The sequence below is a fragment of the Pan troglodytes genome, chromosome 19 (genome assembly GCF_028858775.2).
Source record: "Pan troglodytes isolate AG18354 chromosome 19, NHGRI_mPanTro3-v2.0_pri, whole genome shotgun sequence".
Taxonomy (NCBI): Eukaryota; Metazoa; Chordata; class Mammalia; order Primates; family Hominidae; genus Pan; species Pan troglodytes.
Genome location: NC_072417.2, coordinates 91,865,207 through 92,004,255, shown reverse-complemented (window position 1 = coordinate 92,004,255; position 139,049 = coordinate 91,865,207). Strand labels below are relative to the sequence as shown.

Sequence of the window (139,049 nt, the reverse complement as noted above, 5' to 3'; positions counted from 1 at the left end):
TGGGAGTGTGACATGGGAGTGACAGCTCCACTGTTAGCAGCTCCAGATGCTACAGCGGCCCCTCGTGCCGCCCGCACGCCCTGCTGTCTCATCCGTGGTAAATGGTCCCTTCACTGAAGCCTCCTTAGATGATCTTCATTCGGGTGTCGTCTTTTCCTGCTGGGAGCCTGACCAAGACAGCGCTGCAGGGAGGCGGCCTCTGCAGAAGGACCAGCGCGGCAGCGGGGTCCCCAGAGATACTCCATGACTGAGCAACAAGGAGAACTGGGCGTTCTCGGTGAGGATCCGCAGAACAACAGTTCCAGAAAAAGCCAGGGCGCATCGGGCCGAGGCGGGTTGGGATAAGGAACCGCACGTAAGTTCTTGACCATCTGTTTAAGAAGCTGTGACATGCGGGACTCGTGGGGCAGTGACTGCCGGCTCCACACTCATGGGTCCGGCACACAGCTCATCTGCAAATGGAAGACTCTCCAGTCACCTCAACTGGACAAAAAACCGAGATTCAGTTTCTTTCATTCCACGTGTTAATCCTGTCTTCCAGTATACTTTTTTTCTTTTCTTTTTTTTATTTTGGGGGGATGGAGTCTTGCTCTGTCTCCCAGGCTGAAGTGCAGGGACACGATCTTGGCTCACTGTAACCTCCGTCTTCCAGGTTCAAGCAATTCTTCTGCCTCAGCCTCCCAAGTAGCTGGGATTACAGGCGTGCGCCACCACGCCCGGCTAATTTTTGTGTTTTTAGTAGAGATGGGGTTTCTCCATATTGGCCAGGCTGGTCTCAAACTCCTGATCTCAAGTGATCCATCCGCCTCGACCTCCCAAAGTGTTGGGATTACAGGCGTGAGCCACTGCACCCAGCCACGGTACATTTTATTTTATTTTATTTTATTTTATTTATTTTATTTTATTATTTATTTTATTTTATTTTATTTTTTTATTTTTTTTATTTTTTATTTTATTTTGAGACGGAGTCTCGCTCTTTCGCCCAGGCCAGACTGCAGTGGCACTATCTCGGCTCACTGCAAGCTCCGCCTCCCGGATTCACGCCATTCTCCTGCCTCAGCCTCACGAGTAGCTGGGACTACAGGCTCCCGCCACCGTGCCCGGCAAATTTTTTGTATTTTTAGTAGAGACGGGGTTTCACCATGTTAGCCAGTTTGGTCTCGATCTCCTGACCTCGTGATCTGCCCGCCTCGGCCTCCCAAAGTGCTGGGATTACAGGTGTGAGCCACCGCGCCCGGCCCACGGTACACTTTAAATTGATAAATCTCAAGGTAAGTTATCCCTTCATGCTGTTAAAAGAGTTAAAGCAAAAATAAAATACCGTCACGCTGTGAAAACCCCTGGCCCAGATGGCTTCACTTTTGAATTGTACCAAACATGTAAGGGATAAATAATACGAAAGCAACACAAAATCTTCCATGATTCTGGGAGTTGGGAAACTTTTCCAACTCATTTTATGAGGGCACCACTACACTGATACCAAAACCAGAAAAATACATTACAAAAAAAAAAAAAATACAGACTAGTATCCCTTATGAACATAGATGTAAAAATCCTGGCCAGGAGCAGTGGCTCACGCCTGTAATCCCAGCACTTTGGGAGGCCGAGGCGGGTAGATCACGAGGTCAGGAGATTGAGAGCATCCTGGCTAACACAGTGAAACCCCATCTCTACTAAAAAATACAAAAAAATTAGCCGGGCACAGTGGCGGGCACCTGTAGTCCCAGCTACTCAGGAGGCTGAGGCAGGAGAATGGCATGAACCCAGGAGGCAGAGCTTACAGTGAGTCGAGATCGCGCCACTGCACTCCAGCCTGGGTGACAGAGCGAGACTCCGTCTCAAAAAAAATAAATAAATAAAAATAAAAAATAAAAAAAGAATCCTTAGCACAGATTAGCAAGCCAAATTCAGCAATAATAAAAAATTAGAATGTTACGGGAAAGGGGTCCGATTCAGGTCACCAAGAGAGGGTTCTTGGAGCTCACACAAGAAATAATTCTGGGCACGTCCATAGAGTAAAGTGACAGGAAGTTTATTAAGAAAGTAGGCCAGGTGCAGTGGCTCACGCCTGTAATCCCAACACTTTGGGAGGCTGAGGCAGGCAAATCACGAGATCAGGAGTTGGAGACCAGCCTGACCACATGGTGAAACCCCATCTCTACTGAAAATATAAAAATCAGCTGGGCGTGGCGGTGCATGCCTGTAATCCCAGCTACTCAGGAGGCTGAGGCAGGAGAATCGCTTGAACCTGGGAGATGGAGGTTACAGTGAGCCGAGATCACGCCACTGCACTCCAGCCTGCGCGATGGAGTGAGACTCCATCTCAAAAAAAAAAAAAAAGTAAAGGAATAAAGAATAGCAACTCTAAAGGCAGAGTAGCTCCAGGGCTGCTGACTGTCCCTTTTTATGGTAATTTCTTGAGGATATGCTAAACAAGGGGTGGATTATTCATGCCTCCCGTTTTTAGACCATAGAGGGTAACTTCCTCATGTTGCCATGGCATTTGTCATGGTGCTTGCAGGAGCATAGCAGTGAGGACAGCCAGAGGTCACTCTCATCGCCGCTTGATTTTGGTGGGTTTTAGCCGGCTTTACTGCAGCCTGTTTTGTTGTTGTTGTTGTTTTTGAGATGGAGTCTCATTCTGTTGCCCAGGCTGGAGTGCAGTGGCACAATCTCAGCGCACTGCATCCTCCGACTCCCAGGTTCAAGCGATTCTCCTGCCTCAGCCTCCCGAGTAGCTGGGATTACAGTCGTGCACCACAACACCCTGCTAATTTGTATATTTTTAGTAGAGATGGGGTTTCACCATGTTGGCCAGGCTGGTCTCGAACTCCTGACTTCGCGATTCGCCCACCTCGGCCTCCCAAAGTGCTGGGGTTACAGGTGTGAGCCACTGCGCCTGGCCAGCCTATTTTATCAGCAATGTATGACCTGTATCTTGTGCCAACCTTCCGTCTCCAGTGACTAAGAATGCCTTAACCTCCTGGGAATGCAGCCCAGCAGGTCTCAGCCGTATTTTACCCAGACCTGGTTCAAGATGGAGTGGCTCTGGTTCAAACGTCTCTGACAAGAATACTTCACGATAGGTGTGGTTTACTCTAGGAATACAGGGTTAGTTCAGTATTCTGAAATCAATCAATGAAATTCATATGAAGACTAAAAAGGGGCAGGGTGTGATGACTCATGCCTGTAATCCCAGCACTTTGGGAGGCTGAGGTGGGCATTTGAGGTCAGGAGTTCGAGACCAGCCTGGCCAACATGGTGAAACCCCGTCTCTACTAAAAACACGAAAAATTAGCTGGGGGTGGTGGGGCGCACCTATAGTCCCAGCTACTTGGGAGGCTGAGGCAGGAGAATCGCTTGAACCTGAGAGGCGGAGGTTGCAGTGAACTGACATCATGCCATTGCTCTCCAGCCTGGGCGACAGAGCGAGACTCCATCTCAAAAAAAAAAAAAAAAAAAGACTAAAAAGGGGGAAAAGCATGATAATCTCAAAAGATAGAGAAAAAGCATTTGACAGAATCTAACAGCCATTCACCCAATCCAATCCTAAACAAAAAGCCAAAAAACCCGTTAGGGAACATCCTTAACCCGATGAAGGGCTCCGGTGAGAAATCCACAGCTAAGCTCCTACTTCACGGTCTACTGAGTGCCTTCCCCCAAAGGAACAACGCAAGAGTGTCTGCTTTCACCACTTTTTCCCCACCATTTTTTCCTTTGAAATAAAATTTTGAACCACACAGAAGTTGCAAAAATACAGTAGGTCCTGTGAAAGGAAAATAAAAACCGCAATTCACCCTTCCAATAGGAAAAAACAGGAAGCTGAGAGCTGAGTCATGCAAGCAGCTGCCTTTCCTCTTGTTCCTAAGCAGAGAGCGACAGAGGAAAGGCTAAAGACCTCGGCAGGTAGCTACTGTGCTCACCTTATCTTATGTGAAGTGCCAATTTACTGAGCACCAGATGAATACACGATTGACTGTTCCCCTGCCTGCTTCTCTTCTCTTGCAACCCGTGGCGGCAGCACTAGGACCGGACCCTCCCACTTCCCCCTCCAGCCTGCTTTTCCCCTTTAAATATGGAAGCCCTCAAAGTCACCTTTGGAGAAAGGCACAGACCACAGCCTGTTTCAGTGATTCCGTGTTTTGTCCCGTTTTGTTTTGCCTCCCTGGCCTCATCCTTGACCTTGGCAAAATTAATTGGTTGAGAACAGTCTCAGATACTTTTTGGTTCATATCCCCCTTATCTGTGGGGGATACATTCCAAGACCCGCAGTGGATGCCTGAAACCATAGATAATGTGGAATTTACTGTTCTACATTCATACCTGCAATAAAGCTTAATTCATAAATTAGGCACAGTAAGAGATTAACAGTAACATAGTAAATAGAACAATTAGAACAATAGTCTGAAATAAGAGTTATGTGCATGTGGTCTCTCTCTAAATACCTTACTGTACTGTACTCGCCCTTGTGATGAAGAAGGGAAAGAGCAGGATGACACAATATTTCATCCCACTAGGAACAGTTTGCAATTTAAAACTTATGAATTATTTCTGGAATCTTCCATTTAATATTTTCAGACCTCAGTTGACCGTGGGTAACTGAAACTGCGGTAAGTGAAACTGCAGATAAGCGGGGCCAGCAGTCGTGTTTCTGTGCAGCATTCATGTGGCTCCCTCCAGTGTACTGATTACCTAAGCACAGTACATTTACCAAACCCAGGAAACTGACATTGCTCTCATCACTTTTATTCCTCATCCTATTGGTGCAAAAGAAAAAAAAAGGAAGTTATTCAGATTTGAAAAGAAGGAATAAAACTATCTTTATTCGCCAGTGACAAGCTTTGACTAGCTAGACAAGCCTAAGAAATCTTCAAAAAATAACTACGAGGCTAGGCATTGTGGCTCACGCCTTTAGTAATCCCAGCACTTTGGGAGGCTCAGGCAAGAGAATCACTTAAGCCCAGGAGTTCAAGACCAGCCTGAGCAACATAGCAAGACCCTGTCTCTACAAAAAAATGTAAAGATTAGCTGGATGTGGTCGTGCCTGCCTGTGGTCCCAGCTACATGGGAGGCTGAAGTGGGAGGATCACTTGAGCCCAGGAGATTGAGGCTGCAGTTAGCAGTATTTGTACGACTATACTCAGCCTGGGTAACAGAGCGAGACTCTGTCTCAAAAAAACCACGAAACTATACATACTAAATTTAATATATTAATATTTAATATATATTAATATGTTAAATTTAATACATTAATATTTAACATATTAATATATTAATTCCACATACAAAATTTAACTTTATTATAACTGCAGTGAACAACTAGAAATTGTAAAAATTTTAAACATTGTCAATTACAGTAGCACCAAAAATCAGGAAATAGTTACGTATAAGTCTAACAAAAGATGTGTGACATCTACCTCCTGAAACTGCAAAACACTGATGAAAGAAATCAGAGACTCAAAAGAACAAAACAGTATACGTCTTCATGGGTCTACAGACTTGATTTTGAAAAAGAAAAGCCAAGTTGAAGGACTTATACTATCTGGCTTCAAGACTTAATATAATGCTGTAAGTAATCAAAACAGTGTAGTATTGCCATAAGAAAAACAGACACCGACGAGTGAGACAGAAGAGGGTCCAGAAATAGACCCTTATGGATGTGGCCCATTGACTTTTGACAAAAGAGCCAGGGTAATTCACCTGAAATCCAAAAGACTGTCTTCCCACCATGGTGCTGGGACAACCCTGCAAACCCTGAAAATTTGAGACAGGCCTCAGTTAATTTACTTTATTTTATTTATTTATTTATTTATTTGGGACAGAATCTCTCTCCCGCCAGGCTGCAGTGCAGTGGTGTGATCTTGGCTCACTGCAACCTCTACCTCCCAGGTTTAAGTGATTTTCCTGCCTCAGCCTTCCGAGTAGCTGGGATTACAGGTGTGCACCACCACACCCAGCTCATTTTTTATATTTTCGGTATTGATGGGGTTTCACCATGTTGGCCAGGCGGGTCTTGAACTCCTGACCTCAAGTGATCTGCCCTCCTCACCCTCCCAAAGTGCTGGGATTACAGGCGTGAGCCACCGCGCCCAGCCGGGCTCAGTTAATTTAGAGTTTATTTTGCCAAGGTTGAGGACGTGGGCGCCCCTGACACAGCCTCAGGAGGGCCTGGCAGTGTGTGCCCAAGGTGGTCAGGGCACAGCTTGGTTTTATACATTTTAGGGAGATATAAGACATAAATCAACACATGTAAAATGAACATTGGTTCAGTCTGGAAAGGCAGGACAACTCCAAGTGGGGAGGGTGCTTCCAGGTCACAGGTAGATAAGAGACAAATGGATGTATTCTTTTTTTTTCTTTTAACGGAGTCTCTCTCTGTCGCCCAGGCTGGAGTGCAGTGGCGCAATCTCGGCTCACTGCAACCTCTGCCTGCCGGGTTCACACCATTCTCCTGCCTTAAAGTTGAAGTCATTTGTTCCCATAGAGAACAGAGTTGTGAAAGGAAAATATCTTGGGCCCCAAAATCACCAGCTAAAGGGAAAAGTCAAGCTGGGACTGATTAGGGCCATCCTGCCTCCCATTCTATTCAGTCACCCTCTGCTCACCAGGCGTGGTGGCTCACGCCTATAATCCCAGCACTTTGTGGGGCGGAGGTGGGTGGATCACGAGGTCAAGAGATCGAGAACATCCTGGCCAACATGGTGAAACCCCGTCTCTACTTAAAAAAATACAAAAAATTAGCCGGCATGGTGGCGGGCGCCTGTAGTCCCAGCTACTCGGGAGGCTGAGGCAGGAGAATGGCTTGAACCCGGGAGGCGGAGCTTGCAGTGAGCCGAGATCGCACCACTGCACTCCAGCCTGGGCGACAGAACGAGACTCTGTCTCAAAAAAAAGAAAAAAAAAAGATAATGAAAAGCAAGCTTTTCATTAAAAATAAAAGTGCAAATCATATATCTGCTACAGGAACAGAATATATATAAAGAACTTACAGAACAAACAAGCCAGTTATCAAACGTGCATAAGATTTGAACAAACGCTTTGCCAAAGAGGATGTGTGAATGACAGAGAAGCATAAAGATGCTCAACATCATTCGTCTTTTTTTTTTTTTTTCTTTTTTTTTTTGAGACGGAGTTTCACTCTTGTTGCCCAGGCTGGAGTGCAATGGCACGATCTCGGCTCACTGCAACCTCTGCCTTCCAGGTTCTAGTGATTCTCCTGCCTCAGCCTGCCAAGTAGCTGGGATTACAGGCATGCGCCACCACGCCCGGCTAATTTTTTTGTATTTTTTAGTTGAGATGGGGTTTCTCCATGTTGATCAGGCTGGTCTCAAACTCCTGACCTCAGGTGATCTGCCCACCTCAGCTTCCCAAAGTGCTGGGATTACAGGCGTGAGCCACAGCACCCGGCCTATCATTCGTCATTATAACCACAATGAAACTTCACTACATGCCCACCAGAATGGATGAAATTTAAAGACTGACAATACCAAGTATTGGTGACGATTTAAACCACTGGAACATGAAGAAATTACTAGCAAGAATGCAAAATGTTTCAGCAACTTTGGAAAACAGTTACTTTTCTTTTTTTTTTTTTTTTTGAGACGGCATCGCGCTTTGTCGCCCAGGCTGGAGTACCGTGGTGCGATCTCGGCTCACTGCAACCTCTGCCTCCTGGGTTCAAGCGATTCTCCTGCCTCAGCCTCCCGAATAGCTGGGATTACAGGCGCCTACCACCATGTTTGGCTAATTTTTGTATTTTTTTGTAGAGACGGGGTTTCACCATCTTGACCAGGCTGGTCTTGAACTCCTGACCTCATGATCTACCCACCTCAGCCTCCTGAAGTGCTGGGTAGTTTCTTAAAAAGGTAAACATATATCTACCATATGACCCAGTAATCCTGCTCCTAGGTATTTACACATAATAAATACTTATGTTCACACAAAGACTTGTATCCAAATGTTTCCGGCAGCTTTATGCATAATAGTGGAAGATGGAATGACCCAAATGTCCATCAGTGCAAACATGTATTAACAGTGGTGTTCTGTCCATACAGTGGGCCACCACCCAGCAAAACCAGGAGCCAGTTACTGATTGTTGAGATAGCATGGATGGATCTCAGAAGCATTGTGGTAAGTAAAAGAAGCCACATGCAAAATATTAAATACTGTATGATTCCATTTAGAGGGAATTCTAGGGTCCAGGAGTGGTGCCTCATGCCTGTAATCCCAGCACTTTGGGAGGCAGAGGCAGGCGGATCACCTGAGTTCAGGGGTTCGAGGCCAGCCTGGCCAATGTGGAGAAACCCCTTCTCTACTAAAAATACAAAAATTAACTGGGCGTGGCGGTGGGCACACCTGTAATCCCAGCTACTCGGGAGGCCGAGGCAGGAGAATCGCTTGAACCTGAGAGGCAGAGATTGCAGTGAGCCGAGATTGTTCCACTGCACTCCAGCCTGGGCAATGGAGGGAGACTGTGTCTTAAAAAAGAAGACAAAATAGAGGGAATTCTAGGAAAGGCAACCAGCAGTGGCAGAAGCTGAGAGGTGGTTGCTGGGAAGGGGCTGGGGGGAGGGGTGGCTGCAGAGGGGCATAAGAGAATTCTTAGGGGTGATTGAAACGCCCTAGGTAATGATTGTTGTCATGATACCATCGCTACACATTTGCCAAAACTTTGCACGTAAATTATATGCCAAGAAAGCCAATTTTTAAAAAGAAGGAAAGGATGGGTTTGAAACCCCAGTTCTTCCCCTACCAGCCGCACAACTTTAGCCGATTACGTTGCCTCACTGAGCCTCTATTTTCTCATCTGTAACAGGGAATATAAGAGCAGCTGCTTCCCATCATGGCTGGAAGTATTAAATGCATTCATTTGTGGCAAGGCTTATAGTAATGCCTGGCAAAATCCATATTAGCTATTATAGGGAGCGTTCCTCAATTTGCGGAGAGGTTTGGGGTAGAGGCACAAAAGATGACCTTACAGGCCAGTTAACCATTCTCATCTCTGAAACGCCCCGCACTTTCCCTACCATGTCTTGGGAGCGGCTTCCTGATGACAGCAGTTCTGTCCACACAAATCTGAGGCTTTCACCCAGCTGTCTTCTCAGAACCGAGCCGCTGCCCCTTCCCCTGCCTGCCCCTGCCAGCGCTTCCCTCCACCCCATGGTCATCGCACACCGGAAAGGCCTCGTGAGCCCCAGGGGAGCAGATGTTGGTGCTCCGATTCCACGAGGAGGCCTCTGGGTTTTCCATTTTACCTGCCTGGATGGCTTAGGACTTTCCCGGACTCTGGGGCTAAAGATTCGGCACCTGAGTTTTAAAACCTTTCCCAGCACTTCCCAGAGATGCCCTCCCGTCCTCTGCACTCCTGTCCTTCCCTGGCCACTTGGGCAGAAGTCATTAGCACTGCTGAGAAGGGATGACGCTGGGGTTTCTGTGCGCTCAGGCCCTTAATCCGGATGAGATTTTTTTAAACTCCCCACAGCCAGTTCTATTTCCAGCTGCACCTGCCCCTGGATCTTCACTCCTCTGGAGGGGATTAGGCAAACCGTGCAGCTGCCTAAAACCTCACACCTTGAAGGAAATAGTTATTGAATGTCTGACCTCTGGGCTGGCTGTCTCGGACTCTAAGCTGCCAGGGAACCGGGCCTTCCACCCAGTGGGACTGCCTGGGGGCTTTTAAATGCCCCTGCCTGTCCCCTACTCCCAGAGATGGTGACTTCCTGGGTCTAGGCATTAGGAGTTTGTAAAACTCCCTGATGATTCTTCTGTCCAGCCCAGGCTGAGAACCACTGGTCAGAGGCCTGGGCACATCCCAAGGCTCATCCAGAACCATGGGGTGCAAGTGACAGAAACAAGAGCGGCTGCTGATCGCCTCACTGAGCGGTGAAGCCCAGCCTTGACCATGGATTAGGCCAGCCGGACCCAGGAGCTCAGGCCGGAGGATGCCTGTTTCCCTCTGCTCTGCCCCACCGGCCCCAGCAGCCTGGGCCCACATCCTCTCAGTCAGAAGCTGGCTCTCACCGGCTGGCTGGGCTCACAGCCCCACCCTGAAACCAGCAGTGTGGCCCGGGGCCCCCGCAGGGCTCAGACAGCCAGGCCTTGGGTGGTTGAAGGCCAAGAGCTGGGGGCCCTCTGGGAACCACACGGCCGGGAATGGGAGGGGGTGCTCCCCAAGGGACAGTTGAGGTGCCGGCTTTCGGTGGGAGGAAAGGGAATGGGTATGAACTGGACAGAGCCATTATGTCACCCAGAGAGGCTCTGTCCCCCGCCCCACTGAGGGGGAGACAGTAGGAGAGTGGCCACAGGTCCAGCAGTGGCGAGCACAGGCTCTGGGGTCAGGTGTTGGAGCAGGGTCCAGCTCCTCCACTGGCCAGCTGCATACCTGGTTCTCAGTGCCTCCCTCCCCTGGGGACAGGGGACAGTGCCATGCAACCTTGTGGGGCACAGGCCCTCTGTGTGGTCAGCATGCCAAGAGCACAGAGAGGGTGGATTTGCACATGAGCAGCCCCCTGTGTGGTGTTCACCCAGCCAGCAACGTGCTAGACCCAGGAAAAGACTCGGAGCGCTCTGTCAGAGTCCACAGCCACACCACCAGGTGCAGACTGTCTGGGCCCAGAGCCTCTGCTTCTTCCCCTCCCGTCCCCCAAACGCCAGCCCCTGACCAGCCTGGCGGCCTTTCCAACTGAGTGTGGCTGTTAGTCCTCTTGCAGGCCTTGCTCCAGCCAGACTCCCACCTTGGGCCTCTGCCAGCCCGGCACTGATAGCCACAGGCAGAGCTGAGACAAAAGAGTGGGGCCCTGGGGAGTATCAGCAGCAGCCAATCCCGGAAGACATCTATGTCAGGTGGTTTCTGGAAATCGAAAGTAGACTCTTTTCTGAAGCATTTCCTGGGATCAGCCTGACCACGCTCCATACTGGGAGAGGCTTCTGGGTCGAAGGACCAGTCTGCAGAGGAATCCTGTGGCTGGAAGCGAGGAGGCTCTGCACGGCCGTCGCAGCTACCGCAGCCAGGTAAGCTCCTGCCTCTAGCTCTCAGGTGGGCACCCCTCTCAGTCTCTCTCTCTTTTTTATTTTTTTTGAGACAGGGTCTCACTCTGTCACCCGGGCTGGAATACAGTGATGTAATGTCTGCTCAATGCAGCCTCTGCCTCCTGGGTTCAAACGATTCTCCTGCCTCAGCCTCCCAAGTAGCTGGGATTACAGGCGCGTGCCACCACGCCCAGCTAATTTTTGTATTTTTAGTAGAGACAGGGTTTCGCCATCTTGGCCAGGCTGGTCTCAAACTCCTGACCTCTGGTGATCCACCCGCCTCGGCCTCCCAAAGTGTAGGGATTACAGGTGTGAGCCACCACGCCCGGCCAGGGCACCCCTCTCTCTACACAGGCAAGTGGGGGTCATGCCTCCCTGTTTGCACATAGGCCTGGAGCTGGGGATCCAGTGCTCCTGAGCCCAGCAACAATCATTGCTGCTCCCAGGTCCACAGGGCCTCTGTGTACAGTTGGGCAGATTACTCACTGCACAAGGATACCAGCCAAAGGGCAAGTGGGTTAGAATTCAGCTTGGCCCTCTCTCAGACCTGTGCATTTGGCCTAGGCCTGCACCCACTCCAAGGAAGAGCACCTTTTTTTCTGATTTGCACGAAGGGGCCAACACAGGCAGCCGGGTCTCAAGTGTATGAAGGAATCAGGCAAAAATAGCCGCTGCCACCCAAAGGGCAGCGATGCCACCTGCCAGGTGCTTCGTTGCCCCCCCCCCCTTTTTTTTTTTTTTTGAGACAGAGTCTTGCTCTGTCACCCAGGCTGGAGTGCAGCGGCTCACTACAATCTCTGCCTGCCGGATTCAAGCGATTCTGTTGCCTCAGCCTCCTGAGTAGCTGGGACTACAGGTGCACACCACCATGCCCAGCTTATTATTATTATTATTTTGTATTTTTGGTAGAGCCGGGGTTTCACCATGTTGGCCAGGCTGGTCTTGAACTCCTGACCTCAAGTGATCCACCTGCCCCAGCCTCCCAAAGTTCTGGGATTACAGGCGTGAGCCATCGCGCCTGGCCAGTTGGCCATTTTTCCAAGGCCCTGAGTTACTCTCCCAGGACGGACAAACCTAGTGGCTGCAGCAGAGTGAAGTGGCTGGGGGCAGAAGTGGAGAGGGCGTCCACCCATACCGGCGTGCCTGGGACTGAGGGGTTTCCCAGGACACAGGGAAACTTCAGTGCTAAAACCAGCACAGTCCCCAGCACACAGGACAGGCGGTCACACCCTGGCCCCTTTAGCCATCTACTGACATTGACACAGGGAGGAGAGGTGGGCTCCCCCGAGCAGACCCCCTGCCTGTGGCTCACTGACTGTAGACGTGGAGCCCGTTTGCCTCTCTGGGTGTCAGCTCATTCACTTGTAAGGTGAGGTGTAACTAAGGTGGTTCTCAGGGTCACGGTAAGGCCTCCAGTGGTGCCCGGGGAGCCCCGACAAGGGGTGGCTGCACAGTGCCAGCGAGCACGAGTCCCAGAGCAAAGCTGCTCACCAGCCAGTGCACCCAGCTCCCAGGGCGCTTGTTCGTGCAGACTCCCATGCAGAGGGGCTAGGGCAAGGCCAGCCATGACTGCATTTCCGACAAGCTCTGGGGATGCCATTGCAGCCGTCCACCAGGCCCCCTCCAAGCAGCCTCAAGGTCACCAGGCCCAGACTCCCAGCCGGTGCCCACAGCAGTGCCACCCAGAGGCCTGCCCCAGGCTTGCTGAACTGAGGGGACAGTGTCAGGTATCACAGGATTCTTACCGAGGCAGAGAAACCATAACTGTCTCTCCATTGGCAGGGTGTCGGGGAGGGAGGCAGACAAAGACAAAAGCGTGGAAATTACACGGAGGCAAGAACACCAGGCCAGAAGGTGGAGACCCGGACCTCCCCAGTCCTGGCCTGAGTGTCAGTGTCTTGGGGATACTTCAGCATTTCCTCCCTGTTCTTCCCCCAGCCTGGCCCACCCTGGGCTGCAGCCCTGACCCTTTTCACCTATCTTCCCCATCGGAACACCACGGAGCCCCGATATATCTCCCTGCCACTTATCTCTGTCACCCCTCGCCCGGATGCTGCGCCCTCTCCTGACGAGTCCCCTCCCATCCACTCTCCAGGCTGCAGCCTCGTCTCTGCCTGCTGAGACCCTCTGGGACAGTCCCTGCAGGGGTCTGTTGCCTGAAGCTTAAGGCCGAGATCTTAACCAGGCTCACCTGGCCTCCCGACCTGGGCCCACGCCTGTGGCCTCCTCCGTCTCCCCGCCCATGCCCGTGTTGCAGCCTTGCCCGGTGCCTGGTTTTTTGAGATGAGCTCACTTGCCTCTAGTCACCAATTCTTGCTGCCCTTACTGCCAGGGGGTGCCCCCAGCCCACCCTTCATCTAGCCAAGTGTTACACATCCTTCCAGGACCACACTGCAGACCAGGTGAGGGGCCCCTGTGGGGGCATCCACAGCACACGTCACACTTACTGGGATCATGGTGGGCTCTGCAAGAGAGGGACCCCACCTGCCACACAGCCCAGGTTGGGCTGAAGGGTGAATGGGCAGGCCGGTCCCCGGGCCTCGGGCCATCTGGCTCCCGTGCCTCACCCCGCCGCTTCTGTCTGCTGCAGGATCTGGGCATCCAGGCACGGCCATGACCCCTCCGAGGCTCTTCTGGGTGTGGCTGCTGGTTGCAGGGACCCAAGGTGAGCTGAGCCCCTGGGAAATACCAAAAGCAGAAGCGTGGAAGCCTGCTGCGCCCTGGGGCTGCTCAGAGCGTCAAGGAGATGTTCTGCCCGGGGCCCGGGGCCCAGCGGTTAGCCAGGTCTTCTCTCCTGCTTGAAGCACCAGGTATCCCCAGTGATGATGACTTGGAGGTTCCCGGGGGCTCACCTGGGTTCAGGTGAGATGCAGGTTATAGAGAGGACACTAGGGAATCCTCCATTCCGTCCAGAGGGAACCAGAGGAGCTGATCAAACCAGCAGTCACAGGGGCCGTTGTGAGGTCAATGGCCTTGGACGCAGGTCAATCTTCCAGAGGGTCCTGGCTGCTTTTCCTCACATTCTTTACACTGTGAGCCCCTGGAAGCTCATGCTCATCCTGGGGGCCCCATGGAAGCCAGATGTACCGCCGACTGGATTCAGGCACCCAGCTCCTGCCCGGCTCTGTCAGCTCCTGTAGGGGCTGGAGTGTCAGTGGACTGAGTCCCAGAAGGACATGTGTGGGGGGGGAATCCCATTATCTGCCCTGGAAACATTCTGCCTGTGCTCCCAGGGGTCCCTAGGCCTGCTGCCCCCATAGGCCAGCACCCCCAAACTGCAGACACCCTCTGCAGGGCGGGTCAGCACGGGGCCTCCGTTCCCCTCCGATCCTTCCCTCAGGGTCTTGCCACCTCCACTCCCAGTGCTGGAGAACTCAGGGCTTCTCTGCCCCTGTTCTGTCTATGGAGTGAAGGGCTGAGACCCCTAAAACAAGGAAAGGCGAGTTTGGCCTCCTTGCGGGGTAGGGGGGGCTGTATATATCTTCCACTCCTCCCTCATGGAGGTGCCCCTCATGGAGAGGCCGGGGGACCTTGAAGCCCTGAAATACAAGCTCAGCAGGGGAGACCCAGGACAGCATATGGGGCCTGGAGGTGTGGGCGGTGGGTGCTGCAGGCCCCAGCCTCGCCCTCGCTGGTCTCTGCCTGCAGGCGTGAACGATGGTGACATGCGGCTGGCCGATGGGGGCGCCACCAACCAGGGCCGCGTGGAGATCTTCTACAGAGGCCAGTGGGGCACTGTGTGTGACAACCTGTGGGACCTGACTGATGCCAGCGTCGTCTGCCGGGCCCTGGGCTTCGAGAACGCCACCCAGGCTCTGGGCAGAGCTGCCTTCGGGCAAGGTAGGGCCTGCTGTCGCCTTCCACCGAGGCTGAGACGCACAGCACAGCCAGCTCCCAGGAGGGGCAAATCCCCTAAGACGAGACAGTCAGGTTTCAAAGACATGCAAATTGGATTCCTATTAATTTAGCAAGAGCAAACACTTTTTTTTTTTTTTTTTTTTGAGATGGAGTCTCGCTCTGTCGCCCAGGCTGGAGTGCAGTGGCACAATCTCGGCTCACTGCAACCTCCGCCTCCTGAGTTCAAGTGATTCTCCTGTCTCAGCCTTCTGAGTAGCTGGGATTACAGGTACCTGCCACCATGCCCGGCTGATTTTTGTATTTTTTAGTAGAGACGGAGTTTCACCATGTTGGCCAGGCTGGTTTTTAAACTTCCGGTGTCAAGTGATCCGCCCGCCTCAGCCTCCCAAAGTGCTGGGATTACCACACCCGGCCTATGAGCAAACACTTTCAATGGTGCTGAAGGCCTGCGGATCAAGTTCTGATGGGACTGCTCCACCCACGCTTGGCCGGTGATGGTGGCGGGTGCTTGGGCAGGTTCAAGAGCTCGGCTGGGCTCGTTCCCTCCAGCCCAGAAACTCCACTCCAGGGAGTTTATCCCCTTGAAACAATTTCCCCTCAAAAGAAAAGTCTGCAGGAAGATTTCCACTGACACAGCAGTTGCGATTCTGGAAAAAAAAGACACAATCCATAAACTATTTAGCAGCAGGGATAGTCACACAATTACAGTATGTGAACCTGATGTTGCAGGGATAGTCACACAATTACAATATGTGAACCAGATGTTGCAGGGATAGTCACACAATTACAGTATGTGAAACTGATGTTGCAGGGATAGTCACACAATTACTATACATGAATGTGCTGTCACTGAAGCAGCCGGTAAGCTTTATAAGCATGAAGGCTAAGTTTATGGCCTGACATTGCAATCACAAATCCAGCCCATGCTGGAATATCCACCGTGGTTTGCTGGTGAAGGACCTGTAAGCAGATGGACCCACACTGCCGGGGCGGGGAACAAAGGGCTGAGTCGCGCCGTGGGACTCCTGGGTGCAGTCGTCACGCCCCCAGCCCTGCCGTCTGCTGTGTCCACAGGATCAGGCCCCATCATGCTGGATGAGGTCCAGTGCATGGGAACCGAGGCCTCACTGGCCGACTGCAAGTCCCTGGGCTGGCTGAAGAGCAACTGCAGGCACGAGAGAGACGCTGGTGTGGTCTGCACCAACGGTGAGCGGGGGCGCACCTCCCTGCGGAGGCCCCAGTGTGCCCTGGGGTCCCGTGGCCCCTGCCCCTCCCAGCACCACCCCCCCACACACATGAAGCACACAAAGGTTCCTTCCACTACCGCCTGCCCACTCCGCATGGAGAGGCCTAGACGTCCCAAGAGCCCACCAGCTCCCAGTCCCACAGTCCCAGACTCCTCCCCAGCCCCTTCTGGAGAAACACCCAGAACCACCAAGTCTCCATGCAGAACCCGAGTGTGGGGCAGTGAGCCACACTTTCAGTGAGCATGACACCTGGCTCCAGCCTGACCTGAAATGCCAGCATCCGCTCAGAAACACACTTCACAGCACGCGACAGGCTCAAGCCCGTCCTGGCGGAGGGAGTCCCGGCTACTCGCAGCCTCAGCCTGCTCCCCCCAACCTGGCCCAGTTTGGAGGGAACCCAGGCTGCTCTGCAGGTTGGAGCCTCTGGATCTGAGTTTCTTGTTTTTCTTTCATGCCGAGGTGGCTCTTCCTGGGCTTGCACGTGACAACCTGGGCATTTCCTGCCCACCGCCCTTTGCCAGGAGTTGGAGGCCCCTAAGGCAGGACGGGTCGAATCCCAGGGAGCCCCTGTGCCCACATGGGATGGACAAGTGGCTGGAGCTGAGCCTGGACTCACAGTGGGGGAAGCCCAGGAGACGCCATGGGGCTGTCGGGGGCCAGGGGAGGCGGCGGGGAGCACACGGGGCCATGGGCACACGGCCAAAGCCCCTGGGGCAGGAAAGCTATGGTAAGGCGTGCAGGTGGGAGGGAGCTGGGGGTCCTGCGGTGGCTCAGGTTTTAGGAGGCCCAGGGCAAGCCCACCTGGTTGAAAGGTCACAGTTACTTCAAAACTACTATATTTGTGGCAAAGAAAAACCTATGGGATTTCATTTTGAGTTAGGCTTTGAGAGGGGCTCAAAGAAGGGCAGAGGGTGCACCACACTGACCCCCGACCCGGGAGCCTCCCATGACTTCTGCAGGCCTTGTCCCCCACAGGAGGCTGCTCGAGGACCCCCAGAGTTCTAAAATGGGGTTGCCACAGGACCCTAACTTTTCAGGCCATCTAAGCAGGCAGTGGTTTTGGTGTTAGTGGTGATTGGTGACCAAGGCTGGGGAGTGGGGGCTCCGGAGTCAGTACCACCAAGTCTTCATGCGGAGCTGCTGCCTGAGTCGGGGGAGCAGCACAGAGCAGAGGGCCTAAAGCGGGGGCCTGGACAGGCTTGGCCAGGTCCTAGCTGCTCTTGTTCCCCAGGGCTGGAAGGGGCGGGGCCTCAGGGCCCAGGAATCCGACACTTCCGGTCTCTCTTGTCCCTCATCTTCCCGGGAGCCTTCCAGAGTGAATGAGGCAGCCACAAATCCCTCACTTTCAGATGAAGACACTGACCCCAGAGAGTGGCAGCGCCCCGGCTCCTAACGCAGCCCACTTCCCTCCCGCCCCTTCTTAGAAACCAGGAGCACCCACACCCTGGACCTCTCCAGGGAGCTCTCGGAGGCCCTTGGCCAGATCTTTGACAGCCAGCGGGGCTGCGACCTGTCCATCAGCGTGAATGTGCAGGGCGAGGACGCCCTGGGCTTCTGTGGCCACACGGTCATCCTGACTGCCAACCTGGAGGCCCAGGCCCTGTGGAAGGAGCCGGGCAGCAATGTCACCATGAGTGTGGATGCTGAGTGTGTGCCCATGGTCAGGGACCTTCTCAGGTGAGCCGTCTCGTCCTCAGGCTCTGGGACCGCCAGGGGCTTTGTCCTCCTCCCCTCTTCAAAAGCACACCCACACACACGCACACCTGCACACACTCATGCATGCACATGTACACACGCAGTCACACGTGCACTCGCGCAGTTGCACACACACGCATGCTCACTCCCACACTGTGTGCACTCAGGTGGCTGTGTTGGACAGGTGGGCCCAGGGCTCCCCTGCTGTCCTGTGGGGCCGGCATCTGCTCTCCCTCTTTCTCCCCAGGTACTTCTACTCCCGAAGGATTGACATCACCCTGTCGTCAGTCAAGTGCTTCCACAAGCTGGCCTCTGCCTATGGGGCCAGGCAGCTGCAGGGCTACTGCGCAAGCCTCTTTGCCATCCTCCTCCCCCGGGACCCCTCGTTCCAGACGCCCCTGGACCTGTATGCCTATGCAGTGGCCACAGGGGACGCCCTGCTGGAGAAGCTCTGCCTACAGTTCCTGGCCTGGAACTTCGAGGCCTTGACACAGGCCGAGGCCTGGCCCAGTGTCCCCACAGACCTGCTCCAACTGCTGCTGCCCAGGAGCGACCTGGCGGTGCCCAGCGAGCTGGCCCTACTGAAGGCCGTGGACACCTGGAGCTGGGGGGAGCGCGCCTCCCATGAGGAGGTGGAGGACTTGGTGGAGAAGATCCGCTTCCCCATGATGCTCCCTGAGGAGCTCTTTGAGCTGCAGTTCAACCTGTCCCTGTACTGGAGCCACGAGGCCCTGTTCCAGAAGAAGACTCTGCAGGCCCTGGAATTCCACACTGTGCCCTTCCAGTTGCTGGCCCGGTACAAAGGCCTGAACCTCACCGAGGATACCTACAAGCCCCGGATTTACACCTCGCCCACCTGGAGTGCCTCTGTGACAGACAGTTCCTGGAGTGCACGGAAGTCACAACTGGTCTATCAGTCCAGACGGGGGCCTTTGGTCAAATATTCTTCTAATTACTTCCAAGCCCCCTCTGACTACAGATACTACCCCTACCAGTCCTTCCAGACTCCACAACACCCCAGCTTCCTCTTCCAGGACAAGAGGGTGTCCTGGTCCCTGGTTTACCTCCCCACCATCCAGAGCTGCTGGAACTACGGCTTCTCCTGCTCCTCGGACGAGCTCCCTGTCCTGGGCCTCACCAAGTCTGGCGGCTCAGATCGCACCATTGCCTACGAAAACAAAGCCCTGATGCTCTGCGAAGGGCTCTTCGTGGCAGACGTCACCGATTTCGAGGGCTGGAAGGCTGCGATTCCCAGTGCCCTGGACATCAACAGCTCTAAGAGCACCTCCTCCTTCCCCTGCCCGGCAGGGCACTTCAACGGCTTCCGCACGGTCATCCGCCCCTTCTACCTGACCAACTCCTCAGGTGTGGACTAGACGGCGTGGCCCAAGGGTGGTGAGAACCGGAGAACCCCAGGACGCCCTCACTGCAGGCTCCCCTCCTTGGCTTCCTTCCTCTCTGCAATGACCTTCAACAACCGGCCACCAGATGTCGCCCTACTCACCTGAGCGCTCAGCTTCAAGAAATTACTGGAAGGCTTCCACTAGGGTCCACCAGGAGTTCTCCCACCACCTCACCAGTTTCCAGGTGGTAAGCACCAGGACGCCCTCGAGGTTGCTCTGGGATCCCCCCCACAGCCCCTGGTCAGTCTGCCCTTGTCACTGGTCTGAGGTCATTAAAATTACATTGAGGTTGCTACATTTGTTTGTACAGAAAGTGTTGTTGGGTCCACACCGTGTTTAGACATCAGGTGTGCCAGGCTCTGGGGGACAGGTCATGAGGCAGAGTCCCTGTCCTTGTGAAGCTACAGGCTAGCGGGGAAGACAGGAACAGGAAGCACACCTCCCAGCCCGGAGCAATGACACAGTGGGACACGAGCAGGAGGGTGCGTGCCACTGCATGCGTGCACGTGGGTGTGTGATTGCATGTGCATAGGCGTGTGTGTGCTCATGAAAGTCTGGCTGTGACGGGTGCCCTCACCCCTCATCTGGGTGGGTGTGCTCTTAAAATTTTATTTATTTATTTTTGAGACAGAATCTTGTTCTGTCGCCCAGGCTGGAGCTTAGTGGTGTGATCTTGGCTCACTGCAACCTCCACCTCCCGGTGTCAAGTGCTTCTCCCGCCTCAGCCTCCTGAGTAGCTGGGACTACAGGCACCTGCCATCATACCTGACTAACTTTTGTATTTTTGTAGAGACAGGGTTTCACCATGTGGGCCAGGCTGGTCTTGAACTCTTGACCTCAGGTGATCCACCCACCTCAGCCGCCCAAAGTGCTGGGATTACAGGCGTGAGCCACCGTGCCTGGCCTATGGGTGGGTGTGCTTTTGCCAGCACTACCTCCTGCTCACGTCCGACGGGAAGGAGAGGGTGCTGAGGTGGCAAGGTGAGGGCTGCACCTCCGGCGGAGTGATCAGGTCTCTGGAAGATGTGACCGGGCTGGGTCATGGAGAGCAGCAGACAGCAGACTGTGGAAGCTGGGAGGAGGGAGAATGAACAGCAGGAGTTAGGAACCTTCGCTCTGGAAATCCTGGTCCACAGGGACAGGGGACAGAGATCCTCATCTCAGCCTTGTAAGAGTGAAGAATTGGAAACGACGTCAATACCCACCAACAGGTGCTTGACTACAAATAAAAGGCACCTCCCCTGGGCTGAGTGAGGCGGGGAGAGGTGCGCTGAAAGATCCTGGGAACCACAGAGTCTCAGGGGAGGCTGGGGGACCCACTGGATGCCAGGGGGACATCCGTGACAATGCCACAGCGGGTTCTGGGCACAGAACGTCGCTCACCACCAACAGGAATTCAAAACTGCCCCTGCTTCTCCATGGCCCGTTGCAGGCACAGAGTCCCCAGGGAGGCACCTGCTGGGCCGAGCTCAGGCTGGCACCTGCCGCTGTGCCACGGTCTGGGAGGACAAGAGTGGCCTCTGGAACAGGAGGTGCACAGGGGCTCCCCTAATGGGAGGGAGGTTCAGGTGCTGAACAGCCATGATGGCAGCAGACGCCCCACCCACCCTCTCCCCACAGGTGCTACAAGGAACAAAAGCAGGCTACCAAAACCTGCCTGTGAAGGCAGCTGCTCCCTGTACTGGATGGAGGCCCCTGCTCCCCCCACCCCCCCACCTCCAGATCCTGTGTCCAGCCCAGGTCCACCATCCTGGCAGGACATCCCCTCCTCCACATGTTTTTTGTTTGTTTTGAGACAGTGTCTTACTCTGTCGCCCAGGCTGGAGTGCAGTGGCACGATCTTGGCTCACTGCACACTCTGCTTCCTGGGCCCAAGTGATTCTCCCGCCTCAGCCTCTGGGACTACAAAGTACTTGGGACTATAGATGTGCGCCAGCAGGCCTGGCTAATTTTTTTTTCTTTTTTTGTATTTTTAGTAGAGTCAGGGTTTTGCCATGTTGCCCAGGCTGGTCTCGAACTCCTGGGCTCAAGCAATTTGTTCGCCTTAGCCTCCCAGAGTTCTGGGATTGCAGGGATGAGCCACTCTGCCCGGCCTATCTCCTCCATCTCTATTTTGATCCTATTGACATTTTAGCAACCGAGGGGCCACATCGCCATGGACCACCGCCAAGACCAGTGTTGGGGACAAACCACAATGAGATCAGGAGGAAGAAGGAAAAGTGATGTCACGGTAGAGGCGTGGCAGACATGGCAAAGACCAGAATCGCAGCCTCCATTTCTCGAGTCAGTCCCAGGACCACAGCAGCTCTCTTCTCTCCCGCTCCGTGCTCCCTGGCATCTCAGGGCCAGGGAAGGTAACTGGAGTCTTCCTTCCAGGGAATTCTGAGCCCCGTGGGTCCTGCCTGCAAGGGAGGCTGTAGCCCTGTGTGGGGCTGGGAGATGCAGGAGTTTGAGAAGTCACTGGAGTTCTTCCGTGCTGCTTGCAGTTTTGAGCGGCAGCCCTGTTCCCCCGGGACAGTCAGGACCGACCATCCCAGCCTCCGAAACACTCCTCCCTTCTTCACCTGTTCACCCACAGGCAGCGTGGTCCCAGAGGCGAATCCCCATCTTCACTGCCAATTTGAAGGAACGTGGAGATGTCTCATCGTGGAAACGTTCCTCTCTTGGGTGCAAAACCCCTATGTCGGCTGGGTGTGGTGGCTCACACCTGTAATCCCAGCACTTTGGGAGGCCAAGGAGGACGGATCACGAGGTCAAGAGATCGAGACCATCCTGGCCAACATGGTGAAAACCCCCCCACCCCGATACAAAAATTAGCTGGCATGATGACACGCACCTGTAATCCCAGCTACTCAAGAGGCTGAGGCAGGAGAATTGCTTGAACCCGGGAGGTGGAGGTTGCAGTGAACCGAAATCACACCACTGCACTCCAGCCTGGTGACAGAGCAAGACTCTGTCTCAAACAAACAAACAAACAAACAAACAAAAAAAACAGAACCCAGGTTTCAGGACTAGAAGCAGAACCTTTGCACTAGGTGACGGGTGCCCTGCCCAGGGCCCCGTGGCTCACACCTGTGCATTCTGAACAAGGAGAAATGCAGATGGGCTCCTTGAGCTGGTGCGTCCACAGGTGGAGGGCAGCATTTTCTTGTCTACAGGGAGGGAGGAAAGGATGATTTAGGGGATCTGGAGGCAGGGACTTCCGGGGCTGTCTCATCTGCCGCCCAGCACGTCCGCAGAGCCAGGCTCTTGCATTTTTCCCCTCACTGGCCTCCTGAGCCTGAGGTTTCATCCCAGCCTTCCTGTTTCATGAGACCTTGAATGTGTGATAGGTGACACATGTGACCATGAGCCCGCGGCCTGACTGCAGCTCCTGAGTCACCTGCGTGTCTGTGGGTGGCCAACAGGGCGGGAAAGGTGTTGAGTCAGTGAAGGGCTGGTGGCACTGAGGGCCGTGTAGGATGGGGGCATTCAGATCTAGAGTAAGTGTCGATTCCTGGGGAGCAAGCGGCTGCCTCCTCCGATGGGAGGGGTCGGCTGCAAGCCACGGCCTTCAGGAAGCCGGAGCTCCCCATGGGCATCGAGGTGCCGAGCGAGGGCCCAGGAGCGCCAGGTCCGCTCCCATCAGCCTTGGTGACACGGCAGTGGTGAGCCCGTGCAAAGCCTCCCTCCCCACAGGCCACCTCTCAGCAGAGGAGGCCCTGGAGGCTGTAGAGGCGCAGAGTGACACTCTGTGACACCTGTCCCCACACCCCGGGGTAGGCGCCCCAGCATGGGACTGCAGTGAGGCCTTTCAGGGAACAGTCAGGGGACAGAAGCATCCTCATCTCTGTGGCCATCCCAAGACGCCGGTCCCTGCTCTCTTCCCAAAGCTCACGGCTACTCATTCTTCCATCCTCCTCCCTCCAGCCTTGGCATCTCTGATCAAACCCTGAGCTGCTTCCACAGGTCACGTGGCCAAGGCCGGCTTCCCTCCATCCACACGGAAACTGAGATTGGCCACTCAGGGTTCTGCCCAAAGCGAGGTCCCCTTTCTGCTGGGCAACAGGCCACTCCCACCTGGAATTAGCCCGCAGTGCAATCTGAAACAGGCTTGCGTTTCTCCCACCTCCATCACCGGTATTAGGGAATGCGTCATCAGGCCCTGGGGGAGGCCCCAGGTGCCCTGGGTGGAGGGTGGGGCAGCCTTGGCACAGATGCAAATCACCCATGTCTCCAGAGACTGCCCACGCTCCTGAGGGCCACGTCCACCTGTGTCCTTCCAGCTCATGGAGGGCAGCTCATGACCCATGCTCAAATGTTTGGGCCAAAGCTGGTTGTGCTGGAAGGAGTGAATCTCCCTGCCAAAGAGGGCCCTGCTCAGCTCCAAACCGCTGGATGTTCCTGGGTGGTCCTCCTAGCGGGCCTGCCGCAGGCCCCTCACGCCCATCAGCATAGCTTCCTGCATCTCAAGCCCCACATCCTGGCCTAACGGATCTTAAGGTCACAGGCAAGGCAGCCGCACCAGCAGACAGTGGCCTTGTGCTCTGACACCAGACTTGGGTCTCTAATAAAGAGGCAGGAGCCACTCCCCAAGTAAGGCATGTGTCCCCTCAAAAGTCCACAGAGATCTAGCCAAGATTGGGCCCGTTTCTAAGGCACCAAGGGGCACACACATAGGGCACCCACTGGGGTTCACTTTGGTCCAGTGTGATGACTGTAAGCATCATGAGTTGGCAGGAAGCAGAACGAGACAGCCGGTGTACTCCTGAGGCAGGACACATGTGTGTGCATGTGTGCGCACGCATGTGTGTGTGTGGACGCAGGAGAGACAGACCGAGATAGGGAGAGGGGGAGGGAGCTGCCGTCAGCCACTGCTGCATCCACGTGCGGGGTGTGCTCATTTACTCCAATCAGCCACATCTGAAACAGTGGCAGCGCCGTCTTCACCTGGTGTAACTCACGAGAAGCTACTCACCAAGTCCTCGGGACAGCTGCCGAACCCCTGCCCTGGAGCTCGGTCGCCGGGTTCACGGCCAAGAGCCTCTTTGGGGAAGGCCAGGAAGCGGATTCTTGGTACTGTAAGTCCTTGTCATTTTATTACAGGGTCCTTTCTGTAAGAGATTTGACCACCCTTCCTTCCAAGGGGCTCTGGGTGATCTAGGAAATGGGTGAGAGGCTACGACTCTGTCGTGATTGCGCAAGGTGCCTCTGTTCACCAGATCTGGAGCTTTTCTTTCTTTCTTTCTTTCTTTTTTTTGAGATGGAGTCTCACTCTGTCCCCCAGGCTGGAGCGCAGTGGCACAATCTCGGCTCACTGCAAGCTCCACCTCCTGGATTCAAGCGACTCTCCTGCCTCAGCTTCCCAAGTAGCTGGGACTACCGGCACGCACCACCACGCCCGGCTAATTTTTTGTATTTTTAGTAGAGACGGTGTTTCACCATGTTGACCAGGCTGGTCTTGAACTCCTGACCTCAGGTGATCCACCCGCCTCAGCCTCCCAGAGTGTTTGGGATTACAGGCATGAGCCACCGCGCCCGTCCCGGATCTTGAGCTTTTCTAACACTACAGATCATGTGAGGGTTTTGCAAGCTGCCTGCCTGTTTTGGTCCTGTGCACCTCCTCCTTATGGCCATCACGAAGCATTTCAATTGCAGCATCTCCAGAGGGCCTCTCTGACCTACACAGAGCAGCCGCAGGGAATTTTCTAGGAGACTGGTTCCTCCTTCCCTGCACATTTCCCTGGGCGGGCTTTGGGGGAGGAGAGCTTCCTGGGTCTGTCCAGAGCCAAGGCCAGCAATTGACTGCACACGGCACACACTCCAGGGCACCTGGCTCCTCGATGCCTTGGATTCTTTTCTCTACAACACACTGAGGAATTCACGGGCCATCCGTGACTCCAGTTTTCAGTCAAGCAATTGAGAAGATAATTAGCACTGCTCCCAGCTGCTCAAGCTAGCGCACAAAGCCAGAATCTCTCATGCATGCACCTGTACTAGATATTTTTAGCTTCAGCTTCGTATCATGAAAGCCCAACATAGCAGGGACTCTATATGACATTTTTTGTTATTTTCTGACACATAAAAGGGAGAAGGCACCCTTTCTGGAGGTAGACTTCTTCCATTTGTACACCATTATTGTATGCCTGCCACCCTCAAGGCTACCCTCATGATCTACAATGGCTGCTGAGATTCCAGCCATCACTTCTGCCTTTCAGGCAACAAGAAGAAGGTAGCAGAAAAGGACAAAACTTTTCTCAGTTGTCTATCCCGAGACTGAGCTCCTCTTTATTTTTATTTTTATTTTTTTGAGACACTGTCTCACTCTGTCACCCAGGCTGGAGTGCAATGGCATGATCATAGTTCACTGCCGCCTTGACCTCCTGGGCTCAAGTGATCCTCCCACCTCAGCCTCCTGAGTAGCTGGGACCACAGGTATGTGCCACCATGCCCAGCTAATTTTTGAGTTTTTCTAGAGATGGGGTCTTGCTATTTTGCCCAGGCTGATCTCAAATGCCTCAGCTCAAGCAATCCTCCCGCATGGGCCTCCCAAAGTGCTGGGATTACAGGCGTGAGCCACAGCACCCTGCCTGCCAGTGAGATTTTTAAAAACCATTTTATTGGTATATTACATACACACATGTGGGAAGCGTAGAGCTTGGTTAATTGTTGTGTTACATGTAAACACTGCTGGCACCACCCCTTGGATAGAGATACTGAACCTTTCCCTCACCCCAGAAGGCTCTCTAGGTCAGAACCTCCACCATGGAACCACTAAATCTGATTTCTGTCGACACAGAATAGTTGTTCCTGCTCTTGAACTTTATGTAAATGGAATCGTACCTGAGTACCCACTCCCTAGTGTCGTGTCAGGCTTTTTGGCTTCCATACAATGCCTATGAGATTCACGCACGTTGTTCTTTGTAGCTGAAGTGAACCCCGTTACGTGACTATACCACAGGTTATCAACCCGGTCTACAGGGGATGGGCATTTGGGTTGTTTTCAGAGGGTGGTTTTTGTTGTTGTTGTTGTTATTTTGAGTAAAGCTCCTATGAACTTTTTTTTTTTTGAGACAGAATTTTGCTCTTGTTGCCCAGGCTGGAGTGCGGTGGCACGATCTTGCCTCACAGCAACCTCTGCCTCCTGGGTCCAAGAGATTATCCTGCCTCAGCCTCCCAAGTAGCTGGGATTACAGGTGTGCACCACCACGCCCAGCTAATTTTTGTATTTTTAGTAGATGGGGTTTTACCATGTTGGCCAGGCTGGTCTCAAACTCCTGACCTTAGGTGATCCACCTGCCTCAGCCTCCCACAGTGCTGGGATTACAGGCGTGAGCCACTGTGCCCGGCCTTGTACTAATTTTTTTTTTTTTTTTTTTTGGTGAGATGGAGTCTTGCTCTGTTGCCCAGCCTGGAGTGCAGTGGCGCAATCTCGGCTCACTGCAAGCTCCCAGGTTCACGCCATTCTGCCTCAGCCTCCTGAGTAGCTGAGACTACAGGCACTCGCAACCACGCCCAGCTAATTTTTTTTAATTTTATTTTTAGTAGAGACGGGGTTTCACCGTATTAACCAGGATGCTCTCGATTCCTGACCTCGTGATCCACCCACCTCGGCCTCCTGAAGTGCTGGAATTACAGGTGTGAGCCACTGCGCCCGGCCAGCCTCATACTAATTTTTATACCAGCCAGTGTTCTTAGTTTCAACCAACAGAAACCACCTCTGGTTAACTTAAACAGAAAAAAGATTTATGGAAAAAATTAGGAAGCTCACAGAATTGATAGGAAGGCTAGGAGTTGAGCGGGAATTAAGTAAGGTGGCTGTGTGGTTAACTTTTGCTAAGTAACAAACCGCTCCAAAACTCGTGGCTAGAAACCATGAGAACAATAACCATTCATCCGCCTTGACCCTGTGGGTTGTCATTTCAGCTGGGCTCACCTGGGAGGGCTCACCTTTGCTCCCCATGGTGTTGGCTGGGCTCACTTATGTCAGAGGCCTCACCTGGGGTGGCTGGAAGAGCTGGGAAGGTGGGGCCCCCTCTCTCCATAGGGTCTCATTCTGGTGGACGCTAACCCAGGCCTGGTCCCATGGTAGCAGTGTCCCATGATGTGGAATGCAGAACCTTTTTTTGTTTTGTTTTGTTTCTGGTTGGGAGTGGGGCTCACGCCTGTAATCCCAGCATTTTGGGAGGCCAAGGTGCGCAGATCACTTGAGGCCAGGAGTTTGAGACCAGCCTGGCCAACATGGTGAAACCCTGTCAAAAATTAGCCTCACGTGATGGCACGTGCCAGTAATCCCAGCTACTGGGGAGGCTGAGGCAGGAGAATCACTTGAACCTGGGAGGCGGAGGTTGCAGTGAGCTGAGGCGGAGGTTGCAGTGAGCTGAGGCGGAGGTTGCAGTGAGCTGAGATTGTGCCACTGCACTCCAGCCTAGGCAACAGAGCGAGACTCTGTCTCAAAAAAAAAAACCTTTTTTTTTTTTTCTAGAGTCTCGCTCTGTTGCCCAGGCTGAAGTGCAAGTGGCATGATCATGGCTGTGGCCCGAACATGACTCACTGCAGCCTTGACCTCCTGGGCTCAAGCCATCCTCCCCCCTCAGTCCCCTCGCCTCCTGAGTAGCTGGGACTACAGGCGCACGCCACCACACCTGGCTAATTTTTAAATTTTCTGTGGAGACCTGGTCTCGCTATGTTGCCCGGGCTGGTCTTAAACTCCTGAGCTCAAGCAATATGCCCGCCTTGGCCTCCCGAAGTGCTGGGATTACAAGCGTGACCCACCACGCCCAGCCTAACATGCGAGGCTTCTTGAGGTCCAGGCTTAGACACACGCATCACAAGGCCAGCATCGATCCAAAGGTGGAAAATAAACTCCACCTCCTGATGAGGGTCGCTTTGAAGAATTTATGACCATTTGTAATTGGCCATAACCAGGAAGCTGAGGACCTCTGAACCCGGAGTAATCTGGCTGGAATTGACACAGACTTGCTCACCGCCCTCAGGGGACACTGGGTTCAGGCTGTGGCTGATGTCACCACCCACAGCAAGCATTTGAACCACTCCTGCCTTACTGAGAGCCCTGTTCCAGGCTCAAAGCCCGGCGAGGCCACTTGAGAGCAGCGACCTGGGCCTTGCAGGTCACATGGAGGCAGGCTTCACAAAGGCAGAAGGAGATTCCACGCATTGAGGGACAGCTCAGTTCATTCCGGGCATCCGGAGAGTGGACTATTGTAGAGCTACTCAGAAGGATTTTGTGGCCCCCATATGTACTGACATAAAGGATCTTCATGATACAACATCAAGTGTTTTTTTGTCGTTGTTGTTTTTCGTTTTAAGATGGAGTCTCGCTCTGTCGCCCAGGCCGGAGTGCAGTGGTGCGATCTTGACTCACTGCAACCTCCGCCTCCCGGGTTCAAGCAGTTCTCCCACCTCAGCCTCTCAAGTAGCTGAGATTACGGGCACCCGCCACCACGCCCGGCTAATTTTTGTATTTTTAGTAGAGAATGGTTTCACCATGTTGGCTAGTAGTCTGGTCTCAAACTCCTGACCTCAAGCCATACGCCCGCCTCAGCCTCCCAAAGTGCTGGATTACAGGCGTGAGCCACTGTGCCTGGCCCAAGTTTTTCAAAAGAGCAACGTGCGGAACAATCCTGTATAGAACGTTCACTGGTTGTCTGTTGAGTCTCCATTCCCCAGTCTTCCTCCTTCCCCAAATGACCTATATGTTCCTTCAGGGAACCATCCCACTGGGCAGCAGCCTGGGGCGATCTGAGGGAGGGACTAGGGGAAATTCCATCCTCTTTGCTGCGGGAATTGGTTTGGGATGGATTTGGCTAGGAGGGAGAAGAGCATGTGACCTGTGTTAGCACCTTTATTGGGGAGGGGATTCATGGATGACTCTTTTTTTTTTTTTGAGGCTGAGTTTCACTCTTGTTGCCCAGGCTGGAGTGCAATGGCATCATGATCTCGGCTCACTGCAACGTCTGTCTCCCGGGTTCAAGCGATTCTCCTGCCTCAGCCTCCCAAGTAGCTGGGATTATAGGCATGCACCACCATGCCTGGCTAATTTTTGCATTTTTAGTAGAGATATGGTTTCTCCATGTTGATCAGGCTGGTCTCGAACTCCCAACCTCAGGTGGTCCACCCGCCTCGGCCTCCCAAAGTGCTGGGATTACAGGCGTGAGCCACTGCGCCTGGCTGCAGTGAACTATTTCTTAACAGCAGCCTCCTGGCTGTTGAGGCATTCACACCCCAGCTTCTAGCCACACCCTTGCACAAATACACTCATGAACTCCCTGAAAAGGCTGGGCTTCCTCGTGCCCCACTCGTGTGGCCCATGGAGGTGGCTGGGCCTGAGTGAGAGCTGGACAGAAATGGTTTGATGTGGCAGCAGCTGGTCTTCTGAAAGAATGTCACTGGGGTGAAGCCAGGAGCTCGAAGCCAAGCCTGTGGCAGTTGCAAAATGCAAAGGAAGAATGCAGGCCTGTCTTCCACACCTCCCTCCTGCTTACGCTAGCGCTCCAAGTGTTACATGTGTGTTCTGTCTGCACATATGCACACACCATATGTGTGCATTCACCCATGTGCGTTCAAAAGCCCAATTCAGGAGATTCTCACAGAGACTCCTCCAGGCCAAGCTCAGGGGCACCAGGGAGAGGACTGGGGGCTCTGTCTGCAAGGGGCTCAGTCAGGGCTGTGAGAGAATAAGAAATATATATTCTTATTCAAAAATATTCTTATTCAAAAAATATATTGTGTTTTGTGGGGTTTTTTTTTTTTTTTTTTTTTTTTTGAGACAGAGTCTCACTGTGTCACCCAGGCTGGAGTGCAGTGGCACAATTTTGGGTCACTGGAACCTCCGCCTCCCGGGTTCAAGTGATTCCCCTGCCTCAGCCTCCTGAGTAGCACTCACCACCACACCCAGCTAATTTTTGTATTTTTAGTACAGATGGGGCTGCACCATGTTGGCCAGGCTGGTCTCGAACTCCTGATCTCAGGTGATCCATCCACCTCAGCCTCCCAAAGTGCTGGGATTACAGGCACGAGCCACTGTGCCTGGCAAGAAATATATATTCTATTTGGTCTTTGTTCCCGGTTCCTGGGTTCCCAGCACAGAGCTCCTAAAACCCTTGAAATTTTCTGAGAGAGGTGAGAGAAGCGCCTTTTGTTATTCATAAGGAACCCCTTTCCACCATCCCTACTTATGCTAATGAGGTGACTCGGTGGTCCCTAGCTAGTCTCAAAATGGAGGCTGCTGCCCCAGGAACCAACCATGGGATTAGTGGGTTGAAACTTTCAGCCCCACCCCCTGACTTCCAGGAAGGCGGAAGGGCCAGGGATTGAGTCAATTACCAATGGTCGATGATTTCATCAATCATGCTCACATAGTGGAACTTCCATAAAAGCTTGAAGAGAAAGGGTTCAGAGAACTTCAGGGTGATGAACAAACCCATGAGCCGGGAGGCTGGCATAACGCGTACTCCAGGGGGACAGAAGCGCCTGCCCTGGATTCTGGACCTTGGTCTCTATGTGTCTCCTTCTGGCATCCTTTATCATCAACCTGAGGCCCTAAGGAAAGTTCTGTGAGCCCTTCCATAGCAAATCACCAAACCTGAGGAGGAGGCTGTGGGAGCCACCAATAGCGAATCATCGGCCGGGAGTGGTGGCTCACGCCTGTAATCCCAGCACTTTGGGAGGCCAAGGTGGGCGGATCACTTGAGGTCAGGAGTTCGAGACCAGCCTGGCCAACATGGTGAAACCCTGTCTCTATAAAAATACAAAAATTAGCTGGACAACATGACTGTAGTCCCAGCTACTCAGGAGGCTGAGGCAGGAGAATTCCTTGAACCCAGGAGGCAGAGGTTCCAGTGAGCCGAGATCACGCCACTGCACTCCAGCCTGGGTGACAGAGTGAGACTCCATCTCAAAAAAAAAGGAAAAGCAAATCACCAACCTGAGGAGGGGGTCATGGGAGCCCCCAATAGCAAATCACCAAACCCCAGAAGAGGGTCATGGAAGCCTCCAATTTGTAGCCAAGTTGGACCGAAATGTGGGCAACCTGAGGACCCTCTGCTTATGTTCAGGGTCTGATGTGGGGGGCAGTCTCGAGCTCCTAACCTGTGGGGTCTGTACTAACTCCGGGTAGTTTCAGGATTGAACGAACTCACGCCTGTAATCCTAACACTGTGGGAAACCAAGGCAGGAGAATATCTTGAGCCCAGGAGCTCGAGACCAGCCTGGGCAACATAGTGAGACCCCCATCTGTACAAAAATTAAAAAATAGCCGGGTGTGGTGGCAGGAGGTGGGAGGATTGCATAGCTGTAGTGAGCTAGGATCGGACCACTGCGCTCCAGCCTGGGCGAAGAGTGAGACACTGTCTCAGGGGAAAAAAAAAAAAAAAAAAAAAAAAAACTGGACAACTACTCGGTATGGGGGAGGAAAGCCCACACATTGGGTGTCAGAAGTAGAGACAGTTTTCATTTAGAGTCTAATGGGAGGAGAGGAGATAAACAGACCACAGCAGAGACGGAGAGAAAGATACAACTGCCAGGAGGGAGGGAAGGTGAGTTGGAGCCTGGCTGGAGGGGTGCGCCAGGGTATTGACCCAAAGACAAAAGGAGGGCGGTGTTCATAGATGGTCTGGGGAGAATCCAACATTCCAAGCAGTGGGAGTGGGGTCTCAGGAGGGCCAGGTCAGCCCATCCCAAGGGCTGGACTCTGGGCCATCACTGCACTGCCCAGGGCCAGGTGGGGTGAGTAGGGGCCTGAGTCATGCTGCCCGGCCCTGCTTCCTTATCAGAACTAGCTTAAGTCGGGGCAGCCGGGAGCCAGCATGCAAATCTCTGCTTCACCCAAGCTTGCTAGTGTCTCTGACCCCCTCAATCCCCCTGAAGCAGGACCCAGTCTCCAGCCTTTCCAGCCCACCTCAGATCCTGGGGGCTACATGATGTCCAGACCTGACTCCTGGGAAGGGACAGGAATGTGAGGCTTGGTATTAGTTTCCTGGGTCTGCCTAAAGGACAGACATTTCCTGGGTGGCTTAAAACAACAGAAATTTTCTTTTCACAGCTCTGGAGACCAGAAGTCTGAGGTCAAGGGGTCTGCAGGGCTGGTTCCTTCTGGGGGCTCTAAGGGAGACTCTGTCCCTGCCCTATCTCCCAGCTTGGGAACTCCCAGACGGGCTTTCGCCATGTCGGCCAGGCTGGTCTCGAACTCCTGACCTCAAGTGATCTGCCTGCCTCAGCCTCCCAAAGTACTAGGATTACAGGCATCTGCCACCACGCCTGGCTAATTTTTATTTTTATTTTTATTTTATTTTATTATTTATTTATTTATTTATTTATTTATTTATTTATTTATTGAGACGGAGTTTTGCTCTTGTTGCCCAGGCTGGAGTGCAATGGGGCGATCTTGGCTCACCGCAACCTCCACCTCCCAGGTTCAAGCGATTCTCCTGCCTCAGCCTCCCGAGTAGCTGAGATTACAGGCATGCACCACCAGGCCTGGCTAATTTTGTATTTTTAGTAGAGATGGGGTTTCTCCATGTTGAGGCTGGTCTCAGACTCCTGACATCAGGTGATCCGCCCGCCTCAGCCTCCCAAAGTGCTGGGATTATAGGCGTGAGCCACTGCACCTGGCCAATTTTTATATGTTTAGTAGAGACAGGGTTTCCCCATGTCAGCCAGGCTGGTCTCGAACTCCTGACCTCAGGTGATCCCCCTGCCTTGGCCTCCCAAAGTACTAGGATTACAGGCGTGGGCCACCACACCTGGCCAAGAGCCTTGATTGTATCTGCGAAGACCCTATATCCAAAAAAAGTCACAGCCACAGGTACTGGTGGTCAGGACGCAGATGTATCTTTCTGGGGGACGGAATTCAGCCCACAGGAGGCTGCTCAGGGTTCCGGGAGTGCAAGCTGTTTTGCCATCACGTGCATTCTCTAATTCGAATCCTGCTGGCATCCAGGTGGATGCTGGGCATGGGATGGAGTCCTGGCTCCCAGGGGGACCTTCCCACAACCCCATCCTCCCACTGCAAGCCTCCTGGATGTCAGAGCCCATGGGGGCCTCCTGGGCTTCTTCTCTCACATGAACGTGCTGAGAGCTCTCAAGCCCCCCTGCCGCATGTGGAGCGGATGTTCAGAATCTGAACGTCTCGAGCTGTTTCCCGGGAGACGGCTCACTTTGAGATCCAGGCTCTTCGACATAACTTTGGCAAACCTCCACGTTTGGTGAGTCCCTTGGCCGCAGTCACCTCCTTGCATGGAGGACCAGCGCCAACCTCCGTGGGAGGCATCAGGAAGTGGCTGCAAATTTGACCTTAGAAATAGACAGCAAATTCAGTCAATTTGAGGACGCTGGTGGTGAGATTGGTGAGGGGGGATTTGAGTGAGTCATTGATCACAGCATCTTAAAAAGATCCAAGAGGCCGAATCAAAGAAACTGTGGAAAAGACAGATTTTAGCTTAATATAAGGAGGTGTTTTCTAACAGAGTGGGACAGAGATGAGACGGCTGGCGTTGGATGGGGCCCGACCTGGAGGGCCCCCTGGCACTTTAATAAGGAGGTAGCAGCTCCTAAGACTGGGGCTTGGCACCCGAGGTCCAGTCCTTAGTTCCAGAGCTGAGTCGCTTCTCCCCTCCCCCCAGGCTCCTCTCTCTAAAACGGGGAGCCCTGATGACTTCTAAGCTCCTCTCCATCTCTCAACTCCCCCACCCTTAACTCAAAGCAGCTGGCCCCCCTAAGGTGGGATTTTGACTTGGGGACAGGCCAAGAGACAGTGTTTTGCTGCCTCGCTCACTTCCAGCATCCAGGCGACATCCCTCAGGCATCATCTGTTTAAGGAGCCCACCTGGGCTCCAGGTTCCAGGCCAGGCTTCTCAAGGAGCCAGTGCTTTCTAAATGCAGACCTGCTCTTGGGATTTTAGCAAATCAACACCCAGTTTTTTCCATCAGGTGAGTCATTCCACCACCCCAGGGCAGAGTCAGAGGTGGGGGAAGTGAAGACGAAGTCCTTGGCGCTTTAGCCTCAGGCCCCCAAACCTTCTCCCGGGCCCCATCTCCAGGCCTCCTTGTAAAATCCAGTTTCTGCCATTCCTGCGAAGTCAGTTTAGCAAGAAGCCCCCATCCTCCACCGTCCCTCAGGCGATGTCTGGTCACCCCGGCCTGCCTTCAGCAAGAATCCTGTTAGGTGGGTTTAGCTGGAATCCCCCTGACCCCCTGCTTCCTCTTAGTAATTCCCCCCGCTCTGACCCCCACCCTGCTCCCTGGCTAGAAATTCACTTGGTCATGCGGCATCTGAGTTGACCCTGACCTCTGCCCATGGCAGGTCCCCCCTGCATGGTCCCTGCGCCTATCGAGACGGCCCTGAGTCAAGTCAGCCTCACTGACCTCACACAAGTGTCACTGAATCATTTTCTTTAACATGACCGACAGAAAACCCTCCATCCTGGGCAAACTGGGAGGGTTGGCTACCCCACGTAAGGGACGGACAGCAGCCCCTGGTGGTCCCTTCACAAAGAAAGATGCTTCCCCATCCCTATCACCCAGCCCCAGAAATCCTGGCTCTGGGCGTCGGAAGTTCTTTTCAGCCGGGCACTGTGGGAGGCCATAGATCGCTTGAGCCCAGGAGTTCAACACCCACCTGGGCAATGTGGTGAAACCGCACCTCTACAAAAAATACGAAGATTAGCCAGGCATGATGTTGTGCACCTGTAGTCCCAGCTACTCAGGAGGCTGAGGCAGGAGGATCGCCTGAGCCCAGGGAGGTTGAGGCTGCAGTGAGCTGAGACAGCACCACTGCACCCCAGCCTGGGGACAGAGCAAGACCTTGTCTCCAAAAAAAAAAAAAATCATTCTTGTAATGCACGCATGACTTCTTTTTCTGGAACATTCTTTTGTTTTGTTTTTGAGACGGAGTCTTGCTCTGTTGCCCAGGCTGGAGTGCAATGGCTCGATCTCGGCTCACTGCAACCTCTGCCTTCCAGGTTCAAGCGATTCTCCTGCCTCAGCCTCTTGAGTAGCTGGGATTACAGGTGCCCACCACCATGCCTGGCTAATTTTTGTATTTTTAGTAGAGACGGGGTTTCACCACGTTGGCCAGGACGGAACATTCTTTTTCTTCTTTACCAGGTTAATTCCTATGTGTGTTTCTGGGGATCTCTCAACCTTTGGGTACCCTCAGTCACTGGGATCTTGCTAAACAGGGGCCTGCACTTCTGCAGTTCTAATCAGCTCCCGGCAATGCCCACGCTGCTGGTCCTCTGGCACACTCTGGGGACCAGGGGCTTAGCCTTCACGACCTCTGAGAGTGCCTCTCGGGCATCCGAGTCTCAGCCCCACCCTGTGACCGAAGCACACTCTGTGTCCCTCACGGCCCTTCCACAGGGTGTGGCAGATTCCTGCCGGTGTCTCCGTCACTGCCAGTCTGAATTCGTCTTTCCCACCATCAGCTTCTGGGAAAGCCCGGCACCAGGTGGGAACATGGGTAGCCCTCAAGTCTTTGCTGAATGAATGAATGAACCCCTGCCTCCACACAAAAGGTCAGTATAGACCTATGTCCACCTTCACTACATCTACACCCCAGGAGGAAACCCCCAAAATTCAGAACATGAATCCTAGTTGAGTCACAAGTGGAGGAAATGACGAAGGTGACAGATGCAGGAGCAGCTCTGCTCACCCTCAGAGCAGATGGAACCTGTACTTCTCAAAGTGGGGTTCCAATCAGCAGCATCCCGGTGCCTAGGAAACCCGTCAGCAACATGGATTCTTCGGGAACACCCCAGTCCGACTGAACCGGAGACCAGGGAATCGGGGTGAGTTTGCGCCTGTGTCTTCAGAGCCCTCCTGGAATTCTGGCGCCACATGAGTGTAAAATCCACTGGGTCTGGGCCAGTGATTCACCTCTGGAGCTGTGTATTGGAATCTCCTGGGAGCTTGGAATGCTGGGGACGCCTTTGCCCCACCGTACCCTTCTGATGGGGTGTGCTCTATTTGGGCTGTCTCCCTGCCCCCGTCCCCTTCTCAACAGAATGGAGGACAAAGTGGGGAGCTGGACATGGAAGTTGGGGAGCCAGCTGGGTGTCTGAGGTCAGGACAGCTCAGCTCCAGGGAGGCTGTCAGAGGTGGAAAGGGTGGGCGGATGGCTTCTCCGGGAGGGGCTGCTCTCTTGCCCCCAGCAGAAGCTGCATGCAGGGAGGGCTGGGCAGGGGAACTCTACCAGCCAGCAGAGCCTTATTCTTCTGCGTGTTTGTAATTTGCTGAGCAGCTGGTCCCCATTAGACAGCCTCAAACCCTTTTTAAGGAGCCTCGTGGAAGCGGCTTTTTGCTTCAGTCACAGCAGACCCCGTGCGGGGATGGGTAGCACAGAAGTAGCGTTGCCGTGGCAACGCAAAGACTTGGGGGCTGGCTAGCGATGGTAACCAGGGCTGCTTTTGACCTTCACCATCTCCTGGGGCTGCTGGCTTTCTCCTCTCCCGCATTCACTGGGGCCGTTTCCAAGCCTGCAACGAGACTAGAGCTCAGGGGAGGCCTCAGCGACCCCGTCCCTCCCACCCACTCATCCTAGAGGGCAGCTGCCCTAAGACAGTTTTCTCCAGGAGGCTCAAAGGAGTCCTGTGTCCATTTTAAAGCCCCCAACCCAAAGCTGAGGCCCTGCTTGCCCTGGTCTTACCCCGCAGCCCAAGACCACGCCTGCCTCTCACTCTGCAACTACAGCCCGACGAGCAACATGACCTCTGGGTTCCAGATGGATCCATTGCAAAAGGTGGTGAGATGCTGCTCCGAGTCACAAGTCCAGGCTGGCCGCCTGCCTCTTGGCTGTGTGATCTTAGGCAGGAGGCCTCCCCTCTCTGAAGCTCAGCTCTGGTCTCTGTAATATGGGCTGCTGACCTCTTCAAGGGTGTTGTAAATACTGAATGAAAGGCATCTGGAGTCTTTGACAGTGACTGTTTCTGCGATCAAGATGGTGGGGATGTTTACGCGTCTTTTCTTTTTGTTTTTTGTTGTTGTTGTTGAGGCAGAGTCTCACTCTGTTGCCCAGGCTGGAGTGCAGTGGCATGACCTTGACTCACTGCAGCCTCCGCCTCCCGGGTTGAAGTGATTCTCCTGCTTCTGCCTCCTGAGTAGCTGGGATTACAGGTGTGCACCACCACGCCCGGCTAATGTTTTGTATTTTTAGTAGAGACGGTTTCACCGCGTTGGCCAGGCTGGTCTCGAACTCCTGACCTCAGGTGATCCTCCCGCCTCGGCCTCCCAAAGTGCTGAGATTACAGGCATGAGCCAGCACATCTGGCTGGCATCTTTTCCTGTCATTACCCGATGTTCATGGGGGGCCGGCTCCACGCTAAGTCCTGCAGGAATCTTTCCTCTTTTGGAGCCCTAGGTTAGGAATTTCGGTGCTGTCCCAGGCCTGGTGACTAGCTCTCTCTCACCCCCATCTGATTACGGGCAGTGCTCCATGTTTGGGGTTCAGGCTTTGCCACAATCCGAAGGCTTTGCCTTGGCTGGGGCTCAGGAAGAGGAGAGCAGAGGAGCTGGACCCCGCTGGCACCGAGCCCACCGAGGCCTGGGTGGCTGATCTGCCCTCCTCCATGGTCTAAGCTTGGGGAATCACTCAGAGGGCTCACCACTGACCACATGATGGGCCAAGCCAGCTCCTCCCGCCCTGCTGGACTGGCAGCTCCCTTTGGGCTCGGGGGCGGGGCGTCCATGGGACACGTCCATAGCCTGCCTGGTGTCTTATGAGTTCAGAGAATTTCTTCAAATGCTTAAAACCTTCAGCTCCCTTAAAAAGGGTTTTCTGCATTTCAGCACAGTTTGGTACTTCTGGGGCTGTGGGTTCCCCAAACCCTGGGGTTCCTGTGTTTATTCGCCCGATCAGAGAGGAGGCCTGGCCAGGAAGACCTTGGTAGGAGGGGTCCCCAAAAAGTGGGTCTCAGGAACTTGCCCTGAGCTTCCCCACGGTGGGGGTGAATGCCCTCCCAGCCATGGAAGAAAAGGAGGCCAGTTAGGTGGGCCACCCTGGACAGTCAGGGGGACCTGGGCCCCAGGGGCTGGCCACTGAGAGAGTCATCCAGACTGCTGGCCGTGGCTGTCCAAATTCCGCCCCCCTCGCCTACAGAAGGGGGTTTCCCTACAGACACCAGGGCCTGGAGGGGACTCCCAGGAAGCATCCAGAGTGAAGAGGGTCCCCCAGGCCCAGGAGAAGGGGAACCAGCCTGGGCCCTTTAAGAATCTGTGTTGCCAGCAGAGAGCAAAGGCAAGGCAGGCCCTTGGGTAAACATCTGAGGGCCTGCAGTAACAACTCCCAGCTGTGTGGGGTGCTGGGGGCGGGGTCCTGAGCCGGTCCTAGCTCAGCTGAGGTCAGCTGGGTGGGGACCGACCGAGCACAAATGTAGGGGCGGGCAGCGGCTGAAAGGGGAGAGCCACTTGGATCTGGAAGCTTCTACTTCCTTTAGAGCCTTTTCCAAAATCCTCCTGGGAGATCTCTGGCCGATCCTCACAGTCAGGCAGTGAGGATGAAGGGAGAGAAAGGCTTCCTCTCTAGGAAGGGAGGAGAGGGAGGGGGTTGGTGGAGTTTCCTTTGCTATTCCCCAGTTGCTCAGGGCTTGTTCATCTCTCCGTGGAGCACAGGTGGTGTCTGGTGTGTCCTTCTGTCATGCACAGCCCTGCACTGTCACTCCGCAATGCCAGCCTCCGGCTCCATGAGCTTGACCCCAGCCCCCACCTTCTCCTGCCTAGAAGTTTTGCTGCAGGCTCCTGGCTGGTCTTCCTGTCTCCCAGCCCTCTCCAGGACAGCCCTGTGGAGCCACCATAGCTATTGTTCTAAAGCATCTCATCGAGACATTTCCCTCTGCTTAAACCCAGCTGATGATTCCCTGTTAGGGATAGACGGTATATTAGGATGGTTTGGGCTATAAGTAACAAATCTGATTGATAAATGCTTACCCTTTGGAGGTAGTGTTTTCACTCATATTAACTAGAAAGTATACCAACCGGGTGGACTTCATGGCTGATGGAGCCCAGCAGTTCAACCATGTCCAGATTCAGGTCTTCCTCTCTCTTATGCCTTCTGTAGCAGCAACTCATTCACATACTAGTTTCCATCATAGTGGCAAAGTGGTTGCAGTGGCTCCAGGCTCTATACCACAACATTTAAAAGGCAGGAGTGGCATGAGCCTGTAGTCCCAACTACTCAAGAGGTGGAGACAGGAGGATTGTGTGAGCCCAGGAGTCTGAGGTTGCAGTGAGCTATGATCACACCACTGCACTCCAGCCAGGTTGATAGAGTGGGACCCTAAAAAGGTAAAAGGCAGGAGTGAGCCTCTTTTCCAGAACTTCCATTTTGGCCATCTATTTGTATATAACAAGTTACCCCAAAACTTAGAGGCTAAGAAGGATCTTTTATTTTGCTCATAATCTGCTATTTGGACAGGGCTCAGCAAGGGTGGCTCATCTCTTCCACGTGGCATCAGCTGGGGCAGCTCACCTGGGAATTGGAGGATCCATTTCAAGATGGCTCACCTACGTGGCTGAAAAATGGTGCTGGCTGTTGTCTGGGAACTCAACAAGGGCTGTGAAATGGGGGCCTCCGCTGCTCTCATAGAGGGCTGCATAGGCTTCCTCACAGCATGGTGGCTGGGTTAGAGAACAAGTCAGATGTACATGGCATTTTATAACCCAGCCTTGGAAGCCACACAGCACCACTTGTGATAGACTGGTGGTCAAGGCAGTCACAAAGGCCTGCCTGGATTCAAGGGGTAGGGCTGCATATCCCACCGCTCTTGGGAAGAGTGTCAAGGTTACATTGAGTGTGAGTAGCGTGGAAGCTGCTATGTCCATCTCGAAAAATGCCTTCTGCCACAGTCTCCCAGATGCCTTCTCCATTCTCACCAAGCCTCTTTGGGCCATTTATCCAGCACTAGGCCAATAACCAAGACCAGCAGATAGGACATGTGTCACTGATGGAGCTGGGGTAGATTCAGCTCTCCCCAGAGTGTCTAGGGGAGGTGTGGATTCCAAACAAAACCAGCAGGGTCCCCCAGAGAAAGGAGAGGAACAGCTCTCCTTTCCTCTCCTGTAGAGGACCCTGATGCAATCACGGGCCCTCTACAGCCAACATTCATACAGTGCTCACTACACCATGGGGGCCGTGCTAAGTGCTTAATATTCGTTCACCCAATTCTCACCACAGCTCAGTGAGACTGGAGTGATCTTTCTTCCCATTTTATAGAAACTGAGGTTTGTAACTTGCCCAAGGTCACAGGCCAGAAAACAATGGAGACTAAGTTAAAGGTCAGATCTATATGATTCTGAGCCTATACTATTAACCACTTCATAGCAAAGTTCAAGACTTCCGGTCTGTGGCTGAAGAAAACAACTTGAATGTGGAAGTGTGTTGTACTGGCAGCCATTTTGTGACCATGAGGTGATCCACTCTGAGCAAGAAGCAGATGCTCAGAAGAGGGAAGAGCTTTGTTCCATGTCCACAGCTCCCTCCCTGGGGACTCTTCAGTTAAGTGAGCAAGCAAATCTACTTCACTGTCTAAGACTGTGTGAGTTTGGTACATAGTTGCTTATAATTGAGAGTATCTTTTTTTTTTTTTTTAGATGGAGTCTCACCCTGTCGCCAGGCTGGAGTGCAGTGGTGTGATCTCGGCTCATTGCAACCTCCGCCTCCCAGGTTCAAGTGATTCTCATGCCTCAGCCTCCCAAGTAGCTGGGACTACAGGCACCTGCCATCACGCCCATGTATTTTTGTATTTTTAGTAGAGATGGGGTTTCACCATGTTGGCCAGGATGGTCTCCATCTCTTCACCTCATGATCTGCCTGCCTCAGCCTCCCAAAGTGTTGGGATTACAGGCGTGAGCCACCGCGCCCGGCCAATTGAGAGGGTCTTAACCAAGGCCATTGCATCCCTACCTAGTGGACACAGCATGTTTTCATATGCAACCAAAACAGGTGCCATCTGTATTCCATGTGATAGACGTTGATTTTGTGTATGTGTGATGGGGGGTTGTTTGGTTTTTGAGACAGGGTCTCTCTCACCAAGGCAGGAGTGCAGTGATGGGATCTTAGCTCACTGCAGCCTCGACTTTCCAGGCTCAAGCAATCCTCCTAACTCAGCCTCCAGAGTACCTGGGACTACAGGTGCATGCCACCATGTCTGGCTAATTTTTTAAATTTTTGTAGAGAAAGAATCTCATTATATTGCCCGGGCAGGTCTCAAACTCCTGGGCTGAAGTGATCCTCCCACCTCAGCCTCTCAAAGTGCTAGGATTAAGGCATGAGATGTATTTTCTCCATCTAATAAGTATTTCTTTTATAACCATTAAGAGTCATGATCCACTGTTTGAAAAACACTGTTCTTTTGTCTTAAGACAGAATTTCTGTTGTCCAGGCTGGAGTGAAGTGCCATAATCTTAGCTCACTGCAGCCTCAACCTTTCAGGCTCAAGTGATCCTCCCACCTGTCTCTATAGAAAAGTTTTTTTAAAAAAAAAAATCATACTTGGAGAGAAAATAAATAAAGACAAGTATAGCTATTCAGCTAGAATTTTTAGGTGCTTATGTTAAAAAACATGTTTCTCTGCTTCTGAATATGGCAAGGTTCATTAAGTTGTTTTATTTATTTATTTATTTATTTATTTATTTTTTGAGATGGAGTCTTGCTCTGTCGCCCAGGCTGGAGTGCAGTGGCGCGATCTCAGCTTACTGCAAGCTCCGCCTCCCAGGTTCATGCCATTCTTCTGCCTCAGGCTCCCGAGTAGCTGGGACTACAGGCGCCCGCCACCACGCCTGGCTAATTTTTTGTATTTTTAGTAGAGATGGGGTTTCACCATGTTAGCCAGGATGGTCTCGATCTCCTGACCTTGTGATCCGCCCACCTCAGCCTCCAAAAGTGCTGGGATTACAGGCGTGAGCCACTGCGCTCAGCCATTTTTTTTTCTGTTTTTTTTTTTGTTTGTTTTTTTTTAAGAGACAGGGTCCTTCTCTGTTGCCCAGGCTGGAGTGGGGTGGCATGATCATAGCTCAGTGCAGCCTTGTGATCCTCCCACCCCAACTTCCCAAGTAGCTGGGACTACAAGTACCACCATGCCTGGCTAGTTATTTTATTTTTTTGTAGAGATAGGGTCTTGCTGTGTTGCCCAAGCTGGTCTCAAACTCCTGGCCTCGAGCGATCCTCTGGCCTCAGCCTCTCAAAGTGCTAGGATTACAGGCATGTGCTACCATGCCCAGCCATTCACTTGTTTTCTTTTTTCTCTCTTTTTTTTTTTTTTTTTGAGACAGAGTCTACTCTGTCACCCAGGCTGGAGTATGGAGGCACAATCACAGCTCACTGCAGCCTCAACCTCCCAGGCTCAGGTGATCCTCCCGCCTCGGCCTCCTGAGTAGCTGTGACTACAGGTGCACACCACCACATCCAGATAATGTTTGTATCCAGATAATGTTTGTATTTTCTGTAGAGATGGGGTTTCGTTATGTTTCCCAGGCTGGTCTTGAACTCCTAGCCTCAGGTGATCTGCCCGCCTCCGCCTCCCAAAGTGTTGGGATTACAGGCATGAGTCACTATGCCCAGTCACTTGTTTTCAAAACCCAGATGCCACCCCCACGTTGTGACTGAGTCCTCTAAGATGTGGACTTGTGAAAGGTGGGAAGAGGGGCCAGGGCCACCCTGCCCCGCCAGCCTGGAGCTTAGAGCCTCTTCAGGCCTCCCGCAGCCCAGAGGAGGCAATTTGGTTGGCACCAGGGAGCCACTGCTTTCCCAGGCCATCGGCAGAAATGGGCAATAGAAAGACTCTCTAGGACCTGTGTGGGACATGGGGGCAGGGCAGGAAGGAGCGGCGCCTCAGTGCTTTTATGTTATCAGCACATTTCACGGCCATGAACTCAGCCTTGTTACAGTAAAACACTGCAGCCCAAGACACAGCCATTCTTGTTTTCTTTGCTCAAGGTTAACTTTGACAAGCCTGATTTCCTCCTACGTACCCAGCCCCGTCCCGCAGCTTTGGCACATAAAGCTTTGCTGAGCATGGTCAAGAAAGCCTCCAAGAATAACAGTGTCCTGAGAGCATCTCTAGAAAAGGTGCGGTCTCTGGGAAAGCTGTGCCCAGCAGCGCAGCCTCCTGCCTCCCCTCCTCCCCACTCCGCCCTCGGCCGCAGGCCCTACCCTCCTCAGTGTACGAGTGCTCAGGGCCTGTCCCCTGAGCACTTCCTTCAGAACCAGCTGGTTGGAGCCGAGTCCAAAGCCGGTCCCAGAAGGGTGGCAGGCCATCTTTACCTGTCCACGAGAAATGGGCAAACTAAGGAAAAGGTCATCACAGCCTTTTTGCAGAAAACAAAATTTCTTCAGTGGGTGGAAATGCCTCGTGATCTGACACTGTCTCTCTGTCTGGTTTGCAAATAAAACTCCAACTCAACGGACTTAAGTAAGACAGATTTTTTTTTTTTTGAGATGGAGTCTTGCTCTGTCACCCAGGCTGGAGTGCAGTGGCGCGATCTCAGCTCACTGCAACATCTGCCTCCCAGGTTCAAGCAATTCTCCTGCCTCAGCCTCCCGAGAAGCTGAGATTACAGGCGCCTGCCACCACGCCCAACTAATTTTTGTGTTCTTAGTAGAGATGGGTTTTTGCCATGTTGCCCAGGCTGCAAGCCGCTCCTTCTCCTTCTACTTCTCTGTGCTCTGTGGCGAGGAGAGCTCAACCATGCAAGACAAACTTGAACACGAGGAAGGGCTGCCACCCATAGGGGAGGTGACAGGGTCCGCATGCCCCACGCCCAGGGCAGAAGAGGAAGGAGGAAGGCAGACCCTGGGCTGGGAGCTCCCTCCACTGCTTCACTCCTTTTTTTTTGTTTTTGTTTTTGTTTTTGAGCCAGAGTCTTACTCTGTCGCCCAGGCTGCCAGGCTGGAGTGCAATGGTGCAATCTTGGCTCACTGCAACCTCTGCCTCCCGGGTTCAAGCAATTCTCATAAGGGCATGCACCACCATGCCCAGCTAATATTTTGTACTTTAGTAGAGATGGGTTTCACCATGTTGGCCAGTCTGGTCTGGAACTCCTGAGCTCAGGTGACCCACCTGCCTAGGCTTCCCAAAGTGCTGGGATGACAGGCGTGAGCCACCGTGCCTGGCCAAGACAGATGTTTCTAAAATCTCACCCAACAGGGAGCCCAGAGTTAAGTGTGTTCATCTGAGACTCAGTGTGATGACACGGCCGTTGGAGAGATGACTGCCATTCCCTTGCCCACTGCCTGCTGCTAGAATCCACGTCATCAGACGTCTTCCTGTTATCCCAACTGCGGATGCAGGGAAAACCTTCCCATCTTATCTGTCCTTTAGTTATATTTGGGGTTGGTTCTTCAGGAGATGGGAATGAGATTGTTGGATCAAATCTAGAAATTGCTCAAGATATTGATGACTTAGACACCTAGTAACTTTTTCCCTAAGACAGTCACCCTGATATAGATAAATACAGACAAACTGTTGGCAAGAAATTAAGTTTGGCCAGGCAGGGTGGTTCATACCTGTAACCTCAGCATTTTGGGAGACTGAGGCAGATGGATTGCTTGAGGTCAGGAGTTTGAGACCAGCCTGGCCAACATGGTGAAACTCTACTAAAAATACAAATAATTGGCTGGGCATGGTGGCTCACGCCTGTAATCTCAGCACTTTGGGAGGCCGAGGCAGGTGGATCACCTGAGGTCGAGAGTTCAAGACCAGCCTGACAAACATGAAGAAACCCTGTCTCTGCTAAAAAAAAAAAAAAAATACAAAATTAGCCAGGCGTGGTGGCACATGCCTGTAATCCTAGCTACTTGGGAGGCTGAGGCAAGTGAATCACTTGAACCCAGGAGGTGGAGGTTGTGGTGAGCTGAGATCACGCTATTGCACTCCAGAGCCTGGGCAATAAAAGCGAAACTCCATCTCAAAAAAAAAAAGCAAAAGTTAGCCAGGCATGGTGGCGCATGCCTCTAATTCCAGCTACTTGGGAGGCTGAGGCACAAGAATCGCTTGAACCCGGGAGGTGGAAGTTGCAGTGAGCCAAGATCACACCGCTGCACTCCAGCCTGGGTGACAGAGCGAGACTCCATCTCAAAAAAAAGAAAAGAAAGTTTAACCAAACTAAGCAGAGACTGTGTTTTCTAGATAAATAGAATTGTTTTTGCCAAAATATGACCAGACGGGGTTTTGGCAAATTGGGATGTGTGTTTGGGGTGATCTGGCCTAACAGAAGCCTGGCAGAGTGAATGCCCAGCGCTCAAAGTCAGGAAAGCAGCTGCTTTAAAGCAGGGGTGGTGACTGGGAGGGACTCGAGGGAGGTGGTGTCGGGGGGGCCGGTGACGTTCCATTTCTCATTCTGCACAGTCGTCACTGGGGCATGACCACGGTGCAGAGATGCACCAAGCTCTAACCTCAACATTTGTGCACTTGAAGAAAAACATGGCTCCGGATATCTGTGGAGGCCAGCGGGTGCCTGATGCTCACCCCGAGGGGTGGGTGAGAGATTGTCAGTCTTCCCTCAGGCAGCTGAAGCCAGGACAAGGATGGATGCAAAGCCTGTGGGGCCACCTGTCGAGAGGGAGGGGCCATAAAATTATCACACCTGTCAAGATGCCCCCGCAAAAGGAAATCAGCAGAGGGTTTAGGTCTGAGCTCCAAAGTCGCAAGGCCACCACTTTGATTTGAGTGTGAGCCGTTTGTCTCTCGTGAAGTTCCACACGCAGGAAGGCAAGGGGCATGGGGTGCCCAGCCTGGTGGGCAGCCCTCCAGAGCAGTGCTGGGAGGCCCAGTGTCTGCCCACACAGATGAGAATGGCTTTGTTGTACGCCCTCTTCTGGGACTTGGGCTGGCCCTGGAATGCTCCCTGAAGTTCACCTGCCCTTTAGAGGTTGTTGCACCTTGCGTGGGACTTGCCACCATCACGCCAACCTTCAGTGGGTGCCTTAGTGTGGCAGAGTCCCCCATGATGTCAGGACTGCCCCTTCCTCAGGCCCCACGCCTCCCCATCAAACACTCCACAATCACAGAGAGCAAAGTGATCACAGTATCTCATGATGTCCGTGAGGATGGAGAAGCTGAGGGAGACCTGGGCCATGGGGCTTGCGAACCAGCCGGCCCCAGCCCTTGCTGTGTGGGGCGGCCCTGGGCAGCTCCCAGCCTGGCTGTTTCTCCCAAGCAGACCCAGGTCTCAGGGAAACGTCAGATTTCAGCAGCACTGGGAGGACAATGCAGACCTGCCTTCGTGTCTTCCAGGCCACCTGCTTTTTTTTTTTTTTTTTTTTTTTGAGATAGGGTCTGGCTCTGCTGCCCAGGCTGGAGTGCAGTGGCACGATCTTAGCTCACTGCAGCCTTGACCTCCCACCTCAGCCTCCCAAGTAGCTGGGAATACAGGCGAGCACCACACCCAGCTAATTTTTCAAAGTGATTGTAGAGATAGAGGTCTTGTTATGTTGCCCAGGCTGGTCTTGAACTCCTGGGCCGAAGCAATCCTCCCTCAGTCTCCCAAACCTCAGCCTCCCAAAGTGCTAGGATTACAGGCGTCTAATGAAGGCATTGTTTTCAAAATACGCAGCAAAACGCCCCTGTTTCCTCCTTCCTGGATTTTCCTTGCATCAAGCCCATAGCAGCTGCCTCAAGAGTCCCCCCACTCCTGCTGCCAGTGTCCCCGAAACATCACCCCATCCCAACTAATGTGTTTGACTCCTGTCATTTCTCCCCACCCTCTGTCTTCAGGTGGCTTCGTTTTTGTTCGCTCTTTTGCCAGCAAAGCTCTGCCTTCTCCAGCTCATGTGTGAGAAGCTCTTCTCACCTCCTCTGGTCCCTCCCTCACCCACAACTCCCACTCAGATGCCCAGCACCAGACCAGCAGACCTCACAGCTCTGAGGGCTGGGGTGGGCACCAAGTGGCAGAAAATACTCCCATGCTGGGGAGTGTCTGTCCAAGAGGAGAGGATGGCGATGGGGGAGCTGGTGGCGCCACCGTTGCCACTGCTCTGTTCTGCCTTGTTTCTTACTGTCTAGATCACAGCGGATGCGTGTGGTTCGTGTGGGTCCTGGCTCAGAGAGCAGGTGAATGAGAGATTGTTGGCGGAAAGCGTGCAGGGCTGTCAAGGAAAGGAGAGGCCGGCTGCAGAGGGTGGCGTGTGAGCAGGTGGCATGGAGACACTCTCATCCTCCATGGGCACGGGGCCTCTAGAGTTCATCTTCCTGGGAGCCAGTGAGCTGAGGCTTTTTACAGTTTCTCCTGTTCACAGCGTCCTGACAAGGCCATGGAGCGGTCCCTGTCTGTCCTGGCACTCTGAGCTGGACAGAGGTAGAAGTACGAGGCCCAGCCCCCGGCTCCTCTTCTGAGGGGCTCTGGCGTCCTCCGGGCCTGCCTTACCCTCCCCGCCCACTTTCCAGGACATGCCTGCACCATCAGCCTCTTCTTGCCAGCGTCATGCCCTCGAACCACGCTTGGCTCCCCTCAGCCTCAGGCAAGTCCTCCCTGCCACCTAGAAGATTTCTTTTCTCTGACTTTCTAAACTCAACCCAGCTTTCAAGTCTCAGATTCACATTTCTTTCATCCTTCCTTTAAAAACATAGTTATGCCGGGCGTGGTGGCTCACGCCTGTAATCCCAGCACTTTGGGAGGCCGAGGCAGGCAGATCACCTGAGGTCAGGAGCTCAAGACCAGCCTGGCCAACATGATGAAACCCCGTCTCTACTAAAAATACAAGAAATTAGTCAGGCGTGGTGGTGCGCACCTGTAATCCCAGCTACTTGGGAGGCTAAGGCAGGAGAATCACTTGAACCCAGGAGGCGGACGTTGCAGTGAGCTGAGATGGCACCATTGCACCCAAGCTTGGGCAACAAGAGGAAAACTCTGCCTCAAATAAAAAAAAAAAAAAACATAGTTATGTGAAGATAGAATTCACTTACTGTACAATTCACCCATTTGAAACAGACAGTTCCATGGTTTTCTTTTTCTTTTTTTTCTTTTTTTTTTTTGAGACAGAGTCTCACTCTGTCACCCAGGCTGGAGTGCAGTGGCGCAAGCTCAACTCACTGCAACCTCTGCTGAGTTTCAAGTGGTTCTCCTGCCTCAGCCTCCCGAGTAGTTGGGATTACAGGCACACGTCACCACACCCGGCTAATTTTTGTATTTTTAGTAGAGATGGGGTTTCACCATGTTGACCAGGCTGGTCTCGAACCCCTGACCTCAGGTGATCTGCCTGCCTCGGCCTCCCAAAGTGCTAGGATTACAGGTGTGAGTCACTGCACCCAGCCCCTGGATTTTACTATCCTCAGAGATGTGGGTCCATCAGCACAGTCAATTTCAGAACATTTCATCACTTCAAAGAGAAACCCTGGACCCTGCGAGTATCAAGCCCCTATTTCCCCATCCGTACCTGCACCACTGCCCCAGCTCAGAGTCAATACTAGTCTACTTTCTGTGTCTATGGACTTGCATATAAATGGAATCACACAATATGTAACCTTTTATGTCTGGCTACTTTTACTTAGCATAATGTTTTCTAGGTTCAGCTATGTGGTTGCATATGGATCAGCACTTTGTTCCTTCTCATGGCCATTGCATGGAGGGACCCCCTTGTGTTTAGTTTTCAGTCGATGGACACTTGGGTTGTTTCCACCTTATGGCTGTGATGAGTCCACCATTCACTTTCCACCCTTTTCCAAGCACTCACTGGGTCTATGCATCATGCTGTCTCCCTTCCCTGAACACTACTGCTACTACTCTTTTTTTTTTTTTTTTTTTTTTGAGATGGAGTCTTACTCTGTCACCCAGGCTGGAGTGCAGTGGCTCAGTCTCAGCTGACTGCAACCTCCACCTTCCAGGTTCAAGCAATTCTCCTGTCTCAGCCTCCCAAGTAGCTGGGATTACAGGTGCCCACCACCACGCCCGGCTAATTTTTGTATTTTTAGTAGAGACGGGGTTTTATCACGTTGGCCAGGCAGGTCTCAAACTCCTGACCTCAAGTGATCCACCCACCTCGGCCTCCCAAATTGCTGGGATTACAGGTGTGAGCCACCACCATGCCTGGCCTGCTATTACAAATTACTACCTATTAAATACGTACTATGTGCCAGGCTCCAAATTGCTTATGGCAGCAGATCAAATTCTCAACCACTGATGAGTGTGGCAGGTGATATTATTCCCACTTTACGTGGAAGGAAGCTCGGCTCCAGAAAAGGAAAGAGACTGGCCAAGGTCATGGTGGAAATGGGACTTAAACCCAAGTCTGTCCTGCAGCAAAGTCCTCCTGTAGCATTGATCTCATGTTTGACATTGAACCCTTTTTAAACTGAGTTTTCCATATTTTGGGGTCTCCCCAAAATTATAAGCTTCTTCAGGAGAAGGGGCTGGATCTTTAGCCTTAGGCCCAAGACACCATGGAGCATTTTCCCACTCATATTTATGGAGTTCCTGTCAGCTTGCAGCCTGGGGGATCTCTGCTTGTTGTCGCCTCAGCATCCCTTCCACCTGCCTCCTCCTGGCTACAGGATGGGCACGTGGCTCAGGCCTGGCCAATCCAAGTCCTCAATCCTGCTGGCCACAGGGATTGACTCAAGGATGAGCACAGGATCCAAGCCTGGCCAATCAGAGCCATCCTCAGGTATTTTCCATGGCAACGGCTGAGGACACCTGCTTACTCTTTGGGGCTGGGAGCTATAAGGGCCACCAAGCCTGGAACTGCCATTGCCAACCGCATTCTGCCTCCTGGGGAGGGAGAGAGCTACATCGGAATGCTGTGCAGACATTCCAAGAGGTACCGCAGGAAAACCCTTAATGACGTGGGAAGATGTCCATGGTAACTTCCTGGGTTAAAAAAAAAAAAGGCTACAAATCAGCACATGAGATCTCACTAGCTATATATGTGTTCATCTATATGAAAAAATATATAGAATCATATGCAAAGAAAAAGAATGGATAATGTGGGCCAGAATACTAAGAGGAATGCTCTCTGTATGAGTATCGGCTGTATTTTTTCTTTTGGCTTATCTGAACTTTCTAAACTCATTGTGCATTCTGTATTTTTCAGAAGTGGTTGTTATTATCCTGTTTATTTTTAGCTGGAGCTTCTGCAATCCCCCTTGAGAAGTCATTTCTAGCACATGCCTCTTGGTGAGTGTTTAGTCTCAGCCTGTCACCTCCTTTGCCTTTTTAGTGCGTGCAGTTTCCCAACAACCCCATTTTTTTTCTCATTTTATTATTATTATTATTTTTTGAGACGGAGTCTTGCCCTGTCGCCTAGGCTGGAGTGCAGTGGTGCAATCTCAGCACGCTGAAACCTCCGCCTCCCAGGTTCAAGCAATTCTCCTGCCTCCGCCTCCAGAGTAGCTGGGACTACAGGCACACATCACCACGCCTGGCTAATTCTTGTATTTTTAGTAGAGACCGGGTTTCGTCATGTTGGCCAGGCTGGTCTCAAACCCCTGACCTCAGGTGATCCGACCGCCTCAGCCTCCCAAAGTGCCGGGATTACAGGCGTGAGCCACCATGCCTGGCCCCAACAACCCCATTTCTGCTGGGGTCCCAGGCCAGCCCCACTCTCGGCTGCTCTGCCCACCCAGCCCCTTCTCAGCCGCCAAGACTTTCAGGCCCTGGTGTGGCTGGAGCACCCTGAGCCAAGCCTCCCTCCCCACCCTGCACAACTCATCCTGCTGGGTGTTGAGTTTCATTCTCAGCTCACAGGAAACCTGCAAAAAAATATTTTCTTTGGCAGCCAATATGAGGGTGGCAGCCCCAGACATCTCTCCCGGGCGATGGCCAAGCCTGGAGTGGCCGCTGCCCTCCACAGCTGCCCAGGAGACACAGTGGACAAGGCCAGTATTCTGAACTCATCTGCCTTAAATAGGGTTCTTCCCCCTCCCCCATCAAGGCCAGAGAGATCACTGCCTGAGGGATGGGGCCCCACAGGAGCCTTCTGGCCAACACAACCTCTCCCAAGCTGATGGGCACCTGGCCGTCACAGCGAGCGGTGTGGCAGACCCTCCAGAGGCCCAGCCCCTGACTGCCTTCTTCTGTTGCTGAAAGGTTCTGAGGGTAGAAGGGCCTCACAGGAGGGCAGTCAAGGGCCCAACTGTACCTGCTCTGCCATGAGTCTTTTTGTAGGGGCACTGCCCTCCCTCCAAGAGGTGTCCATCCCTCTCCCATCTAGACCAGCCCTGTCCTTCAGACTCCCAGGCCCTGACCACCCGGTTGGTGTCAGTGGCCACAACTGGCCCCTGCTGGCTCAGTCAGGTCCTTACTTCCAAGAGGGGGACGCTGGGAGAAGAATGAATGAGATGGGAGCATCTGAACTAAAATGGTGCAGAGTGGGTGACAGCCGTCACACTGGGCCATGGAGATGCAGAGAGCCGGTGGGGGCCAGGTGCCATGGCTCATGCCTGTAATCCCAGTATCATGGGAGGCTAAGGCAGGTGGATTGCCTGAGGTCAGGAGTTCAAGACCAGCCTGGCCAACACGGTGAAACCCCATCTCTACTAAAAATACAAAAATTAGCCGGGCATGATGAAGCACACCTGTAATCCCAGCTACTCGGGAGGCTGAGGCACGAGAATCACTTGAACCCGGGAGGCAGACATTGCAGTGAGTGCAGATCACGCCACTGCACTCCAGCCTGGGCGACAGAGCGAGAGTCTGTCTCAAAAAAAAAAAAAAAAAAAAAAAAAGAGAGAGAGAGTGAGCCAGTGGGGAGAGTAGAGGCAGAGAGGGCAGCAGTGGAGGTGAGGTGCCGGGAGCACGAGGAGCAAGAAGGGGAGGGTGGCCCCCAGGACACTGCAGTCCCCTGCCCGCCAGCTGTGTTTTCTGCCCGTAGGTCACAGGGCATTCCTTGTACCATTTGAATGAAGCCCCTTCGACTGAGCTGTCTCATCTGGGGGTCTATTCCTTACAATCTAAAGATATCAACTGGGTGTGGTGGCTCTGTGCCTGTAATCCCAGCACTTTGGGAAGCCGAGGTGGGCGGATCACTTAAGGTTAGGAGTTCAAGACCAGCCTGAGTAACATGGGGACCCCTCTCTCTACAAAATGTACAAAAATTAGCTGGGTGTGGCGGTGCACACCTGTGGTCCCAGCTACTTGGGAGGCTGAGATGGGAGGATCTCTTGAGCCCTGGGGTTGAGGCTGCAGTGAGCCAAGATCGCACCACTGCACTCCAGTCTGGGTGACAGAGTGAGACCCTGTCTCAAAAACAAAACAAAACTGCCAAAGATCTGGACTGGGTCACACTAAGGCGACCTGTGTGCAGGTGGGAGGAGCGGCCTCCACCTGCCTCGGGGGGAAAGGAATGGCTCTCTTCTGGTTCCTCTCCACTTCCGCATTGGCTGAAAGGCCCCCCTTGCTACTGGTTCCCAAGGCTCTTGATCTCTTAAGGAAAATGCTTCCCTGGACATCTCCCCTAACCCTGGTGCCCATGGGATGGGTCCCAGCAGAGAGACCTTTCAGATCAGGACCAAAAGTCACTGGTCCGGGTCAGTCAGTGGACACTAACAAAGGGAGCTCAGGGGTGCCTGCTGGTGGAAAAAGGGGACAGCGTTCAGGGTCTGACAGCTTTTGGCGGGGGGGTTTGAATCCTGGCTCCAGCAACCTCCCAGCTGTACGATCCTGCTTTTGTTTCTTGGCTCCTTCATAGCCAACATCACAACAACTTGCCATGTGCTCCACGCTGTTCCATGAGCTCCTTCAGACAGGTACTAGCAGGATCCCATTTTCCAAATAAGGAAGGAGAGGTGGAGCCCATGAAGCACGCATGCTCAGGTCACCCAGCTGGCGGTAGGAGGCGAACTCCGGCTTATCTGATTCTCAAGCCCAGTTGAGCTGCTGTATTAAACTCTCCTTCCACACTGCACGGTGGGAGGAGAATCAGATCAGATCATGGCTTGGAAGTGGCATGTCATAGGCATTCCAACATGGTAAGTAATAATCATATTTCAAATGTCCCTTAACCCACGTAGAAACCTCCAGGCTCCTGAGAAATCACAAGTCTTGGCCTGGCGCGGTGGCTCAACGCCTGTAATCCCAGCACTTTGGAAGGCCAAGGTGAGTGGATCACTTGAGGTCAGGAGTTCAAGACCAACCTGGCCAACATGGTCTCTACTTAAAATACAAAAATTAGCCGGGCGTGGTAGCGCGTGCCTGTAATCCCAGGTACTCGGGAGGCTGAGGCCGGAGAATTGCTTGAACCTGGGAGGCGGAGGTTGCAGTGAGCCGAGGTCGTGCCATTGCACTCCAGCCTGGGCAACAAGAGCAGAACTCCGTCTCAAAAAAAATGACAAACCTTTACCTATAGCCGATGCCTCAGGCAGAGCCTCTCAGCATCCTCAAGAATTAGGAAGGAGAAATAAAGCATATTGCTTGGCCACCTGCCAAATTAAAATGTTCAGGCCTGAAGGCATCCCCAGGGCATATTTGCAAGGATGGGTGAAAAGTTGTGTGTTTTCACAGAGGGTGAGGATTCCAAGGCAAGGATGCTGGGAAGCTGGTTTTGCCCTTAAGAGAAATGTCTTGTGCTAAGATAAGCCGCTGCCATATAAAGTTGACATGCTTCTCTATCCAGAAGAAGAGAAGGTAATCCTTCATTTAAAAAGAAATAAGAAATAAAATTGTAAAAACAACAAAAAAAGTTCTTCCAATATTTGCCTGTGAACTACAATGTCTGGGATCGGCTTCGAAATAATCCTCTTGGGTGGATGTTGATGAAACAAACCCGGATGAGTCGATCAGTTTCCAACGTGGGTGTTGGTCCATGGTCAGCCTGGTACTGGCCTCTGTCCTTGCAATTCTGAAATTTTTCATAATACTTTTGTTTGTTTGTTTGTTTTTGAGACAGAGTCTCACCCTGTCGCTCAGGCTGGAGTGCAGTGGTGCGATCTTAGCTCACTGCAACCTCTGCCTCCCGGGTTCCAGTGATTCTTCAGCCTCAGCCTCCCGAGTAGCTGGGATTACAGGCCTCCACCACCAGTCCCAGCTAATTTTTTGTACTCTTAGTAGAGATGGGGTTTCACCATGTTGGTCAGGCTGGCCTCGAACTCCTGGCCTCAGGCAATCTGCCCACCTCAGCCTCCCAAAGTGCTGGGATTACAGGCGTGAGCCATGGCGCCTGGCCATAAGTTTTTTTTTTTTTTTTTTTTTTTTTAAAGTAGCAAGTAGGAATATGGCCAGAGCATCCTGTCGCAGACTCCAAGGGGCAGAGTCGGTGAGCAGCGACAAGTAAGGGACCCTGGAGCCCCTCCCCACCACCCCACCACCGACCACTCTCCCTCCCCACCCCTCTCCCTGTTGACGTCCATGTGGTCCAAGAACCCTCGGCTGTGAGTAATAAACGCGCCTCTCAGCGGGAACATGTGTTTCCAATCATCGGAGTAGCAGTGAGTCACCACCAACAGCTGCCGCTGTCTCCATCTCCCTGCACTCACCTTCAGCCCCCTGTGCCGACAGCCCAGGCTCTGCCCCCACCCGGCTCTGGCTCAGCCAGCCTGACCCCCTGGAGTCCTGGGTGTCCTCCGGCCTGTGGGCCTCCCAGCGCCGCTAGCTCCCTGGTCTGAAGCAGTGCCTGCCTCCTCCACCTGGATCACCCTGACTCAACCTCCAGGTCCCACTCGAGACATCCCAGACAGCCCCCCCAGACCACCCCAACCCTGCTGGCACCCATCCATTGTCCTGGGTCGCACCACAGTCACCGCACCCAGCACACTCTTTGCAATGGTCTCTGTCTCTTTCATATTAAAGGATGGTTTGCGCTGCAGGAAGGAGGGGTCACTCCCCATCCATTTCCCTGACGTCTGCACAGCCCACGGCTGGTGCCCAGTAAATACCAGTTGAATGAATAAATGAACTATAGCCTTAAGAGGTTACAGTCAGTAGGGGAGACAGACATGAGAATGAGAAATCTATGAGATAAAATACAGGGAGTCTGGATGAAGTCAGGGTGATGAGCCACAGAAATGCGGGGTCCACCTCTGCCGGTTGCTAGGACGACTGCATCTCCGCCCCGCCCCAGCTGGGCCCCTCCCCGGGGTTGCAGCGCATCGCCTCACTCTCAGCTGGCTGTTGCCTGGTGAGCAGGGGTTGGAGGCCAGGCCGGTCTTAATGAGGAAGGATGGCTGAATGCGGGGCAGGCAGTGTCTGATGGGGCCGGGAGTGACTGTGGGCTCTCTCATCAACGAGGCCACATCTAGGGCGTTCTGCTACCTCCTCCAAGGGGTCAGAACCACAGTCCCACAGGACAGGGAGCACCGACAGCGACCCAGAGCACCCTCTACCCCAGCGGGGAGCCCAGCCCAGTGCAGGTGCGGTGGGACACCACCTGCCCAGACATCGGAGCCTTCCTCATGGGCATCCACAGCAACACGGCTCTGTGGCCGGGTGGCACCTTCGAGGGGAGGCAAGCAGGGGCCGGTGAATGCAGGGGACGCTGAGGGGTGACGAGCCGTCAGCCTTGTTCCTGGGCCGGAGAGCACCAGGACAGAACCAGGGTAGCCAGTCACGCAAGAGGCAAGGCAGAGTGTGATGGGTGACAGGGCTGTCACAGGTGTCCACAGAGCCTAGGGGCCCTCTGGGGGCTGAGAGGAAGGGTGGCCATGCCAAAAAGTGAGTTAACGAGTCAGACTCAAATCTCCAGAAACTAGCTGGGAATGGCGAGAAGGATCTGAATCGCTTTCCAAGAAGCTTGGCTCCTTCTCACCTTTCTCCTGCCTCACTGCCTCTGATCTCGGTGGTAGTGACCACAGCCACCCCCAAGCCTGCTCTTCCTGCTGTCCGGCACTCCAGCTCAAGGTTGAATGAGGACCTTCAGGAACTCTGCCCCTCACCCCAACCCATCCCTCACCCCAACCCATCCTCCCCAGGAGGAAGTCCAGGGACTCAGACCTGTCCCAGGCTTCAGGAAGCTGGTTCCAGAGGACGTGAGGCTGAGTTTGAAACTGGAGGTAATGAGAGTCTGGCTCGGGCCTGATGCTGCTGCTGGCCACAGGGTCCATATCACAGAGAAACTGAAGCATCCCCAGAGGAGAGAGAGGAAGGACCAGAGGGGAGGGCAAGGAGGAAAAGCAGGCGGGACAGGAACAGAGAGAGAAAAACAGGCCTGGGGAGAGGGGAGGAGAGAGGGGACATTCTTGGGCACAGACCTAATCATAGCCTTGAAATGAAATTTACTGCTGCACTCAGCATGGGACAGCCGCCAGCTCCGCCAAGCCAGTCTCCCTTCTGTTTGTACGAGGTGATGACATCATGGCCATGGGGCGTCACTCACACGGAGGAGGAGGAGGAGGAAGGCCAGCTGGCGGGAAACCTGAGCCTCCCCTGGCCAGGCTTCCAGGCAAGGCGAACCCTAAACCATGCAAGTCAGCCTCCACAAATCCCTGCTGAGCTGGGCAGCCGGTTCCTCCACTGTCCACCCCTCCCTCATGGCCAGCTCCGGTCCCCAGCACGCCAGCTGAGGCTGCTTCCTGGGGAGAGCCAGTGATGGAGAAGCCCTGGGGACCGTCTCTGCTCGCTGGCCCTGGTCCCCAACCCGCCCATGAAAGGAAGCACATGACGGCATGCCCAGGGCCAAAAGGAAATAGCCCGGGCATGAGGAAACACCAGCCCCAGGCCCAGAGCATCCAATCCCAGCATCTCGCATGTTCCTCCTTGTGCTTATAGGAACCAGTCTACAGGAGGATCCAGGAGAGCCAGAGTCGCAGGTGTGGGGGCAGACAGGTGGGGAGCAGGTGGGGAGAGACAGCAGAGCTCAGCGGCATAAACTCTTGGGGGTCCACAGCTGCAGAAGCCTCTTGGAAGGAGGGCCCAGGGGCCCTGCTCAAACTGTCCTTGCAGGATAGGAGATGCTTCCGAGTCAAAGAGGAGGCAAAACCTGGCCACAAAGAGGAGAGACACTGCCATTTCAGCCCACGTGAAGCAAGGTCTGCCAAGGCTGCCCGGCTCAGGGGTGAAACCACTGTTGCATCCGGGCGGCCTCCCTGCAGGAAGGGTTCATATGCTTTCAGCCTGAGTCATCTGGTCTAAGCTGTTTACCCGTGGCAGTCTGTAGAGCCAGTGATATCATGGGCTTCTTGCTTACCACCAGGACAACCTCTCTGCCTCTCCTCCTTTCTTTCTGGTGTCACTAGAGACTTGACCAGGGCAACAGGGCTGGCTTTGGGGCTGCTGCCTGGGGCTGTGAAGGTTGTGCCGGGCACAAGGGGTGTGCAGAGGCTGGAATCCAAGCAGGTTTGCTAAAGGGAGGTGCCCTGGCTCATGGCTGCTTTTGCCCTGAGGGGTGCCTGTCTGCGGAGGGGCGGCAGGTTGGGGTGACAGGAGATGGAAGTGACGGAGAGAGGCCAAAGTCCCACCTTCTCAAAGATGGCCTGTGGGATGGCATGAAATAGATCAACAGACTCTGCCAAACAAAACCCAAAGGGAAGGCCGGGCGTGGTGGTGCATGCTTGTAGTCCCAGCTACTTGGGAGGCCGAAGCCGGAGAATTGCCTGAACCTGGGAGGCAGAGGTTGCAGTGAGCTGAGATTGTGCCACTGCACTCCAGCCTGGGCAACAGAGCGAGACTCCATCTCAAAAAAAAACCAAAAACAAGCAAACAAAAAAACCAAAGGGAGGCGTGAACCAAGAGTGGCTGGAAGGTGGAGCAGGATCTTTAAAAAGTAAACCCTGATGGCTGTGGCCAAGAAGGCTTTAATAGTGTTATACAGAAAGGGTGGGAAACATCTGTGCTCCTTCCCCCAGGCCTGCCCATTTCAGGGCCGGACCCTCATCGGAATATTACATTACCTGCTCCACACGGAACAGGACAGAAGACACCCACCTACCTGAGTTCCCATTGCCCAGGCGCACCCACTAACCTTTCTGTGAACACTTTTGTATGCTTCTTTTTTTTTTTATTTTTTGAGACAGGGTCTCACTCTGTCGCCCAGGCTGGAGTGCACTGGCACGATCTCGGCTCACTGCAACCTCCACCTCCTGGGTTCGAGTGATCCTCCTGCCTCAGCCTGCCAAGTAGCTGGAACTGCAGGCGTGTGCCAGCATGCCCGGCTAATTTTTGTATTTTTTGTAGAGATGGGGCTTCGCCATGTTGTCCTGGCTGGTCTCAAACTCCTGGGCTCAAGCGATCCTCCTGCCGTGGCCTCCAGAAGTGCTAGGATTACAGGCGTGAACCACCATGCCTGGCCTGTATACTTCTTTCTAGATCCACTCACATATTTGACTTCACATATATGAAGTATTATACATGCTGTTTATTATGGAAATTTTTTTTTAAGAGTCCGTCTCTTGTTCTGTTGCCCAGGCTGGAGTGCAGTGACCCAATCAGAGCTCACTAAAGCCTTGAACTCTTGGGTTCAAGTGATCCTCCTGCCTCAGCCTCCCGAAAAGCTGAGACTACAGGCACATGCCACCATGCACAGCTAATTTCTTTCTTTCTTTTTCTTTTCCTTTTCTTTTTTGGCAGAGTCTCGCTCTGTCGCCCAGGCTGGAGTGTACAGGCACGATCTCGGCTCACTGCAAACTCAGCCTCCTGGGTTCAAGTAATTCTTGTGCCTCAGCCTCCCGCGTAGCTGGGACTACAGGCATGCTACCATGCCCAGCTAACTTTTTGTATTTTTAGTAGAGACAGGATTTCGCTATGTTGGCCAGGCTGCTCTGGAACTCCTGGCCTCAAGTGATCCAGCTTCCTTGGCCTCCCAAAGTGCTGGGATTACAGGCATGAGCCACTGCACCTGGCCTTGACCACCTAATTTCTTTAATTCTTTGTCGAGATGGGGTCTCACTGTGTTGCCCAGGCTGGTCTCAAACTCTCCTGGTGTCAGGTGATCCTCCTGCCTCAGCCTCCCAAAGTTCTGAGATTACAGGCGCAAGACAATGTGTCCATACCATGGACACTTATAAAAAATCTTTTTCGGCCAGGTGCGGTGGCTCATGCCTGTAACCCCAGCATTTAGGGAGGCCGAGGTGGGCAGATCACTTGAGGTAGGAGTTCGAGATCAGCCCAACCAGCATGGTAAAACCCCGTCACCACTAAAAACACAAAAATTAGCCCGGGGTGGTGGTGGGCACCTCTAATCCCAGCTACTTGGAAGGCGAGGCAGGAGAATTGCTTGAACCCGGGAGGTGGAGGTTGCAGTGAGCTAAGATTGTGCCACTGTACTCCAGCTTAGGCGACAGAGCGAGACTCTGTCTCAAAAAAGAAAAAAAAAATTCTATTCTGTGCCTGGCCTCTCTCCCCTGACAATCGGTGTCGGCAGCATGGTGCATGCCTTGGTCTCCAGGCTGTGGGGACCTTCACTCTCCCATCTGCATTCTTGTTCTCTGTGAAATAGAACCTTTTTGTTCCTATGTCTCTGCACCTTGCTTTGCTCAGGACCAAAGACTTTTATTGGTTTGTTAATGGTTTCCAACCAGGACCGTTTTGCAATGTCTTGAGACATTTTTGATGGTTGCAATTGGAGAGGGTGCTGGCATCCAGTGGGTCCAGGCCAGGGATGGTGCTGAACACCCTACAGTGCCCAGGACAGCCCCCCACAAAGAGGGATCTGGCCCAAATGTCAACTGTGCCAAGGCGGAGAAGCCCAGCCCCTAAAGAAGATGACTAATGAAATCCATGTTGAAATGCCCTTCAGCACGTCCGCCATAGAACACGATGAGCAGCTCATGCTGCCTGTGTATCTTGTCTCAAGCACAGTGGGTCCCAGTCACTCTATTTTTTTTTTTTTTTTTTTTGAGATGGAGTCTTGCTCTGTTGACCAGGCTGGAGTGCAGTGGCAGGATCTTGGCTCACTGCAACCTCCGCCTCCCTGGTTCAAGTGAATTCCGGCTAATTTTTATATTTTTAGTAAAGATGGGGTGTCACCATGTTGGCCAGGCTGGTCTCAAACTCCTGACCTCAAGTGATCTGCCCACCTCGGCCTCCCAAAGTGTTAGGATTATAGGCGTGACCCACCACGCCCAGCCATCACTCTTGACTCACCTTCTTGTCATCTTCAGGGTGGTGAACAGCCCCACCAGTGGATGTTGGGGACGGACACGTGGGCCGGGTGCCCATTGTGACCAAGAGTCTGAGGCCCGGCTGGATAGGGAGGCACAGATGGGCTGCCTGCTCCTGACAGCCACGTGTCACCTGACTGAAGTGTCACCTCCCAGACAGCCAGACTCAGACACGGTCCCCACCTTCCCCTACAGCTGCCGGCTCCCTGCCCCTGAGACTGCCCTGGACACTCCCCTGAGGGCCGGAGTTCCAGCCATCGGCAGGGGGTCAATTTCCCAGGTGTGTGGGGCCAACGTCCATGCTGTCTCTGGATGAGAACATCTGGCTCTCTAGGAACCTGCCAGAAAGAATGTGGGGGCTTCGGGTCCGTTCAAGCTGTCTCCACAGAGAGAACGTGACCTGCTCAGAGGAAGATGGCTCTCATCCAGCCTGGGAGGGCGAGGCCACCGAGAAGAGCAGCATCCTCCTGCCAGCCCGGCGCAGCAGGGAGGGTGTCCTGCCTGGTGGCCTGAGACGGGAGCGACAGGGAGGAGGCCTTGGCACTTCCTCCGGCCCCGGACAAGATTCATCAGGTCCAGCCTGGGAGGTGTTTGCCTGGTGTGTTCAGGCGTGGGTGCACACACGCCTGACAGCTCTGCTGTGCTCTCTGCCAGGAAGGTCTCTTTGAGGGGTTGGGGGAGCAAGGCGATGTTCCTCGTGGGAAGCGGTGGCCCCTGGAGCGTGGTCTGAGGGCCCTGAAATCACCCCCATACTTCACAGGGCTCCCTCGTGCTCCTGTCTGTCCTGAGAGGCTGAGAGCCTCTGCTCTTAAGCTGATCCAAGCCAGGGTCCCCCAGGCTGCAGCTGGGCTGGGTGTCCCTTATGGTCCCTATGGTAGTCCACCCACCAATATCAAGATGAGAAGTGAAGGGGGCTGCTTAGGAGTGAAGCCATGGGTTGGGCGCAGTGGCTCACGCCTGTAATCCCAGCACTGTGGGAGGCCGAGGCGGGCGCATCACCTGAGCTCAGGAGTTCCAGACCAGCCTGGGCAACATGGTGAAACCCTGTCTCTACTTAAAATACAAAAATTAGCCGGGTGTGATGGTGGGCACCTGTAACCCCAGCTACTCAGGAGGCTGAGACACGAGAATTGCTTGAGCTCAGGAGGCAGAGGTTGCAGTGAGCCGAGATGGTGCCACTGCACTCCAGCGGGAGACAGAGTAAAAACTCTGTCTCAAAAAAAAAGCAGTGAAGCAGTGGAGGGAGCTCCCAGCCCGGGGTCTGCCTTCCTCCTTCCTCTCTTGCCCTGGGCGTGGGGCATGAGGACCCTGTCACTTCCCTTATGGGTGGCAGCCCCTCCCCACGTTCAAGTTTGCTTGCAAGGTCAAGCCCTCTTGGCCACAAAGCACAGAGAAGGACAAGGAGAAGGAGCAGCTTGCAGAAGCTGTGTCTCTACAAAAAATACAAAAAATAGCCAGGTGTGGTGGCGCATACCTGTGGTCCCAGCTACGAAGGAGGCTGAGGTGGGAGGATCACTTGAGCCTGGGAGGCAGAGGTTGCAGTGAGCTGAGATCAAGCCACTGCACTCCAGGCTGGGTGACAGAGTGAGACCCCGGCTCTCAAACAAAGGAAAAAAAAAAAAGAAAAAAAAGAAAAAAGAAAGAAAAAGTGGGTTTGTGCTGCCATGAGCCAGATTCCAGTCCACTCCCTGTCTTCAGTAGGTTTCTGGTCTGAGGCCTCAGTTTCCTTGGTTTCGAAGTGTGAGGACCCTAACTGGAAGAGAAGGTGGAGGGTGGTCAATGAGACAGAAGCTGGCTCAGGAGCCAAGACCCTGAGGGCCCCAAGCAGCAGGGAGACGGCTGGGTCAGCAAGCTGGGGGTTGTGGGCTGCGAGGGAGGCCTGGCTGCTGGGACTGTCCTCTCCCTTCCCTGCTGTGCCCTTGGGAGAGTCATTTGGCCCCTCAGACCTCAGTCTCCTCTTCATCTGACTTTGCAGCCGCAGGTCAGCCATTCACGGCACTGCACCAGAAAGGGGTTTTGTGACTCTGGAGTCTCTGCATCTCCAGCACCTGCCCTTTCACTGGGCTCCCTGCCCCCACCTGGGCCACCCACCAGAGTCCCATCCTTCCAGAGGATGCGTCCGATCCTGCCCCTCTGCTCAGAACCCTCCAAAGGCTCCCACCTCACTCAGAACAAAATGCACATCCTCCCGGTAGCCTGGCCGCCCTCTGCCGTGTCCCCTCCCAGCCCCTGCTCCTGGCCTCCTGGCTCAGCCCTCCTTCCTCTCACTCCTCTGCCACACCACGGGCTCCACCAGGTCCAGCATCGTCCAACCTTGGGGCCTTGCGTGTTTCCACCTGCTGTTCCAGGGATGTTCCTCTGTTCTGTAGACACTGAATGTCTCACTCTTAGGACGATGTCCAGGCTACAGTAGATACTCAAATGAGTATTTGTTGATGGATGGAGGGAGGAGGGAGAGAGAGAGAACCAAGAGAAAAGGGAGGAAAAGAAAGCTGGAAACTTCTGGTTTAGAGACCTGTTTGGAGGAGATAATGGTAGAGGGAACAGAAAAGTAGGGTACTCTCTGGTGGGGGAATTGAGGGGAGAGAAGATTTTTGGTTTCTTTTTTTTTTTTGAGACAGGGTCTTACTCTGTCACCAAGGCTGGAGTGCAGTGGTGTGATCTCGGCTCACTGCACACTCAACTTCCCCAGGCTCAAGTGATCCTCCCACTGCAGCTTCCCTGTAGTGGGACTACAAGTGTGCGCCATCACGCCCAGCTAATTTTTTTTTTTTTGTACAGATGGGGTCTCAGTATGTTCCTCAGGCTGGTCTCAAACTCCTGGCCTCAAGTGATCCTCCCACCTTACTTTCCCAAAGTGTTGGGATTACAAGCGTGAGCCACTGCACCTGGCAAGATTTCTGCTTCACTTTTCCCGGGAGCAATTCCAGCCTGTTTGTGTGCCGGTGGGGATGACTTCGGGGAGGGCAGTCCAGGATACAGGTGCGAGGCCTTGGGTTGGAAGTTCCAGTCTCACGCCCCCCAACCCTGGAGCCCAGGCCCCGCTTTCCTCCCAGGTACATCCCACATTGGCCCCACCCCCTTGGCTGTCCGCACCACAACTGCTCTAAGGTATTTATCACCCTAACATGTACCTGATCACTTATATGTAGAGCTTGTCTAAAAGACCGAGAGCCCCTATGCTACCTGTTTCTATCATGAACTGACAAATTGAAACACAAGTTCAACAGCATTTTGTTCCCCCTGTAACCAAAAAGAAGGAAAGAAAACAATGAAATGGCTGAAGGCAGCCAGCACATAACAATTTTCTGAATTAACTGCACTTTTAAACGTTAGCTTCAAACATCATTTTGTGAACGACCCAACTCTATTTCACGCTAACAAAAACCAAAAAAGTGACTTTGGATTTGTCAGGGTGCTAAAAATAACGGCATTGCTTATTTAACTTTTCTCAGAGCTGTCTGTTACAAAGCATACACAAACAGAAAGAAGCTGTTTTTCCATTCTTTCACTATTTTCCAAAGTTTCATACCTCAAGTCAGCACCGCACAATTTAGTGGGCAATTCTTCTTTTTTAGAAAAAAAAAAAAACAAAAAAACCAGAGTCTTGCTCTGTCGCCCAGGCTGGAGTGCAATGGCACAATCTCGGCTCACTGCAACCTCCGCCTCTCGGGTTCAAGCGATTCTCCTGCCTCAGCCTCCTGAGTAGCTGGGACTACAGGCGCGCGCCGCCACGCCTGGCTAATTTCTTGTGTTTTTAATAGAGACACGGTTTCACCGTGTTAGCCAGGATGGTCTCGAACTCCTGACCTCGTGATTCGCCCACCTCGGCCTCCCAAAGTGCTGGGATTACAGGCATGAGCCACTGCACCCGGGCTTTTTTTTTTTCTTTTGAGATGGAGTCTCGCTCTGTCCCCCAGGCTGGAGTGCAGTGGCATGATCTCGGCTCACTGCAAGCTCCGCCTCCCGGGTTCATGCCATTCTCCTGCCTCAGCCTCCCGAGTAGCTGGGACTACAGGCGCCCACCACCAAGCCCGGCTAATTTTTTGTATTTTAGTAGAGATGGGGTTTCACTGTCTCTACTAAATGCTAGCCAGGCTGGTCTCAAACTCCTGGCCTCAAGTGATCCTCCCGTCTCGGCCTCCCAAAGTGCTGGGATTACAGGCGCAAGCAAGCCACCGTGCCCGCCCTGATTCTTCCTGTGTTATTTTCCTGGGATTCCAACTCCCTAGCTGGACTGCAAACACTCTGGAATGCTGACCTGAGGGCAGCAGCTGACCTGAGGGCTGGAGTGCTGACCTGAGTGCAGCAGTGTCCACGGAGCCCCACGGGGCACACACCAAATGTACAGGGTGGGTGCCCACAGCCGGGCGCAGGCAGCTTCACAGCCAGAAAGCCCGCCTCACCACCCTACACGTGTTCATCCCTTCATATGCCTGGGTCTTTCCTGGAACACAAAACTGTTTTGGGAAAAGTCCTTCGGCTCCCACATTTGTGGACTAAGAGAGGAAACTGTGAGCGGAGCCCAGCCAATGCCTCTGCTGCGATCCTACTGGCTCCTGGGCGCCTGGGCCCACCCCCGTCTCTTGTTGGCTGGTCAAAAATATGGCCAGTTTATATAAAATCCTGTTTTGTTCACAGTAACCACACCCCCCCACCCCCCAACTAAACTGGCCAGGCGCACTTAAAATTCTAAGGCCTCCATTTGAAAAAGGGATCCTGTCAGTTTCTCAATAGGCCACCCGCCCACAGAAACGGGGAGGTGGCGACAGGGAACGGCCCCTGCTCCAAAGGACACCCCTTGGCTCGCCCCGAGGCTGGGCTCGAAGGGACCCCAGGGTGGCGGGGGACGGAGCAGCGTAGCCCTCCAGAGTCGAGCTGAAGGGGAAAGGGTAGCGGGTGGGTCGCCTGGTGCCCTGGAGGGACGGGGCGCGAGTCCCACGCGCTGAGTCAGGGACCCCGGGCGCAGAAGGCCACGCAGCGGGGACCAGGGTCGGGGGGCTGGGGGCGTCCGGGGACCCCCGCGCGGGTGCGGGCCGCGGGCGCCAGGTGGTGCGGGAAGCCCCCGACGTGCCAGGCCGGGCACAACAAAAGCGCGGGCTGGGGGGAGGCGCGGGCGGAGGGGGAGGAGGGGGCTGCTGGGAGCGCCCAGAGCCTGCATTGGCCGCCAGCCACCGGGAGGAGGAGCAGAAAATCCTCCGAGCGCAATAAAACTGCGGCCCGGCCCAAGCCCGCAGCAAACACATCCGTAGAAGGCAGCGCGGCCGCCGGGAGCCGCAGCGCCGCTCGCCCGCCGCCCCCCACCCCGCCGCCCCGCCCGGCGAATTGCGCCCCGCGCCCCTCCCCTCGCGCCCCCGAGACAAAGAGGAGAGAAAGTTTGCGCGGCCGAGCGGGGCAGGTGAGGAGGGTGAGCCGCGCGGGAGGGGCCCGCCTCGGCCCCGGCTCAGCCCCCGCCCGCGCCCCCAGCCCGCCGCCGCGAGCAGCGCCCGGACCCCCCAGCGGCGGCCCCCGCCCGCCCAGCCCCCCGGCCCGCCATGGGCGCCGCGGCCCGCACCCTGCGGCTGGCGCTCGGCCTCCTGCTGCTGGCGACGCTGCTTCGCCCGGCCGACGCCTGCAGCTGCTCCCCGGTGCACCCGCAACAGGCGTTTTGCAATGCAGATGTAGGTAAGGAGCGGCGACCCCAGCCCCCGCGCGGGGCCCCACCTCCCCCGCGACCCCGAGGGTTCGCAGACGCCCCGCCCGCCCGCCGCTGGCCGAGGGACCCCAGCGCCCGCCTCCTGGTCCCTCGGCGCCTTCTCGAATCCTGCAAGTGGACGCCCAGAGCCGACTTTCTTTCCCCCCTCCCTCCTCTCCCTTTCTTTCCCTCTCTTTGCCGAGATGCGTCTCAACCTCAAAATTCCACCGAAATTCCGCCGCAGCTCCAGCCCCAGGAAAGGGAGCCAGTTTGGGTTTTGGCAGGCGGCGCGCCCTGGGATGCCAGCGCTGGGGGCGGGGAGCGTGGGGGACACGGCGTGGGGGCGGGGGGCTGGAGGACTGGGGACCCCAGGAAGAAACTTTCGCAGATAAGGTGGGAGTTGGGCTTCTCTGGGCTTGGGGCTGGGTGGGGAAGGGCTTCTCTGCTGGGGCTTCTCCCACCAGCCCCATTTGGGGGCTCCCCGATCAAGCCAGGGTGGGATGGAAGCCCGCCCTACCGAGGCAGGTTCCACAGGCCCAGAGGGGCAGGTGAAAAAGCTGGTGGCGTCTCCTGGCGTGGCTCCTTGCTTGTGCCCTGCCCAGGAGGCCCTGCAAACTGGCTGGCAGGGACCGGGACCCCCGAATGTTCCGCTTTTTCGGGACGTCCACAAAAGCTGGAGACTTTGGTGACCGGACCCGGCACGTGGGACTGTGCTGCTGCTCAGATTCCCCAGCAAATACCCATGACCTCCGGACTCCTAGCCCCCAAAAGACAGGCGCCATGGAGGGAGGCAGGAGGGGCCCAGTTATTTGTTCTGATCCGTGGAGGGGGAGGACCAGCAGAAATGGGAGGAACCCGCTGGCCCGAAGTTTCCACCCTGGTCCTGCACCTCAAGCCTCTGCAGCCCTGGTGCTGGTCAGCATGGTTTTCCTGGGGCAAGTCTGGCTACACGGCAGGTGGTCTCGGAGCCCCCTGCCCTCCTTCCTTCTTATGTCTGAGTCTCAGTCGAGTGACCTGTCCAGGGCAGATGGAGCAAGGCGGGAGCCCCCTCACCTGCCCAGAGTGGAGGTGAGAGTTTTTGTTTCTCCTGCTGTCAGCCACGCCCTTCCCATACCCCGCCCACGGCTTCTTGCCCCACCCCGGTTAGCCCTAGGAGCTGCATGCCCAGCTGGGGAAGTTTTCAGTTGCACCAATCTATTGAGATCACAGGTCTCAGGTGGCTCAGGCCACCTGGGTGGAAGGCTTGGTGTGTGCCTGTGTCACAGTTTCCACAAAACCCAGTTTGGGGGAAATGAGGTTTTTTCTCCAGTTTAGCCTTGGTGCTCAGCAAGATTTGTGGGTGAAGGAGAGGTTCCTTTGATGAGGGAGCCATAATGGGCCTTTCTTTGGGGGTCCACGGGGAGTGCAGGCCTGTCCAGGCTCCTTGGCTGACCAGCACGTTCTGGGGCAGGATGTAGCCAAGGCCCAGAAGGAGGCTGTGGATAAAAGGACCTGGGAGTTGGATTTGTAGGAGTTGGGCCTTGGGACCCCTCCCCCTCCCACCCCCCCCCCCACCCCGCCCCACACACACACTCCTCAGCTGTGTGGGAGAATGTCCAGGCAGCCACTCTGTCCTTGCTTGGCATAAGTTAAGGCGGCCACTGAGCTGGGAGCTGTTTCTGCGTGGGGTGTGGATCCAGGATGGCAGAGGGTGGAGGGCTGCAGTGCGTGCCTCCCGCCTCCTTCATGCTCGGCGCAGCAGTCTCCTCTTCTGGGTTGCCTGGCATTTGTGTCTAAATCTTTGCATCAAAATCATCCTGTAGCTAAAACTTTTCACCCCATCCGGGCTCAGAGGCCCAGTCAGATGCCAGAGTTGCACTGCAGAGCTCAGGGCATTCGCTTCCTGTGGCCGCTGTGACAAACGACCACAAATGGGGGCGCTTAAAAGAACAGGAATCGATTCTCTGTATCTCAGGAGGCCAGAAGTCTGAAAAGGTGTCCGCAGAGCCAGTTCCTTCTGGGGGCTGTGAGGGAGAATCTCTTCCAGGCCTCTCTCCTTGATGTTCCTTGGTTCCATTTCCAAGGAACACATCACTTCCATTTCCGCCTGTCTTCACATGGCCTTCTCTCTTGTGTCTCTGTGTCCAAATTTCCCTGTTCTTTTTTTTTTTTTTTTTTTTTGGAGAGCAGGCTGGAGTGCAATGGCGCAATCTCGGCTCACTGCAGCTTCCGCCTCCTGGGTTCGAGCAATTCTCCTGCCTCAGCCTCCCAAGTAGCTGGGGTTACAGGCACCTGCCACCACACCCGGCTAATTTTTTGTATTTTTAGTAGAGACAGGAATTCACCATGTTGGCCAGGCTGGTCTCGAACTCCTGGCCTCTGGTGATCCGCCTGCCTCAGCCTCTCAAAGTGCTGGGATTACAGGCGTGAGCCACCGCGCCCGGCCAAATTGCCTTGTTCTTCTAAGGACAGCAGCCATTGGATTTAGGGCCCACCCTAATCCAGTATGACTTCATCTTGATAGATCAACAAATACCCTATTTCCAAATAAGGTCATATTCATAGGATCTGACTAGATGTGCATTTGAGGGGGGACATAATTCAGCCCATACACCAGGCTGCCTTCTCTTATTCCCAGTCACCCTTTCTGTGCTCAACCAACTTGGGATAAACAACCCAGGACATCCCAGGGTAGGGTCCCGGAACAAATCCCACAGGGACGACAGCGGCCTGTCTATCCTCCAGTGTTCGATTCTCCTCGAAGCGATGCAGGTTTGTGACTTTCTCAGCAATGGTTCCCCATTCTGGCTCAGAGCAGAATTGCCTGGAAGATTCTTAAAGATTGCTCAGGTCTAGGTCCCTTTTGCAGATACAGAGGGTCTTGCTCAGACTTCGGCTTTTGCAGTTTTAAAAGGCCCACAGGTGATTTAACCAGGGCTGTGACCCAGGGGTCTCAGAAAGAAGGTACAGTGGAGGTTAATAAAGCCTGGCTTGTTATGTGGCAAGCTGGCTCCTTTTACTCTTGGCTGCATGCAGCCTTGTTAAATGGCTTGGTGTCTACAAGAGGCAATTGGCTTAAGAAACAGTCAGATTTCTGTCTGCCCGGCTGAGGATTTCTGGGAGGTATCTCCCTAGCAGCTCTTGCAGCTGGTAGGACCGGAACTGTGGTCGGCAAAGATAATTCATGATGAGGTGGTGATGTTTAGGATAAGGGATGGTAAGAGGTGACCTGATTTCTTCCTGGAAGGCCCCAGGTCCTTGTCCTTTCCAGCAAGGCCAGCACAAACGGGAAGCATTTTGTGTCTCAGATACAGCACTGTTCAAATGCGCTGCTGGCCCGGCTCCCTCTCACCCAGTGAAATCCTTCACATCTACTGCCAGCCTGCACAGCTACAGGGATCTGGCTGGAAATTAGCTTTGGGCTCACCATTCAGGCAGTCCCATGCCTGGAGCCACTTAGCCAGCTGAGCTACTTGGCAGACTCGGGCTGCTTGGGCCCGTTTCTGGACTCAAGGGGAAAGCCAGGAGCTCTCTGGATGCAGAGAATAAAACGTCTCCTCTGGCTCGGGTGGCAGCACCTAACGCCACACATTATCCTAGAAGACCTCTGCGATGGTATCTTCCTCACATGTTCCCATCTCCAGAAACTGTCCTCTGCAAACCCCCCGAGGAGCTCCAGCTCCAGCTAGAGAGGGGTCCACAACCAAGAGGGGAACACCTGCTTTTTCCTGTGGTGAACAGCCAAGGTTGACCTGGTTCCTGGGGGACACAGTGACAGGGACCAGACAGATGGTAGGGGCCACCCCAGAAAACACACAGCACGCAGTCAAAAATGGCTCTGTCTTCAGGACACGTGCTCAGGAAAAGCAACACAGCATCAGATTGATGTGAGCTGGGTCAGGCCTTCCATGCGAGGGGGCGGCGTGGCGCTTTTTAAAGAAACTGTTGGCGACTCGTTGTGCGAAGTATGTGATCGATCTGTATTGTCAGTTTTGTTCATCTTGATTTTCATATTGGGCTTCAACAAGCAATTATGGAGTGGCTGCCTCTGCCCCCGGGGATGTAAGGGAGAAGCAAGACGTTGTCCCTGTCGTGGGGGACGCAGGGGGTGGTACATCTTGGCACCAGGCAGTGTGGAAGGGGGTTCCTGCTGCCCGGCGTGGTGAGCAGGCCTCCCCTCCTCAACTGCCCGGGTGTGGTATAAAGTCAGTCCACTCAGTGTGGTTTCGGTAAATAATTAACAACAGATAAACTTTCGAAATAACCAAAATTCAGGAGTAATCATGTGACAATGTGAAATGCATTTGCAAGATGTGAGGATAGAAGGCCCCATGGTAGGTTGAGGAGGGAGCTGTGGGGAGAACTGAGGCTCTTCGGCTTGGTTTTGAACAGCGTCCTCGGAGGGACAGGATCTGTCAGGGGAGTCACTGACCCCTGAATTACTGGCAGCTCCCAAGGCAGGGGGACTGGAAGAGCAGGGAGAGTTGTGCACAGCCTGGAGGTATGGCAGGTGCTGGAAGGAGCTCTCTGGACAACACACGTTTCTCCCTATCTGGGATCTGAGGACAGTGCCAGCCTCGGAGCCTCTTGGGCCTCCGCTATTTGCACCCTTCTGGGGGTGCAGAGCCACGTACGCAGTCCCGGCCTGTCGTTTGTGAGCTGCAGGTGGGCTTGGGTACTGCCTCCCTCCTCCCTTCTGTCGCAGCCAGGTTGCTAGGTAGATGCCACTGGTGTGGGCTGAGAGGTTCAGACTCTGTGGCGACATCTGAGCACATGGAGAACAGGGCATAGATGACTCCCGGGAGACTGAGAGGTGCAGGCAGCCGTCTCCATTCCTGATGCAGAACCACTGACTCGATGCAGTGGGGGTCGCGTGTAGGGGTGAACCTCTTGGGTTCCGAAACAACAAAGAGGTCTGCCCGAGGCTTCCCAGGCAGCTGCGAGGATGGATGCAACAGCAGGGAGGAGGAGATAAGAAGGAAGCAAAGACAGGCAGACGTGGCAGTGGCAGGGGCAGGAGGGGTGCATGCCCTGGACGCTCCCTCTGTCCCCCGGTGCACGCACAGGCTCACAAACCAGGGACGGAGGGCAAGTGGCTGCATGGCTAGGATGGTCTTTTTTTCTTTTTCTTTTTTTTCGAGATGGAGTCTCACTCTGTCTCCAGGCTGGAGTGCAGTGGCGCTATCTTGGCTCACTGCAAGCTCCGCCTCCCGGGTTCATGCCATTCTCCTGCCTCAGCCTCCCGAGTAGCTGGGACTCTAGGTGCCCGCCACCATGCCCGGCTAATTTTTTTGAATTTTTATTAGAGACGGGGTTTCACCGTGTTAGCCGGGATGGTCTCGATCTCCTGACCTCGTGATCCGCCCGCCTCGGCCTCCCAAAGTGTTGAGATTACAGGCTTGAGCCACCACACCCAGCAGATGGTCTTTTTCAAGAGGGGAGGGCAGAGTGAAGAAATCAAGGTTAGGGAGGGTGAAGAAGCCGCATCTGGAGGACGGCGCTGGGGACCGTAACCCCCGGTCATTTAGCGGCAGCAGAGTGGGGTATGCACAGGTGTTCCAAGCCAAGGGACCAACTGCCCCAGGAAAGGTGAGAGTTCTGGGTACAGAGTAGGCCAAAGAGGAGCCTGGGGATTCAGGGGGACTCACAAGGAGATTGGGGCCAAATGTCACGGCTCTGGCTTGTCATGTGACATCTGCATTCCATCCTGGGACCCACGCAGCCACCAAGGATGTTCTGGCTGTGGAATGACAGCGGGCGTTGCCCAGGGAGCCTGGTAGAAGGCAGCCGCCTAACTCCGCATGCTGGAGCGGGCCTGGGGGTGGCACTGGAGTTTCAGGACTCTCCAGGTGCTGCTGCCGCCCGCCAAAGTTGGCATAGACCAGTCGTCTCCAGAGGGGTGCCCAGTACAGCCTTGGTGCTAAGAATGTTATGAATAGTTAGCATATGGGTTCAGAGTTGTACTCCAAATATACTTTTTTTTTTTTTTTTGAGACGGAGTCTTGCTGTGTCACCCAGGCTGGAGTGCAGTGGTGCAATCACAGATCACTGCAGCTTCAACTTCCTGGCCCAAGCGATTCTCCCACCTCAGTCTCCCAAGCAGCCACCACGCCCAGCTAATTTTTTGAATTTTTTGTGGAGATGGGATTTCGCCATGTTGCCCAGGCTGGTCTCGAACTCCTGAGCTCAAGTGATCTGCCCACCTTGGCCTCCCAAAGTGCTGGGATTACAGGTGGGAGCCACGGTGCCCGGCCTATATATACTTTTTTAATGAATATCTGATATTGTGAGTGCTTGGCCAAGGTTTTGTTTTTGTTGCCCGTGGGTCTGAACAGAAAGTGTGGAGACTCTGACCACCTCAGTGTCGGGGTGTGGAGTAAGCAGGCAGATGAGCTGCCCTGAGATTGCTGGGAGGAGGGAAGGCGGGCAGACCCAGACTTCCCAATGGAGAGATGGTCAGGAGCATGGATGTCTCAGAGTGGCAGGCAGGATGAAGCTGGTGTCCCCAGGACCTCCCAGGGCCCACCTGCCTGGACCCCTGCAGCCTGTGCCCTGAGGCCCTGGTGCCCTCGTGCATTTGCTGGGATGTGGCTGTGCAGTGGCAGAGGGAAGGGCACAGAGACCCCGCCCCGATGATTCCCACCTTACAACTGAGGGCTGAGCTACTCCCCAGTCAGCCAGGTCAGGCTGGAGCCCAGGGAAAGCTTCCGGAGCCCCAGCAAGTCAGGTTGAGAGTGTGTTTACGCTAAGAAGCAAATTGAGGAGCAGTCTTTATAAAAGAGGGGTCCTAACCCAGAGTGTGTGAACACCCAGCCAGAGATAGGCCTGGCGGGTTTGGGGGTGGTCACAAGCCCGGAAACTGTAAGTGAAGTTGTGTGTGTGTGTGTGTGTGTGTGCACGCGTACATGTTTTTTTTTGTGGACAATGGCAGCCGCCAACTTCTCAAAGGTGCCTGTGGCCCTCCAAACGTCAAGTCACTGCCATTTAAAGGGAGTCTTTTTATAGGTTTCGAGTCTTCTGTTTGTTGTGAGTATCTACCTAGTCTCGGAGCTGAGCAATGGTAACGATCTTGCCTTTCTCTCCTCTTCCACCCTCATTCTGCACTCGGCCGCCCTGGGCAGCCAGGGTCCGCTCAGACACTACCACCACGAGGGGAGTCCGAGGCAGACCTGTAACCAGCTCTGGGGAAAGGATGCCATCAGTGTCCTTTGGCCTCCTAGCTGGTCTCAGGGATGGCTCCAAAGACCTGGGAGGTTCTGTGGTTGTCTTCCATAGGGAAGGCGTCCTTGGTAGACGGCAGCTGCTCTTTCATCTCAAACTCTGATCACAGCTGGACCACACATGGCCTGAGGGAACTCCAGACCTCACCAGTTAGGAAGGGCCTGGTGTCTATGTCTTAAATACCTGCTTCTTACAGAATTTATTCACTTAAGTGTTTTTATATTTTGTTTTACAATAGAATTTGGGTGCCTACCGTACACAGAAATACTATGGCAAGTGTGTCAAGGAATTTATTTAGTTTTTTGAGACGGAGTTTTGCTCTGTCGCCCAGGCTGGAATGCAGTGGTGCGATCTTGGCTCACTGCAACCTCCGCCTCCTGGGTTCAAGCAATTCTCCTGCCTCAGCCTCCCGAGTAGCTGGGATTACAGGTGTGTGCTGCCATGCCCAGCTAATTTTTGTATTTTTAGTAGAGACGGGGTTTCACCCTGTCGGCCAGGCTGGTCTCAAACTCCAAAGCCATGGTGCCCATCTTCAAGGAAGTGAGCGCAGGAATGCGAAGATCATCTTGCAGGCTGCACCTCTTGCTAGAGACTCTTACCGAGGTTAGGACACTGTTGAGATTGTGGGCCCTGAGGGGTGGATCTTATCAGAGCTAAGATAAGCCCCGAGGAAAGGTCCTGGGGTGGGTATGGGGAGCCCAGGGTGGCTGTGGTAGAGAGTGTACCACAGGGGGACAGAGTCATTAGAACAAAGTATGGCCAGGCTTGAGCCCAGGTGGAGCAGCAAAGCCTGGAGGCCCGGCAGTGGGACCTGGCAGTGGGACTCCGGGGAAGGCTTTATGGCCCCTGCACTGGGGGAGAGGGGGCAGACAGGAGGGGGATGACACTGAGGAGGAAGGTGGTGTTGAGAGGCTCGCAGTTACCAGGGGAGCAGAGCTCCCACCTGCACTGAGGAAGACCCAGGAGATGGAAGGCAGGCCCTGAGCGGGGCCATGGGTCGCGGGCAGACACAGGAGATGCCTCTGGAGCTTGACCCAGTGCCTGGGAGCCAGATGCCCTCTAACCTGGTCAGGAGCTCAGGCGGGTAGAGGTCTCTGTTGAGTTCTGCTTGAATCTGGTGACCAGAATGTCTCGGCGAGAGGGATTTGAGCTAGAACTTCAATAGACAGTGGAAATTGTGTAACAGGGCCTTGGAGGGAACAGGAAACAGAGCGTTGAGGGGGAAGGGAGCCAGCATTAGCGAGGGGAACTGACATTCATAGCAAACAGGGTGAGCGGGGGTCAAATGCTGGCCCCAGATTGAGTCCAGCAGAGCGATCCGGGACAGGTGGCCTCTCTCTGCCCCCGCTTCCACACCTCCAAAAAGGAGAGGCGAATTTCCTGCCTCCCAGGAAGCTCTCGGAGCTAGTGGGGGACACCAGCTCTTTCTGCATCAAACCCTGGCTCTCCCTGTCTTTGTGTTCTTGTTCCTCCCCACCCCGCCCTGAGGGAGGCCGGGGAGCAGCCAGGGAGGTGAATCATGACATGGTGATAATGACTATGGCAACAATAACAGCTGGCAGAGGTGCCAAGGGCTTGGAGGTATGTTCTTGCTCTTCACTAGTGTCAACCCATTTCCTTCCCTATCCTCATCCCCATTGTACAGACGATCCAACGGAGGCACAGGCCCACTAAGGAACCTGCTCAGGGTTAGCTGGCTAGGAAATAGCAGAGTAAAAGAAGAGATGGTTTTTAGGCCGGGCACGGTGGAATCACGCCTGGAATCCCAGCACTTGGGGAGGCCAAGGCATGTGGATCGCCTGAGGTCGGGAGTTCAAGACCAGCCTTGCCAACATGGTGAAACTCCATGTCTACTAAAAATAAAAAAATTAGCTGGGCGTGGTGGTGCACGCCTGTAATCCCAGCTACTCGGGAGGCTGAGGCATGAGAATCGCTTGAAGCTGGGAAGCAGAGGTTGCAGTGAGCCGACATCGCACCACTGCACTCCTGCCTGGGTGACAGAGTGAGACTCTGTCTCAAAAAAAAAAGAAGAAAAAAAGAGAGAGACGGCTTTTAAAAGGAGGTACATCAACAGAATGGTGCTGATTCAGACTGACATTGGCTTGGGGAAGAATGGTCTAGGCTGTGGAGCTGGGCTGAAGCTCTATAGGTGACGGATGGAGCCACTGAGGAGGGAGAGGAGCTCCTGAGGCTGGCCTTGTTCATGAGGTTTGCCTGTCTGCTGGAGATAAGCTAAATCAATTAAGCTTTCTCCCTGCCGCAACAGAGTGAGCAGACATTTCAAATGATATTACAGATTTGTGTTTATGACCTAGGAAAATGTTCAGAGCAGAGTACTTTCAAAAGCCCAGACTGGGCCGGTTGCAGTGGCTCACGCCTGTAATCCCAGCACTTTGGGAGGCCGAGGTGGGTGGATCACCTGAGGTCAGGAGTTTGAGACCAGCCTGGCCAACATCATGAAACCCCATCTCTACTAAAAATACAAAAATTAGCTGGGCGTGGTGGCGGGCACCTGTAATCCCAGCTACTCAGTAGGCTGAGGCAGGAGAATCACTTGAACCCGGGAGGCGGAGGTTGCAGCGAGCCGAGATCGGGCCACTGCATGCCAGCCTGGGCAACAGAGCAAGACTCCGTCTCAAAAAAAAAAAAAAAAAAAAAAAAAAGCCCAGACTGGCCAGGCGCGGTGGCTTACACCTGTAATCCCAGCACTTTGGGAGGCTGAGGCGGGAGGATCACTTGAGCCCAGGAGTTCCAGATCAGCCTAGGCAACATAGCAAGACCTCATCTCTACATAAAATAAATTAAAAATTTAAAAATTAGCCAGGGGTGGTGGCACGTGCCTGTAGTCCCACCTACTCGGGAGGCTGAAGTGAGAGGATCACTGGAGCCCAGGGGTTTGAGGCTGCAGTGAGCTACGATTGTACCAGCCTGGGGGACAGAGCAAGACTCTGTCTATAAAGAAAAAAAAAAACAGCTCGGCTGGGTGCGGTAGCTCATCCCTGTAATCCCAGTGCTTTGGGAGGCCAAGGTGGGTGGATCACCTGAGGTCAGGAGTTCGAGACCAGCCTGGCCAACATCATGAAACCCCATCTCTACTAAAAATACAAAAATTAGCCGGGCATGGTGGCGGGTGCCTGTAATCCCAGCTATTCAAGAGGCTGAGGCAGGAGAATCACTTGAACCCAGGAGGTGGAGGTTGCAGTGAGCCGAGATCGGGCCACTGTACTCCAGCCTGGGAGACAGAGCGAGACTCCATCTCAAATAAATAAATAAATAAATAAATAAATAAATAAATAAAAGAATAGCCAAAATTTCGAAGGCAGATGAATGCCAATAATGTTCTCAAGAAGCAATAAAACATTGGGTTATAACCTGTGCCTCTGAGGCCTCAAGGGGAAGTCAGGCAGGCCCCAGCCAGCGTTAGTCGCAGCTGCCTGCTCTCCCAGGTCAGCCCTTGCACCCTCGCAGAGGAAGCTGCCCCTTCCGCCTCTCTCCATCATAAAGAAAACTTCTCTCTCTCTCCATTCACGTCCCAAATGCCTTCTAACTTTAAAATAATTACACAACTATATGTGTTAATCATGGAAAAGACACTTAAGCAAAAAGCAAGAAAAATCACCCTGATTGTATCCATTGCCTAGAATTTTTTTTTTTTTTTTTTTTTTTTTTTTTTTCCCCGAGACAGAGTTTCGCTCCGTGGCCCAGGCTGGAGTGCAGTGGTGCAATCTTGGTTCGCTGCAACCTCCGCCTCCTGGGTTTAAGCAATTCTCCTGCCTCAGCCTCCAGAGTAGCTGGGATTACAGGTGTGAGCCACCGTGCCCGGCCTATGTTTTTTGTTTTTTGTTGTTGTTGTTTTTCTGAGACAGGTTCTTGCTCTGTCACCCAGGCTGGAGTAAAGTGGCATGATCATGGCTCACTGCAGCCTCAACCTCCTGGGCTTAAGCAGTCCTCCTACCTCAGCTTCTCAAGTAGCTGGAACTATGGGAGCATACCAGCACACCCAGCTAATTTTTACATTTTTTGTCGAGACGAGGTTTTGCCATGTTGCCCAGTCTAGTCTTGAACGCCTGGGCTCAAGCCGTCTTCCCACCTCGGCCTCCCAAAGCACTGGGATTACAAGCGTGAACCACTGCACCCAGCCTGCTTTTGAGCTGCTTTATTGAGATGTAATTCACATACCATAAGGTCACTCCTCTAAAGTGCACAGTTCAGCGGTTTGAGTACATTCACAGAGCCGCACAGCCATCATCTCTAATTTTGCAGCTTCCAGAGTAGGGTCTCAATGTGGGTTCACCTGATGTTTCCCCAGATAGACTCAGGTCAAACGCTGTTGTTAGAGCCCTGCAGAGCCGCGGGTCTCAGCCCTTGTTGGTATGGCGAGGTCCTGTAGCCGGCAGTCGGCCTCCCAAAATGTTGCTGGCTTTTTCCAGCCGTTGGCAAACTAGACCCACTGCTGGGCTGATGGCCTGTTGTTGTAAATATTTTTTTTTCTTTTTGCCACCACACCCAGCTAATTTTTGTATTTTTAGTACAGACAGGGTTTCACTATGTTGGCCAGGCAGGTCTGGAACTCCCAACCTCAGATGATCTGCCCGCCTCGGCCTCCCAAAGTACTGGGATTACAGGCTTGTGCCACGGTGCCTGGCCTAGTGCAAATAAAGTTTTATTGGAACACAGCCACGCCCACTGGTAAGGCCAAACCCACGTGGCTTTTGTGCTATAACAACAGAGTTGAATGGCGGTGATCAAGGACTGTATGGGCCTCAAAGTCTAAATTACTTACCAGCTGGCTGTTCATAGAAACCTTTTCGGATCCCCAGCCTAAGTCATCGCAGGCTGATGGCACAGGTCTGGGCTTCCCAGTCCTTGTGTGGCTGGCTCCTCTCTCCCCGGATTGCCTGTTCCCTGCTTTCCAGAAGCAAGCAGGTGGCCTGGGAAGAAGTGGAACCTGCAGGGTGTCATTCTCCAGGCCGATGCTGAAGATGCAATGCCTTCACCCGCCTCTTCTGTGCTCTTCATCGCACGGGTGGGCTAGAGCAGGGAAGATGGACTTTCAGGCTGGAGCCTGGCTTTCTGTGGTGGGATGTTCTGTGGGTACCGAGACCCCCTTACTGCATCTTCAGGGACAGAATCTGGCTTGGGTTGAGAGTTTATTTGGCCCTTTCTGATCTATAATCAGGAGAGATTGATTGAGCTTTCCTGATACAGACGTGGCAAAACAAACTGGCAGTGGGGCAGGCTTTGCCAAGGCTCGTCATGGTAGCGGAGGCCTGGTCAGAGCACCCGCCAACAGCTGCTGCTTAACCAAGGACAGAATGAGGAAATGGACATTTCAGAGAAAAGAGGCGACATGAAAAGTATTGGAGAAAAGAGCCTGGGATTTGGAGTCAAGTGGGACTGGTTCTGAATCCCGACTGTGTGCCTCTCTGAGCCTCGGTTTCCTCTTCTGTAAAAGCAAGATCAGACTCTTCAGTGTGGTGCCATGGGAGAATATATATTTTTTTGAGACAGAATCTCACTCTGTTGTCCAGGCTGGAGTGCAGTGGCACAATCTTGGCTCACTGCATCCTCTGTCTCCCGGCTTCAAGCAATTCTCCTGCCTCAGCCTCCCCAGTAGCTGGGATGTCAGGCGTGTGCCACCATGCCCAGCTCAATTTTTTTTTTTTTTTTTTGTATTTTTAGTAGAGATAGGGTTTCACCATGTTGGCCTGGCTGGTCTTGAGCTCCTGACCTCAAATGATCCACCCGCCACGGCCTCCCAAAGTATTGGGATTATAGGCGTGAGCCACCACGCCTTGCCAAGATTAAATTTTTGATGAGGGAGTCAAGTGGAGGCCGGGCGGGGTGGCTCATGCCTGTAATCTCAGCACTTTTGGAGGCCGAGGTGGGCGGATCACTTGGGGTCAGGAATTTGAAACAAGCCTGGCCAACATGGCAAAACCCCATCTCTACTAAAAATATTTTTAAAATTAGCTGGGCGTGGTGGTGGGTACCTGTAATCCCAGCTACTCGGGAGGCTGAGGCAGGAGAATCACTTGAACCCAGGTGGAGGTTGCAGTGAGCTGAGATCTCGCCACTGCACTCCAGCGTGGGTGACAGAGTGAGACTCTGTCTCAAAAACAACAAAACAAAAAACAAAAAACAAAACAACAAAAGCACTGGAGTGACTCAATAGTTAGTTAGTTTGTCCCAGACCCTCCTAGAATGTTGAGATCCTGGACAGTGCTTCTGAGAAACCTGTAGTCTCTGTCCAAGGAGCCCTTAAGGAAGAAAGGCAGGAGTGTGGGGCAGGAAGACCGGCTTCCCCTTTCCATTCCACACGGCTGGCTCGCGATATTCTGTTTCTCCTGCGACAGCCTGGTTCCTCCCTGCTCCCCAGCTCGCCTCTGCCACCCTTCTTCCCTCAGTCCAGATCAAGAGTTCAAGGGACGGGGACAGATGATCAGAAAGGCCCAGCTCAGGCAAGGAAGGGGAGAAAAGGGAACTCGTATATGCGGTGGGTGGGAATGGAAAGTAGTACAGTCACTATGGTGGAGGTTCCTCAAAAAACTACAAATAGAACCGCCATATGATCCAGCAGTCCCACGACTGGGCATTTATCCAAAGGAAAGGGAATCAGTGCATCAGAGAGACACCTGCACCCCCATGGTCCTGGCAGCACTGTTCACAATAGCCAAGATATGGAATCAACCTCAGTGTCCAACAACAGATGAATGGCTAAAGAATGAAATAGTATTTCATTGTGGATGTTGGTACATCTACACAATGAAATACTACTCAGCCATAAAACAGAATGAAATCCTGTCATTTGCAGCAACATGAATGGAACTGGAAGACGTTAAGTGAAATAAGCCAGGAACAGAAAGTTAAACATGGCATGTTCTCACTCATATGGGAAAGCTAAAAAAAAGAAAAGTTGATCTCATCGAAGTCAAAAGTAGAACAGAGAATACTAGAGTCTGGGAAGGGTTGGGGGAGGAGAGAGGGAGAGATTTGTTAAAGGATACAAAATTACAGCTAGATAGGAGGAATGAGTTATAGTGTTCCGTGTCACTGTTGGATTAATGTAATTAACAACAGGCCAGGCGGTGGCCCACACCTTTAATCCCAACACTTTGGGAGGCCAAGGTGGGCGGATCACCTGAGGCCCACACCTTTAATCCCAACACTTTGGGAGGCCAAGGTGGGCGGATCACCTGAGGCCAGGAGTTCGAGACCAGCCTGGCCAAAATGGTGAAACCTCATCTCTACTAAAAATATAAAAATTAGCCAGGCCTGGTGGTGTGTACCTGTGATCCCAGTTACTCAGGAGGCTGAGGCAGGAGAATGGCTTGAACCCGGGAGGTGGAGGTTGCAGCGAGCCGAGATCACGCCACCACACTCTAGCCTGGGCTACAGAGCGAGACTCCGTGTCTCAAAAAAAAAAAAAAAAGAAAAAGAAATTAACAAAAGTATATAGTATAGTTTCAAATAGCTCGGAGGACATTGAATGTTCCTACCACAAAGAAAGAAATGCTTGAGATGATGGCTGTGCTAATTACCCTGATCTGATCACTATACATTGTATGTATCTAAACATCACTGTACACGCCATAAATATTACAATTATTATGTGTCCATTAAAGAGAAAGGCCCAGCCCAGCTCACATAAGGACGGCAGGTGTGTTCCTTAAAGCATCACACCGGGTCCCAGTACTAGACGGACACTCCGCCTCCGGTTGTGTGACTCTGCCTTTTCTGTGCCCTAGTTCCCTGTTTGCTCCAGCTAGTTGAGAATCCACACTGCCTGGGTCACAGTGCCCGGCCTGGGTCCCGTAATGTTGTTGGGGGGGGGTGGGGTGGGAACAAGGGAGAAAGCCAGGAGTGCCAGCAAGGCCAGCTACTTGGAGTGTCGGTAGCATGATGCTGCACATCTAGAGCATGTACAGAAACCCGATGAGACCCGAGCCTTACGGTGACCCTAGGTACAGAGGACGTTTGTCACCACTGGGTCTCTCTAACACTGGGAAGGTGACATAATCCGTTTGCCCACGGTCACACGGCAGCTGGGGGTCCAGCTGCACCATGGCCAGGCCTCTGGCACCACGTGATGGGGTACAGGGTGCTTCAGTGACACAGCACTTGATGTGACATGAGGGAGAAAGGACTGGGCGGGGGGTCATTCGTGGGCTTCAGGGCCGGGGGGATTATTATGCTCAGAAGGCATGTGCTGACACTGTGGCCGGAGAGCTCTGGGGATACGTGGGCTCCTTGATTTATCTTTTTTTTTTTTTTTAAAGAGATGAGGGTCTTGCTCTGTCGCCCAGGCTGGAGTGCAGTGGCGTGATCCTAGCTCACTGTAGCTTTAACCACCTGGGCTCAAGCAGTCCTCCCACTTCAGCCTCCCGAGTAGCTGGGATTGCAGGTGTGTGCCACCACGCTGGGCTAATTTTTAAAATTACTTTTGTGTTTAGAAACCAGATCTCGCTATGTTGCCCAGTCTGGTCTCGAACTCCTGGGTTCAAGTGATCCTCCCACCTCAGCCTCCCAAAGTGCTAAGATTTCAGGCATGAGCCACTGCACCTGACCTACCTACTGTTTTGGGGCAAAGGCTTAGATGGACACGCACACACATGACTCTCCTGGGCTTCTGGTTCAGCACTTTCTCTTCTGGGAGTGCTCCTCTCATTTCATCCTCAATCCTGAGCCGGCCCCCAGAAGCCAAGGACCAGCCTGCCCGGCCCAGGCAGAAACTGAGTATGCCAAGAGGAACGGGGTCAGGGTGGAGCTGGGATGAGCATTGCTGGCCTGACTCTCCCTTGTGAGGTCTTGTCCACCTGGCCCAGTTGGCTCCAGGGCAGGGAATAAAGGAACAGTCTGTGGTGGTCTTCCCTTCTGTGCACTAGTTCTGGAAAGCAGGGATAAAACAACCAGGCAAATGCATAAAAATACTGTCGAGGGCTTTTCAGCACAAAGGACTTCACATCTTCCTTATTTACAAAGGCTCTGCGGGGGAGGTGAGGCAGGTGTTTGGATGGGGAGCAGCCGATGACTTGCCCAAGGTCACCCACAGAGTGGCAGTGCCAGGAATCCAAGGGGAATGATCCTGGCTCGAGTCTCTGGGAAGAAGATTAGATTTCACAGCTTTGGATTTAACATCACTTTGCTCCTTTTGGCCAAGAGGCATGTTGTCCTCAGAAGGGCTTGGTGACAGGTATATTTTGCCTTAATTTGAGTAGTTTAGAGGCATGGAAGGGCATTTTGGCAGCAGTGATCAAGGACTTTAAAAATAAGTCTTCCCTTTGATCAGGCAGCCCTATATCTTGGAGTTTTTCTGAGGGAAATAATTTAGGACACATGGAAGTATTTAGCTACAAGGATATTCATCTCCATCTTGCTTATCTTAGGGAAACGTTAGAAACACCTATATATACAGTAGCAGGGGCGTGGTTAAATAAATCACAGCATCAGATGCTCTGCAGACATCACATGGTATAGCTTTTTCTTTTCTTTTTTGTTTTTGAGACAGTGTCTCGCTTTGTCACCCAGGCGGGAGTGCAGTGGTGCGATCTCCACTCACTGCAACCTCTGCTCCCTGGGCTGAAGCAATCCTCCCACCTCAGCCTCCCAAGTAGCTGGGACCACAGACACACACCACTATGCCCAGCTAAGTTTTTGTATTTTTAGTACAGATGGGGTTTCACCATGTTGTTCAGGCCGGTCTCAAACTCCTGAGCTCAAGTGATCCTCCCACCTCGGCCTCCCAGAGTGCCGGGACTACAGACGTGAGCCACCACACCTGGCCAGAACGTTTGGACACATGAGGGGACATTAGACTTTCTTTGGCAAGGGTGTATTTTCCAGTTGCTCTAGAATGAACATGAATTCCATGGGTGCACCTGTTTTACTGGACTTCGCTATATTGTGCTCTGCAGATACTGCATTTTCGTGAATTGAATATCACGGCTGGCTCAACTCTGAGTCTATCGGTGCCATTTTTTTCTCACATCATGTGTTCACTTCATGTGTTTGTGTCCCATTTTAGTAATTCTTGCAATATTTCAAACTTTTTCATTATTATCATACCTGTTATAGTGATCTGTGATCAGTGGTCTTTGGCGTTACTGTTGTAATTGTTTTGGGGCACCATGAACTGTGCCCACATGAGATGGCAAAGTTAATTGATCCATGTTGTCTGTGTTCAGACGACTCCACCAACTGGCCGACTGGCGGCTTCTGGTCTCTCTCCCTCTGCCTAGGCCTCCCTCTTTCCTGAGACACAACAATATTGAAATTAGGCCAATTAATTACCCTATAATGGGACTGGGCATGGGGACTCATGCCTGTAATTCCAGCACTTTGGGAGGCTGAGGCGGGAGGATCACCTTGAGGCCAGGAGTTCGAGACCAGCCTGGGCAACACGACAAGACCCCATCTCCACAAAAAATTAAAGAACTTAGCTGGGTGTGGTGGCACATGCCTGTAGTCCTAGCTACTCAGGAGGCTGAGGCGGGAGGATCACTTGAGCCTGAGAGTTCTAGGCTGCAGTGAGCCGAGATCACACCATTGCATTCAAGCTTGACAGACAGAGCGAGACGTCTCTCACTTTAAATCAAAAGCTAGGAGTGATTAAGCTTAGTGAGGAAGGCGTGTTGAAAGCCAAGATAGGCTGACAGCTAGGCCTTTTGTGCCAAACAGCCAAGTTGTGAATGTGAAGGAAATTAAAAAATGCTACTCCAGGTGATCACACAAATAATAAGAAAGTGGGCCTGCCGGCCAGACACGGTGGCTCACACCTGTAATCCCAGCACTTTGGGAGGCTGAGGCGGGGGGATCACCTGAGGTCAGGAGTTCAAGACCAGCCTGGCCAACATGGTAAAACCCCGTCTCTACCCAAAATACAAAAATTAGCCAGGTGTGGTGGCGCAGGCCTGTAATCCCAGCTACTCGGGAGGCTGAGGCACAAGAATCGCGTGAACCCAGGAGATAGAGGTTGCAGTGAGCCGAGATCGCACCACTGTACTCCAGCCTGGGCAACAGAGCGAGACTCTGTCTCAAAAAAAATAATAAAAATAAAAAAGAAAAGGAAAAAAAAGAAATTGCCACAGCCAACCCCAATCTTCAGCAACCACCACCCTGATCAGTCAGCAGCCATCAACATGGAGGCAAGACCCTCCACCAGCAAAAAGATTGGACTCACTAGGTCGAGATGATTGTTAGCATTTTCAAGCAATAAAGTATTTTTATTTTTATTTTTATTTCTTCAAGTTTTGGGTTTTTCTTTTTTTTTGAGGCAGGACCTTGCTCTGTCACTCAGGCTGGAGTGCAGTGGCATGATCTTAGCTCACTGCAGCCTCGAACTTGTGGGCTTAAGCCATCCTCCTGCCTCAGCCTCCTGAGTAGCTGGGACTGCAGGTACGCACCACTATGCCTGGCTATTTTTAGTTTTTTATGGAGGTAGGATCTCACTGTGTTGCCTGGCTGGTCTCAAATTCCTGGGGTCAAGCCATCTACCTGCCTTGGCTTCCTAAAGTGCTGGGATGACAGGCGTGAGCCACTGCCCCGGCCAATAAAGTATTTGTAAATTAAGGTATTGCATTGATAAGACATAATGTTATTGCACACTTACTGGGCTACTGTACAATGTAAACATAACGTTTATATTTGGGAATATATATTGTTTGGGAAACCAAAAGAGTCATGTGACTCACTTTATTGCAATATTTTTATTGTGATTCTGCGGGAACTGAACCCGCAGTATGTCTGAGGTCTGCCTGTACCTGTAACTTTTAAAAGCTAGCATTTGCTAATATGTGGTTCTAATTGCAGTCAACAATAGTATGGACCCAGACTCCCAAGGCTGAGTTGGCCTTAGGCCAGTAGTGAATCCCATGCCAGAGAGAACATTTAGCAGGGCGGATTAATCCAGAAGATGGGGCTGCCTTCTAGGGCTTGCCAAGGCAGCATCAGGAGAGCCCAGGCTTGAGAGAGATGTCCTCAGTCCAGAAAAGACCTGACGAGCACTTGGCAGTCGTGCTGGACATTCTGCAAGGGCCATCGAAGGCCTAGCGTGCCATCCTGTTGGGCCCCATGCTATTTCCTCCTCACTAGAACCTCTCCCCTTGCTTTAGAATGGGCGTCAAGGCCATGCTGAGAGGATAAAAGATGTAGGGATCTTCTCCGAGGAAGAAGCATATAGAAGATTTTGTATCTATGGGTCCGTATTAGGGTTTCCCAGAGAAACAGAACCAATAGGCTCCATCCAGCTGTGTAAGATGGGATTTATGTGGGAATTGACTCATGCAAGTATGAAGGCTGGGAGGTCCTGGAATCTGCTGTCTGTGAACTGGAGCAGCAGGGTCACTGGTGCAGTAATGCAGCCTGAGTCTCAAAGCCTGAGAAGCGGGGTGGCCACTGGGGTAAGTCCTGGAGCCCAAAGGCCTGAGGCCCAGGAGCTCTGAGGTCCAAGGCAGAAAGAAGGTGGATGTCCCAGCTCTCTCTCTTTTTTTTTTTTGAGATGGAGTCTCACTTTGTTGCTCAGGTTGGAGTTCAGTGGTGCGATTTCGGCTCACTGCAACCTTTACCTCCCTGGTTCAAGCGATTCTCCTGCCTTAGCCTCCTGAGTAGCTGGGACTGTAGGTGTGTGCCACCACGCCCGGGTCATTTTTGTATTTTTAGTAGAGATGGGGTTTCACCATGTTGGCCTGGTCTCAAACTCTTGAGCTCAGGTGATCCACCTGCCTCGGCCTCCCAAAGTGCTGGGATTACAGGCGTGAGCCACCGCGCCCAGCCTGGATGTCCCAGCTCTTGCAGAGGGAGGGTTTGCCTGCCTCTGCCTCTGTCTCTTTGTTCTGTCGGGGCTTTCAACAGATTGAGTAATAGTGCCCCACCTGGCGAGGAGGGATCTTCTTACTCAGTCCCCCGGTTCAGATGCCAGTCTCTTCCCAGACCCACCCAGAAATCACGTTTTCCCAGCTATCTGAGCATCCCTTAGCCCGTCAAGCTGACATAAAATGAATCATCAAGGGCTGCGAAGATGGACTCCAAAAGTGGGCGGGGGTAGGGGGGTGGTGGTGGACTGTGATCGAGAACATTCCTGCAGGGAGAATGCCTCCCTTCCCTGAGTCAGGGACCAGATAAGCTTTCCAGGATCCTTCCAGCCCAGGACAAAGGGCTTTGTCTCAGGTTCAGCTCTCCTGAGAATTCATCCTCCCTGAGATTTGGACGCCTCAGCCGAATTCCTGCTGTTGACCTTCTTCTCTCAAGAAACAACACCCTGAGGATTGTTGCTTTCACTTCTTCGGACCCAAATCATGATTTCCCAGCCACATTTCTCAGTTGTCAAATTTGTGGAGGATGCTGGAAGCTTCTAGTGAGTTGCTTACAGATGATCCAACTGGCGGCTTACTAAAACATATCTTGGGCTGGGGGCGGTGGCTCGTGCCTATAATCCTAGCACTTTGGGAGGTCGAGGCAGGGGAATCGCTTGAGGTCAGGAGTTCAAGACCCGCCTAGCCAACATGGTAAAACCCCGTCTCTGCTAAAAACACACACACACACACACACACACACACACACACATATATATATATATATAAATTAGCTGGGCATGGTGGCATGCACCTGTAGTCCCAGCTACTCAGAAAGCTGAGGCACTAGAATCCCTGAACCCAGGAGGCAGAGGTTGCAGTGAGCCGAGATTGCGCCACCGTACTCCAGCCTGGGCAACAGAGCAAGACTGTCTAAAAAACAAACAAAAAACATATCTTGACAATGCCAGTCATCACTTTACCACAGACCTTAAGATGCCAACCACCCAGACTAGGTCAGGGGCCCCCATTTCCAGCAGCTACTCCTGCTTCCTGGAGACCCCCTGCAACGGCCAGACTCCCCCAGTGCCCCATGTTCATCCCCAGCCTCGCCCTGCCAGCTTCCCTCGCCCATCCTTCTGATCAAACTGTCTGTGGGGAACTAGCCCTCAAACGAGGCCAAGTACGTGTGGCTTCTCCTCCTGTGTGGGCAGGTGGTTGACGGGATTCTTTCTTCCCCCGCCTCCAGTGGGTTTCAGTTTAACGATGGCTTTCTGGAGCTGTTTAGAAGCGTGAACAGATGCTGTCCCTACAGGAGAAGGGATGGCAAGCGTTGTCAGGAACCCTGACCTTGAAGTGTACCTCCTTAATGGCCTGACAGCTCAGAGAGAATGACACCCCGGGAGGTCTCCATGCCGCCGGCTGGAGACAAGAAGATGTCCTCTGCCTGGTATGGCCACGAGCACTGTCCTTGTTCACCCACACCTCCTTAAATGGCGCCTTCAGGTGCCCCCGTGGCTCCCGGCTGCTTGAGCCAAATCTTTATGATTGATCCCCTAACCTACACGCTTGCCCCCTGGCTGGCTCACAGCTGTCCCTGACCTCACCCCTGCCGTGATGTCACAGCTCAACAGCTCTGCGGTTCCCATGGCAACAGCCTGCTATGAGTAGCCAGCCAGGGCAGAGGCCGGGCTGCAGGTGGAGGCGGGGAAGCGATTCCGGCCACCTTTGGTCAGTGGGCCCCTGAAACCACTGCGGGGCTGAGGCTCTCTGTGTCTGCTCCCATCTGTGGTGAGGGTGGGGTTCTTTCCATGCCCAGCTGTTTAGCGAGGCTCCCAAGAGGGCCCCGGAGAGTGGGCCAAGGAGGGGCTCCAAGCCGTGTGTTCGCAAGGCCAGTGGCAAAGTCCCTGCACCACGGGGCTCCCCACAGGCAGTGTGATGGGAAGGAGAGTGAGGGAAGCTGGTGGGACTGGGTTGGAGATGAATATGGTTATTGGAGGAGTTGGGCTGGGGGGTCTTCAGGAAGCAGGAACAGCTGCTGGGATTGGGGACCCCTGACCTAGGCTGGGTGCTTAGGATCTTGAGGTTTGCAGGGAAGCGGTAACGGACGCTGTCGAGGTATGTTTAGTGAGCCACCGGTTGCATCAGCTGTAAGCCCCCCACGTGGGGAGCTGGCGTCTCAGCTGGGAGTTTGGAGGTCAGTCTGCCTCAGTGTCTGTCTCTGTGAAGCTGGTCAAGGGGAGGCCTGAGCCCGAGCTTGCCCCCAGAGGCTGCCTGCCCAACCATCTCCACCCTGGAGAGCTGACCCAGCCCAGGATATGGATACACACAGATTCATGAGCTGTGGCCCCAGTATTCGGGTGGAAAAGCCTGCTGTGGGCCTAGCCAGGACTCATTCTAACGTGACCCACCCCCGCCCCAGGTGATGCTAACACAGCCAGTCCAAAACCCAGTGCAGGCTGGGCATCGTGGCTCATGCCTGGAATCCCAGCACTTTGGGAGGCCGAGGCGGGTGGATCACCTGAGGTCAGGAGTTTGTAAGCATATTGATGGTGAATCCCCGTCTCTACTAAAAATACAAAAATTAGCTGGGTATGGTGGCGTGCGCCTGTAGTCCCAGCTACTTGGGAAGGCTGAGACAGGAGAATTGCTTGAACCCGGAAGGTGGAGGTTGCAGTAAGCTGAGATCGCACCACTGCACTCCAGCCTGGGCAACATAGTGAAACCAAAACCCAGTGCAGTGGCTTGGGACCCCCGTCCCCCCCGCCGCCACTGGGACGTAGCTAAGAGTTGGGGAGAAGAGGGCGAAAACCAAGGCTCTGGCAGCACACAGGGTGTCATGGAGGGTATTTTTAGAGGCTAGAACTCAGAGAAACGGAGTTAAAAATGTTTCTGATGTTTGTTTTATCTGGGCTTGGTTCGGATGCCTCCAGTGATGGGCGTCTCACTACCTACAAAGTCAGCCCAATGATTTCAAGACAGCCCTGGAGACAGTGCTTCCTGCCCCCCTGTCAGCTTCTGCCTCCCTGTAATGTGTTCTGTGTGGTCTAGCTCAGTCATCTGGAGACACACACAGTAAGTACCACCCCTCTTCCCCAAGCATTTCAGGTGCTTCTCGTGGTGACAAGCACTGGCATCTCTGTAGATGGGTGCTGCTGTTGTTATCATCCCCATCCTAAAGAGCAAACTGAGGCACCCAGAGTGAAGTAGCTTGGCCTAGGTCACATAGTACTGTTAAGCACCATACTCTGCCATTCTAGATTTTTCTATCCTTTGCAAACACCCTTGCCCCACCTCACCTCCGTTGGCTTTTCTTCCTAGGACCTTTGGTCAGTGGGCCCCTCCTGACCAAAGGAGTTCATTCTCCTCCTGGACTCCAAGCCTGCGGCCTCTTCTCCCCGTCCTTACCGCCCTCCTCCTCTCCCAAGAACTGTCCAGGAAGACACACCTCTCCCTCGTTCCGATTTGCTCCTTGTTCTTCAGCCCGTGCATCTCCTTTAGGCCTTGAACATTTCTGGATAGGTTTATTCCTGATCGTTTCATCACGGTTTTATTGATTTTGAAACTTTATCCCGTGACATGATCAAAGTGGCCATTTCTAGAGCACAGGCACTTCGTAGCTGTTGACCATCATTTAGCTCCACGTCTGCCCATCAGTTCCTCGTGCGTGGAATCCAGCACCACGTGGGTGTCTCTGCCGAGCTCTCGGCATTTCCTGAGCCTTCCCGGAAGCCAGACTCTGTTCTCGGCGCTTCACACGGGCCGTCTCGTCTGATGCTGTGGCGTCCTGCAGGGTGGGAACAGGCGGTGCCCGTGGACGTGGCGCTGTGCCTGCCGGCGTCCTGGGCACCACAGCGTGCCGCTTGCCCACTGCCTCCTAGCACGGCCAGGTGAGGTCGGGCCGGCTGGGCTGCACCATTCGCTCGCATGTTAGAGGCATTTCTGTTCACTCAGGGGACAGTCACGTTGGCCCTTCTGGTGGCCCAGCGTCTTTTGTCCCCTGTGCTGCTCCACACACCCACCTCTGTACTTGCATAGTTGGATTTAGGGACCCACATATAAGTTTTAGATGTGTTCCCATTACCTTTTTTTATCTTGTAAGATTTGGCCAGTTGTGCAAGCTGTTAAAAACCTCTAGGCTAGAGTCTAGCAACAATTTTCCACCTCCCCCAAGGGTTATCTGTATCCGGGGATGCCCACAGCTTTGAATTGATAAGGTCAGGTGTGAAAGCTCAGGCAGTGGTCCTGTGGAAGAGCCCACCACCACCTCGGACTCTACTTACTTTATTAAAAAACACATTTTTTTTTTTTTTTTTTGAAATGGAGTCTTGCTCTGTTGCCTAGGCTAGAGTACAGTGGTGCGATCTCGGCTCACTGCAACCTCCGCCTCCTGGGTTCAAGTGATTCTCCTGCCTCAGCCTCCTGAGTAGCTGGGATTACAGGCATATACCACCACACCTGGCTAATTTTTTGTATTTAGTAGAGACGAGGTTTCACCACGTTGGTCAGGCTGGTCTCGAACTCCTGTCGTGAGGTGATCCAGCCACCTCAGCCTCCCAAGATGCTGGGATTACAGGCGTGAGCCACCGCGCCCGGCCAAAAAAACCACAATTTTAATAAGCTTGTTTGTGTGGCTGCTGTCAGACAGTTACGACCAGGGAGGGGAGGACACAGGAAGCTCTAAAAAGGCGACTTAAAAAACCCAAATTGCATTCTGGGGTCACTTAGTTTATGGGACCTCTGTTCTTTACATTTTAAAAGCCCTTGAGGGATTTCCTATATTATCATCCCAAAGACAATCCAAAATTTCCCCCAAAGAAGGTCAAATTACATATTCTACGTAGGCGCCTTAGGCAGAGAAATGTCTAACTTTCCATATGAAAGGGTAAGCTCTAATTATATGGAAATGTTCTCTCTCTGGCCGATGCCAGCTAACGGGAGCCCTTCTATAGCTATTTTTATGTTTCAAAGACAAAGTGCTCGACTGTGTGGCCCGGGTGCTGGGCTTCTGGAGAAAGGGAAGAGCATTCTCTTTGTTCCCTTGGAGGGTTGGGGCATCCTGGGGGAGTGGGAACGAGGCCTGGGCTGGGGACATGTGGGTAGGATGGGGAAGGGGGTGTGTCCATGTCACGAGGAACCTGCGTGAGCACATTCCAGGCGCTGCTGGGTGTGGGGCATTTGGGAATGGCCAGGAGCTCTACCACCCCTGTCTGGTGTGCAGCGTTCCAGGCTAGGGTGGCTCCCAGGGGAGCCAGGGCGAGCTGCTTGACCGTTCTCAAGCCTCTAGGCCCAGAGATTGCCAGGCTTTGGCAGGGCAGCTGGTGAACTGGCTGCATTCCTGGGCCCCTCCCGCAGGGGCTGGGATAGGATCTGTCAGGGGTGAGGCCCAGGAATCTACCCCTTCACCAGCAGCTCAGCTGATTATGATGCACGTGGCTGCGGGTTGCACTCAGAGACTTGCTGGTGTGGACAGCAGGGAATCACGTGGGGGATGCTGAAATGTAACCCAGGTCGCTCAGTTAGACAGCGCCGGGCTGCAGTGCGGGAGAGGACGGGGTGCAGGCCTGGGGGTCGGGGGCAGAGAGGCTGATTGGGAGGCTTTTAAGGGCCTCAGGTGAGAGATGATCAGGGCTGAGCTGCTGGCAGGGGAGGAAGGCAGAGCAAGATGCAGCTTCCTGGAAGAGATGGTTTGCCAGGGCCGCAGTACTCCAAGTGTGGTCCCCCAGATGGCAGCATCAGCATCCCTGGGAGCGCTTTAGAGATGCAGAGTCTGGCGGGCGTGGGGGCTCACACCCGGAATCCCAGCACTTTCGAGATGCAGAGTCTGGCGGGCGCGGGGGCTCATGCCTGGAATCCCAGCACTTTGGGAGGCCAAGGCGGGCAGATCACTTGAGGTCAGGAGTTTGAGACCAGCCTGGCCGGCATGGTGAAACCCTATCTCTACTAAAAATACAAAAATTAGCCAGGCATGGTGGCGCGTGCCTATAGTCCCAGCTACTTGGGAGGCTGAGGCAAGAGAATTGCATGAACCCAGGAGGTGGAGGTTGCAGTGAGTTGAGATTGCACCACTGCACTCCAGCCTGGGCAACAGAGCAAGACTCCGTCTCAAAAAAGAAAAAAGAAAAGAAAAAGAAATGCAGAGTCTTGGGCCCCACCCAGACTATTGAATCAGAGCCTAACTGTTAACAAGATTCAAGCAGCACCATGGCCAGGTCTCACCCTTCTGTGCATGTTGACAAATCAAGTACTTGAGCAGAAAGAAGGTGGGGATGGTTGACGTGATGAACTCAGAGGCACCAACTGTGGTGTCCTGGGTCGATGCACACAGAATGCACGCAGGCCCCTTGCAGGCCTTCCCACCCTTCAGAAGCTCAGCACACCTGTCAGGGTCACAGGAGGGCCAGGGAGGTCAGAGGTCACGTGAGGCCAAGCACAGTCCAAGCAGAGTCTCCTTGTGCTGTGGAAGTGGTTTCCAGCTCTGACCTCCCTGGGCAGCAGGCTAGGAGCCTGGATCAGGGGCCTGCCTGCTCGGCCTGGAATCCCTGCTGCCCTGATTACGAGCTATGTGGCCTTAGGCAAGTTACTTAACCTCTCTGAGTCTCAGTTTCCCTGTCAGATTGTGCGGATAGGAATAGGCCTCACCTCCTATGGTGAGGCGGTGAGATGGCAAGAGGTGTACGTGAAATGCCGGAAGAGTATGAAACCCTGCGCGTCTGCGTGCTGATCAGTGTGATGTCTGGATTCAAACCCAGCTCCTCCGTGTAAGCTGGGAAAGTTATTCAGCCTCTCTGAGCTTTTGTTTCTTTTTGTGAGCTCAGAGGGGAAATCAAGGAGAGCTGGAGGCGGCAGGGACAAGGTTGCATCCGATGGTGTCATGGGGGAAATCAATTCCTGAATGATGGAGCCGGCTGTGATTTTCTGGACTTTATCCCAAAGACCTCTGCCCAGATGTTTTAAGTTTGTACCCATTTCCGTGTCTCCAGGAAAACCGACACAGCAGCCCCGCTGGCTCCTTTCACAGTCACCCTCCGGATCACGTTGCAGTGACTCTAGCCAAGGGTATGGCCTGTGTCGTGTCTGTTACAGGCCGAGGTGGGAAGAAAAGGTTGTCCCTGTATCTGGAGGGGCCAGTTCATGCCTTGAGGAGGAGAGAGGCACTCTGGGTCCTGCCATTGTCCTCAGGGATGGCCATGCTTGCCATTGTCCCCCGTGTCTGTTCGGGGGGGGCCTTCTCCTGGGGTACAACGTCTGCCACGTTGATTTTTGGGTATCCAAGTGTACCGGGCTAGTATCACATTGAGAGTCACCCACTGTGGGTGGATTCACCCATTCCCGTCACGGTGCCTGGGGCTCCAGCAGCCTCGTCACAACACAGCCTGGTAGTTGGAGGGTCTGAGCCTTTGTCACAACCGCCCTGACTTAGCCGCAGGACTATGCACCTGGTGGGGACTGGGGTGGGCGGCCACTCTCTCACAGGCCCACCCCAAGGCTCCAGATGGGCACGTGCATTGTTCAAATGCTGTCATACCTTGGGGGTGCGAGGGGGCAGCGTGAGGCAGACGAGAGAGGCAGAGGGCTCCAGATGGGCACGTGCATTGTTCAAATGCTGTCACACCTTGGGGGTGCGAGGGGGCAGCGTGAGGCAGACAAGAGAGGCGGAGGTCTCACAGTGAACCGCAGGATCTGGTATCCTGCAGCCGGGGTGCAGGCCTGACTGTGGAGCCCCCATTCTGGGCGCCTCACACTCCCTATGACTGTGATGCTTGCCCCCCGCCCCCCGATGCCACAGGAGTGCACAGCAGGCCTGGAGTCTCCTTCGGAGGGGGTGAGGAGGCCGGCGGGGGGCGGGGGGGTGCTGTCTGTGGGCCCTGGCACTTCCACGCTGCCTGGGTGGAGGGTCCCTGGGTGAGGTCTGCCTTGGCTAAAAAGCTGTCTGAGCGGCCGCCCAGGGAAAGGCGAGCTGCTTGGACGTCATTCTCAAGCTGTAGGCCAGAGGTTGCCTGACTTTCGTGAGAATCGCTGGGAATCTGGTGGCCAAGCACATTCCTGGGCCCAGGTGCTGGGATCGGATCGGTCTGGGGTGGAGCTGCCACGGGCTGGCTCCTGCGCTGGGGCCACGGGGCTGTAGAGAGCAAGAGAGGAGAATGGGCCCAGTGTCCACTCCGCTCTGTGGGAGGCCCTGGTGCTGTCCGGAGGCCAGATTGGTGTCCACTCGCCTTCCTTCTGCTGCTCCGAGCGCGGCTTCTGCGGAGGGGGGAGCTGTGCTTTCTCTGAGTGGTTGAAGGCAGCCAGCAGAAGGCAGGCTTGTCAGCTCGGGGGGGCAGGACCAGAGGGCAGCGGGGGAGTAGAAAACACCAAAGCAGCCCAAGATGCTCAGAACACTCAGAGGATGTGGAGGACAGAGGAGCGCCAGGACCCCCGCCCCTTCTAGAATATTCTAAGCAACCAGAGAGGGCAGGTGCCTCTGGGAGGGGAGCTGTAGCGAGGGCCCTGATTGGAACCATGGCTGTCTTCATTGGCAAGTGTCCTGCCAAGGGCACCCGATGTCCTGTGTGGCAGGGCTGGAGAGACACTGGGCTGCCTGGAGATCAGCCTGGGCATCACAGGCAGAGGCAGGCATCCCAGCAGGCTGTGCAACAGGTGAACGGCTGTTTCTCCTTGGTCATCTTGGGCTCAGCTAAGGCTCTGTTGCTTTCCCTGCCAGTGCCTGCACAAGTCCACGTGAGACCCTGCCCTCTGCCTCAAGTTAGTAAGTGGGGAGGGTCTCAGAGGGGAGAGCAAGGAGAGCTGGGGTAGCAGGGACGAGGTTGCATCTGATGGTGTCAGAGCGGGGATCGATTCCTGAAGGATGGAGCTGGCTGCAATTTTCTAGACTTATCCCAAAGATCTCTGCCCAAATGTGTTAAGTTTTTACCCGTTTGCGTGTCTCCAGGAAAACTGACGCTGCTTCATTGGGATGCCCACGCCAGTGGGGCTGGCACGGGGTGCACTGAGGTCATTGAACGGGCTGGGGGCACTTCCAGAGCAGGGAAGACTTGTCCAGGTTTTACTAATTGTTGGTTGACAAGGGGTGTGAGCCAACGGCTCTTGGCACAGAAATAGACTGTGAACCTTGGGGCCTCCAGGCACCTTCCGAGACACACAGAGGGGCATTCACAGCAGCCCCGACCTCACCACACCTAATTGGACATCCCCGTGGCCATTCCTGGTGGTCTTTGGTGTCTGAGGCCAGCTCCTCCATGTGAGCTGGGAAAGTTATTCAACCTCTCTGAGCTTTGGTTTCTTTTTGTGGACTCAGGCCTTCTCTTGGTTATAGACCTAGGAGTGGAATCTCTGGGTCATAGGGTAAGTCTGTGTTTCCCTTTTTAAGAAACTGCCAGACTGTTTTCCAAAGTGGCTGCACCATTTTCCATTCCCACCAGCAGCGTGCACAGGGTTCCAATTCCTCCCCCTCCTTCCTCACCGACAGTTGCTATTGTCTGTCTTTTTGACGACAGCCGTTGGAGTGGATGTGAGGTGGCAGGACACTGCAGGGTCAGTGTGCATTTCTCTAAAGACCGCTGCCGTTGAACATGTTTTTATGTGCTGTATTAGCCACACATCTATGTTCTTTGGTGAAATATCTATTTAAATCTGTTGCTGATTTTTATTTTTATTTATTTATTTTTGAGACAGAATCTCACTCTGTCATCCAGGCTGGAGTGCAATGGTGCAATCTCAGCTCATTGCAACCTCTGCCTCCCAGATACAAGCAATTCTCCTGCCTTAGCTTCCCGAGTAGCTGGGATTATAGGTGCATACCACCACACCCGGCTAATTTTTGTATTTTTAGTAGAGACGGGGTTTCACCATGTTGGTTAGGCTGCTTTCGAACTCCTGACCTCAAGTGATCCGCCCACCTCAGCCTCCCAGTGTGCTGGGATTACAGGTGTGAGCTGCCACACCTGTCCTTCTTTTGCTGATTTTCAAATGGGATTATTTGCCATCTTACTGGGTAGTAAGAGGTGTTCATATGTTCTGGATTCAAGTCTTCTGTTGGATATATGATTTGCAAATATTTCCTTCCAGTCCGTACCTTGTATTTTCACTTTACTTAAGGTATCTTTTGAAGCACAAAGGTTTTTTTTTTTCTTTTAATTTTGATGATGTTCAGCTTATCCGTTTCTTCTTTTATTGGTTGTGCTTTTGGTGTTGTATCTAAGAAATCTTTGCCTGACTCAAGGTCATGAATATACACCTACGTTTTCTTCTAAGCGTTTATAGTTGTAGATGAAGGTCTATGATCCATTGTGAGTTAATTTTTGTATATAGGGTGAGATAAGGCTGTGAATTCCCATTTTTTGCCTGTGGATATCCAACTGTGCCAGCATCATTTGTTGAAAAACAAAAAAACTATTCTTTCCCCACATTAAATTGCCGTGGCACCTTTGTCAAAAATCTCTATCATTGCATTGAAGGGCCCAGCTTTCTCTCTCCCTTTCTCTCTTGATCATCATGGTGGTTGGCAGATCTGGCTAAATATAATATTAACCACTATTCTAATTGTGTGATCTGATTTACCAAGAGGTGCAAGGACCTCCCACTAGAAAACTTAAGTCAAAGCCAGCTGCAGTGTGACCACCTGAGGTTGGTCAAAGGTGCTGGGGTTCGTCCAAGCAGCAGAGGGCCTGTCTCTGCCACTTACCAGCTGTGTGATCTGGGTTAAGCATCTTCATCTCTGCCTGCCTCAGTTTCCCTGTCTGTGAACCGGGGGGGTAGGAGCTTCGTATCTCAAAGGATTACTGTAAAAAAGATGAACGGATACATGCCCAGTGCTCAGAGGGGAGCCTGCACGGTTAATGTTAGCTGTAATGTAGATGCAGTATTTTCTGACTCCTGCAACTACATGTGACTTCAACTGCAACTACGTTTGACTCCAAAGGCTTAGCCTGGTTCCACATAGACTAAGATGAAAGAAGGGAAGGAGCAGTGGAGGGGGACTCCATATCGACTGTGGCTGTCCCTTAGCCTTTCCTGCAGCTCACAGATCTGGCTGTTTCTGGCATCAGCTGCCCGTGGCAACAGACACAATCCCGTACTGTTTTGGTGTAAATGCCCCTCCTTTCCTAGGAAGGCCTGACAAAGCATGGGTCCCTTCCTGATGCCAAAGAGACCTGGAAGAGTCCTTCTCTGATCATTATAAAAGGAAAGAGCTGGGAGTCATGAAGAGAGAGCTAACACCAGCTTCTCCTCCTCTCTGGTTTCTACTGGATTCAAGTATCAGACTTGCATGCACACATACATACCTGCATGCCCCACACGGACACATACACATACACACACCGACATGCACACAGAGGCACACACAGACATGCATACATACACACACCTGCACACCCCCCTGTACACACAGATGTGCAGACATGTGCACAGAAACATAAACAGATGTGCACACGCACACACCCCTGTGTGCACACACCCCTGCACACACACCGCTATGCACACACACCCCTGCACACACAGCCCCAGGCACACACACCCCTGCACACACACCCCTATGCACACACACCGCTATGCACACACACCCCTGCACACACAGCCCCACGCACACACACCCCTGCATACACACCACTATGCACACACAGCCCCACGCACACACACCCCTGCATACACACCCCTACGCACACATACCTCTACGTGCACACACCCCTGCATACACACCCCTGCACACACACTCCTACACACACATGCACACACACCCCTGCACACACATGCATGGAGACACACACACCCTTGCACATACACCCCTGCACACACACCCTTGCCCGCACACCCCTACACACACACCCCTGCACACACACTCCTACACACACATGCACGCACACCCCTGCACACACACTTCTATACACCCCTGCACACACATGCACACACACCCCTGCACACACATGTATGCACACACACCCTGCACACACATGTATGCGCACACACCCCTGCACACATGTGCATGTGCACACACCCACACACACCCCTGCACACGTGTGCACACACTCCTGCACACACACATGCTTGGCAGGCTCCTCCCTGCCCCGTCTCTTCCTCCTTTCCTTTACGATCAATTCTCCCTCCAGAGGCCTAGACTTCCTCTTTTACATCCACCTGCTCTTCTCAATATTTGTTTGCAAGGGCTGCCCTTTGTGCCCCTCCATCCCTACCTGAATCCTAACCCTTGCCCTTTGGGTGGGATTGTCAGTCTCGGCACTACTGACATCTCTGGCCAGGTTATTCGCTGTCTTGGGCAGCCCTCCTGTGCAGTGTGGGGTATTCAGCAGCCTCCCTCGCCTCCACCCAGCTGCAGGCCCCGGAGCACCTCCTCCCTGCATTTGTGACAATAGAAAATGTTTCCAGACATTGCCAATGTCCCCTGGGAAACAACACCACACTCTGTTCAAAACAACTGCCCTACAGGCTCTTGTCAAAAGTGTACAGGACAGAAATTGGGAGGCTGAGAGTGGGCCCTGGTGGGCACGGGTCAAGAGAGCTTGGAGGGGCACATTTTGCAGCCTGTCCCCACAGTGAGAATCCCGTGTGCTTGTCTCCAGGGCTTTGCTCACTCTCCTGGGAGCGATCTGGAAAGCTGCACTTGTGCTCCCTTCCTCGTAGGTTTGCTGTGGAACAGTTGTGGCTTCTGTGGCTCCTCAGGCCCGGGGGCGCCCCTTGAACCCTCCACTTTTGGCTCCAAGCACCTTCCCTGGGAAGCTGTATCTGCTGGGTTCGCAGACAGGAACAGAAACATGGATGGAGCCATGTGGCTGAGCCTCTGTCCTGATAACGAAGACCTGCTTTGGAGGAAAAAGCACAAATTGCTACAAGCCCGGGGCAAAGGCGATCTTGCTCTGCAGAGAAGAGCGGATGCCAAGCTGTGGAAAAACTACCAGCTCCAGCGCTTGGCTGAGGAGTTGAGGAGAGGGTATCAGGAGGCGCAGCACCTGCACGTCGGTGGCCTGGACAGGCTGCAGTCAGCACGTCTGTTAGGCTGGGGAGGAGGACGGGCCAGGGAAAATGAGCCTGACTCACAGGGGCCCATCCAGCGAAGATCAGCCAGGCCCCCGAGGGCCAAGGAGAAGCATAGAGCAGCCCTTAGTGAAGAGAGGAGTTGCAGGGAAGAGTTGGGCCAGCAACACCCCAGGCACTCCAGGCCCCGGAAGACAGCAGCGAGTCCAGAGAAACCACAGACTACAAAGGCCACGGGTCGGATGAATTCTCACCTGGCCCCGCCTGAGAAGAGAAAGGGAAGGCCAGAACCTTCGACCAAGTCTGGGGGTGGCCGCTGTGCCATCCATCCTCGGAGGAGCAAAGGGGCGGACCTAGAAAGGCCAAACCCACTCGTGGCTGCTGTGGGAGAAATCGGGCTTGTGGAGGAAAAAGAGAAAGGAACAGCTCGGGCGGGGAGGAGGCAACTGGGAAAGGGGGCAGTTTGCTTTGTTCCAGCCCTGACCAGTCGCTCTCAGGGACAGAGTCTGGAGGGGAAGCTGAGAGACCTCGGGCAGCTGTGGCCAGCTGATTCCAGCTGCAGAAGGGAAGCCGTGTCCCCAGCATCTCAGTGCACGCTCCGGGAGAAGAACAAGTGGCAGAAAGAGCTGGAGTTGGCCTTTGAAGAGTTGTTTAATATAAACAGAAAGCTGAAAAAACACTTGTGCTTGTACCTGGCACTGAAGCCCAGGATGGACCAGAGACCTGGGGAAGAGCATGCCTTCTCAGAGATGCAAGAGTGTGGCGCTGGGACCCCAAGAGGGAAGAAAATGGCAGACCCAGAGATGCTGCCTGCCGGGGAACCCAGGAGCCCAGCAGAGGAGGAGGCGCAGCAGGCAGCGTCCAAGACCGACTTGAAAACGTTCATGGGCAAGGCCCAGAACCAAAAATATCAGGGCACGGTCAAGCCCACGTTTAGAAATGGAAGTCAAACGTTGTCTCCCGAGGCAGGTATATTTATCAACAAAGAGGACTCATTATTGTATAGCACTGAATCTGGACAAGAGACCCCCAAACTGGGCACGCTGGCAGAGGGCTCCCTTCAGCTCCACCTTCAAGACCAGGCAGACAGAGCGGGCTCGACGGCATCCAGGCAAAGGCAGAAAGCAGAGATGGAGCAGAGAAGACAAAAACAACTGGAGTCGCTTGAACAAATGGAACACCCAGATATGAGCTTGGAAATCCACTACAAGGCTGAGTTAGAAAAAGAGAGGAGGGAGCAAAGAAGAGCTCGACTGGCCCATCTGAAGTCCTCCCCCACGAGAGCCCAGGAAAGGGAGAGAGGATCTGAGCTCAGCACCACTTCCCCATCGGGCACCAGCCTCGCCGACGACGACCGGCACAGTCAGATGATCCGAGACCAGCAGCAGCAGCTCTTACAGCAAAACAGGTTGCACAAGCAGTTTCTTGAAGAAGCCCGGAAATGCTTGCGGGAGTTTCAGAACATATGCTAAACGCGAGAGGCCCACCCGGGGTAAATACATCACTGATAATGGTGCTGCCAGAACTGGTACCCGGGTCTCTAAGATCTGTGTTTGCGTCATTGCCTCAGAGACGATTAGGCCTCTTTAAAATGGGCAATCTGGGGCCGGGTGCAGTGGCGCACGCCGGTAATCCCAGCACTTTGGGAGGCCGAGGTCGGCCTCAGGATCACCCGAGGTCAGGAGTTTGAGACCAGCCTGGCCAACATGGCAAAACCCCGTTTTTACTAAAAATATAAAAATTAGCTGGGTGTGATGGCATGTGCCTGTAACCTCAGCTACTCAGGAAATTGAGGCAGGAGAATCACTTGAACCTGGGAGGCGGAGGTTGCAGTGAGTCGAGATTGCACCACTGTACTCCAGCCTGGGTGACAGAGTGAGACTCGTCTCAAAAAAAAAAAAAAAAGCAATCTGTCATTATACCGTCCTCCAGGGCACATTCCCTCACAGGGACTCTTTCCCTAATCTTGCCTTTATTGATTGATTGATTGATTGATTGAGACGGAGTCTTGCTCTGTTGCCCAGGCTAGAGTGCAGTGGTGCAGTCTCGACTCAGTACTTCTGTCTCCTGGGCTTAAGCAATTCTCCTGCCTCAGCCTCCCGAGTAGCTGGGATTATAGGCGCCTGCCACCATGCCTGGCTAATTTTTTGTATTTTTAATAGACACAGGGTTTCACCATGTTGGCTAGGCTGGTCTTGAACTCCTGATCTCGTGATCCGCCTGCCTTGGCCTCCCAAAGTGCTGGGATTACAGACTTGAGCCACCGCGCCCGGCCTAGTCTTGCCTTTAAAACGAAGTCCCTTTTGGGAAACCACCTATATACAAAAATAGGAACCCGTGTGGGTTTCAGTGGGTGTGTCTAGCCCATGTGCTGTGGATGCATCTCCCAGAGCCGATGATGCCACTACATTCCAGCCTGGGTGACAGTCTGTTTTCAGGGGCCACAGGCACAGATGGAGACTCCAGGTCATTTAAGCCCTTCAGATGTTTTAGCCAAATAAACACTGGCCTTTCAGGGGCACCCAAGGTCAGACGGGCACAATTTCAGGAGATAGATCACTTAGTGCTTAGCCAAGGCTGAGACATTAATGGAGATTGAACCAAAGCTAAAACCTCTTAGTCTTTCAAAGTCACAACAAAACCAACATTGTTTAAATAGCACGTCGCTCAATACATTCTTATAACTTTAAGAGAAAAGAGAGTAGACAGAAAAGAGAAGACAAGCCACCCTCGCCCCGCTGGGTGATTCCCTCTGGGGCTGGCAAGGGTGTCGGCACCTGGGTGTTTGATCAGTTTCCTCCCCGCTAGCTTTGCCACTGACCTGGCATCCACCACAGCCATGGAGACCTCACACTGGGTAGCTTCTCTTCTGCCAATTGCAGTCTTAGGGACAGGCACAGGGATCAACATACTTTTTCTGCAAAGAGCCAGAGAGTAAATATTTTAGCCTTTGCCAGCTGTGCAGCCCCCGTGGTAATTACCCAGCTCTACTGCAGCTACTCAGAAGCAGCCACAGATGAGATGTAAATGAAAGGGCGTGGCCAGGTTCCAATGAGACTCTACAAAAATAGGTGGTGGGCGGCATCTATCTGCCCTTTGTGCCATAGTTTGCTGATCCCTGTACTAGGATGGTTTCAGAGTCTGTCTCTCTCCCTCCCTTCCAACAACCTCAGATACATTGACTTAGATCAACCAATCTTTGTTCATGACACATTAGTATCATTGGTCCACAAACGGCCTTACTTATGTATATTTTGTAGACAATATAATGAAGTACCATGAGCCCATCACCCAGACCCAAGACCCAGAATATTCACTACCTGTGCGCTACCTCCCTTTTCCCTCCCCCTGCTGCCTCCTTGGACATATACCTGCTGATGGCTCACACCTACAATCCCAACATTTTGGGAAGCCAGCGCAGGAGGATCACTTGAGCCCAGGAATTAGAGACCAGCGTGGGTAACATGGGGAGACCCTATCCTACAAAAAATAAAAAATTAGCTGAGCATAGTGGCCTGCACCTACAGTCCCAGCTACTCGTGAGGCTGAGGCAAGAGGTTCATTTGAGCCCCAGAGGCTGAGGCCGCACAGGGAGCTGTGATCACGCCACTGCCAGCCTGGGTGACAGAACGAGACCCTGTCTCAGAAACAAAAAGATGCTGGACGCGGTGGCTCACACCTGTAATCCCAGCACGTTGGGAGGCCAAGGCGGGCGGATCGCTTGAGGTCAGGAGTTTGAGAACAGCCTGGTCAACACTGTGAAACGTTGTCTCTACTAAAAATACAAAAAATTAGCCGGGCGTGGTGGTGGCATCTGTAATCCCAGCTACTCAGGAGGCTGAGGCAGGAGAATTGCTTGAATCCGGGAGGTGGAGGTTGCAGTGAGCCAAGATTGCGCCACTGCACTCCAGCCTGGGTGTCAGAGCGAGACTCCATCTCAAAAAAGGAAAAAAACAAAAAGAAACAAAAAGATATATACCTGCTGAACTTGGGGTTTAGCCCTCCCTGTCTTTATCCATATATGTATGCTAAACATAGTGTTTAGTTTTACTTGGTTTTGAACTTTATAAAAAGGATATTATGTGGAGTCTTTTGAAAGCTAGGTTTTTTGGCCTCGGCATGGTTACTGAATTCATCCACATCACACAAACACCTCTTACTCATTTTCACTGGGGCATATCCTCATCGCGTGTATGAGCTTCTTTCCAGGATCATAGCTTCTCCTGTTTCGTGCTTGTTTCCAAAAAGAGGACTATATCTCTGATGCATTTGAATCAAAGGACCGGGTATCAAAAAGTGCTTTTGGCACAGCTGGGATGTAGGTGTGGGAAAGATCCCGTTTATTGCTCTTTTTTTTTTTTTTTCCTATTTTTACCTTTTTTCCCCAGAAAAGATTGACCTGCTCTTATAAAATATTTCATTTGCTCATACCTGTAATCCCAGCACCGTGAGAGGCCGAGGCAGGTGGATCACTTGAGGTCATGAGTTCGAGACCAGCCTGGCCAACAGGGTGAAACCCTGTCTCTACTAAAAATACAAAAATTAGCCGGGCGTGGCGGCGCGCACTTGTAGTCCCAGCTATTCAGGAGGCTGAGGCAGGAGAATTGCTTGAACCCAGGAGGCAGAGGTTGCAGTGAGCTGAGATCATGCCACTGCACTCCAGCCTGGGGACAGAGGGAGACTCCATCTCAAAATAAATAAATAAATTTACAGATATGAGTCCTAGACACTGTCCCAGTCACTAGAGATGAGCAGTGAGCCATGCACATGGAACCACAGGACTCCCGTTCTGGCGGAGGACGCAGGTGATGAGTGAGTAAAAGCTGGAACTATGGCTGTGTGGGGCAAGGTGCTCAGTGGGACCCCAAGTGCACGCCTCTGAGAAACCCAAGCCGGACTTCCCTGGCGAATGTGAAGCTCGTGGAACCAACAAGCGTTATGCTCATTTGGACGGGGTGGGAATAGCATCCCACAAGACTTTTGTTTTTGCTTTTGGGTTTTTTAATCATTAGTAGCTTAGGTCTCTGTTGTCTGTGGCTTTCTGCTTCAGGCCAAGTAGAGGAAATTCGAGGCTGGGCATGGTGGCTCACACCTGTAATCCCAGCACTCTGGGAGGCCGAAGCAGGTGGATGGCTTGAGCCCAGAAATATGAGACCAGCCTGGACAACATAGTGAGACTGTGTCTCTATAAAAACAAGAAGTAGCCAGGCATACTGGCCTGCACCTATAGTTCCAGCTACTAGGGAGGCTGAGGTGGGATGATGTCTTGAACCTGGGAGGTCGAGGCTGCAGTGAGCTGTGATTGCGCCACTGCACTCCAGCTTCAGTGACAGAGACCCTGTCTTAGGGGGAAAAAAAAAAAGAAGAAAATTTTGATCTTAGCCTGGTTTCTTTCTATCCTCTGCTTCCAGAATGTCGTGGGCTAGGGTTGCAAAGCCACTCCACAATTTGCTATAGGCTCAACATGATTAAGAAGGAAACTGGGGGTCAGGAGGGCTGCTGTTTTTCAAAAGCCACATAGATTTCTTGGGGTAGGGTGTCACCGTGCTCCTGCTGTTTCTGCACTTGCCTTGTGCCCAGCTATTTTTTGCACACGGAGACCTGGAGCGTAGCCGCCTGTCAGTGTAGCATCACCTCTGTCTGAGAGGGCAGAGAGGGTGTTATGGCATGACTGAGTTAAAAGCCATGGCCACAATGGGGCCCAAACATTAAGTAGCCGAGGTCTTCCTGCCTTAGCCTGGAAGCCACAGTCTGATGGGGGAACCAGCCTGCCTTTGAGTGGGTTATTTTTGTTTCCATTTTCAAAGGTAGCATTTGTGACCCATGTGTTCTAGGTGAGGAATCGCCCCTTCTTGGCCACACGAGCTAAAACTAGGTGTGGAGACGGGCAGCAAGACAGGGTGGAGGGTGACTCATCTCTGCCCGGACGGTCACACCTACACTGTCCCCTGGCAGCAGGACCAGACACCCGGCCCTTTCCCACCTGTCCTGCAGAAGGCTAAGGGGACAGGGTGGTTCTTTAACTGGGGCATTGGTGTGGGCACTAAAACAGCCCTCCAGGATGCCCACACCCAAAACCATGGCCCTCCAGTGATTCTTACGGAGATGTCATGAGTAACTTTCCATCCCAGGGCCTGGCAGTGCCTGTGTTCCCCTCCCCCCTTGGTCACCTTGGCACAGCTGGACTGTGGTGGAAAGGGCTGTGGAGCAGCCTCCAGCTTCCCCTGGCTCACCCCGTCCCATGCCTCCACCCAGAGCCTCCACCAGGAGCTGGTGAGAGCCCTACTGCCGGGGTTGGAGCCCTGGCTCTGCCATTTGCCAGCAGCTAGGTGACCTGGGCAGAGTGTTAAGGTTTCTGCACTTCCTCCAAGGCCTGGCCCTCCACCTCCTGCCCCTCACACCCCTCACACCCCTCACACCCAGCTTCCAGCATCTCTCTTCCCACCACCTCTCTTCCGGACACAAGTGCACAGGGCCTGCCCCCTGCCTTGCGAGCCTAAATCCTCCCCGAAGTGCCAGGCACCTCATAGGGCTATGTTGGCGGGCTCAGGGGTGCCCCCTGGACTCACACCCCAGCCCTTGCCCAGCCTTCATTTGACTGTAAAACAAGGGTTGGAGCCACCCGGAAGGGTGTGGGGCTCCTGAGGTTTCCAGAGAGCACTGCCATGCCAGCAGCGGTGAGGACCCCAGATGTGGTGGCCGTGTTCACCTTCATCCTAAGGCACTTCCAGGTACCCCGCACGGTTCTCCTGCTCCGAACACTTTGCACCTTCTAGAGCTCTGCTCTGGTTTGGTGCTTCTGCCCCCACCCTTGGGGGACAGATTCCGTGTTCGCGCCTCACTCTGCATTTGCTGGAACCTTCGTCCTCCGGCCCCATCTTTGCTCCCTGCCTTGTGGGTCCTTCTCCCCAAACCACAGGGACCCAGTAAGGCCTCCGTGGCTGAGCAGTGGTGCATGGGTCGCCCTGTTGGTCCGTGAGGCTTGGACGGGGAGCAGCAGCGTTGCTTGTGCTTTCTGCCGAGGTCAGCTGTCCATGGGCTCGGGGGGGCCAGCAGGGTCTGGCAGGTGCTACCTGTTCACCTCCTGGCCTGCTCCCCCCCAACCTGCTGGCCAGTTGGGCTTTGGATGTGACCCCACCCTGGGAGCTGCCCTGGGGGGTCCATCTTCTCTCCGCACAAATCTCCCTTCCCCTTCAAGCCCTGTATGACCAGGATCTCAGACACATAAGACAAAAGGAAATAGGGTTTTTAGAGTGGACAGGTGGGTAGAGCACCCTCCCTGACCTGTGGTCATTCTTCCAGTTCGTGCAAATGGCAAGGGGGTTATATCGAGATCTCCAAGAAGACACGGGGCAGAGGGCTGGGGTGCAGCCTGCACTTGCAGCTGCTGTGACAGCCCAGGCCAAGTCCTCCAGCTGGAGACAGGGCTACACAGATGCACACCCCCCAGGACAAGCTTAGGGAGTCTGGGGGCGCCGCTCAGCATGGGGCTTGTTTGGGAAGCTGTGCCGAGGAGGAAGGGAAAGGGGAGTGGGGGCCTCAGCCCCCCTGCTTTCATTATTTCCTGGGTGTGTGGCCTCTGGGATTCCAGCCTTCATGTCCTTCATGTCCCTGTTTCTGTCTCCTGAGAAATGCAGCAAGTCAGGCTCAGCCCACAGGCCACGTGTCCCTGGGTCCGACGAACAGCCAGGGCTCAAAGACAGTCAGTGCCAATGAGCCTGAAGCCTGGGCCCGGACCTCACGTTCGTCCCCAAAAATGGATTGGCTTGGGAGGAACAGTGCCCTGCCCACCTCGCGCTGTCGCAGCCCCCCAGCAACAGCGCGAGGAGAGAATCTGCTGCTGCCCCTGGCTCCGGAGTTGTCACCCTGGCCCCCTGCTCATCTGTTGTAGGGGGGCGGGTTGCAGGGATGGGTAGGGGTTTCCTCAGTGCCTCTCCAGGCTCCCTCTGCCTCCTGCCCTGCACGGTCCTGCTCCTGTCCCTGCTCCGGCTCTGGCTTGGGGTTTGCAGGGCTGAGCTTGGCTGTTCGTGGGTCTTGGCGGAGAAAATGCAGAGCTGCACTTCCCTCCACAAAGCCGCACTGTTCTCAGCAAATCCTCCCCGGGGTCTGGTGCATTGTTTTCAAGTGATTCAGCAGCACGTGAATGGGAAGGGCCGAGCCGGAGGCTCTGGCATGAGACCTGCTGGCCCACCAGGGAAAGGGAGGGCAGCGGGACGTGGGCCCCGAGGTCCTCCCAGAGCTGCAGAGGGAGGGGGCAGGGCCCTGGGGTTGGGGAGGGCGGCAGGAAGGCTGGGCAGAGAGTGCGGCTTTGCTCTGCGTGGCTGAGGTGCTCTGATAGATGCTGTTTCCCAAGAGGAGCCAAAACGAATGGGCAGGAAGTGAGACGGGAGAGCTGGTCTCCATGGAGACGGGCACCCAGTGGCCAGCAGCTCACGTGCACTAGAATCTCAGGCAGCCGGGGAGGGAGCATTCCCTGGGGCGGCAGGGCCTGGAGCACCCCCAGGTGCCCGCTGGCAGGCGGTGTGGCCCCGGCTGAGGCTGCGCTTCTGTTCCCTGATCTCTGTTGTGCGCCCTGTTACCTTCTCTGCCCCACCCTCCTCCGCACCCTCCCCAACAAAATATCTTTTCTGAGTAGTTGTCATTCCAGGCGTTTTTCACCCTGGCCTGAGTCATGCTGGCCAAGTCCTCTGTCCTCACCCTGGATGTCACGGTCCCACCCTGCACCAGGGCTGCAAGTCACCACTGAGGGTGGACCTGGGGCCTCTCTGTCCCAGCCACCCACAAACTCTCAAGGTCAGAGTCTGGAAAGGGAGGTGGTGCCCCATGTCTTCACTTCCGGTGTCTACACCCTCAACTGGGGACAGATGTCCAGTGTGCTCCTACGGTGCCCCCTCTGCTGAGGTCTTTCCTGCTTCCCAGAAGGCCCCGTTGCTGGCTTCTGGGGGCTGAGGAGGTTGGAGGACCTGAGGGTGGGTCTGGCCTCCACAGCAGCTGCAGGGCGGGAAGAGCCTGGTTCCTGCCCAGCACCACAGGGCTGTTTTTAATTACCAAGTCACAGCCCCCTTTTCTGCTCATTTCCCTAAAAGGAGTGAACTTGGAGGAGGTCTGCCGCACCCGCTGGCATGAAGGGGCCGAGGAAGGGCAGAGCCCAGTGCCCGGGGGAGACCCTCTGACTGCCCACCAAGGGCACCCGGCTGTGTCACTTGAGGCCAGAGGCCGAAGGTGAGCTGGACCAGCTAACCCTCACTGTCACCTCGCAACCCTCGTGACACTTCCTGGCTGCTCAGCCTTGCCCCGTGCGCCTGGGCAGTTCCGTTGGGAGAGGCGTGGCCTCCAAACCTAGAGGACTAGAGCAGGTCTGGGGTCCTTGCGAGCACAGCCCCTTCCTGGATCACCGTCTGCCATCCCTGGTGGCGTTTGTGGCCATTTCTGCTGCTCCAGTTGGCGAGGTCAGCCCCATCCTGCTAAAAGAAGGAGGTGCTGCCTGAATGGAGAGCTTCCATGTTTCTAAGCTGTCTTTACTGTGATCCTGAAGCCCAACGAGATTAGTTACACACAAACATTTAGGGATCCCACAGCGATCTGAGAGCAGGGCCATGAAAAATAGTCATTTATTACAGCAGTCGCAGGGCAGGGCCACAGCTGTGTTACTGGACATCTGTTCCGAGCTGAGGGTGTAGACACCAGAAGTGGGGAAAGTGGGCTTCACCTCCCTTTTCAGACTCTGATCTTGTGGGTGGCTGGGGCAGAGGGGCCCCTGGTACACCCTCAGCTGGCGCTTTAGACATATTAATCAAAATGGTCAGGCCGGGCCAGGTGGCTCACGCCTGTAATCCCAGCACTCTGGGAGGCCAAGATGGGTGGATCACGTGAGGTCAGGAGTTCAAGACCAGCCTGGCCAACATGGTGAAACCCCATCTCTACTAAAAATACACAAAATAAAAATCAGCCGGGCATGGTGGCGGGCGCCTGTAATCCCAGCTACTCCAGAGGCTGAGGCAGGAGAATCGCTTGAACCCAGGAGGCCGAGGTTGCAGTAAGCCAACGTCGTGCCATTGCATTCCAGCCTGGGCGACAAGAGCGAAACTCTATCTCAAAAAAAAAAAAAAAGGATATGGAGTCCCTGCCAGGTTGACCAGCCATATGGTGTCATTACATCCACCCAAAAGGGACAAGAGACTCTCATCCCCAATGGCAACGCCAAGTTATAGTTACAGATGTTAGCAAGGGCTTTACTAACTGTGTGATTTGAGGGTGTGGACGTTGGCACTCATGGCACCCCACTTTTCTTGAGAGTTTAGACAAGGCGTGGAACGTCACAGTCCTTTCCCAGTGAATGAACAAAGCTGAGTCCACCTGCAACTGCCATTGGATCCTCCCCAGGAGTAAGTGGAGGTTGGGTTTCATCCGGGAGAGAAAATGGTTTCTTTGATAATTCCTCTGAAATGACTGGCATGTAATTCCACCCAGAGCCAAATGAACCAAATGACGCTCAGAAGACGTCTGCGGCTCCGGCCTGCAGTTACCGCGTTTGCGTCTACGCAGTGTGGAGTCCTCCAGGGCTGGCCCCTGGGATGCATGCAGTGGCCACTGGTCTTCATTGCCACTGTGGGTGCTCTGGGCTGACTCTGACCCAGCTGCAGCATCAGAATGCCCCCCACCCACTGGTGATGTGGGCCAGTAGGGTCTTTGGCACATGTGTGAAGCCCCCACCCGACTCCCAGGAATGACCCATGTTGAGAACATGGGGACCCCTTGGCGTTCTCCGCTGGGCCATAAGCAGGACAGGACAGAGGGGAGGGAGGCGCTTTCCCTGCCAGTGCTGGTCCTATGGGCGCCCCTCCCCAGGTGAAAGCTGGAGCCTGCAGAAGAGGGTGGACGGCTGGGAGGGGCCAGTGCCCTCCAGTGATACTGAGCAAACCCTCCCAGTCCGAGTCAGTGTGCACACAAGGTGCAGATGATCGGGCCGGGTTTTGACTTTGTATTTAGCAGCCGAATGTGTTTCTGAGTCCCAGGGATCCCTGCACCTCGTCTGGGCAGACAGGTGACTTTGAGGGACAGTGGGCCACCTTCTCCCGCTGCCTGAGCGCGTCCCGTAGCCGAGACAGGCGCTATGCTGTTACAGTGTGTGGAGCGCCCCGGGGAGAGGCTGTGAGTGATCTAGACATTGGGTGTTGATATCCACCGGTTTGCCTGTCCCAAACTTGGGCCTGGGAGCCCGGCAGAGTGGCTCAAGTGGAAAATGTTCTATATGGTATATTTATACATATAGCATGTGGGATTCCTCTAGTGAGCAGTTGGGCCCCTGGCAAGATAATAAAGAGAATTCAATGAGTGTGGAATAAGTACATTTCTTACAGGCAATTTTCTTTTTCTTTCAAAGGCAGGGTCTCGTTCTTTCACCCAGGACCGAGGTGCAGTGGTGCGTTCATAGCTCACTGCAGCCTTGAACATCTAGTTCATACAATTCTCCTGAGTAGCTGGGACTATAGGCAGATGCCACCACGCCCAGCTAATTTTTGTTTTTTTTGTTTTTGTTTTTTGTATTTTGTTTTTTATAGATGAGGTGTTGCTCAGGCTGGTCTTGAACTCCTAGCTTCAAGCAACCCACCCGCCTTGGCCTCCCAAGTGCTGGGATTACAAGTGTGAGCCGCTGCACCCGGCCTTTCGAGGCAATTTTCTTTTGGGGTCTGTCTCCCTCCCCCAGTTGTGGGCATGGCTTGTTCTTATTTTCTGCAGGAACTTCCATAGTACTTCTGTGGACACAGGAGGATTGGAAAGATGTTGGTGGGTGTATGAAGGGGACGTGAGGACGCAGGACCCACATGTTGATGGCAGCAGAGGGGACACCGAGGAGAGAGAACAAGGGAGGACCGTGCCACAGAAGCCGTGGCGTCTCTCCCTGGGGCTGGCGTGGTTGGAGTCTGTGGAGAGTGCCGCCCCTCCGGCCAGCCCTTGGCCCCGGCACATGCTGGTGACACCAGGTTCTCCAGCAAGCCCCCTTCACTGTCTGCTCCCCTCCGAGAGCAGCAGCAGCCGGTCCGGCCTCTGATGGTTTTCCAGGGGCGGTTGTGACTGTCGAAGTCTGACCGTAGCCCATCCTCTTTGGATCGTCTCCCGCGACCTTGGTTTTCCGCCCACCCGGTTCTTTTCCGTCCCCACTCTGACGGGTGCGCTCGGGATTGTTTTTGCAGGGGGGGAAGTGACATCATGTGGTGTCCTGGGCTGGAGGGGTGGGGGTGGGGACCCTGCGGTTGCGTGTGCTTTGAATTCAGCCGACGGTTGTACATTCCAGTAGCCGGCATCTGGCGGTGAATTCATCAGCCAGTGTATCACCCTTGATCTCAAACCCAGATGTTGTGTTCACAGCAGAAGGGAAAGAAGGAAAAACGAAATCTGAGACGCCCAGGGAGAGGCCGTGGTTTTTGGGCTCAGGGCAGTTAGAACGAGAGTCTTTATAAAGACTCGCCCTCTCGCAGCTGCCTCTGGCTCTTTGGGGAAGGGGCAGAGGAGCAGAGCAGCCCCTCTCGGGGGCGTGGACAGGAGATGGGCTGACACCCACCCCAGTGCCTAACACCAGGCCCAGCACCCAGTAGGTGTTCAATAAACATGTCTGTGCCACAATTTTCATTTCTTCCCAGATTCCTTACGTCTCTTCGCTTTCCCCAGCCCTGTTCTTCACATGGCCTGGGACTCGGAGAGGCCCTCCCTCTTTTGAAGTGGCCTGCTTTCCCCTACAGTCCTGGTGGTCCATCCTGGAGCTCAGAGTGCGGACCATTGCCATTGGCATGGAAATGTATTCCGGAGAGCTCTCTCTCCCTCCTCCTCTGTCCACCACTGGGCATTGGAAACTCTCCTTCTCTGTGTTCCTATCCGTCGTCTGTCATCTCGCCTGGATTGGATGCTCCTCCCAGGCAAGGCCTGCTGTATGCAGGATTCACCCTGTACCCTCTCTTCACCTGCTGTCGCCTCTGGGCAACAACCCCCGACAGGTACCCTCTGCTCTGAGCAGGTCAGCGGTGCAGATCCCGCTATGCCAACTGGTGTGCACTGATCAAAGCTGTCAGCTGGCCCCTCTCCTTCATGTCTGCGGCGTGCTGGTGCTTTGGGGAAGGTTGCCGTGGAACTGGTCCTTCTTTGCCTCTCTTGATTGCCATTTTCCTTCTTTCATGTAATTTCTCATTTTGCAAAGTGGGGGAGGAGGTGCCCACCCCCAATTTAAAGAGACCCTGAAGAATCTGAATTCTGTTCCCCAGGGGCAGACTAAAGCAGCCCAGGGGAGATGGAGATGCCTTCAGGCTCTGCTCCTCCAGGCCCCTCACCCCCACTTCCCTGCCCCTCACCCCCACTTCCCTGCAGGCATCTGGCGGCCTCCTCGCCAGTTCACTTTCTAGTCCTAACCCCACGTGGCTACCCTGGACCCTTGATTTGACCAGCCTCCTCTTTTCTGACACTTTAAAGAAGGAAAGTGTGTAATCTGCAGCCCCCAGGCAAAGCTAGCACGCTGGGAAGCTGCATCAAATTGAGAGTCTGTGGCCTGCTGACCAGGACCGGGTCTGTGTAACTGAGTGGCATGATGCCACCGTCCCAATCCCTCACCCACGGGAGTGGGAGAATTCGCCCTGCTTGTCTATGCGATGCTCGTGGTCCTGAACTGTACACGCATTAGTTCCCGGGCACCGCAGCCTCCACACCAGCCCCTCTAACAGTCACCACGACCTTGTGAAGTGTCAGGACTGTTGTCATCGTCTCTGTCTTAGGTGTGAACAACTGTGGCTCAGTGAAGTCAAGGAGCTTCTCAAAGATCACGCAGCCATCCAGGGGTGAATGCAGGATCTCTGTCTCTTGCTGCCTCCTTCAAATAAGTGTCCAGCTGCCACCTGGGAGCCTTAGGCGTTTTTGTAAGAGAACAACATGTGAACCTCAATGCCCATGGTAGGATGCAACATTTTGGCCGTTTTGAAGTAATCTTTGCTTATTTTCTGAACTCCAGTGACGTGCTTGTTGAGTGCCTATTGTGCGTTAAGCATTGTGTGGCTTAGGGGACCATTGAAAGGCGGCTCCAAGGCCGGGCGTGGTAGCTCACGCCTGTAATCCCAGCACGTTGGGAGGCCGAGGCAGGCGGATCACGAGGTCAGGAGTTCAAGACCATCCTGGCCAGCATGGTGAAACCCCGTCTCTACTAAAATAAATACAAAAAATTAGCCGGGCATGGTGGCGCGTGCCTGTAATCCCAGCTACTTGGGAGGCTGAGGCAGGAGAATTGCTTGAACCCAGGAGGCGGAGGTTGCAGTGGGCCAAGATTGCACCATTGCACTCCAGCCTGGATGACAGAGCTAGACTCCGTCTCAAAAAAAAAAAAAGAAAGAAAGAAAAGAAAAGCAGCTCCAGAAATTTCCAAAATAACATACAGAATTCAGCAGACTGTAATAAAGGCCGGCTTGCTGCTCCTACTGGAACTGTTGATTCCTTTGGATTCTGCTGGTTTGCTTTTTTTTCCTTTTCTTTCTTTTCTTTTTTTTAAAGACGGAGTCTCACTCTGTTGCCCAGGCTGGAGTGCAGTGGCATGATCTCAGCTCACTGCAACTTTCACCTCCTGGGTTCAAGCGATTCTCCTGCCTCAGCCTCCCAAGTGGCTGGGATTTTTGTATTTTTTGTAGAGATGGGGTTTCACCATGTTGGCTAGGCTGGTCTCAAACTCCTGACCTCAAGTGATCCGCCCGCCTCAGCCTCCCGAAGTGCTGGGATTATAGGATTGAGCCACCGTGCCTGGCCCTGGTTTGCTTGTGAGCTGGTGACTCTGCTACATGAAGAGCAAACTTTGACCAAGTTAATCTGGCACATTGACTAATTTGCATAAACATTTTTGGTGCAGCATTGTCGTAAGGTATATAGATTAGGCAGGGAGCAAGAGAGCCAAGGACAAACTGCACCTGGGCCACCAGCCCAAAGTTGTCAGCGTCATCTCAGCTCCATCTGGCAAAGAGTTAGTGAGCACCAACTGTTCTGCAGTCAGAATGTAGCCTCAACCTGTTAGGACCTCCCAGGGCCCTGAGCAGACAGGTGTGCAGGAATTGACAGCAGGATGGAAAAGAGATGGGGAATATACCAAGTGCTGCAGAAGGACAGGATTTCCCAGAGGAAGACAGAAAAGGGCTATTTTAGCTGGGTCTTGAAGAATGAAGAAAAGTTCTCCAGGCAGAGAGGGGAGATGGCATTTGGGGCGGAAGAAATTTGCCTGTTCAGGCTGGGTGTGGTGGCTCACACCTGTAATCCCAGCACTTTGGGAGGCCAAAGTGGGCGGATCACTTGAGGTCAGGAGTTCGAGACCAGCCTGGCCAACATGCTAAAACCCTGTCTCTACTAAAAATACCAAAAAAAAAAAAAAAAAAAAAATTAGCCTGGCAAGGTGGCAGTTACCTGTAACCCCAGCTACTCAGGAGGCTGAGGCAGGAGATTTGCTTGAACCTGGGAGGTGGAGGTTGCAGTGAGCTGAGATCAAGCCATTGCACTCCAGCCTGGGTGACAAAAGTGAAACTCCGTCTCAAAAAAATATATATGGTAATTAGTCAGGCATGGTGGTGCCCGCCTGTAATCCCAGCTACCTGGGAAGCTAAGGCAGGAGAGTCACTTGAACCTGGGAGATGGCTGAGATTGCGCCACTGCACTCCAGCCTAGCGGGGGTGGGGGTGACAGAGCAAGACTCTGTCTAAAAAAAAAAGAAAGAAAGAAAGAAAGAAACTTGTCTGTTCAGAGGTGTGGATGCACCTGGGCGTGTTCAGGGCAGACGAGTATTATGAAGTGGTAGAATAGTGGGAGCATGGGTTGGGGGTGTTGGGCACAGCAGCTGAGGCCCCTGGCTGACTTCAGGTTGCAAAGGCGCTCATATTTTAGGGGAGGGCAGGGGGCAGCCAAGGATGATGTTTGAGCAGAAAAGAACGTGAATAAAAAAAGACAGCTGGTTGCGGTGGATGAGAGGATGGTTAGGAGGGCACTGGAAATAGGGGGCCGTCAGGGCAAAGCCTTCTGTTCTGGAGTGGCCTGCCGGGAGACATTTCCTAGATGTGGCTTTTCAGGATGAGGCCTGGATTAGCCTGGGAAACAGGAACCTGTGGCCTCGGCCAATCATGACTCAGCTCCAACAGAAGAAGAAAGAAGAAAGGGGTTTGTGCCCAGGCGAGGCAGTGGGGCTGTGGTGTGGGACTCTGGTGCCAGCCTGGGATCCAGAGAGCATTGCTGGGGCCCAGGGGGATGGACACAGATGGAGCACCCACACGCCTGAGCCTCCCTGCCCCTGTGGGAAGAGACAGCCCTGCCTAAGGGGTTCCAAGAGATTTGAGCCGACCACGTGGGGTGGGGCTGGGGCTGGGGCTGGGGCTGGGGCTAGGAGGCTGCCTGGAGCCTGGCGTGGTCTGCTCCTTACCTCTCTGTTTTGCTCATATCCACTGTAACATAACACTTACCCAGAGTGACCCTGAAGAGCTGAGTTTGGGAGGGCAAAGCTTTTAAAGCCATTAAAACAGACCATGTCACCAACTAATGGCCTTGAAATTAAAAAAGGGAGGGCTCTACCCAACCCTCCCCAAGTGACAGCATGAACTACTGATCTGCTTGTCCTCAGGTTACCAGGAGTGGAACAGAATCCTGGCTTAATTGCTAGGAGAAAGCCCTGTGTTGCATGGCCTGTCAGCAACCTCAGGCTCCAGAATATTCTGGAATTGCCCCAGCGCAGCCTCTTCCCCAACTCCTTTCTGTTTGGTTGTGGCTTAGTTGGGATCCTCTTTCCTTCTGTTTGTCCTTCCTCAGCATCTGTCCCTTGGGTCTGCCAGCTGTGCCTGCCGATGTCTCCTTTGGGTGAAACTTCCTGCCCCTGCCCCTGTTGTGCCCCTGATAGACTCTGTGTTACTGTAAAGAATCACCCAGGCTGGGCGTGGTGGCTCACGCCTGTAATCTCAGCACTTTGGGAGGCCGAAGCAGGTGGATCATTTGAAGTCAGCAGTTCGAGAACAGCCTGGCCAACATGATGAAACCCTGTCTCTACTAAAAATACAAAAATTAAGGTTGGGCACTGTAGCTCATGCCTATAATCCCAGCACTTTGGGAGGCTGAGGCAGGTGGATCACCTGAGGTCAGGAGCTCAAGACCAGCCTGGCCAACATGGCGAAACGCTTTCTCTACTAAAAATACAAAAATTAGCTGGGTGTGGTGGCAGCTGCCTATAATCAGAGCTACTTGAGAAGCTGAGGCAGGAGAATTTCTTGAACCCAGGAGGCAGAAGTTGCAGTGAGCCAAGATCATGCCACTGCACTCTAGCCTGGACGACAGAGTGAGACTCCGTCTGAAAAAAAAAAAAAATTAACTGGGCGTGGTGACAGGCGCCTGTAATCCCAGCTACTCGAGAGGCTGAGGCAGGAGAATCACTTGAACCTGGGAGATAGAGGTTGCAGTGAGCCAAAACGGTGCCACTGCACTCCAGCCTGGGCAACAGAGCGAGACTCCATCTCAACAACAACAACAACAAAAATTACTCATAGAACATTTTCCAGGTCAGGAAAGATGAGAAGAGCTGGATAGACCTTTCCAGATGTAAGACCCCCAAACCTAAATATGCCGGGTACGTTTAAGGCCCCTTTAAGGTGGATAACTCCCCCTCTGCCCTCAGCCCAGAAAAGCTTGTTTCCAATAGGCCGTGGCTGGAGGGTGGGGAAATGTCCCATCCTTCGCGGAATGTGTGGGATTGTGGGTCAGTTCCATGGGGTACCTGCTTGCCCCAGCCACCAGTGAGTACCCACTGGAGAGAAGGAAAAAAAAGCCAAAAGCACTCAAGCATGATATCAACAGATGAGCTTCAGTCAAATCAATGACTGCCTCCCACTGTTACAGAAACCACCCTGGTCACAAGGGACTGTGGGCTTCTGGCTTGGGCCCCTGTCAACAAAGAAGGGATTCTTGTTGAAGAATCGTGGAAGGAGGAGGAGGAGGCTGGGCATCATCTCTCAGCTTGGAGGAGGAGACGCCATGCCGGGGGCTGGGATCACCATGTCCCTTGCCCATCTCGCACCTTGCTGCTGTCTGTAACCCCCCAGCACCTCCTGCAGGCCTGGACGTCTTATCCCTCTCCTTAGCCCCAGGAGCGTGTTTCAGGAACTCTCCTCACCTCTGTGTCTTGTGTTTTGCAGTGATCAGGGCCAAAGCGGTCAGTGAGAAGGAGGTGGACTCTGGAAACGACATTTACGGCAACCCTATCAAGAGGATCCAGTATGAGATCAAGCAGATAAAGGTAATAGTGGCCGCCAGCATCCCGGGCTGCACTGTGGGCACAGCTGTGGGGTGTTGGGGTTGGCAGAGAGCCTGGGTCCCTGGAACACGATCTGGCCACCTGTGGACTAGAGCAGAGGATGACGTCATCAGGCTGCAAATAGATCCGATTTCCCTTAATCCTCGAATGCCTGAAAAGTTGTGTGGAGATGACATGCTCCCCACAAGTTCAATTCCTTCAGAAACCTGTCCGGGCGTTGCGGCTCACACCTGTAATCCCAGCACTTCGGGAGGCCGAGGTGGGCGGATCACTTGAGCTCAGGAGTTCAAGACCAGTCTGGGCAACATGGTGAAAATCCATCTCTACAAAAAACCAGCCAGGCATGGTAGCGCCCACCTGTGGTCCCAGCTATTCGGGAGGCTGAGGTGGGAGAATCGCTTAAGCCCAGGAGGCAGAGGTTGCAGTGAGACATCTCACCACTGTATTCCAGCCTGGGTGACAGAGTGAGAGCTTGTATTTAAAAAAAAAAAAAAAAAAAAAAAAAATGTGGCAGGGAGGGCAGGGCCTGGCCTGGGGCAGGAGAGGTGATGCTATTGTCATTGACAGTAACTAACATGGTCTGTAAGAGAGACGAAAATTCATGTCGCAGGTGGAGGGACAGCCGTGTGATATGGTGGTAGTTGTAGTCATCGATATTTAATTTTGTCATTAAAAATAAAAAGTAGACCAGGCACAGTGTCTCATGAGTATAGTCCCAGCACTTTGGGAGGCCGAGGTGAGTGGATCACCTGAAGTCAGGAGTTCAAGACCAGCCTGGCCAACATGAAGAAACCCCATGTATCTACTAAAAATACAAAAATTAGCTGGGCATGGTGGCGAGTGCCTGTGATCCCAGCTACTTGGGAGGCTGAGGCAGGAGAACACTTAAACCTGGGAGGCAGAGGTTGCCGTGAGCTGAGATTGCACCACTGCATTCCAGCCTGTGCGACAAGAGCGAAACTCCATCTCAAAAAAAGAAAAAAAAAAAAAGTAGCTGAAAATCAATGTTATCAGAAGGTCAGTGGAATGCTTCATCATCACATGTATGTCAGTTTAAGGGGATGACCTAGTCTCTCAGTGCCTGAGTCTCTTTCTTTACGAAGCAGGAAAGAGGATCTGCTCTTACGACCTCATAAAGGGGTTGTGAAAAGGCCAGTGCCAGTGCCCAGGAAATGCTTTTAGCCTTTTGGCAAATGATGTCATTTAGTACAGCATCAACATAACCTTTCCTGGTATAAGCTGGAGTGTCACTCTCAAGCCATTTGTCATGACATCAGGCATGCTCCCATTCCATTTGGGTTTGCTTATTGAAACTCTTCGGGGGGAAAGAAACAGCCTCCCTGAGTGCTGAGAAAATGCCATTCTTCACCTGGGCAGCAGGTGCGTTCCTGAAAGGCTGTGAGTAAATCACATGTTGAGAAAGCAAACTCTTCTGGCCCATGGAGTTACGTCCTAATTCCTGAGGTGCCTCTCTGCTCTCATTGCCATCAAGTAGACAATATTTGATCAAAATTCCTGGAAATATGGGTTGGGTGGAGTGACTTATGCCTGTAATCCCAGAACTTTGGGAGGCCGAGGCAGGAGGATTGCTTGAGCTCAGGAGTTTGAGACCAGCCTGGGTAATAGAGCGAGACCTCGTCTCTACTAATTAAAAAAAAAAAAAAGCCAAGCATGGTGGCATGCGCCTATAGTCCCAGCTACTCGGGAGGCTGAGGTGGGAGGATCACTTGAGCCTGGGAAGTTGAGGTTGCAGCCCCAGCCTGGGCAACAGAGTGAGACCCTATCTCAAAAAAATAAAAAATTCCTGGAAATATGCAAAAGTCATGGTCCTTCATGGTGGTCCAGAGTCACGTGGAGGTACAAAAGCCCCTCCCCATAGATTCAGAAATGACCTCTTTGGGGCGGGGGGTGAGGGAACAGAGGTGTTGTCTGAGGATGTCATGCTCCAGATGACAGTCTTTTTTTTTTTTTGAGATGGAGTCTTGCTGTCTCCCAGGCTGGAGTGCAGTGGTGCAATCATGGCTCACTGCAAGCTCCACCTCCTGGGTTCACGCCATTCTCCTGCCTCAGCCTCCCGAGTAGCTGGGACTACAGGCGCCCGCCACCACGCCCAGCTAAATTTCTGTATTTTTAGTAGAGACAGGGTTTCACGTTAGCCAGGATGGTCTCGATCTCCTGACCTCGTGATCTGCCTGCCTCGGCCTCCCAAAGTGCTGAGATTACTGGTGTGAGCCACTTCGCCCGGCACAGATGAGTCTTGTGCCCACCTGCTGTGATCTGCCACACTAAAAGTTGAGTGACTCCAAAGAGTCACTTTGCTATAAGAAGTCTTTTTCTTTTCTTTTTTTTTTTTTTTGACGGAGTCTTACTCTGTCATACAGGTAGGAGTGCAGTGGCACCATCTCAGCTCACTGCACCCTCCACCTCGCAGGTTCAAGCGATTCTCCTGCCTCAGCCTCCCACATAGCTGAGATTACAGGCACTTGCCACCGTGCTCAGCTAATTTTTGTATTTTTAGTAGAAACGGGGTTTTGCTACGTTGGCCAGGCTGGTCTCAAACTCCTGACCTCAAGCGATCTGCCCACCTCAGCCTCCCAAAGTGCTGGGACTGCAGCCATGAGCCCTGAGCCCAGCTGGAACGGTCTTTTTCTAACCCATGTATTTGCACTTCCCGGTCCTCTTGGGTGCTGGCTGTACCCCAGATACAGGTTGTGCCGCCCAGGGTGTTCTGGATGGGAACGGAATTCACCAACTGTGTGGCCTCCCTCTGCTTACATGTCCTCCTCCTTGTCTTTCCAGATGTTCAAAGGGCCTGAGAAGGATATAGAGTTTATCTACACGGCCCCCTCCTCGGCAGTGTGTGGGGTCTCGCTGGACGTTGGAGGAAAGAAGGAATATCTCATTGCAGGTGTGTATGAGTGGGGCCATCAGCCGGAGGCTCGCACAGAAGTGGGGCTGTTCCTCGACGCGGTCCAGGGCTCGTTTCCCAGGCTCGGGGGGTGGGGAGGCGGAGTAGCTGAGGAACAGTGAGGCAGGGTACGGAGCCCTCTCAGCCACTTCCCGTCAGAGAATGCTAGTGAATGTTCACTACCTGCCAATTTCCTGGGAAATTTGAGATTGGTGGACAAAAAAAAGGGAGCATTTTTGCCTTTTGTTCCTAAAAGGGAGGCGAGTGCAGGATGCTGGAAACATGCAAGGCAGAGAAACCCTTTCTGCTGTCGGGAGGGCCAAAAGCTTGCGTAACATCTGTGGATACTATGCACAAGACCTGCTTGGCTTATTCATTCATCTGTCTCCTTTTTTTATTGTGGTAAAATAATACGTAACAAAATGTAGCCATGTTAATTAACCATTTTCTTTCTTTCTTTCTTTCTTTCTTTCTTTCTTTCTTTTTTTTGAGACAGAGTGTCGCTCTGTCGCCCAGGCTGGAGTGCAGTGGTGCAATCTTGGCTTACTGCAACCTCCACCTCCTGGGTTCAAGCAATTCTCCTGCCTCAGCCTCCTGAGTAGTTGGGATTATAGGCACACGCCACCACGCCCAGCTAATTTTTGTATTTTTAGTAGAGATGGGGTTTTACTGTGTTGGTCAGACTGGTCTCGAACTCCTGACCTCAGGTGATCCACCCACCTCGGCCTCCCAAAGTGGCAGGATTACAGGCGCGAGCCACTGCGCCCGGCCAACCATTTTCAAGTGTACACTTCAGTGGCATTAGATACATTCGCTGTTGTGCAACCATCACCACCATCTGTCTGCACATCTTCCCAAACCAAAACTCCGTCCCCGTTAAACACTAACTCCCCCTTCTCTCTTCCCTCAGCCCTTGGCCACCTCCATTTTACTTTCTGTCTCTGTGGATTTGACTGCTCCAGGGGCCTCACATGGGTGGAACCCTGCAGTGTTTGTCCTCTCTGTCTGGCTTATTTCAGTAGCATCATGTTTTCAAGGTTCGTTCACGTTACAGCATACATCAGAATTTCCTTACTCTTTTTTTTGTTTTTGAGACAGAGTCTCGCTCTATTTCCCAGGCTGGGGTGCAATGGCACTATCTCGGCTCACTGCAACCTCCGCTTCCCAGGTTCAAGCGATTCTCCTGCCTCAGCCTCTCAAGTAGCTGGGATTATAGGCACACGCCACCACACCTGGCTAATTTTTTTTTGTATTTTTAGTACAGACAGGGTTTCACCACGTTGGCCAGGCTGGTCTCCAAATTCTGACCTCAGGTGATCCGCCCACCTCAGCCTCCCAAAGTGCTGGGATTACAGGCGTGAGCCACCACACCCGGCCCAAAATGTCCTTACTTTTTAAGGATGAATAATATTTCATTGTATGAATGTAGCACATTTTGTTTATTGTTGCATCTCTTTGTTTATAGTTTTTTGGTTTTTTTTTTTTTTTTTTTTTGAGACAAAGTCTTGCTCTGTTTCTCAGGCTGGAGTGCGATCATGACTCACTGCAACCTCGATCTCCTGGGGTCAAGTGATCCTCTCGCCTCAGCCTCCCAAAGTGCTGAGATCAACTACAGGTGTGTGCCACCACACCCAGCTAATTTTTTTATTTTTTGGTAAAGAAGTCTCACCATGTTGCCCAGGCTGGTCTTGAACTCCGAGGCTCAAGCAATCCTCCTGCCTCAGCCTCCCAAAGTACTGGGATTATAGGCGTGAGCCACTGTGCCCAGCCTATATTTTTATTCCTAAATAAAATTATTTTCCCTTACTTCCTTCTACGGCCTCCTCTGCTTGCCCAGCTAGGCTGAACCACAGGAGGCCAGGACAGGATTCTCAATCTCAGCACTATTAACATTTGGGGATGGACCATTCTTTGTTGTGGGGGCCTACCTTGTACATTATAGGATATTCAGCTGCATCCCTGGCCCCCACCCTCTACATGCCACAGCACCCGCTCCAGTCATGGGGTCTCTGGACATTGCCACATGTGCCCAGGGGAGGTGGGGTAGATTGCCCCTGCTTAAGAACCACTGGGCTCAAAGAGCTTTCTGCAGTGATGGAAGCGGTCTCTGCACCATCCAGTCCAGCAGCCCCCAGCCTTGTAGCTCGTGAGCACCCGAGATATGGCTAGTGCAGCCAAGGAGCTGAATTTTAAATTTTATTTCATTTCAAGTAATTTTAGTATAAATGTAAACAGCCACATGTGGCCGGCAGCCGCAGTCTAGCATGGCACTGACTCAGCCAGTTAAGGAACATTATTCCCCTCCTCCCTGGGGAAGTAGGAATCTGATCACAAACTTAAGAAAAAAAGAATAGACAAGGCCTGGTGCAGTGGCTCATGCCTGTAATCCCAGCAATTTAGGAGGCTGAGGCGGGCGGATTGCTTGAGGTCAGGAGTTCAAGACCAGCCTTGCCAACGTGGTAAAACCCTGTCTGTACTAAAAATACAAAAATTAGCTGGGCGTGGTGGCAAGTGCCTGTAGTCCCAGCTACTCAGGAGGCTGAGGCATGAGAATCATTTGAACCCAGGAGGCAGAGATTGCAGCAAGCTGAGATCACGCCACTGTACTCCAGCCTGGGTGACTGAGCAAGACCCCATCTCACAAAAAAAAAAGAGAAAAGAAAGAAGAGACAAGACAATTCCCCTAGCCTGGTACTATATTTTGTTCCAAAAGGCAACTGTAATCATAAACATATACTCCAAATCCAAATATCCATGATTGGGGGATTTTCTTCTGGTTTAGGTGACATGTACTTTTTTCCCTTCTAAAAATCAATGTGTGCTTAGTGGGCACCTGTTAGGTGCCCAGCCCCGTGTTAGAGACAATGGAAGATTCCCACGGTGAGATCCTTGGCTCTGGTCATCATGGAGCACACAGATGTTCCGACTGGGGAGACTGGAAAAGAAAGGAAATAGACAGATTTTGCTTGTGGAGAATTGTGAATAGTAAGTGAATGCTTAGAAGGTGCAAAAGGGGCCGGGCGAGGTGGCTCACGCCTGTAATCCCAGCACTTTGGGAGGCCGAGACGGGCAGATCATGAGGTCAGGAGATTGAGACCATCCTGGCTAACACGGTGAAACCCCGTTTCCACTAAAAATACAAAAAAAAAAATTAGCCGGGTGTGGTGCCAGGCGCCTGTAGTCCCAGCTACTCAAGAGGCTGAGGCAGGAGAATGGCGTGAACCCTGGAGGCGGAACCTGTAGTGAGCCGAGATCGCGCCACTGCACTCCAGCCTGGGCGACAGAGCGAGACTCCATCTCAAAAAAAAAAAGAAGGTGCAAAAGGAAGAGAGACTCTCACAGGTCCAAGGGTCTAGGCAGACTTGCTGCTGGAAGAAGGTGGTGTCCTTGCCTATGGATGGGGAGGGGGTCATTGCAGGGAGGAAGATGCGGGGTGTGAGTTGGGCAGGGAAGACTCCTGTTATCTCCCCTTGGGTAAGATCTTCCCTCCCTTCCTTAACATGCTCACAGCTCCTGCTTTGCTGGGTATCTCGGTCATCAAGACTTCTGTCCCTCTCCTTGGGGATAATAGGAGACTTCCCCCCCTTTTAAGATGCATTTCTGGACTTCCTAAAATGTTTTATTATGAGCACTTTTCTTATTCTTATTCCAAGACAGAGTCTCCCTCTGTTGCCCAGGCTGGAATGCAGTGGTGTGATCTTGGCTCACAGCAACCTCTGCCTCCTGGGCAATTCTCGTGCCTCGGCCACCCAAGTAGCTGGGATTACAGGCATGTGCCACCATGCCTGGTAATTTTTGTGTTTTTAGTAGAGATGGGGTTTCGCCATGTTGGCCAGGCTGGTCTCAAACTCCTGGCCTCAAATAATCTACCTGCCTCAGCCTCCCAAAGTGCTGGGATTATAGGCACGAGCCACCATGCCTAGCCATGAGCACTTATTTTTTTTTAACAGCTTTATTGAGATATAAGTCACACTCTATTCAATTTATCCATTAAAAATGTACAATTTGGGCCAGGTATGGTGGCCCATGCCTGTGATCCCAGCACTTTGAAAGGCCAAGGTGGGAGAATTGGTTGAGGCCAGGAGTTCGAGACCAGCCTGGGCAACATAGTGAGACCCTGTCTCAGCAAAAACAAAAATAATTAGCCAGGTATGGTAGCATGTGCCTGTAGTCCTAGCTTCTCAGGAGGCTGAGATGGGAGGATCGCTTAAGCCCAGGAGTTTGAGGCCGCAGTGTCATACCACTGCACTCCAGACTAGGTGAGAGCAAGACCTTGTTTAAAAAAAAAAAAAATTATACTATTCAGTGGTTTTTTTTTTTTTTTTTTTTTTTTTGGAGACAGTCTTGCTCTATCCGTCCGACTGGAGTGCAGTGGCACGATCTTGACTCACTACAATCTCTGCCTCCCGGGTTCAAGCGATTCTCATGCCTCAGCCTCCCAAGTAGCTGGGATTACAGGTGTGTGCCCCCACACCTGGCTAATTTTTGTCTTTTTAGTAGATATGGGGTTTCACCATGTTGGCGAGGCTGGTCTTGAACTCCTGACTTCAGGTGATCCACCTGCCTAGGCCTTCCAAAATGCTGGGATTACAGGCGTGAGCCACCGCGCCCGGCCTACAATTCAGTGGTTTTAGTATAGTCACAGAGTTGTGCAACCATCACTACAGTCAAAAAGAAATCCTGTATTCTTGAGCTATTACCCTCCTGACTCCCCTCCCCCTCCCCCAGCCCTAAGCAGCCACTGGTATACTTCCCGTCTCTATAGATTTCTCTATGCTGGGCTTTCCTGGGAATGGAATCATACGTGTGACCCTGTGTAACCGGCTTCTTTCGTGTTTCCAAGGGTCATCCATGTTACAGTGTGTATCAGAATTTCATTCCTTTCTATGACTGAGTATTCCACTGTATGGATAGACCACGTTTTGTGTATCCGGTCATCATTTGATGTGCATTTGGGTTGTTGCCACCGTTTGGCCGTTGTGACAAATACTGCAATGAACATTGGTGTGTGAGATTTTGCAGGGACCTGTTCTCATTTTTCCTGGGTGTATCCCTGGCAGTGGAATTGGTGGGGTGGGGGGTGGGGAGGGGTTGGGTGACTTTAGGTTTAACCATTTGAGGAGCTGGCAGACCGTTTTCCAAAGCAGCTGCACCATTTTACATGCCCAGTATTATCTATGATTTTTACAATAAGAAAAAAAAAAATCAAATGGAGAAGGGTAGGGGGACAAAAACCACCTGTGGTGCAAAGATCTTACCAGCTAATTAATGCCCTCAAAAAAGACACAGAGGAGGCAGAAGAGCTGGGGTGGCCGCACAGCACGCACGGTGGCGCGTGGCAGAGGCACGATCTGCAGTGTGGCATTCGGGGGCTGCTGCAGCTGTGCACAGAACAGAGCACGGGAGGAAATTTCCCAGCGTGTTAGCATCTGCTGTGTCTCCTTTTCAGTTCTTTCTTGTATTAAACCTTTAAAATTATGGCATTTATTACATTTGTCATCAGAAAAATAAAATCTGGAGAGAAAAGAAAGGAGACAGAATCCCCCGTGGTGCAGGGAACTTACTTCCAGTTTTCTGCATCCTCTGTTTGTTCCTATGCACAGGGAACAGCCTTTAAAGTAAGTCCCAGCCGTCCCAGCTCAGTTTCGTCACACTGCCCTCTAGGGGCTTTCTGGCCAAACTGCAGCGCTGCAGAAGGACTCTTGGGTGCAAAAGTGACCTTGGTCTGAGCCAGCACCGGTGTCCAAACATACCCAGCTGAATCCTCGCCCATGCTGAAGCTCTCTGTTTGTTTTTGTTTTTGTTTGAGATGGAGTCTCTCTCTGTTGCCCAGGCTGGAGTGCAGTGGCACAATCTCGGGTCACTGCAATCTCTGCCTCCCGGGTTCAAGCAGTTCTCCTGCCTCAGCCTCCCAAGTAGCTGGGATTACAGGTGCCCAACACCACGCCCAGCTAATTTTTTTTTTTTTTTGAGACAGAGTTTCTGTCTTGTTGCCCAGGCTGGAGTGCAATGGCGTGGTCTCGACTCACCACAACCTCTGCCTCCCGGGTTCAAGCGATTCTCCTGCCTCAGCCTTCCGAGTAGCAGGGATTACAGGCATGTGCCACCACGCCTGGCTAATTTTGTATTTTTAGTAGAGACGGGATTTCTCTGTGTTGGCCAGGCTGGTCTCGAACTCCTGACCTCAGGTGATCCGCCCACCTCGGCCTCTCCAAAGTGCTGGGATTACAGGTGTGAGCCACCGCACCTGGACGGCATTAAGTACATTCACAATGTTGTGTAACTATCACTATCTATTTCTAGAAGTTTTTCATCATCCCAAACTGAAACTCTGTCCCCATTAACCAATAATTCCCTGTTCCTCTGTTTGCCCAGCCCCTGACAACCACCTTTCTACTTCGTCTCCATGAATTTGCCCATTCTAGGCACCTCGTACAGGTAGAGTCATACCTCCTTCCATAGCTGAAGCGTTGCACTTAGCATAATGTCCTCAAGTTCATCCATGTTGTAGCATGGGTCAGATTTTATTTTATTTTATTTATTTATGAGACGGAGGCAACAAAGCCCAGGCTGGAGTGCAGTGGCGCGATCTTGGCTCACTGCAACTTCCGCCCCCCAGGTTCAAGCGATTTTCCTGCCTCAGCCTCCTGAGTAGCTGAGGTGACAGGCATGCACCACCACGCCCAGCTAATTTTTGTATTTTTTTAGTAGAGACGGGGTTTCATCATGTTGGTCAGGCTGGTGTTGAACTCCTGACCTCAGGTGATCCGCCTGCCTTGGCTTCCCAAAGTGCTGAGATTACAGGCTTGAGCCACTGCACCCGGCTGGTAGATTTTATTTCTTTTTATGTGCATACATTTTAAAGTTTCCAAAATATGTAATACTCTTCTAAGTTGAATTCTATATATGTTTTCAAATTGTTAACATTTCCATTAACTTTTTAACTCAGATACTACTTAGTATCTCAAGGAGGAGGCATGAGGTTTTGATGAGGACACAGAACTAAAGGTGCCAAGTGCGAACAGTTTCTTGCATAAAGAAAATAAGGAAATGGGCTGACCATAGTGGCTCACACCTGTAATCCTAGCATTTTGGGAGGCTGAGGCAGGAGGATGGCTTCAGGTTAGGAGTTCAAGATCAGCCTGGACGATATAGCAAGACCCTATCTCTACAAAACAGGAAGGGAGGAAGGAAGGAAGGGAGGGAGGGAGGAAGTGGGAGGGGGGCATGGAAGAAGGGAGGAAGGGAAGGAGGGAGGGAGTGAAGGGAGTCAGGGAGAGAGGGAGAGAGGCAGGGAAGAAAGGAGGGAGGGAAGAAGAAGGAAGGAAGGCAGGAAGGAAGAGATGAGCTGGGTGTGGTCATGTGCACCTGTAGTCCTAGCTACTTGGGAGGCTGAGGCAGGAAGATCTCTTGAGCTCAGGCATTTGAGGCTGCAGTGAGCTAGGACTGCACCACTGCACTCTAGCCCAGGTGGCAGGGCGGGACCCTGTCTCTGTTTTAGAAGAAAAAAAGATAACGACTAAGTGTCATGAAAAGATGTGAAGAAATACAATGAGATGCCCGAGTGAAGGCTCTGAAAACACCTGCTCGAGTTTGAATGTGTGCTCTGACACCTGACTCGTTAATGTCCTTGGCCAAGTAACTTTACCTGTCTGTGCCTCCCATGCTGATCCGTACATGGGGGATGATGACAGTAGTATCTGCCCCACGAGGGGTTGGTGAGAGGATGAAAGTGGGAGTAGGAGACCAGAAATGATGATCACAGAGATGCTGGTTGTCTTAGTCAGGCCTCACTCAAGGGTAGCTGATAATTTTATGCCTTACATTGGAGATGACAGTGACCCATACACGCGGCACAGCACTGCATGAAAAGCTGGTGAGTCGATACAGAGTCATACTGAAGGTCTAAGGAGGGCTACGGTAGCCTGTAGCAGAATGAGTGTGAAGGCTCTGCTGAAAGGGCATTGCTCCCTGGACCTGTGGCGGGATCCTCGGTAGAAAGCTGACATTGAAAGATTTTGAAGAGCTTTAGTTAAGAAGTTAAAAACAGCCCAGCGCAGTGGCTGACGCCTGTGATCCCAGCACTTTGGGAGGCTGAGGCGAGTGGATCATGAGGTCAGGAGATTGAGACCATCCTGGCTAACACAGTGAAATCCCGTCTCTACTAAAAATACAAAAAATTAGCCAGGCATGGTGGCGGGCGCCTGCAGTCCCAGCTACTTGGGAGGCTGGGGCAGGAGAATCACTTGAACCCGGGAGGCGGAAGTTGCAGTGAGCCAAGATTGTGCCACTGCACTCTAGCCTGGGCGACAGAGCAAGACTGTCCCCCCACCCAAAAATAAAAAATAAAAAATAAAAATAAACCAATGTTGGCAAGGCTATGGAGGAAAGGGAACGCTTAGGAACGCTTATGCGCTGTTGGTGGGAATGTAAATGAGTTCACCCACTGGGGGGCACACTTTGTAGATTTCTCAAAGAACTGAGAAAGCAACTAGCATTTGACCCAGCAATCCCACTGCCGGGTGTATACCCAAAGGAAAATAAATCGTTCAATGGCACTGCGCCCGTATGTTCATTACCGCACTATCTGCAATTGCAAAGACACAGAATCAACCCAAGTGCTCATCAATGGTGACTTGGATAAAGAAATGTGGTGTATATCTACTACGGAATACTACGCAGCCGTGAAAAGGAAGGAAATCATGTCCTTTGCAGCTTCACGAGTGCAGCTGGAAACAATTATCCTAAGGGAACTAATGCAAAAACAGAAAACCAAATACCACATGTTCTCACTTAAAAGTGGGAGCTAAACATTGGGTACACATGGTCATAAAAATGTGAACAAGAGACACTGGGGAATACAAGGAGGTGGGAGGGAGGAAGCAGGGTAAGGGCTGAAAAAATTCTACCTATTGGGCGCTATGCCCACTACCTGGACGATGGATCCGTTCATATTCCAAACCTCAGGGACACACAATATACCCATGTAACAAATCTGCACATGGACTTCCTGTTTCTAAAAATCAACAAAGATTGTGAGACCTGCCCAGTGGCCAGCTGGCTGCGTATCTTCTCCACCAATGAGGCTGCATTACTTCATCCTGCTCTCCCTGGGAGGGGGAGCAGGGGTGGGGCTGTTGATGGCCACCGTGGCTGACTCACCTCATGGCGAGAGGAACCTCTCTCATCTGACTTCTTTCCCAGCCTTGGTCAGATGACTCCACATTGAATCTGGCATTTATTTCCCGAGGCAGGAACCTAGATCCAGTTTGCCTCGAGTCAGGATAGACCCTTTATCCAGGGGCTAACCAGAAATCACAGGGCACAGTGAACCACTCAGCTCTGGCTGGCTGTGGCCAGTGAGTGACCGCATGGCCTGAGCAGGCCACCTCCTCCTGGGCTGATGACTCAGCCTCACGTGTCGAGTCGGGCACCAGGAGACTCATACAGAATTGGCCCTGTAATTTTCTTCTACATTCCTCTTCTCCAAAAGGAAAAATAAACATACAACCCTTTGTTACAAATTTTAATTCCTGGTTTTCTGTAACCCAGACTCATGCCTCGCTTTTCTCGGAGACAGACATAAGTAGAACGTCGCTGCAGATGCTCATGGTGTGTACACCCAACCAAGTCTTAATCAGACCAGAGGGGTCCTCTCTTCACATTTATACATGACAGCCACGTGCATGTTAGCCCAATAACTAGGACCATTGAAAAGATACAATTTTTTGGCTGGGCGCAGTGGATCACTTGAAGTCAGGAGTTCAAGACCAGCCCAGCCAACATGGTGAAACCGTGTATCTACTAAAAAATACAAAGATTAGCCATGGGTGGTGGCGCATACCTGTAATCCCAATTTTTTGGGAGGCTAAGGCAGGAGAATGCTTGAACCTGGGAGGCGGAGGTTCCAGTGAGTCGAGATGGCACCACTGCACTCCAGCCTGGGTGACAGAGCAAGACTCCGTCTCCAAAAAAAAGAAAAGAAAAAATACAATTTTCACTTCATCTCTTCTTCCTGCCATTGCTTACTTCCTGAGGAAGCCAGAATTGGTGGTAAAAGGCCAAAAGAGAAGATGGCAGGAAAAGGCAGAATGTGAAGCACATCATTAGAACAAGCACGGGTGTGTCTCATCAGTAAACTTATTGAGCAATTACTATGTGCAGGGAACTGTGGAAACAAAAGGGTTAAGACACAGCCCTTACTCTCTATACTTACTCTCTGATTAAGGAGCGAGATGCAGAAGAAAGGCAAATCTAATAGAAAGTGGGAGTTAATGCTGGTCAAGTGATACATACAGTGGAAATCACCATAGAAGCTGGGAAGCCAGGATAGAGCTTCAGCCTGTCTGTAGTGGCAGGTGCCCAGGCTGGACAGGGAAGGGGCTGCGGTATACCTGTATGGGCGCCAAATGCCAGAATCAACCAGGATACAGGAATGGGTTCCTTTCCATCTGTCTGTTTTGCTCCTTCCTGATCTATTCTGAACTCACAGAAAATAGCTATAGGTCTAGCGGGGAAAGTTATATATCTAATTCTGATTTTTTTTTTTTTTGAGACGGAGTCTTGCTCTGTTGCCCAGGCTGGAGTGCAATGGCGCGATCTTGGCTCATTGTAACTTCCACCTCCCGGGTTCAAGCGATTCTCCTGCCTCAGCCTCCGGAGTAGCTGGGATTACAGGCATGCACCACCACCCCCAGCTAATTTTTATATTTTTAGTAGAGACGGGGTTTCACCGTGTTGGCCAGGTTGGTCTCGAACTCCTGACCTCAAGTGATCTGCCCACCCTGGCCTCCTAAAGTGCTGGGATTACAGGTGTGAGCCACCATGCCCAGCTAATTTTGAATTGTTTAAGGCCACCCAAACATTTACCTTATGAAGTTATAGGATTTGGAATAAATGTTACAGGAGTAATTCTGCTTTCTCATCCTGTTCCTCACCTGGAATGTCACATAAGTCTAAACGGAGAAAAGGACCCGAAGATAAAGGAACAGCTAGAACAGGAAGTGTGAGCATAAGAATTCAAACCCAGGCAGCTGGCACAATGAGTGCCCCGTGCCCAGGACAATGGAGGCCACTCGTGTCTGCTTGGAGCCCCAGGCAAGCCATCCACATTTCCATGGCACGGGGTGCAGTCGGTGAGCTGCATTAGTCCTTCGCTGGGCTGTGTTTCTATTAGTGGATCCTCTGAGGCTGGTGCTGTGCCTGAGAGCATTAAGTCAGATGTGCTGAAACTTTGTCAAACGAAAGTGCTTAGGGCACAGCCTGAGGCTCTGTCTGCTTCTCAAGGAATTGCCCATCAGTCTCTGCCAGGCGTGGGTGCTCATCACTGACACCTGTGTCTCTTCACAAGGGGCTGTTGTAGCAGGAGGGATGAGGTTTTTTTTGTTTTTGTTTTTGTTTTGTTTTGAAGACAGAGTCTTACTCTGTCACCCAGGCTGGAGTGCAGTGGCTTGATCTTGACTCACTGCAACCTCCACCTCCTGGGTTCAAGTGATTCTCCTGCCTCAGCCTCCTGAGTAGCTGGGACTACAGGCACCCGCCACCACACCCGGCTAATTTTTTGTATTTTTTTATTTTATGTTTTTATTTGAGATGGAGTTTTGCTCTTGTCACTGAGGCTGGAATGTAGTGGCATGACCTCTTCTCGCTGTAACCTCTGCCCACTGGGTTCAAGTGATTCTCCTGCCTCAGCCTCCCGAGTAGCTGGGATTGCAGGTACCCACGACCATGCCCAGCTAATTTTTGTATGTGTAGTAGAGACGGGGTTTCACCATGTTGGCCAGACTGGTTGCAAACGCCTGACCTCGAGTGATGTCCCTACCTCAGCCTCCCAAAGTACTGGGATTACAGCCGTGAGCCACCATGCCCTGCCTGAAAGATTAGTTTTTATTTTATTTATTTTTTATTTATTTTCTTTTTTGAGATGGAGTCTGTCTCTGTCGCCCAGGCTGGAGTGCAGTTTGCAATCTCGGCTCACTGCAACCTCCACCTCCCGGGTTCAAGCGATCCTCCTGCCTCAGTCTCCTGAGTAGCTGGGATTACAGGCATGCATCACCATGCCTGGCTATTTCTTTTTGTATTTTTAGTAGAGACGGGGGTTTCGCCATGTTGGCCAGGCTGGTCTCGAACTCCTGACCTCAAGTGATCCGCCCACCTCAGCCTCCCAAAGTGCTAAGGCATGAGCCATCGCACCTGGCCTGAGGGATGAGTTTTTAAATGACTTCCATAGCTGTCATTAGGTTCTGTCAGCCACTGGAACACACTGCTTTGTTCTTTTCCTCCTGCTTGGAAAACGCCAAGGCTATTGCCAATGTAGTATCTTCAGCAAAGGAAGGAGGCAGCTGAGTCAGGAGCCGGAAGTACAGAAAGAAGCCACAGCTCATCACGCCTGATGAAGGGAATTCAGAGCAGATTCCTAATTTTCAAAAATTCCATGCTTTGGCTCTTCATAATGGAAAAATGCAGAATTATAAGTTTAAACTCAAATGGGAGAAGCACCTGTGAATTAATATTTTGTGAAAAACAAAACAGGAAACAATGTAATCTACATACTGCATGACGTTTTATGTGTGAAGATGCACATAGAAGAGAATATTGGCCGGGCGCAGTGGCTCACACCTGTAATCCCAGCACTTTGGGAAGTCAAGGTGGGAGGATCACTTGAGCTCAGTTCAAGACCAGCCTGGGCAACATGGTGAAACATCGTCTCTATCCTTTTTTTAGAATAAAATTTAATTTAAAAGAATATTGGGGCCAGGTGTGGTGGCTCATGCCTATAATCCTAACACTTTGGGAGGCCAAAGTGGGGGTATTGCTTGAGCGCAGAAGTTTAAGACCAGCCTGAGTAACATAGCAAGACCCTGTTTCTACAAAAATAAAAATAAAAAATTAGCAGGGTGTAGTGGTTCACACCTATAGTCCCAGCTATTCAGGAGACTGAGACGGGAGGATCGCTTGAGCTTGGGAGGTCAAGGCTGCAGTGAGCTATGATCATACCATTGCACTCTGGCCTGAGCGACAGAGCAAGACTGTCTCAAAATCAATAGTGGAATATTGGAAGGAAATACATCAAAATATTAGCTGTGGGTAATGAAAGTAGGGAATTTTTTTCTTTTCTTTTTTTTTTTTTAGACGGAGTCTCGCTCTGTCGCCCAGGCCCAGGCTGGAGTGCAGTGGCACCAACTCGGCTCACTGCAACCTCCGCCTCCCGGGTTCACGCCATTCTCCTACCTCAGCCTCCCCAGTAGCTGGGACTACAGGTGCCCGCCAGCACGCCTGGCTAATTTTTTGTATTTTTAGTAGAGACGGGGGTTTCACCGTGTTAGCCAGGATGGTCTCGATCTCCTGACCTCGTGATCCACCTGCCGCGGCCTCCCAAAGTGCTGGGATTACAGGCATGAGCCACCGCCCCTGGCCAGGAAGTTTTTTCTTTGTTTCCTATGTTTAAGTTTCTGTCAGTGAACATGCATTATGGCTTTCTTTTTTTTTCCACTTTTTATTTTTTTGAGACGGAGTCTTGCTGTGTCACCCAGGCTGGAGTTCAGTGGTGCGATCTCGGCTCACTGCAACTTCTGCCTCTGGGATTCAAGAGCGATTCTCCTGCCTCAGCCTCCCAAGTAGCTGGGATTACAGGCGTGTGCCACCACACCCGGCTAATTTTTTGTATTTTAGTAGAGAGGGGGTTTCATCACGTTGGCCAGGCTGGTCTTGAACTCCTGGCCTCAAGAGATCCACCCGCCTCAGCCTCCCAAAGTGCTGGGATTACAGGAGTGAGCCACCGTGCCTGGCCACCCACTGTGTTTTAACTCAGAATAGACAGAGCACAGGATTGTTGCAACGAAATCCCAGCGCCCCTGCGCCGGGTGGAGGAGCTGGGCAGGAGGAGGACTTGTCCCTCTCCCTGAGCTCGGTGATCCCCGTCTCTCCGCAGGAAAGGCCGAGGGGGACGGCAAGATGCACATCACCCTCTGTGACTTCATCGTGCCCTGGGACACCCTGAGCACCACCCAGAAGAAGAGCCTGAACCACAGGTACCAGATGGGCTGCGAGTGCAAGGTAAGCCGGTCCTGCCTCTGCTGGAGCATCGCCTCCTCCCACTGTCTCCAGATGGACAGCAGGGATTTTGATCCCTGGCTTTCCAGGGCCTGTTAATCCCCGGCTCCTGATCTAAGACCAGGCTCTGGGAAGGTAGAGTCATCCCAAGAGTAAGGCTGTCTGGCTGGGGACAGAGCCTTTGACCCCTGGTCCCTGGAGAGCCCTGAGGCACATCTCTGACAAGGGATGTCTGGAGGCCGGGCGCTGCGGCTCACGCCTGTAATCCCAGCACTTTGGGAGGCCGAGATAGGCGGGTCACTTGAGGTCGGGAGTTGGAAATCAGCCTCACCAACATGGCGAAACCCTGTCTCTACAAAAATACAAAAATTAGCTGGGTGAGGTGGCGCACGCCTGTGATCCCAGCAACTTGGGAGGATGAGGCTTAAGAATTGCTTGAATGTGGGAGGTGGAGGTTGCAGCGAGTTGAGATCACACCACTGCACCCCAGCCTGGGTTGACAGAGTGAGACTCTGTCCCCCCAAAAAAAGAGGGAGATGTCTGGAAGGCTAGGAGATTTGAGAGTAAGAGCATGAATTCAGCTCTGTTACCTGTAGCTTCCAGAAAAAGGAGCTGTATGGGGAGAGAGAATATGGTCCCATGGAGAATTTTCTACAAATGTGCAAGTGCAAACGCCTGTGTGGCTTATGAGAAGGCACTGCAGGCCTTACGCTGTTTCCAACATTCCCGACATTTTCACACCTGGGTTGGTGTCTATGTGGGGTCTGTGTGTTGAGAACACCTGAACACCTGCTCCTCTTAAAATGAGCCCGGAGGTTGTGCCAGGCACAGCTGGAGCAGTGCAGCGCCTAGATGTGGCTGTGGAAGGTGAGATGACCGCCTCCAGGGCTCCCAGGCTGGCTCCTACCCTGTGGGCTCCTAGCACCCTATCCCCACCCTCCCTGCAGGAAGCATGGCTGAGTGCTGGGCACCTCCCACCCTGGGTCACTCCCAGTAAGTCTGGGACCAGGAGACTCTGGTGAGGCTGTGGGGATTGGCCTTCCCTGGGGAGCTGCCTGGGGCTGCCCTCCCTCCTGATGGCCGCCAGCCCCTTCTCCGCATGTTCAAAACAGGAATTCTGAACTCATAGTCTCCAGCCACACGTATGTTAAGCGAAACTCCTCTGTGCCCAGCATGAAATCAAAAGCAAGTTTTTCCTTTTTCTTTCCACGGTGGTGAAGGCGGTCATCCTCTTGTAGCCTAGGGTTCCTTGGCCAAATTGCTAGTTGCCGATGACCTCGGGGTTCGGCTTGCGAGCAACACTGGGCTGGAATCTGTCTCCAGGAAACCCAGGCCCTTTTATTGTTGCTGTGTCCCCCAGAGGGCAGGGCCAAGCTGAGGCCATTCTGTCATGCTCAGGAAGGTAGAAGATGGCCCAAAGGGAAGCACACCTGCAGTAGGAGGGGGGGCAGCGGTGGGCGGGGCACAGCTTCCCTGCAGGTTAGACCCCCTCGCAGGCCAGCTGCCTGCCCCTGCAGGAACCGTGGGTCTCGGGAGAGGCTGCCATCCCTGCACACGACAGGTAGGCACATTGCCGGGTTCTGGACATGCCCCCAGAGCAGCCTCTGCCCACCCCTTCCTGGGTCCCTGACTCCGTCCCCCTCCGTGTGCCCCTCCCCAGATCACGCGCTGCCCCATGATCCCGTGCTACATCTCCTCCCCGGACGAGTGCCTCTGGATGGACTGGGTCACAGAGAAGAACATCAACGGGCACCAGGCCAAGTTCTTCGCCTGCATCAAGAGAAGTGACGGCTCCTGTGCGTGGTACCGCGGCGCGGCGCCCCCCAAGCAGGAGTTTCTCGACATCGAGGACCCATAAGCAGGCCTCCAACGCCCCTGTGGCCAACTGCAAAAAAAGCCTCCAAGGGTTTCGACTGGTCCAGCTCTGACATCCCTTCCTGGAAACAGCATGAATAAAACACTCATCCCATGGGTCCAAATTAATGATTCTGCTCCCCCCTTCTCCTTTTAGACATGGTTGTGGGTCTGGAGGGAGACGTGGGTCCAAGGTCCTCATCCCATCCTCCCTCTGCCAGGCACTATGTGTCTGGGGCTTCGATCCTTGGGTGCAGGCAGGGCTGGGACACGCGGCTTCCCTCCCAGTCCCTGCCTTGGCACCGTCACAGATGCCGAGCAGGCAGCACTTAGGGATCTCCCAGCTGGGTTAGGGCAGGGCCTGGAAATGTACATTTTGCAGAAACTTTTGAGGGTCGTTGCAAGACTGTGTAGCAGGCCTACCAGGTCCCTTTCATCTTGAGAGGGACATGGCCCTTGTTTTCTGCAGCTTCCACGCCTCTGGCCCTAGTATAGCACTCCCTGCCCCTGGCAAGTGCCCCCATCGCCCCGGTGCCCACCATGAGCTCCCAGCACCTGACTCCCCCCACATCCAAGGGCAGCCTGGAACCAGTGGCTAGTTCTTGAAGGAGCCCCATCAATCCTATTAATCCTCAGAATTCCAGTGGGAGCCTCCCTCTGAGCCTTGTAGAAATGGGAGCGAGAAACCCCAGCTGAGCTGCGTTCCAGCCTCAGCTGAGTCTTTTTGGTCTGCACCCACCCCCCCCCCCCACCCCCCCACCCCCCCCGCCCACATGCTCCCCAGCTTGCAGGAGGAGTCGGTGAGGTCCTGTCCTGAGGCTGCTGTCCGGGGCCGGTGGCTGCCCCCAAGGTCCCTTCCCGAGCTGCTGGGGTTGCCATTGCTTCTTGCCCGTTCTGGCATCAGGCACCTGGATTGAGTTGTACAGCTTTGCTTTATCCGGGCTTGTGTGCAGGGCCCGGCTGGGCTCCCCATCTGCACATCCTGAGGACAGAAAAAGCTGGGTCTTGCTGTGCCCTCCCAGGCTTAGTGTTCCCTCCCTCAAAGACTGACAGCCATCGTTCTGCACGGGGCTTTCTGGATGTGACGCCAGCTAAGCATAGTAAGAAGTCCAGCCTAGGAAGGGAAGGATTTTGGAGGTAGGTGGCTTTGGTGACACACTCACTTCTTTCTCAGCCTCCAGGACACTATGGCCTGTTTTAAGAGACATCTTATTTTTCTAAAGGTGAATTCTCAGATGATAGGTGAACCTGAATTGCAGATATACCAACTTCTGCTTGTATTTCTTAAATGACAAAGATTACCTAGCTAAGAAACTTCCTAGGGAACTAGGGAACCTATGTGTTCCCTCAGTGTGGTTTCCTGAAGCCAGTGATATGGGGGTTAGGATAGGAAGAACTTTCTCGGTAATGATAAGGAGAATCTCTTGTTTCCTCCCACCTGTGTTGTAAAGATAAACTGACGATATACAGGCACATTATGTAAACATACACACGCAACGAAACCGAAGCTTGGCGGCCTGGGAGTGGTCTTGCACAATGCTTCCAAAGCCACCTTAGCCTGTTCTATTCAGCGGCAACCCCAAAGCACCTGTTAAGACTCCTGACCCCCAAGTGGCATGCAGCCCCCATGCCCACCGGGACCTGGTCAGCAAAGATCTTGATGACTTCCCTTTCTAGGGCAGACTGGGAGGGTATCCAGGAATCGGCCCCTGCCCCACGGGCGTTTTCATGCTGTACAGTGACCTAAAGTTGGTGAGATGTCATAATGGACCAGTCCATGTGATTTCAGTATATACAACTCCACCAGACCCCTCCAACCCATATAACACCCCATCCCTGTTCGCTTCCTGTATGGTGATATCATATGTAACATTTACTCCTGTTTCTGCTGATTGTTTTTTTAATGTTTTGGTTTGTTTTTGACATCAGCTGTAATCATTCCTGTGCTGTGTTTTTTATTACCCTTGGTAGGTGTTAGACTTGCACTTTTTTAAAAAAAGGTTTCTGCATCGTGGAAGCATTTGACCCAGAGTGGAACGCGTGGCCTATGCAGGTGGATTCCTTCAGGTCTTTCCTTTGGTTCTTTGAGCATCTTTGCTTTCATTCGTCTCCCGTCTTTGGTTCTCCAGTTCAAATTATTGCAAAGTAAAGGATCTTTGAGTAGGTTCGGTCTGAAAGGTGTGGCCTTTATATTTGATCCACACACGTTGGTCTTTTAACCGTGCTGAGCAGAAAACAAAACAGGTTAAGAAGAGCCGGGTGGCAGCTGACAGAGGAAGCAGCTCAAATACCTTCACAGTAAATAGTGGCAATATATATATAGTTTAAGAAGGCTCTCCATTTGGCATTGTTTAATTTATATGTTATGTTCTAAGCACAGCTCTCTTCTGTTTTCATCCTGCAAGCAACTCAAAATATTTAAAATAAAGTTTACGTTGTAGTTATTTTCAAATCTTTGCTTGATAAGTATTAAGAAATATTGGACTTGCTGCCGTAATTTAAAGCTCTGTTGATTTTGTTTCCGTTTGGATTTTTGGGGGAGGGGAGCACTGTGTTTATGCTGGAATATGAAGTCTGAGACCTTCCGGTGCTGGGAACACACAAGAGTTGTTGAAAGTTGACAAGCAGACTGCGCATGTCTCTGATGCTTTGTATCATTCTTGAGCAATCGCTCGGTCCGTGGACAATAAACAGTATTATCAAAGAGAACGTGGGCTCTCTCCGTGTGGCTGTATCCGATGTTCAGAACGGCCACTTCCTAGCTCAAGAATGGGAATCAGCCTCTGCAAGGAGCCTCTCCTGTCCGGCGGGAGGGCGCGCCCTGTGTCCTCCAGAGAAACAAGGCCAGTGAGCTCTGAGTCAAATATGGGATGCAGACCAGGTGTGGTGGCTCACGCCTGTCATCCCAGCACTTTGGGAGGCCAAGGCGGGTGGATTGTTTGTGCCCAGGAGTTTGAGACTAGCCTGGCCAACTTCGCAAAACCCTGTCTCTGCAAAAAATAGGCGTGGTGGCATGTGCCTGTGGTCCCAGCTACTCAAAAGGCTGAGATAGGAGGATTACTTGAACCTCGGAGGCAGAGGTTGCAGTGAGCTATAATTGCACCA

At 53.0% G+C, this 139,049-nt stretch overlaps 3 protein-coding genes across 5 annotated transcripts; all 3 read left to right on the top strand.

Moving 5' to 3' along the window:
* The first annotated feature begins 10,060 nt into the window (after positions 1-10,060).
* LGALS3BP (galectin 3 binding protein) lies at positions 10,061-19,526 on the top strand. The gene is made up of 6 exons (XM_511716.7): positions 10,061-11,010; positions 13,619-13,693; positions 14,677-14,868; positions 15,961-16,092; positions 17,558-17,810; positions 18,076-19,526. Exons 2-6 carry the CDS (start codon positions 13,642-13,644, stop codon positions 19,202-19,204), a joined length of 1,758 nt encoding a protein of 585 aa, XP_511716.1. The 5' UTR covers positions 10,061-11,010; positions 13,619-13,641; the 3' UTR covers positions 19,205-19,526.
* Positions 19,527-65,415: 45,889 nt separating this feature from the next.
* Positions 65,416-138,653, top strand: TIMP2 (TIMP metallopeptidase inhibitor 2). Of its 3 annotated transcripts, none has more exons than XM_001146829.8 (5): positions 65,416-65,844; positions 117,012-117,112; positions 119,930-120,038; positions 133,969-134,093; positions 135,751-138,653. In XM_001146829.8, exons 1-5 carry the CDS (start codon positions 65,715-65,717, stop codon positions 135,946-135,948), a joined length of 663 nt encoding a protein of 220 aa, XP_001146829.3. In that variant the 5' UTR covers positions 65,416-65,714; the 3' UTR covers positions 135,949-138,653. The 3 variants fall into 3 exon arrangements, with proteins under 3 accessions (XP_001146829.3, XP_054526183.1, XP_016788529.1); XM_054670208.1 differs by lacking the exon at positions 65,416-65,844 and adding an exon at positions 87,538-87,573; XM_016933040.3 differs by lacking the exon at positions 65,416-65,844 and adding an exon at positions 88,829-88,917.
* Positions 87,506-100,363, top strand: CEP295NL (CEP295 N-terminal like). Its single transcript, NM_001280207.1, is given in 3 exon segments — positions 87,506-87,573; positions 88,776-88,917; positions 98,421-100,363. A coding segment is annotated over 1 exon segment (1,692 nt). The 5' UTR covers positions 87,506-87,573; positions 88,776-88,917; positions 98,421-98,612; the 3' UTR covers positions 100,305-100,363.
* Positions 138,654-139,049: the final 396 nt, after the last annotated feature.

Excerpts from the sequence above, each read along its gene's own strand:
- LGALS3BP (XM_511716.7), top strand. The coding sequence starts at position 13,642 with ATGACCCCTCCGAGGCTCTTCTGGGTGTGGCTGCTGGTTGCAGGGACC. Across the intron at positions 14,869-15,960 it reads CAGAGCTGCCTTCGGGCAAG|GATCAGGCCCCATCATGCTG; the intron begins GTAGGGCCTGCT and ends CTGTGTCCACAG. Across the intron at positions 17,811-18,075 it reads ATGGTCAGGGACCTTCTCAG|GTACTTCTACTCCCGAAGGA; the intron begins GTGAGCCGTCTC and ends CTTTCTCCCCAG.
- TIMP2 (XM_001146829.8), top strand. The coding sequence starts at position 65,715 with ATGGGCGCCGCGGCCCGCACCCTGCGGCTGGCGCTCGGCCTCCTGCTG. Across the intron at positions 65,845-117,011 it reads GTTTTGCAATGCAGATGTAG|TGATCAGGGCCAAAGCGGTC; the intron begins GTAAGGAGCGGC and ends TGTGTTTTGCAG. Across the intron at positions 117,113-119,929 it reads ATGAGATCAAGCAGATAAAG|ATGTTCAAAGGGCCTGAGAA; the intron begins GTAATAGTGGCC and ends TTGTCTTTCCAG.